Source organism: Phalacrocorax aristotelis, chromosome 1 (genome assembly GCF_949628215.1).
Source record: "Phalacrocorax aristotelis chromosome 1, bGulAri2.1, whole genome shotgun sequence".
Taxonomy (NCBI): Eukaryota; Metazoa; Chordata; class Aves; order Suliformes; family Phalacrocoracidae; genus Phalacrocorax; species Phalacrocorax aristotelis.
The window spans coordinates 168,664,022-168,793,013 of record NC_134276.1 but is presented as its reverse complement, the minus strand read 5'-3'; the positions used below and the strand labels follow the sequence as shown (position 1 = coordinate 168,793,013).

Below are 128,992 nucleotides of genomic sequence, written 5' to 3'. Positions count from 1 at the left end.
CATACCATTTTCAGTCATCTGGTCTTCCTTCTCACCTTGCGCTGCCTTTCAATGAAAATTAATCTAAAAAATAAAATGGAAAAGCAGATTATTTTTCTGCTGCTTCAGTGAGTTGAATCAGCATAAAGGCAGCTAAGCAGTAGACTCCACATAAGGGAAGAAGCAGCACCATGCAGCCAGGAGCAGGATTGAGAAAATCATCAGACCCTTTTGGAAGCAGTATGCCAGTAGATCCGGACTCAGTCATCCCATTCCAGCACACTGGACAGCCTTAAAATTACCTGGCCTTTCAACCTTTCCTCCCAAGTAGAATTGCAAGTCCAGAGATACACACTTTGTAATAAAATAAAAAAGGGAACTGACTCGTTTACAACGTTTCTTGCTATTTTTATTTCATGCAAACCCATCCAACCATTCCTAGAGCTAATCACATTTAAGCAGGCAGTTTCGCAATTTCAGGCACATCATTATCCTTATTATAGTTACTGTTGCAGTGGACATGGTCCTAGAGCTGAGCCGTCCTCAGCTACTGAATGGACCCACGGTTTGGGGGAAGGGATAGCAGCCTGAAGCTTTTCCAGGACTACAGATCAGGCACTGTGCTAGTTCTTAGCCAATGTCTGCCTCTGGGTGACACTCAGTTTCCCAGTTGATCCTGTCTGCTGGTGAGGTTTCATGCTAAAGTGTACTAAATAAACGTGTCTTTCCCAGTTTCTGATACATTATCTTCCAACATGATTCAGATAAAAATCAGGAGAGGCCAGCACCTACACATCAGCACAAACCTTGTATGCTTTTCCGGTTTTGATATACTTGTAGCCTTCTTGCATAACAACAAAGTTAAATTTGAGATTTAGATCGGTAAAAAGCAGGCTGCTTATGTATCCAAGCAGAAACCTCGGGAAAAGTATAGAGGAAAAGGAAACTAAGAAAGTAACATATGCACTTTCCCTATGCTTTTCATATGCACGTTTTATGCTTTTCCTACTCACGGTCAGTCCCCGTTTCAGGAAAATCTGAACATTGTTCCCTTTGCTGGCCTGCCTTCCTTCCTCAGAAGACACAAGGCAAAACCAGACAGGCATTCCCTTTCCAGTCTCCTGCTTACAAAACAACTCAAATGTGTTATTCCTTCAAAACATCTGTTTGCACTCCTAACATGAGAAAAAAATGTTAAGACTTTGTGTGTTTGATAACAAGTTGTGACCTCTGCTTTGGAATTTGGAATTTGCTTAAACCCAGCTTGTTACAGTTCCAAAAGCTAGTCACTTTTGAAACGTCAATGAATTAAAATCTAATTATTCTAAAATTAAATTGTTCGTATATTTCTGTTTTAGAGATAGCCACTGAGATTATTAAAGAAGGCTCATTAGCTTTGTTTCATTTCTTTTTAATTACACTAATGGATGAAATCCTAGCTAGCGAGTCAGTGTTTTTAGTGCAGGGGTGGTGAGCTCATGACCTGAATACAGCACACCAAACAGTTCATCCAGGCCACAGCCCAGTATTTACACCATCTTCCAGAGATTCTCTGAAATGTGGACAGGCAGCAAGCCACAAAACAGGTGATTACTTGGGCAGCCTGCACAAACCATTTCTTCTAAGGGCCTCACAGTCCTTCCATCGCTCGCCTTCATCTCATCTATGGCCTAAACACAGGTCCTACCACCATAAGAGAAATGCAAGGCAGGACTGTATATGTATGTCTGCCAGGACAGATGTGCAACCTCTGGCCATATGACACACTGTGTGGTGATCACAGGATAGAGTAAACATGTATTAGCCACATAACAAGACACACACAGAGTGTCCAGTAAGATGACTCATTTCACATGCACCTGGACATGTGGCAGCTAGATGACAGGGCAAGTGGATTTTGAGTATACAACATATACACAGGCACTTATCTGACAGGGGAAGGGCTAAACCTTTCCTCATCACATAGCTATCAGAAGCTATGTGACTGCGCAGGCTGAAAGCAGAGGCACCGCTGCGTCAGAGCAATTCTGGTTATGGCAAATACACAGCTGCTCCTACAAGCACACCATTTTCTCTTTCTCTGTTTTGCAGATGTTCTCTATTACAGGGTAGAGTAGTCTATCTCCGAGATAACATTCTAGTCCATTTTATTACACATTAATGAGGTTCAGTACAAGGTTTCCTTTTATTTTCAGCCACTTGACTGACAGTGAACATTCTTCACATAGTCAGGCAGAATGCCTGCGGGACATCCTAAGTCTCTGTTCATTCCTACAAGCTGATTATAAAATGAGAATGGAGTAAAATTGCCAGTGAAGAAGAAAATACTAAAATAACAGCTAAAGAAAGAAATATCATTGTCCTCCACCGAGTACTTGCTTATTTATTTACCTGCTTTTCCAAAGTGTGGACTTTGCTTATGGTCTTTCTTAAGGGACAGGTATTTCTTAAAACATGGTGTGCTGGTTTCAGCTGGGATGGAGTTACTTTTTCCATATTAGCTTGTATAGGACTATGTTTTGGATTTCTGCTGAAAACAGTGTTCATGATACAGGGGTGTTTTCATTATTGCTAAGCAGTGCTTCCACAGAGTCAAGGACTTTTCTGCCTCTCACCCTAGCCCACCAGCGCATAGGCTGGGAGTGCACAAGAAGCTGGGAGGGGACACGGCTGGGACAGCTGACCCCAGCTGACCAAAGGGATATCCCATACCATGGGGCTTCATGCTCAACAAAGCTGGGGAAAGAAAAAGGAAGGGGAGGGGATGTTCAGAGTGATGGCATTTGTCTTCCCAAGTAACCATTACCTGGGTTGGAGCCCTGCTTCCCTGGAGATGGCTGAACATCTGCCTGCTGATGGGAAGGAGTGAATGAATTCCTAGTTTGCTTTGCTTGCATGTGCAGCTTTTGCTTTACCTATTAAACTGTCTTTATTTCAACCCACAAGTTTTCTCACTTTTACCCTTCTGATTCTCTCCCCCATCCCACTGCGGGGGAGTGAGTGAGCAGCTGCATGGTGTTTAGTTGCCAGCTGAGGTTAAACCACGACGGTCCTTTTCGGCACCCAATGTGGAGCTCAAAGGGTTTGAGACAACAACAGATTTGACTGGAATATGCTAGACTGAATTTATAGCTGTTATTGCTGTTTAGCTATTTATTGACAGGCTTCTGTGCTTGCCATGGGGCTTGCTTGCCATGGGGCTTGCTTGCCCTACTGTATATTAGAGTCTAGTATTCATTAGTGGCTGCTTTTTGCTTTCACTGCTTGCTGTAGTGCTCTACTGCTGGTCGTCTTGCTCTGCTGTGCCAGGGAACATTCTGATAACAGCAATGGCAGTGTGCCTGAGCTGGTAGAGGGCCAGGGCATCACTGCTGTTTCTGTGCTGCTGCAGGTACACCTTGAAGCATCCATGGCTGTGCATGAGGTCATGCAGGAGCACATCAAAGCATGTGGCCACTGAAAAGCTCTTGACAGAGCAGATACACCCCTGGATGGACTGCAGCCATGGTAAGGCCATGCTGTGGCAGGTATATCTCTGAAGGCATTGTGGCCCATGGAGAAGGCCATGCTGAAACAGATACACCTCAAAGCAACTGTGGCTGTCGATAAGTCTACGCCACAGCAGGTAACCCCTGCAGAGACTGTGGTTCATAGATAAGGCTCCACCTGGAGCAAGTACAATCCTAATGAACTGCAGCCTGTGGATAAGTCCAAGCCAGAGCAGGGGCAAGGGGAGGAGTTCATTGCAATGTTAAACCAATGGTCTGGTCCAAAGGGCCATGGGGTGGACATTGTAAGAGAAATACCTTTAAATTGTTGTTGAGCGAGTGGATGTGTGGTGCTTAGTTGCTGGCTGGGGTTAAACCACAACATGTGGAAAGACACAGGAACAGCAAGGAACAACATCAGTGACAGGAAGGGCAATGAAGCAGCAACCAGCCCTGTTTAGGATACAGGTGTTTGTCTTTTACAAATATAATGTGGCATCTGGCATAAAAACACATTGATAGAGTGAATTCCCACCCAAAAGTTCAGTGGTCAGAAAACAGTTACAGAGGAAGCACCTTCCAGGCAAATGATCAAACTCCTCCCAGTGCAGGGACTTCAAGATAACAGAGATAATAACAGAAGATAACAGAGGTAATTCTGTATTTGGTATTGCTTTATTGAAGCAGGTCTGGCTCTAAGTTTTCTCATTGTTATGATCAAAAGCTATACCTTGAAATATGTTTTAACCTATATGTTTCAGGCACCCCGAAGTTGTATCCAAACACTGGCCTGAAACACTGTACCTGCAGGCAGGTAGGGTAAAAGTGAAGGCCAGCTTCTTTCCTTCAGGACAGAATGTTGTGTTGATACCTGGCTTAGGCTCCTCCACCTACAGCAAGGTGCTGCTGTTAACAGTAAAAACTTACTCTCTTTATGCAAACCAATAATTTTCAACAAGAGGGTTACAGATCCCAGGAGGTTTATGGATCACTGCTGGAGAGTCAGAGGAAGGTAGCTCTAAAGACAAGATATTGTTAATAGTCTCAGAAACACCAACCAGGGGTCCACACCTCCAGGAGAGAAAAGGCAGTGTCCACAAGTCGGAAAAGAGTAAAATTGTAATACCCCTGAGTTCTCCACTTCTTCATTCTCCTGAGGTTTTTATACTCCACACTCACTCCTCCTCCTTCCTTGGGACCTCGTACTCCTATGATTCAGACCCTGTCTCTGATCTGCCTCTTAAAAATAATTCCCTTCTACTTTCAAATCCTCCCTCTCTCCTTTAAAAATACAAAACTTTTACCAACTAACTACTGAAAAAGTTCTCTGCACCTTCCTGCCCTGAGCAGACACAGTGTTGGCCATTCTAATATAGCAATTTAGCACATCTTTGGTATGTGTTTTACTTTTACATTTAAAAATAAAGCATGACATTTATCTACATAACTGTAATTTCTTAATGACTTTCCCTCAGGTGTTTCTTTTCTAAAGCACAATTATAGGCACTGAAGTTACTATACAAGATGGCATGTGTACCCGTGACTCTGCTTGTCTGCTTCCAGGATGTTCAGGGTTATTTTCTCACTTAATTAACATTAGCTAAGTGTTGCTTTTGGTGGAATGGCAGCGATTAATCAGCTGGAAGGGAGAAAACTTACTTCTAGTCTTCTGCCTACACTAACAGGCCAACTGCCACAATTCTGACCACAGGACTTACAGTTCCTGACAGTGGCCAGGTTGGACCTAACCTCCACAAGAGCAGGATTGGAGAGGTGGCTGATCCTCCCATTGCATCAGGTTACAGGACAAAGCCAACAGTTGATATCTTGCCACAGGCAGGAGTATATTGCCCACTGGAGTGAGACTTGGGAATATGCTGAGGAAAAACATGCTTTCTTCAGGTGCTGAGCAGCACCATTAGAACTACTGTTCCTATTCATGCACCAACCCAGCCACATGTGGCACATCCGGTCAAGAGAGTCACAGATAACAATAGCATGTGGACAGTCCAGCTCCCCAGAGGAACATGGGATCAAATATGCAACCTAACACTCCTCTTGACCAGCACTTGTCCACCCTTATCAAACCCAGCTTTGAATGATCCTAGAAGAATATTGCTTCATTTTGTATGGCCCAGGTTGAATTTGCTGGATTAGAAGCAGATAGCATAGTCATTAGGCTGGGTAAACTGAACACATTTGACATGAGAGTAACAGCTATAAATATAGAAAACTCTGATGTCAGGTGCAGACATTTTTCTGAGTATATCTATATTTAAAATGCACTTGCAAAATAAAAGCAGAGGCTCATGTCATTATTTTTTGTTCCAATCCTCCAGCAGCAGTAGCATGACAGCATGCATTATAGGGCATGGCCTAATTATCACAAAACTCCAAAGCCAAAATATTAAGCCTGTTTCTCTAAGTATTTGCCAAGCTCCAAAAGCACCTGAGTTTGTGACATGATGCTATGCTTACAATTATGCATGTACTCTGAGATAAGGTCAGAGTACATATAGTTATTTATATTAAAAATATCTTATTAAATACCAGTTTTCTGGGGCCCTTGCCTTCCTCTGTTTACTACATGGATTTTCCTCTGGGACAAAATCCAGACAATGTAGTCATGGAGGCTACCCTTTCTGGACACTCTTTTTTCCCTCTATATCATTTGTTGCAAAAATTGCCAAGTGATTAAAGATAAACTTGAAGAAAACAGAAGGTATCACAATGAAAGCAAATGAATGTGGCTTTTTGCCATGGAGTTTTTCTGCTGTGCCAGCCAAGCCATTTAAATCAGCCTTTTCACTGTTCTTTAGCAATTGTGTATTCCTCATCTTCCCATATGTGGCTTGAGATTGTGGGTTCTAATTCGTAGCAGAGCTGAAGAGTCAGCTTGCAGTTGATTTATGTGGAAGCTTTACTTTGAGTATCTGCAATACTAAATACTGAGTACTCTGAAATATCAGCTCCTGGGCATGTATGTCATAAATTAGTGAAGATAACAAAGAGAGGGTACAAAAGCCTCATCGTGTCACAGGAGTATGATGGAATAAATTCAATAGGGATGCACAAGAGTGCATTAGAAAATTAATCACTCTGATTTCAGAGCAGACTCTTGTGGCTACTTACTAACTTTGAGGCATTTGATTCTGCAGTACTAAAGGTACCATTTTGTGTATAACTTCCTAGACTCAAATCACAGCCTGAAAAGGACAGAAATGCAACACTACATCACTATACCAACTTCTGCGTGACTGTCACAGGTGCCTACCACGCATCCACAAGCCAAGACTTCTGGACCCAAAGCGCAGATCTCTGTCCCTGAGCCAGACAAGCTGCCTTCCTGCCAGTGAACCAGCAGAAGAGGGTGCAAAGCATTTGCTTTGTCAGGTAACATTTACTACCATTATTGGCTGATGGGAAAGGTAATTCAGGGATAGTGGGTTCCATCATGGAAGAAGAATGTATTCTGACAGGTAAAACTCCCACCCACTCTTCTTGGATCTTATTCACAATGCCCAGCCCTTCCTATCTGACCCTACCTATGCATAAGGGTTTCTGTAATAGCAGCTCCCTGTTGAAGGCCCATGCCTTTTGCTTGTCCATCTGTGTCCTCCCCTTTCTTCAGCAAGCCTCTTATGTCAGTCCCGCTGTCCTGGCTAAGCCAGCCTCAGGTCTCTGCCTTTGCCTTCCCTCCAAGGTTACTGCTTGAACATCAGACTCCCAACAACTCCCAGGTTGACATATCCTCCCAATTTCTTGCTCAAATGTGTATCAGTTACCTCATTCCTGCCTTGTCTTGAATGACAATGCCCAATCTGCCTCTTTTGACACTTTCCTCCCAAGAGGTCTCCATCCTTGACCTTGACATATGAACCCTCCTCTCCATCCTCGTGGACACCTGTTTTCCTCTTTGCCCAGCGAAGACCCAGCTTGTAACCTTCCCAGTTGTCATTTTTCTCTCCAGCCCCCACTTCCTTCCTCACTCGCTCCCTCTTCTTGCACCACCTCCATGCCTCCCTCTTGTTCATCATCCATTCCTTTCCCCACTCCCCCCAACTCCCAGACCAAAGTACAACACTGCAGAGACAAACTTTAAATAATATTTTAAAGGAATAAAGCAATATATTCTTCTCTTAACCTTCCTTTCAGAAATGGTTGAATCACTTGGCTGCTATTTGTCAAAGTTTTCCACCTGAAGCAGACATCAGCTATGGAAAAGTGCAGCCAAAACTGTTAAAGCTTCTCAAAGTAATGAGCAACTGAATACCAGGAGTCATACTGGGACATGCGGTGCAGCCTTAACAACACAAAATGCTATCAGGGTCTCCTGGAATCTTAGTTTTATACAGGTGTAGTGCTTTCATTCAGATTATTGGCTTGAGTAAATCTCTACTAGCTCCATTAATTTTAACTTTGCTTCAGTGAAAAATATTGGCCCTGGTTAAATAAAAAGGGTGGTCAGCTTCAGCTTTTAACACACAGACTTTGCTAAAAATTCTTGCAAAAAATTCCACCGTTATGCATGTGGAAGCTATGAGCCACCTGTAAACAAGCAGCAGAGCTTGCTTGCCAATGTTGTACTGCCACTCTGCTACCAAATCCTTGTAAAAAACATGTTAAAAGGTACAGATTTAAAGAGAGATGTTTCACCCTAGTATGTTTAAAGGTTTTATGATCTGAATCTGCAATACGATATTTGTTTGTTTCTTGGTTTTGCATTTTGTCTGTATGTAATTTCTTTGTATCTTACCAGGAACCTTCCATTAACTGTTGGTTGCTTTAGGAACCCTGAGCCATGCAGTAAAAGAAAGGACAAGCATGTGAAAATCACAGGCTTTCATTAAACGAAGACCATACATGAAGCGCAAAGATTCTTACAGACTGCATAGCCATAATGTTTCATGCATTTCCTTCCAAAAACTTTGTTGAAAAGTAAACAAACACATAAACCCACACATAGTGTCCTTAAAACCATGACAATTTAGTTAATTCTGATTGTGTTCTACTTTGTCTTTAGAAAGCACATTACAGAGAATTTAAAAGAGTTTTCTTATATCTCTCTGTAGTTTTGGTAGGCAAAAACTTAAAAACAAATCCCAAGATGCAACACAGACAAAACCAACAATTTGTGAATAATTATTTTGGTTTACTCCCGAAGTAACAGAAAATTAAACTAAGCTTTATGTGCCTTCACTAAATCAGCTAGGAGGGAAAAACCTCTCACCTTTCACTTAACTTTTACTTCTCCCAGTTCATTATGAATGTTTAGAAGATACTGGCGCTGCTTTCTTTCATTTCAGATTTCAACAGACAAGACAGAAACAGTGCAAGTAAAATGCCAGGGACAGCGAACTCATTTATAAATAAAAGTGTGAGCGTGTACAATATATAAAATACATGAGTTCATATTTGGTCAGATAATGTTCTTACACCTGTTCATTCAGGCTTTGGACCAAAGCACTTGCAGAGCTAGTGAATGATATTTGAACAGAGCTGAGTAAAAATAGATCTGTTCTTGTAACATTATCAGAAGGATCTGACCTAACAGGTGACGACATCTTATGGGGTAAATCATCTAAATTGGATGTTTCCTCATGTTTTAGGATTGGTTAGCATTACTCAGTATGCATAAAATAGCTGACCTCTACTACAGGACATATTGTATTTATAGACCCTCACCTACTTCTTCAGTCCTATGTCAAATTTATACTATAGTCCTATACTCCTACTTTATATTATACACCAAAACCTTCATTGCAGTTGTTTTATCAGCAAACTCATTCAAAAGTACAATCAACATAAGTTAGGTTAAAATATTACTGCAGATCTTTGGTAGACAGCAGTCTTTAAGCTGTCTTCTCTTTTTTTGAATGTCTTACATGTCTTATGCAAGTAGCTACTTCGGAAGTTAAGGAGAGAAATCTTTTCTTCATAGTATTTTTACTTCCTTTGATAAAAGGAAGATTTGATGAAAAAGAATTGGTACAATATCCACTGCATTTTAGCTCTCTACATCTGCTCTGTTTCTAAGGTTGCCATCTGTGAGCCCATTTAGCTTTACCTGCATGGCCTAGGACTGCACCCGCTCCCCAGAAACATTGACCAGTAAGTGGTCCTGCCCAGCACTCGCACTGCAGTGGTCATTCAGTGCAACAGAGATTAAACCTACTCTCCACAGTCAGAGTCACCAAGGAAGACAGCTTTGGAAACAATTTAAAACCATGCCACTGGGGATAAAAGCTGTACACATTTTTATCAAGCAGGAAAGCAGGGGAGGAGCCTGTAAGAGTATGCTTATTTCCAATTAGCAGACAGTGAGAGCACCAGTTGCCCTGCTGAGCCACTCTTAATTCATTTTTGATCAGCTTTTGTAGGCACTGGTGAAGTTTAGAGTGACATGCATTAATAAGGCAACTGTGGCAACATGTCTATTGCTCAAAACCCATAATGTTCCCTGTTGATTGAGAGTTTACATTTTGTTTCAACTCACTGCACGTGAGCCTTAGCAACCTTGGCCTGAACTTTGGGATTTGCCTATACACAGAACACAGCATCAGCTTAAAATGAACAGTTTGTCAAGCCAGTAAAAAAAGCTGGTGAGGCATGGATGACTCAATAATTACTTCTTCGGACTTGAATGATTCTAGATTTCAATCAGCATAAGCTTTAGCAAACCCAGAGCTTTGGTTCTGGGGCATTCACTGAGCCATGGCATATTGCAGAAGGAAGGTTTTATAATTAAAAATCAGCGCTTGGGAAGCTCTTCTCCAGTTGCATGACACATTTTCTATGTCATCATTTTTTTAGTCTGTACTGTCAGTGTTTTCCATTTCTTTCTGCAGGAAAGATGGTTTTCAGCTATATTTATAAACTTTGGCTATTTATAAGTAGGGCAGTGAAACGAAGCATTGTTACAAAGCTAAATGTTAACATCTCTCCTGGTCGTTTTCCTGCAGTTGGGACTAAAATAAAACAATTAATGACTGTACAAGTAGTTTAGAAACTCCTGTAGAGAAATACATGCTCCCTACTGGACCCCTAGCACAACATCCTAATTAACTAGATAACTAGCTAACACAGTAGCCACCATACCAGCTGACTGTGAGATTGCCAGCAGAGTATGGAATTTCTAGTGGTCAAAAGAAGTAGAAAAATATTGATGCTTCTGCAGAGCAAGCATTCAGAAAGGGTTTCCTAGAAAAAATCCAAGGAGGAAAAAGCTAAGCAAGGAAGAAGAAAAAAAAATCAGACTTGCCAGGGCCATGTCATTAAAACGTGACACGCCTTCCAGCATGGGAGGGATCACTCCTGTCAATTTCTTACTAGAAGTATTGATTTCAAAAGAAATTTTACTTTTTTTGTTGTTGTGTACTGTCAGGTAGGAATGCTGCAAGAATATACCTAGAAGAATAAGCCTGACAGAAGTAACTCAGTGGCCGATCCAGCACAGGTTCCCCTTGAGGCCTTTGGCAACACCCTCATCTATTTTCACATCTGTAAAATGAAGACAGATCTCACTCCCCTTTGCCTTACATGGCTACAGAGATTAAGCAGATACCAGATTACTTTATCTTCTACCAGTGTAACACAGTAAACAGGCTCTTTTCCTGGGGGTAGAAAAACTCCTCCTACAAGGGCCTGGAGCAGAACAAGGTGGAGCACCTACAAAAACCTTTTACCCTGCACGTACCACTGCAGGCTCCCCCAGCCAGGGAAGGAGGAGAGTTAAACATCCCTGGTTGCCTCCGCTGTGGAGATAAACTAAGTGCTATGTGCTGTCCTTCCCTTGCGATAAGAAGTAGGGGTGAAACCCATTCTACTTAAGATTAATATTCTCCACCAGAGAGATTCCAAAGGCTTACTTAATATTAAGTATAAATATATATAATATAAATAATACCTTATTAAAAACGAATTAGGATAACAAAGAATCCTATACTCTATGATAAAGAGACAGGAGAGGAGAAATCTCTTGTACTGCTTTTGTATTTGCCAGGCTGGCGATGACAGTCAGGTTTCAGCTGTTTGGCTCATAGAGAGCATTCTGTGCAGCAGCATATTCACCTTGCAGATGCCTCACAACAGTTTGAAACAGCAGATAAATACTGAATATAACAGCAACTTTACAAGTATGGCAACAGGGGAATGGAGACGTTAAGGAACTCAATTCTGTTTTTCCTGTAAGTCGCTGGCAGACAAGCACAGAACAAAACTTTCCCAAATTCACTTCCAGCCCAAGGTTAAACCAGCAAGCTGCAGGCACCTGCCGTGGTATGCGTGGGTTCCTCATGGAAGTTAGATGACTTGCATATGGCCACTGAGCCACCTAATAGCAGGACTTAAAACAAAATGCATATTTTCAGTTCCATACCCGAATAGACCAGGGCAGATCAACAGATCAGATGTCTACCATGTTGGGGTGGTAATCCATTTCTCTTTTCAGAGGAAATGTCAAGGCAAGGTTGAACAGAAACAGATAGGTATTTGTCTTTTGGGAAGTAAAAAGAAGAAAATGTCTTTCTTTTCCTTTATATAAAGTGTGACTTGAAGATTTTTTTTTATTTGCATTGCAGCAACACTGTTCCATGCACAAAGAAAAGGATGAGATTTCTGGGATTTGCAGTACCAGTCAATGCCAACTAATTGAAACAATGATGCAACTACGTACATGTCCATCTCTGACCATTTAGCAAAATGTTGCATACGTAAGGCCACCAATATTCTGAAAGACAAGAAGCACTGCTCCTGGCTAGGAAACACGGAGCAGTTCTACATAGCAATGGGACCTTTGCTTATCTTTTAGTTCTGTGCACATAGCAGCATGATCCTTTCCATGTATTAACAGCTGCAACAGCTCACATAAAGAGGCTTTCATAAGTCTAATTTAAACTTTCCCTACATTTTTATAGGTAGAGCATTTAGGAGAAGAGCGGCTTGCTCTTTAGGAACTCAGGTGATCTTCTGTTTTCAATTTATAATTTTAGAAGATGTGCTACTATATTACAGGCAATCTGAATGTGTGTGATACTGTACATGAAAGTGTTAGTCATACAACTGGATGGGCACCATGCCAGCCAAACTCATCCGTCAGGCTGTCAACACCTTACTCTTTTTCTGCAGTGACCTATGTGGAAAATTTTCCTACAAACAGCTGTTCAGATCATAGGCAGACAACAGGTTGTCTTAAACCCGCTTTCAACTGTGCATAAAGTTTTGTGAATTTCTAGTTTAATCTGCAAGATAAACAAGAATGGGATGTTCTTTTGATTTACATTTTTGATTTGTTTTACATTTTCTCTTCGCAGAAATTCTTCTGGACCTCCTATCTCCATTGCCAAAAAAAGACTTCTAGTTCACTGACCTTTTCCATCTGATGAAATAAAAAAAAAAAAATTGAGATGTGAATCCTGCAGACAGAATTGAATTTTCTTCCCTTCTTGTCCTTTTTTCTTAAGGGTTCATCAGCAGATGTGAAAAGATGACCCAGAATCATGTGACAAAAGCTCAGTAACGCATACTGTCAATGTGATGAAGACTTGCATTTCACAAAACAGAACTGCTGTTTTATTACGTAAAGCAGCATCTTTTCTAACAGCTCTGAAAATGAACATTCTAAAAGTGCCAGAGTGACTTAGGACCCTAACCCTTTGGACTTTCAAGAAGACTTAAGCCTTGGCTACAAGCCAGATTATTTAAACATTCCCTAACTCCTTTGCATAAAATTTCCTTCTGGACAAATCTAGGCTTTGAGAGGTGCCAAAAGAAATAACTGATTGACAGCTGTAGGTAGAACTTAGACCTTCTGAACAAAGCTCTAGATGGCCATGAGTAGAATTCATCCTGCTGGGTTAGATGTCTGAAGAAAAGACCTGAGCTGGTCAGCAAAGACACACTTGACCTCTTTTGGATATTGCCTTGAGGATGAAATGGAACACTCTAAAAAGTGCCCACTTCCCTGAATTCAGAGGTAGCTCATTTCTAGATATCAACACTTCATTAAATAAATCCCCCTTTCAACTCAATTTTGGAAATAGGATTTAAATCCCTAGATCTTTTTGAGAATTCACCCTGTAATTTTTTTGTAGCGTAGTATAGACTCTCAACACCATAAAGATAGCTAAGCTGGCATATGGGCAATTCTAAAAAAAGCAACACCTAGATGTCATTCAGTAGTGTGCCCTTCATTCTCCAAAAGCTTCACCAGAATTATCATTCCTACTTTATAAAGGTGGAAGCAGAGAGGCAGATACACTCATTACACTATCTGGCGGTAATATTCTGATATCTGGCTGATGAAAAAGAATAACTCTACTGGGGGCAATTTAGAGCAGTATCTTAACTTAGCCATATTTAATCACATTTTGGGAGGAGGTATTGATTGTGGAATTAACTCTGCATGCAAAGAGCCTTGGGAGACTACTGCATTTGGCTTAACAGAGCTCTAGCAGCCCTCGGGTTAGATTGCATCACATATGGATGTTTGACTGATGATCTTTATTAACTTTTTTCCTTCAAATGTGACATTTACTTTTCCTTCAAGAGACATCCTCTTCATTCTTTTATTCATGCACAAAGATTATACAACATTTTTTAAAAACAAAAAGTACATTCAGTATTTCATACTGCTCACTCCTCCCTGCCATTGCATGTGATTCCCATGACTGTACTTGATAATGGTATTTCTACAGAACGTTCCTTCACAAAATGGGGAGGCTGGTTTTGTTTATTTATCCTTTCCTTTACACATTTCCAGAATGTCAACTCTGACATTCTGTATTTTTGCTGAAATTCTTCTCTCTGGTCTCAGAATTATGGATTGCAAGCTTAGTCAGAGCTATAATTGAGGGTGAAGTTAATCAAATACAAATGTTTATAAACCGGAGTTTTAAATGCCACAAACAAAAACATTTTTCTACTTTTCCTCAGAGCTCATTCTGTTCTGTATAAACACATTTCTATGGCTGATTCTTCAGCCATTGAAAGCTTTTCTGAGTCTTCTTGATGTAAAGGTATAGGCCAATGCTAGTGGGAAGAAGGTTCAGTTCTGGGTGACTTCAAGAAGTCACAGTTTGCCTAGGCTTCAATTCTCCTGAGTGCATAATGGGATTCTCGCCAGAGGGTCCCTTTCATTCTTGTCCATACCGATTGCACAGAAAACCACTATCAAAAGGATTGATCTCAACAGACACAATAGCGTGAAATCAATTAGAGAAGCTACTGTTTCAGCATGAACTGATGTTCATGTCATTAAAAAAACACAGCTCCATGAAGGGGGTGAGAACAGTGCAACCAGAAAGACCAAACCAACTACTCATCTTACGTGTGAGCCACAGAGATGAAAGTAGGAGAATATCAAAGAAATGCAGCAAATACACTAGAATAACTGACACTGCTTGTATCAATTAATAGCAGATCGCATTTTTGTCACTGTCCTGTTCAAAAAGTCCTACAGAGTATAAATTTCCCGAAAGTCTAGTCTAAGGAATAAAAAGAACACACATATCCCTATCACAAGAAATCTATTGTTTAGATCAAAAGTAAAATTGTCATTTGAGGTCCAAACAAAAGAAGACCAACTTCTGCAACAGTTTTGCTGCTCAAAGTTGCTGAGTGCAAGACATGGCTCTGCGTATGTACACAATACATCTGTTTAAAGGCCAAGTAAACTTCAATACACAATATTTCATTACAATTAATTGAAAACTGCAGGCACCTACGAGCTGTTTCATATCTGTTTACCTTGTGTCTGCAGAATTGTCCAAGTTGTGGAAAACACTAAATAAACAAAAAATTCCTTTCAAGTTCACCCAGAACATTTTACTTAGGCTAAAAAAAACAGTATTTCCTTCCATCTCTAGGCTGACAGACTTTCTATTCAAGCCATAAAAACCAGGACAATTTCCAGATCAAAATACCATTTCAAAAACCAAATTTTAAACTTATAAAGTTACAAAATTAAATATGCTGACTTTCCATGTTTTTCTTTTTTTTATGAAAAAAAAGACTTTGAGTGTATGACCTAAACATTATTAGTTTCGTTCCTCCTTAAACTGTATTTTTGGGCAGTTTTGTTTTTCACAAAAAACAGTCATCAGTTTGGTGTTCACGCTACCACTCAGAACATAATAATTGTTTCTTAAAAGCATTCAAAACTCTGGAGTGTTATGTTATTGCTTACCAAAGTAGCTGTATTTTCTTAATATTCATGTGTCTTTAGGCAAACAAATTGGGGTATTGACATTTACAAACATACCCTGGCTATAAAATAAAAGCACTTGTATTTAAAGGAGTCAGGTGTGCAACAAAGCTCCCCGGTTAATACTGAGAGATATAGCTCACCGAGATGGAGCAGATGCCTTAAGAAGTTCCCGTCCCTTCTCCCAGCTACCAAACGCTGTTCCTGCACCGCAGCTCATGTCCCACCAGTCGTACAGACACAATTGTTGTGGGGCAGCTCAGTAAACTGGTTCACTCACTGATCCAGGCTAAAAATAATTCAGTAACTCTTTTCCTTATTTCCTTAATCCAAAGCAAGCAAAGTAAGGAAAATGTCATCTCTGCTAGGAAGGAAAGGAGGTGGGGAGAGGCAAGGTCTTTCATTAGAGTAAGTGCTGCTCTCAAGAAAAGCAGACGAGTGTTCAGGAACACAAATCTTTCTACAGGTCCAAAACAGAAGTAGCAAACTTAAGCTAACTACATTTTGGAGACAGTCTCTCTGAATTTTTCTCAGTTACATTAACTATTTGATAATATCAGAGAGAAGAGTAATGGAAACAAGCAGATTAGATGGGAAATACAGCCAGAGGAGTGAGATAGGACAGAGTGGGGAGACATGAAAGACCAGTCATGCTTCTGTTCAAAGAAGGGAGCATTTACTGTGTTTGTTGTAGAAATGTGTGTATTAGTTTTGCATTTGTTGTTCTGGCACAGTTTGGTTCCACTAGTGATCCATGGGGTTCGTGGGAAGATTGTTTCTGATGATAAGTTTGGCAAGGTGGGGGTGAGATGGGAGTTATTTGGTGCCTTGCAGTGAGTAGGTTGGGGAGATTTTCTTTCAAATTGTGAACTTGTGATAAGCAATCCAGTATAACTGGAAAGAGAATAATTAAGGCCCAAACATATCGGTCAGCTTAAGAGTTTATCAGGTAAGCCACAAAACCAATCCATTCCTAGCCTCTAGTAAAACATCATGATTTACTGCCTGCTCAAATTAGTCAATTACCTTGTGTTTGTTGGTACAAGCAGGCACATCTGTGATTACCACATTTCAGCAGACCTGCAGAAGCTTATGCCTGGTAGGTTTCTGACTCCTTTCAAGAACCAAACATGGGGCCAGAGATAGGCCCATAGACTAAAAGTGACTGAGACTAATGGCAAGACCACCGTCACTCACATGCGTCCTCTACTTAAGGCTAGTAACTTCAGTGCAGATTGTCACAGGGGAAAAAAAAATCAAGTATGGATGCCTTCAGCAAGACTCCAGAACAGTGCTGGCTCACTGGCATGACAACATGTGGGTTCCAGTTCAGGCTGCCAAATTCGTATGAGCTGATTTTTCAAACATGCAGAGGATCTCTTGTATTAGGAAAAAATATATTGTTTCAATACGCTAGGCTAACTCAGGTAGGCATTCGTGGAAAGCTGTGGAAATAATTGAATAGTCCTTGTTAAGAACATCGCTTGTGCTTGTTTGCAGTACTAATTGCACAAATGTTTATGCACAACAGACAATATGTTCAGTGTTTTCAATATCTAAGAACCACATTAAGAATAAACACTAATGGCATATTTTGCAAGATACATAATCTGTTTGTTTATGTGACTCAATATGTCTAAAGAGAAGATTTTGATTATTTTAATACAGTCCTGTGGTGGCTATTGTTGACTTTCCAATAGGCAAATGGACAGTCTGACAGCTAAATACTTGAAGAGGTTCCATATTTAAATATCTCCAATAGCTGTAATTTTCCAAATCCATTAGATATTACATTTGGGTTAAGGCACATAATAATCCAAGTGATATAATGATCAGAGAAATGTCTTAGTTTGTTAACACGTAGGGGAGCAGCTGGAAAAATAATGATGTATTGTCAACATGAACTTGTACTTGATCAGTGCAAAATAAAACCCTTGCAAATGTTAACAAAACATAATTCCCAAGTACTTCTGTAGTTAAACTTCCTTCCTGCGAACCTCCCACCCCTCCAACAAAGCAAACAAACAACAAAAACAGATGCAATATTACTATTTTACAATATACTTTTTAAAAAAACCTCACATCTCTGCAGAAGGCAGAACATTTCAAATTAATATTTACTTTTCAAAAACTTTTACTCCTAGTTAAAATTACAGCCGTGCTATCTCATCTTTCTGCACCCCTACCAAAATGATACCAGCCTATAAGCCAACATCCCATACACAAGATCATCACAGCCTACCTTAGCACCCAGAAAAATGAAAACAGCAGCTTAACTTTTCACTCAAACATAATCTCTGACATAGTAGGAAAAAAATACCATGTGTGTATTATTTCATCACATCTATCCCAAAAGAAGTACTTGTGAAGAATGAATATACCGTTAGGAAATGTTATGTATTATGCTTTTATTAAAAGCTGATAATGAGTTAGGGATTGTTAACTGAAATTTTTAGCAAAGTTTTACTAACCAGGCTTTACATAGCTTCTTCACTTAAATTAAAAAAATATGTATATAATGCAAGCATAGCAAGCAATGAAATTATAGCATGAAATGGTACGGGAGTACCCATAAACTTGAAATTGTTTGTCTTGTTCTCTGGGAAAAAGAAGTTTATGGCAAAACACTCCAGCTTTGTACTCAAGGAGTTTGGATTGCTTTGCAGCATAATGTCTACAATGCTGGGGTTTTTGGTGCAGCGGCACTAGCCCTTGGAAAAATGCAGCCCATGTGCTCAAGCTATGGGAAAGTAACGTCAGCATTACTTAAGATGTGCTCTTGTTCCTTGCTAAAGTTAACCCAGTGTATTATCGTTTAGGAGAAAAGCCTCATCAGTGCCTAATAAACAACAGTGAATTTTAAGAAAAATATCATAGCTTTCAATTTGAGGCTGCATTTTTACCTTCTCTATGAGAAAGAATTAATCTAGGCTATTTCTTCAGCTGCAGTACGGATTTGTATTTAAATCATTATACAAAAGTACAAGATTGGAGTAATTATTAGGCAGAAAATGGGGAGGATGTACTCATCCATACTAGGCACACAGAAGTTTCAGGTCTTCTCAGAAAAGGGTGTGGTTTTTTCCTCTGTCACTACAGGAATTGGCATGCTGTTGGTACCAGCTGTCATGTTAACTGGGAGTTTTAAAATTAGACTAGATGGGAACAAAAACCTGAGGTAAAGAAGATATCTTGAAATTGCAAGGAGGTGTGGACTCTGTGATCTACCCGATGTTAATGATTGAAGGGACCTATTATTAACAATGATAGCACTGCAAAGGATTTGAATGTTCTATTGCTACAAGACATGTCACAGCCACTGAGTATTAATCATGACTTTTTTAATTCTTCTGTCCTCAGTGACCCATTCAAGTGTCACTGAAGAAGACATCTCTGAGGGTGTCCTCACCCTCAGCATGTGCTCAGTCTCTCACAGAATGCACTGGCATGATTGCCTTCCTACAGCAAAGTTCAATTTGTTTTTCCAAGCTGCCTCTTCTCAAGTTTGCAGTAACTGACAAGCCTTGTCCTGGGTAATGTGGTTTGCTGGATATGCTCTCTCCAGGACAATTTTCACTAGGAATCTTTCCAAAGATGTGTCACCCTGAGTTTGCCTTGTATTCAAATCTTAGGTAACTATTTAAATCACACCACCACAGCAGCTTCTTCTTGTATCTAATTAATGAACGTTATGCATCCTATCAGAGTCCTATCAATTCAAAAGAAAAGAGAACCTGATCAATAAGAAGTTAATCATAAAGCAGCATTCTCTTCAGGGCTATAAAAGGGTAATTAGGAGCAAGATGATCGATGATTTTAACTAAGCAAGGAGAAAAGAATCTGAACAATCAGTATGACTAGAGCAGCAGTTTCAAACCCACATAAGCAAACTGGTACAAGCCTCTCCATGAATATCAGTGAGTGATTCAAACCTCCCTCACAGAAGATGTAAAATGCAAGATTGCCCTTCCCATAAAACTGTAATGTTTTAATAAACTAAGTCAGTTTTAAACTGCATCTTTCATTTAAAGAGCAGTTCTATTTGCATTTTCACCTACAACCAAACCAATAAAAGTTTTCTGATGTCCTTTATCCTTGGCCAACTGTTTTTCTTCTTATCTGTGCCGTACAACTACTTATGTAGGACTGTTGTTTAGTGCAGTATCAATTGAACTGTCAGAACTTAAAATAAGGAACAGGAATGGCTTTTCAACCTGAATCATTTTACTGAGCAATTTACAGCCAGCCTCACATCGACTCTGAAAACACAATTGAAAAAAAGAGCGAACGGCAGCACAAGAACAGGAGCAAGTGGTTCCCTGTTTAGATGAGAGCTGAAGGTGGATAAAGATGCTACTTTTCTAGTCCTCTGGCTGTAGGGTAATGACAAGAGCTTCAGTGGCACAACAGCGCAAACACAGCTGTTCCCTCCTGCCCCTCTTCTCTTGTGCCAGTGAAACTCTGCAGGGTTATGCTGACCAGCAGATCAAAGAGCTGAACTGCATTAGGAGTAATACCTTCACCCTGGCAGGGTTTTTAGCACCACCTGGAAGGCTGGGCACTCCAATAAGGTTGTGTTTCCATCAACATCCCTGTCTCATGAAATCACATCCACATGGTGAATTTCTGCTTATCAATGTACTTTTATACAAACCGTGGCTGGTCACAATTCAGCATTTGTGTTTAATTTGCATTGCAACTAATCAGAAATTTATATTATGGCAAACATGACTAACTGAGGAATGATAGCCTCTATCCACAAAACAAGTTTAGTATCTCCTGTAGACATGTCCAGTCTTTAGCTTCTTCATGAAATCACCGACACAAATACGGATCATAAATGGGCTGTGGTAATGTCAGAGGTGGTAGCGAGCTTATTAGTGAGAGAACCAGATTAAAGCTACATGTTCACTTTGAGAAGCATTGAGCACACATAAGATAGCCATGGCATTTTAGTTAGTTTAAACTGGTGTTTGTTAACCTCAGAATTTAATGCTTTCATCTTACCGACAATCTGCTATGTCTCCAGGACTGAAAAAGTCCTAGTTACATCCACACACTCCTAATGCAGTTCAGCCTACTGCGGGTAGTCTGCTTTTCCTAATTAAACAGCCATCACTGTAATGGGAAATAAATTAAGTTTGCTGAAGTAATATGAATTTAAATCAAGCAGCTGGCCCATTGGTGATGGTCCCTAGGGGGTGAAGCCAGACCATCGGAGCTAGAAGGGCAAGATCTACATGCAGAATGTGTGTAGTCATAATCCAGCAAGTTCTGTCTGGCCACCAGTCTGTGGTGTTATCCGGAATTTGCTATTGAAATCAGAAATTAATTATTTTTAGGCAATGATAAGATAATCATTCTACAAGCAAATCTAAATTTTACCTTTCCACTGATTATCTGTGTTTTAAAGGGCAAAAAAACCCTCCATTTACTTTACAATCTCCATTTGTTGTTACATACTCTGCTCAATGTTTCTTTCAGAGTCCTACAGCTAGTTCCAAATACAGCACTTCAGGCTCTAAGCACTAAGTATTCTCCAAATCCTTTATCTCCTGATTTTTACACTCTGATACAGAAAGACAAGGGCTGCCCTTCTGTCTCATGCTGACACCTCAGTTTCATGATACAGGGGATTTTGGCAATGGAATTCTTCTCTACCCTCTCTGCCAGTCACTTGTTTTGCTCAGCGCTGGAGCTCTCTCCTACCCCACATGCAATGACACAATTATTTGCACAGGGCTTCCAGAGGTGCACTAAGCTAAACTAATAGCTGCCTGAAACTATGAGCAGGAGGTCATGCTTCTGCCGTTTATCTCCTACTAGCTCTGGTACTCACCAGACCCTCCTCTGAGCTAATTCAATGTGCTTAAATGGCAGAGTAAAGAACAGGGCTGGATAGTTTTCTGCTGCTCTATCTAGTGAGGTAAATCAGCTCACAGAAGGGTCTGACAAATATTGAAGCTGCTGTCCAGGACAGGGAGAGCCAGTGCAAAGCACAACTCAGCTCAGAGAAGTACCAAACCTCCCCACTCCCACAGAGGTAAACTGGTACCTTCTCCTGCCCCCTTTTTGTTTGCTTTATTTTTAGCCTTATCTGGTTCCCTGATCCAGTTCACAATCCCCAAACAGTTGTGTCAACAACTGAGTGAGTGACAGCTTGAGTGTAGAATTTCTTCGGTTAGTTTCTCTCTAAAGGACACAGGTTGTCCTAGCAGCATTTCGCTTCAGACATGTCTATTAGGTTCATTTAAATAAGACAATGCATGGAGGTGTTACCAGGCATGAAAGATGAGAATCTGGTGCATTCAGCTTTTATCAAGGTTCTGTTAGTCCACTGCATTCTCTGCTCTACCAGAGCAGGAAAAATAACATTATGTATGATGGGCAGCTGTGGAATATTCTACAAACACCACTCTTCTCATGTTCATCTTCTTACTTATCAGGTCTGGTCTCTACATAAACTAGAGATAAGCTTGCATTCCTTATTATCACCAATAAAGTTTCATAACTACTTTCTACAGATATAAAAGATTTGTGCTAAAGCTGCTACGACAATTCAGAGTTTATCTCACAAATCGTTCCAGAATAAGGCAAATCTGAACAGCAACAAAGGACCTAATTTATCCATAAGCTGGCTCCTATACTTGTTTAAGAGCTACTTAGCTTCAGGGATGCATTTCAGAAAAGCACTTTCAACTATAAGGAAGTTCTATAGTGGCAGTCTGAATTTCATAAGTAGCAAGGTAAGTGGCAACCAGAATTTTCTTCCTCCATAAACAAAAGGACAGCAGGCAACAGACCTAAAGGGTGGGCTTCTCTATAGATCTCATTACAGTGGGTTGCTTCGTCTCCAATCTGTGAAAGCAGAGCAAAACTAAATATATACAGAATAAGCCACCTTCTTGCAAAAATCTCAATGCACTAAAAGATCACTAGGTGTTTTTAATACAAAGCCAGTAATTTCATTTCTTCAAAGTATTCCCACTTAAATGTTTATTGCCACAACTGTAAAGATCTATGTGAGATTAATGCGGATATAGTTTTTGAAAAGAAGAACTAATGGCCTGAGCCTAAGATTGGCAAGTAGAGAGTCAAAGTTTTATCTAGGTCCTATTGCTACATTTCTCCCACTTGATTTTCTCTGACCGTAAAACATAAGTATACTTGGACCCACAGCTAGTCTAAATCAGCTGACAAGTCTGGCCCACTACCTATCTAACAGGGACACTATACATTCAAGCGATCCTTTGTAATGCAAGATGAGGACTGGTAATACTGAGCAGCTTCGCTACCTACAAATTCTCAGGCAAGTCTGACTGCGACAAAAATTTCAGAAAAAGGCTAGTAAAAAGTTTGAGAAATAAACTGAAAAATTTGAGAAGCAGCACTGCACACTGAGGTTGCCCAGCTCAGAGGGCACAGTGGCAGCTGAGGTGCAGCTGTCACTCAACGCAGTGATCAAAATGCAGGTTGATTATCAGACCTTATGTGGCACTTATATTTTATCCTTTCATTGTTTCACTGATTTTAATGCTCATACATGTGGGATTTCTGAGAAGCTGAGAAAATTATCGGATAGTGATTGAAACTGGTGTATATATGGTTATATGCTTCCAGGACTGCTTCATCTTTCAGGGAGGGAATGCTGATCCTCCCCATTTCTCTCCTTATCCCCAATCCCTGCTTTGCCCCCTTTAAGCAGTAAGGCCAGTCCAATAAGCCTCCTTTCTGCTAAGCACTTCTATGAACTTTTTAGTCAGACTTGCAAACGTTGCTAAACATGATCTTCAGCTCTCACAAGACTTTTCCTCACTAAATTACTGCCATTCACCCAGCTGACTTGTTCTTCAGCAGAACTATAATGCAGCTATGGTAGGCAGTGATCTTGAGAAAGCAGTAGCAACCCGTTCCTCCAAGCTGTGTAAAATTCTCAGTTGCAGCCACCCAGACAAAAAAGAGCATGACCACAAGGAAATAGCTAACAAGCAGACCAACATCCACATAATAACTGTAAGGCATAGTATCTAAAAGAAAGAAAAGAAGCATGCCTTAGGTCAGACACGCCTAACAGATCCGGAAGCAAGAAAGCGTTTTATACTACTTAGCCTGGACTAGAAAAGAACATCCCTAAGAGCACACTTGCTATTTTCCACTCTTTCATTCTACAAACAGCATCCAGTGGGATGATGGAGTTGGCAAGCACTATGTACAGAGGGAGGAGCAGAGACTGGGTACCAAAAAAGTTAAAGACTTCACAGTTTTTTCCCTTCCTGTGTTTTAAAAAGAAACCCAGGAAAGTGGACTTTTTTTGGTTGTTGTCTATCAACAAACCCCATTTATTCATCATATAATGCAATTTATCTGTGGTAACTCCGGAAAAAATTCATTGTGGTTCTTTGCATAAATATGTTTGTTTTCCTTGGTTTATGTAGTCACTGAAATGAACCAGGCATATACTGGATCTGTTTATCTAGTTGCCATTGAAGGACTAGCAATCGTACATGCAAAGATTGCACGTTTTTAGCATAGGCTTCAGTTTTGCTTTGTCAGAGATTTGCAAAACTCTTGTCAAAATCATGTTACTCCTGCTTTGACTGGATATAATGCTGTTTTCACAAGGGCAAAGTTTAGATAGACAAAGAGATAAAAATATAAGGTCACTTCAGTGAGGCAATCTGAGCTGGAATGTACGTTCTGAATGAACAAATCTGTAGACTTTGTACAAGGCTTTCCTCTCAGCCCTGTGCAGCCCTTCCAACAGAGAATATCAGCCTGCTGACTGAAGCACAGGCATCAGAGTCAGATTTTATTCTTGGCTTGGATACAGATTTGTTGTGTGATCTTGATCAAGTAGTTTAACCTCTGCATTTCCTTATTAGTAAACAAGAATAATCACCATCCCTTACCTCACAGGTTTAATTCATGAATACTTGTAAAGAGCCTTGAGATTCTTGGCTGAATGTTGCTATAGAAACAAGAAGCATAACTACAATATAATCGTGTATGATACTTTTATGACCCCAGTCATTGCAGTACCCAAGTACTTCCAGCCTTTCGTTTTAATATGCAGTGGTACTGTCATTACGAGTGAAATAGCAACAATGTCCTATTTCATCCATTTTTGGAGACAGGGAATTGAAGTACAGACATTACACCTACACAATCTTTTGAGCTCAAAACTGCTTTGGGTTAACTTTCAAATTCAGTCACATATATGAGGTAGATATAGAGAAAGCTGAGGAAGGAAAACTTAGACCCACATTCCCCTTAACATGGGTCCAAGTGTACACATGTACACACCATATGGGCAGTGTGACTATGCTGCACTTAGCTGGCTGTCAACATTTATCCACCTGCCCTTCTTGCAAGACAGCTGCTAAGTGCTTAAGAGAGTTCAGACATCACACATTGCAAACACAGACGACTGGAGTTTTAGACAGCTTAGGAGACCCACACACACTTATCAAAAGGTATTTAGTGGGTAGAAACATGGCTTCATAGAAATGGGTGAGGGATCAAGCCAGCATTAGGTTTCTCAGCAGTCCAGCCCACTCGGGCACAGCATAGGCACAATCATGGTGACTTCCCACCCTCCTTCAGTCAGTGACATAATCTACACTGACACCAGCCAGTGAAGGTTCAGTGGCTAAATGACCAACTCACAGTCCAAGAAGGAAACCTGCAGCAGGCCTGCTACATCTCACATTATTCCTCTGCCCAACCAGTCCATCCTCCTGCACATGTGGAACTGCCAGCAACGCCACTGGGAGTGCTGCACATTCAGAAGAGACCGGTGAAGCTGAGATCATCATCATCCAAGAAGATACTTCTGCATAGTGCAGGTTGCTTGTACACGCCATTTGTGCATCAAAGCCAGTCTGTGCAGCAACCACAGGACTCATTTTGTTTCAGAAACATGCATTAAATAGTTGGAAATAACAGCTAAACAGAGTTATTGCTTGTTGCTGTTCCTCAAAATTTGATACTGTTGAACTATAAAAAGTTTTAATTAATCCTTGCAAATTAACACACGCATTTTTATGTCACATTTGCTTTTATATGTTGACATTTGTGATAAGATTTCTATTAATAAAGTTTGTTTACTGACAGGTTTTTGCTGCTCCCTCCCCAGCCACAAACATTGCAGGCAGCCAGTTTAATCGTAATACTGCTAGTTGTGAAGTATCTGTGCTTTAAGCCTGCTTTAGGTTCTCCTACCAGGGTACAGGGTTAAGTCATCATATGGCTTAACTTATTGACATAAAAGCCAGTATAGAATTTATATGGTGAAAAAGTGTTTAAGTGTGAAAGAATTTATACTGCAAATCATTTCAACTGATGCAGATTCAGCCATTCACTCACTGTCAAGATACACAAGACTGCATCTGCCACAACGAGAGTCAAGTTCGAAGGGACATCCAATCTCATTAGGGTGTACCATAGTCAGCATGTGTTCCCTATGGCTGAGAAACAGTTTCTGAATCAAGATCATCATAAAATACAAGATTCTGAAGTTAAACCTCATCACATGCCTAGATATTTTCCTATAAGTGAATAAGTACTCTTTAAAAAAAATTATATACTATCTTTTCTTACAATATTTATAGAAAAGTTTTGAATTATTTTAAATTCTATTTTTTTAAAAAAGCAACTGTGGATTAAGCCTCCTACATAAAGCCTTCGTAAATACTTTTTCTACAGTGCTGTAACATGAGCGTTTGACCTAATGCTCCTCTTTCTTAGATTAGACCAACAAACCTTGGCAGCAGTTTCTGGACACTAGTATAAACAGCTGGGTTCCCTGAGGGCCCAAAGATATGCTTCAAAAAAAAATACAGTCCATTGTAGGCATTTTTCTTCCAGACCCTCATCAAAATGTTCATCCTGAATATCCCACTGATGATGGAGAGTCATTACACATTAGATGGACCTTATAAAAGGGCCTTTCTGGAGGCCCATCTTAGTTTGCCAAGGCCAGCTATTAGTATTATTTTGTCCATCTGCCAAGGCTAAGGTTTGTACAAAAAGATGACCTCCAATACCTTTGCTAAGGAACAGTGCAAATGACATGTTAGCAGCCAACCCCTGCTGATTAGCACGAGATTTCAGCGGGTTTAGCTGGCAAGCTGCTGCAAGCTGGGTTAACACATTTGGGGTATTGTTTGAAATCTCTGTGCTGTGGAGTAGCATTTGTATGAATCAGCAAACAGAGAAATATCTGTATAGATATGATATGTACAGAAGTCAATATTGGTCATTTTATATCAGGCAGTATATCTTTGTTTTCTTCTGTGGCTTGAGTTACACTAATCCACAGGCCTGGGTTAAAAACAATAACAAAACACTGTTCCTTTAGTTAGCTACTGTTGATTGCTTTCCTCTCACCAAGGGAAAAGCAGGGCAGAATCACAGACTGGATCTTCCTCGTTTGATCCTACATAAGAAAGGAGAAAAAGGATAAGTGAAAAGAGGCTATGAGCTCTCCCTGCTGGGATTTTGCCAAGTGTTTCTCACACATGACCAGTTAATGGAAAAACCAATGCCCAGCAATTTCATAGCCTGGCTCCCACTACTTCCACTCCTGCCTATAAAGCCTTCCCATTACCACCACAGAGGTTGCCCATAAGTGACTGACCCTATGCTTTTAGCATGGGAGGGGACTTCCTCTTTTCCATTGTTTTTCAGGTCGTTTCCAACAAAAGCTGGGTCCTTGGTTTCTTTGGGTTTTGGTTTTTCTTTTAATTTTTAAAGGATATTTTTCATACATTAATGAGGAGGCACTTGCTTTCTGTTAGGGGTGAAGAAGGAGGGTCCTGATCCGTCAGTGTTCTGTTTGTTTTTTCTAATAAAACTCTGCAGGTCAGTATGATGCTGCTAGTTCAGAAATCAGCAATATGCCAATAAGAGCTTACTGGATTGAATCAAGGCACTAGGATGAACTCATGGCATAACAATATGAACACAAATTTTAAAAGTCAGTGTTTATTGTTCAAGTCTGGTGCCACAAGATTGCTACAAATCTAATGCATCTGTTTCTTACACTTTGTTTACCATATAAACCAGCAAAAGGTGGATATAGATTGCCATGGTTCTATCTAGGAAAAGTGCAGAGGCAAGGTCAGACCTTTGCAGTTTGTTAACTCAGGCATCAGTAGGACAGCCTTGGAGACATTTTCCCAGTCACTTATGAGAGAGGTTCAACGTGTGCAGTGCAGAGTTAACATTATGAAAAAGGATGTAAAATATCTGCTGTGCAAAGACATTTAACTGCTAGATGCAAAAGAAGTAGACTCAACCTCTTCCTTCTCTGCCTGGCTCTGCCTTCTTTCTCACTGAAGAAGAAAAAGTGCTAGTATTACTATTAGCTGTGTAAGGTAGCATTAGCCACTTAAAAAAGCGCAACTAGTATGTAAAACATTAGTCCGTGTTTCACATCAGCCTAACCTGAACTGAAAAAGAAAATAAAAAGATGTCATCTAACAAAAGCACCTTATCTTGACCCATACAGAAACGTTACAGTATAGAATATGGCATTACCTGTTCTTCTCAACTGTTTCAACCATGCCACATTGCCACCCCTGGAGAACATCTAGTCACTAGAAAAAGAGTTTGACCCCACATCCAGACATTCTTTGGCCTCCAAGACTGGTAATTAGCCCATCAGTCCTGTTTACAGTATGTCAGCTGTAGGCTAGGAAAAAAGCAACAACTAATTATAGAAAGGTCCTATAAAAAGTGTTAAACGCTAATGGCCTCAGATTAACTCAGCTTTCAGATGTTCTAAAAGTTGGAAGCCTCCATCTCTCCCAGCTTGCCCTGCCCTACTGCCCTTTCTTCCCTCTTTAGGCTTTCAGTGGCCTAGACTCAAGTTCACATTTTTAAAGACTTCATGAAAGCTGCCATATTATCACAGACTTCACTGGCAAAGCTGCAACAGCTAGCAAAGCTGTTGTTATCATCCCTCATACAGTTATGATGCAATAGCAGTGCAAATAGCAAAGCAAGAGAATGCTTTAAAGAAAACTGTTGTCTGTTAAAACTTGACTTAGAGTAAGCCAGGCTTTATATTACTTTAGGAACAGCTGCTGAGAACCACAGTGCCTCCATGTTCCCCAACAAAGTTTGTGTGTCCATTGGGTAAGTGAGGAAGGAAAAAGGAAGGGTGGCGGAGACAGGGCAGCACAAAGCAACCCTCAGGGGAAGGGAAGCTGAGTGGCACTCTAGTCCTCTCAGTGTGCAAAAACCTTTTCCCCTTTGGAATTCCAGAGGGAACATTCCTGCTCCCTGCTCTAGAACATCTGCTCTTTAGCTGACTGGCACAGGTCTCATTTTTAGCTCTGGCAAGAGGGTGGGCATCATACAAGCACTGCTGAGTGCGTTAATTACTGTGTTCACATGGTCACTGTGTCTTATTGCCCAATGTACTGCACCAGGTCCAAGCGCACAGCTCTCACTGACTTCAAGGGCTCCCTTCACGCAAAGGTCTTTTGGAATTTACGTTTTTAATAACTTTATTTACCTGACCTGTAAATATTTTGGAGAACATAATGGTGCTTTTGAACGTTTGCATATTTGCCTTGTCTACGCATTGAAGCTGTACTTACACATGTATCTCTTGCAGAATTCATTCATGAGGAAAACCATACAAGTTTACAAGTTAATCATTTTCCTGAATGTCAAAAGCTGGGGCAGATCAGGATGTGCATTGTGTTGGCAGAGCTGCAAACTAGACTGCTTTAGTATTAATAGTAAATTTCCTAGCCTCAGTAAGACTTTTAACAGTTTTTGCAGCAGGTTAACAAGTATGGATATTTGCCATAAGTAACTGCAAAGCACAGGAAGAAACTGTAATTATTAAGAAAAAAGTGGCTTCAGTTTTCAATTCCATAGAAAAAGAAAGGGTCCAGTGCTTTCTTTTAGCTTTCAGCTTCTGAGTAAAACAGATATTCTGCCTGAATAATGAAGATCACAGATTTCAAGAACCCACTGAGCAGCACATTTTATATCCCAAATGTACCAAACCAACATCCAGTAAGATTTTGTTACGGCTGCCAGGTGTAGAATGTGGCTGAGTAACTCACATTACATAGGCTCAAGCTTCAGCTGAAGGATCAATGAGGCCAAACAGGCACCGCTCAGCTGCAAAGAGCAGTGTGGCAAAGTATGCTTTAGCTGCTCCACCTCACTATCTGGCAGATAAACAAAACCCACCTTGTGAAGCAGACTAGACTGGGATGGCTGTCATGCTGACACGCATTCTGCCATCCTGGTTTTGGGGATAGCAACATTTGGCAAGGGGAACATGAACACCTGAGACAGAAGCTTTTCTCATAACACTGACAATTTCTTCCATCCACCTTAGGAAACAAAAAAGCAGTGAGATCCTTACAATGACTCTTCAGAGATAGCCACTGCTACATTAGCAACTTGTGATAGCCAAGAGAAAGGAATCACTCTTCTGGGCTTATGTTTCATCAGACACTAGTATTTTTTCATCATTTCCCCTCACTCATTTTCTTTCAGTTATAAATGAGATACTATGCATGTCTAAGCTACTTATCATTCTGTCTCTCTTGTCTGCCCCTTCAACTGCCCCTTCTTCTGCCATCCCCAATTTGCCTCTTGTGGTTCCTTACAGAGTGCAAACAGAAAGTAGGTCAGACAAATGGGCGCTGCCAGATAACTAGTTTCAATTTATGGACATGTTGTTGTCTCTGTAGTACTGTAGCAAGTTGTTGTTACAAATCTTCAAAAGTTTGTTTTAGCCTGAAAGGCTGTTAGACTTACTCGACTGGCAAAGGAGAAGGCTTTCTGCACGAATTTCATCTGGTCAAGTCAACAGAGCTCTGCCTGCAGAGCACAGCTTCCAAACATGAGGCTTCAATTTGTATAATTAATTCTTCACCTTTTCCTGTTTATAATGAAAACACTATTAAGTGCCTAAACAACCTAACAAATGCGTTTTATTTTCCCTTCTCCCCTCACTTTTCCCCACACACGCCAACCCCAAAGTCTCAATCTGTCACTTTAGTTTTCAATCATAATCAGCACTGGATACAGATGCTTCACATATTAATATCCTTCATACAGCCACGTGATAGCGTCCCAACACGTAATGAGGAGTGCACACCACACTGGGCGGTGCTAATGGCAGGGAAGGGGGAATGGAAATTAGAGATCTTTTAACTCCCCCGGTAAAGCCACCACCAGTTACAGTGGCAACTAAAATACTCTGACAGAAGCATTATTGAAGTTGACAATGGTCCTCCAAACTTCAGCAGAGTTCCCAACAGTGTTCGCAGTTTTAGTGAATTAATGGCAAGGCAAACAGTATCTGCTCAATTAGTTCTGTGGTCTGGTAAGGCCAGAATGACAGTTTTAATAGTTTGATGTCAAATCACCTGTCAGAACAACTGTCTGTTGCCTCTAGACCCATTACACATGTAAAGCAGGGCACAGTAAATAACCGTAGGCTGGTACTTTGTTAGACCGTATTATTACATATTACAGCAGCAACCCCAAGCCGTGCTTTAACTCTAGTCACAACAAAACCCTATTCAGATTTATTGGCCTAAACAAAGGGGTAGCCACTTCCTCTTGTTCTCAAAAAAAAAAAAAACAAAACACAAAAAAAAACCCCAACACAGCAGGGCAGAAGTACAAGGGAAAAAAATTTCAGGGTAGCTGTAAAACATACGAGAGGTGAAACTTAATACCACTAAAATCCATTGCAGTTTTGCTACTGCATTCAGTGAGACCAAAACTTAACTAATATGTTGGTTTTGTGTTGCCCAGTGAAACTAATAGAACAGATAACAGTCGTCATTTCTCCCATCCATACGGAAGCCCCTACGTGGTGTCAGGCCAACAAATGGGAACATATTATTAAATTGGGATCAGAAGTGGGTAGAAGTCAAAGCATAAATTTCTCCAATAATCTGGCCCATTCCCTTTGTAAAAAGTCACTAGGGAACTGACAGAATACAGAGCAGCCTTTAAATTGGATTAAACTTACAGGGAATGGAAAATTGGACCCCTCCCCATCTATACTCCAAAAATTATGCCTAATGTAAAGACTTACATTTCCCACTGCTTATTTCCTGTAGATATATTCAAAACATCTATATTTGAACAAATTGTAAAATCTTGTCCTAAGAAATAGGATCTCTCCCTCATTGGAATTATACAGTGGCTACTACTTAGGATTTCTTACTGTATTAAAAAAAAGTACTACTTTAACTACTATGGGTGGGATCCATCTGTCCTGATGAATCTGTCTAGCCAGGTAGAAGTTAGATGTCCATTCTCCCCAGTTATATAGGCACTCTGTACTAAGGGAAGAAGTCCTGAGACTTCAATGGGATAATTTCTCCAACCCTAAAATAGGCATCTAAGAGGAATGACAACTCTGGAGGGCAATTCAGCCCACTTACATTATTTGCTATAAAGGGAGCACTAACTTTTATCCTCTAAATAGCTAAAATTCTGTGAGAATTATATCATCCCAAGCCTTTACATTTAGGGCATAGATGATCCAGGGTCTCTTCCCTTAAACTTCTTTTAGAAAATATTTTCTAAGCAAATGTTGCTGCGACTAATCTCATTAACTCTTGGATTCAAGTAACTCATGGATCCAAATAAGGCCGTGAAAATGAGTGGATTATTACCATGTCTAAGAAAAACAGTTCTAATACTGTTAATCTGCAACTAGTTTCCTTTGCAACAGGAACTTAGAAACGTTCTGGCTCATAAACTCATGGCACACGATAGCTTTTGCATTTTATGTTTTATCATGATACACGGATATTTCTAGTTCATTGTATCTGTAAGCATTCAGTGTGAAACCCTCCACAGTGCTTGGGGTATTCTCAAAAATTCCTCAGTTATCTTACAGCATTCAGTTCAGAAAACAGGGTTAAGAGTAGAAGTCAGCAAGAGACTTTCCAATTTGCTAAGGTCATCCTAGACTATTAGTCGTGTGCCTTCAGCAGCTATTAAGCTTCTGGTTGATAGTTTTTCGATACTGTCCATTTAGTGCTTCCTCCCTAAACACAAGTATTTTCTCTATTCCAAGGCAACAAATATTATAGCCAGATCTCTATAGAAAGTACATTGCTAGTGGCAAGAAATTCAGTGAGTGCCACAGTCTTGTAGTTAATCGCTTATTTATTTTGCAGCAGTCACCAGTCCTGTACATGTACCTCAAAACTTCTCCCCAACCTGCTGTTTCTAATCACTAATGTTCGTGGTATTGCTTTGCTGATATATTCAAACCTTAATTTCAGTCTTCGTCAGTTTTAATGCCATTGGAACATGGACTTCCTTCCATAAAATTCCACACACAAATAACCACAAAATACGTCAGCTATGTTAAGTATCTCAAAGTTATAGTAAAAGACTGTAGCCACGAGAGAAGCCCATTCTGCTTGGTGCTATACAGTCTAATTGGGCATGCCTACGTTTCCAGCAAGGCAAGACTGTACCATATGAAGGTATACTTAAACATACAGACTGCAAGCAGCATAGCACTGAAGCTACAGAACTTGGCACAGACTGTAAAGCCTGCCTGAAAAGAAAATTCAGAAAGTTAACCTGTGCTGAATTCTTTGCTGCTGAATCTAAACTGATAGCAGTACTTGACTGATGTTAATTAACTTAAGGCTAATTTAAGTATTTCTACGTAAGACGGAGTCATAATGTGATTACTATGTAAATATCTTTGTAGTAAGATATGGTACTTTCTTGGGGTTGCTGGAATTAAAGAAAGGTAATGTCATGAGAGAACAGGTACACAGCAAAGCCAGGTGGCTTCCTTAATTTCCCACTAAAAATGGCCCCCACCTACTGCCTGGCATGAACGACAGTGAATGGGTACAGAAACAGATAATTTCTAAACTTCAATCTCTACATATTTCAGAAGCAGCATCTGTGGTTAAGACAGCCCAACGTACCTTACTTTCCTTTATCAGCACAGTGTCAACTTCCTGTCAACTTCTTGTCAACTTTGCTTCCCAAATTCACGCGCCCATTTCTCAAGCTGAAAAACAACAATAACAGCAGCTCAAAAGTTAGCAGAAGCAAGGGTGGCAATAGTATGAATGATAGATATTTACCGTCTTACCAACTCACTCTAAGGGCTACAAAAGCAAAGCAGTGCTCAGAAGAGTTATTCCTCTAAAAGTTCCACTTGCTAATCTTTTGTGTCTACTGCCAATTACAGTTCCCCTCACATATCTGCACTGCTGACTGCATAAATCACTTGGAAGATGACATCAGACTTTCAGCATCAGAAAGTGGTAGTATTAAGCAACAGCTGACCACTAGGTTCAAATATACACAAGAGGCCTCTCTTATACTGCTGCTGTTACACAATCCTCTGAAATTTCTTATTTCCAAACACAATCTTCTGATACAGTTAACATCAACATACAGTGGTTAGTTATTCAGCTCAACCTGGGGACTCAAAAAGAAAACACAGATGACAAACTTGTGAAAACACAGTCATTTAAAAAATGCAACTTTTGAGGCTCTTTTGCTTTTTTAATTTTTTTTGTCAAGTCTTTCAACTGACTCAAAGTGTCAATCACCAACACTGTCATCACACACTACAGCTGAAATGCTAACACCACATATTGGAAAAAGGAACCATGGAAAAGGAAAACTGAAAACATTTTTAAAGGACTGACTAAAAAGAACTATTTCTGCAGGAAGTTCACAAACAGAACTCAGAAGGAAAAGCAAGTAAAAGAGAACAGACAGGAAAAGATCATAAAGTCACATTATAGAATGTTTGATTTAACAGCAGGTTGTCCAAATCCAGCACTTACAAATCTCAATTTTCCAAGCTTTAGGATTTGAAAAAGCCACACCCTTTTCTCAGTAGTGTCATTAAATGCCCTTTTGATTTAGTCCCTTCTTCACAGAAATAAGTAGAAAATACGTTTTCATGTGTATATCCAATGCTATTCTGTCGATGAAGGAACCCAGGAAGAGCAAGTGGAAGTATACCAAATTCCTTTATCGGACAGAATACAGTTCAAGCAAGTATGTAGCAAACCCAGTACCTTAAGTACTAGTGCGACTGCACTGGTTACTTGGTTCTCAGAGGTATGACAAACTCTCAGGCAAGTCCTATATAGTGAAAGCCCCTAAAAATCAGCTGTAAAAACGCTCAGCCATGAATGAAGCAGCTGTGTTCAACTCCCTCTCTGAAACTGCTAAGTAATCTAACACCAGATGACCAAGTTACATAATTTCAAACAAATATTGGGTGCTTTTAAGTTATTTTGTCATTTGAAGTCCTCAATGGCTGTGGAAAGGAAAGGAAGTAGGACAGAAGATAGTGACACTGTTAAGATTAACATTCCAAAACAATGAACTTACCCCAAAATCCCAAGACTGCTAGAGAAGTTGAGTGCTTGTTAAAATATATTTATGGCTTTGTCACCTTCTGGTTCGATCCTTCAGTTTTGCACTTTCTGTAATTACAAGTGGTTGAAACTTTCAATCTTAAATATGGGATCTAAGTCCAGGAGCCAACGCTTTAGAAATACACATAATAGTCTGAGATTTGGCATAATGCACTTTATTGCACTTGTCATCACTGCATCTTCTTCCTGCAGGGAACTTCTGTGCCTCTACTATCATCCAACAGTGGGTTTCTTCCTGAGCCTATACAGTCACTGCAATGGAAATGTGTAGGTAGGATGATGTCTTTCATACACTACGTAGCCAACTGAAACCACAAAAATGCATTCCACAGTATATAAATTAATTTTGACAGAGGAGTCTTACAATGTTTGTTCCGCAATTTTAACAAACCTGCTGAGGACTTTAAGAGTTCAAGTGTGCAATATCCTGCTGAATACCAGAGAGCCTCATACATTTCCACCAGCAGCTGGAAGACATCCCTTCCTCTTCTAAGCTCTGTGACACCAAGTCTCTACCTGACCCACATCTTCTCCAGGACTACTCACTGATGCTCTTTGAATCCCCTGGAGAACTGACTAGTGAGACAACTGAAAAAGTATCAAAGTTACCCTACCCTTGGTACTTCATCTAAAAAGTTGAAAGCTTGCTCAGGTGTAGATACAAGCAAAGACTATACATACAACAACCTTACAGACATCATGGGTCCAACTGAAAATATGCATCCCCTTTTCTGGGTACTGGACAAACTTTATCAAATGGCTTATCTTCATGACTGAAGGCCATAAAACAGTTCTGGTTTGGACACCATATCACAATTTGTCATTTGTTTTTACACTGTGTGCAGATGAGACCCACTTCACAGTAGCTAACACCAGCCTAAAGGCTAAGCAGAATTTCCTATGATGTGGAGGACACAGTAAGTAGATGAAGCTACGATTTTAAAATCCTAGACAAGTTCCACAGCTAGTACCCTATATTGAAATACCATCCTGTACATGAAAATACTGAACCAGACACCTAACGATTCAGTGGAAAATAGGTTTTTACAAGGTGGTATTATTCAGAGCATTCCCAAAAACATGTGTTCTATATCCTTGCCTGGAGATTACTTTGCTTTATGTATTACGTAGTAAAATTGATATAGTGGAGAAAAGACCTTTTCTTGGCAGTCAAGAAAAGGCTCCATTACAGAGTACTACTTGGCCCAAACACACAAACTAAACTGTTTCAAGAAGGAGCATGGTGTAAGTTTGTGACACGAGTTTACACTCATCATATAATTCCTTGGTTTGTTTCACTTTGTTGTTGTCTCCAAAGCACATTTGGAAGTAGTCTTGATCACTGTTGACCAAGTTTCCTTGCACCCATGCACACCTTACAATGCCACTCTGCTGTGCACCTGAAAGAACCAGGAAGAAATGTTTATACCCAATGTATCAGATGGCTTGTTCTGGTTTCTGGTCTGCTCTTCTCCTTTAACCTTCCTTTATATATTGGAAGTTTGGCTACACAGAGCTGCTCAGTAGGCTTGGTCTTGCCAAAAGTTGAGACCAGGATGAAAGCTTCTCAAGCTCAGTCCAGAAGATATTGTTGAGTTTCTGTGGAGGAGAACAAGCTTATAACATAGGATGCTGTTTACATTTTAAAGTAATCTGGGAATTTTATCTTAAAAACCATTTGCTGTTGCAAATCTATGGAACACTAATGATGTCCTTGATCTCTCCTGCTTGTTCAGCAGCATATTGCAGTTGTGGGGTTTCTTCTCTGTTCTCAAAACTACTATCACAGATGGCACTGAGACTGCAGCCATATTCTGTTCAATGATCATTGCAGTGTGTGCAGTTGTAATCTCAGTACCAACAGGATACGTCACCAGTCATCACTGCGTGGCAGTAATGTACCCTATGTATTTATTGACCAAGCCTCACTCAGGTCCTGTTCTCAGCTCTTCCTTGCCTAGTGATTTTAAATTTATGTTACGCTCTTCAACTTAGTGCCTCAACTTCTGCTTTTCACAGTTAATGTTCACTTCTTGTAAAATGCTGGTATCCACAAACAACATAGGGTACACTATTGTGGGTGGCTACACAGACTCAAAGAAAATAAATTCAGCAGGAAAAATAAGTGGGATTTGTTCCTTCCTTTTTTGATGATGTCCCTCTTCATGGCTACTTTTTTTCTTCTTCTCCCACATCCTGTCCATCACGTTTATCTGGTTTCATATATCCCCACCCTGTACAATAAGGTAAATAGACCCCAAGAGTTTGATTCTCAAAAGTCTACTTTCACTCATCCACCCGACTGTTCCCAAAAGTTCAGAAGTGAAGATCTATTTGCAATCCTGTAAGAAAATAGAAGAAAACACACACTATGTCTTCAAGAAGTGAAATCCAATGCTTCAGAAACTAACCAGGGCACAGTGTGGCTGTTCAACCCTGGAAACAGAGATAATCAGCCAGTAGCATCTTCTCCAAAAATACCCACTGTGCATCTGACAGTGTGAAGTCCACTTTCCTAATAAGCTCAAAAAAATCAACCCAGGAAGACAGCTTGAAACACTGAAAGCTTTAGGCATGGATGAATGCAACACTTTATTCTGGAACAGTCACTAGACAGTAAAGAACTCTTAACTAGGAAAAATAGCTTTCAGCCAGCACAAGTGTGTGCGCACTCCTGCTCCGCTTCCAGTCCCCCTGAGAACACCAGGGGCAAAAAGCTGGGAAAGTTAAAACAGTTCCCCCAAGTAACTTAAGTTCTCTCTTGGCCTGCTACCATTACAGTAAAAGGCAACCTATTACAACCAGCTTTAGTCAGCTACAGCACAGGCTTTCAGAGCAGAAAGGGTCATCTCAGGCCTCCTTTAAAATCAATGGAGAAAACAGGCATTTAACGAGTGATTCATCTGGTTTATTTTAGACAGTGACATTGGGATGAGATAAATTGCTCTGCAAAATGAAGAAACAAGCCCTAGAAATGCCTATTTCCCTCCATACACAATAAATGTAGCCCAGACAAGGAATTGTCTGTATTTGGTAAGATGATTCCCACCCACTAAGCCTGTGGCGTACATTCACTCATCTCAGACACCTTTTGTTATAGCTGTTACAGTTTCCATCATTTCCAGACTATTGGGCAACCAGGATCCCTCCACAATGAGCTCTAGAGGGACAGTAGAATCACAGATATTCAAAGCTATTCTAGGATTTCTAAGCTATCAGATCATACTGTGTGGACTGACATGGATCTGGAGGGTATGCCTTACCATGCAGAATTCTCTACATGGTAAATGAGAAAGAAATACATCAGAGAAACCCTCTTTCCTAAATTGGGAACATAAACTCACTCCCATTGCAGAGTCTTGTAACAAAAACTGAAAGACTGAAAACTGCATGAATATATGCTACAATTTTCAAAGGAAAAAAAAAAAGGATACTAAGCTGCATTCTTGATCAGAAGATCAAAATACTAGCAAACCCAGAATCCACAACACAGCGTGAAAAATAATCCTCTTTAGTGAAAGACCTACATCATCTTCCTCACTCTGTTTTATAGCAGTATTGAACACTAATGGAGGAGATCTGCTATGAATCTTCCTACTCAGAAGCAGCTATAGATGCCAAGGCCAACACTTTGCACTGCCCATATTGTAAGTTAAGCTTGATAAAGGTCTGTTTTCTGAAAATCCAGCTTTATGTTCCCCCAAATTAGTTGCTAAACAATTTCTGCATGTGTGATAACAAAAACAATCACTGTCTGGTTAGCGCATACCATCACAATGCTCTCTTCTATTCTCCCTCAAACAATTGGTACATATGCAGATGGAACTGGCATATCTCTGACTTCAACAGTTAGTACAAACACTTTATTTCTCCACCTGAACGAGCCTACAAGGAACATGATAGTTGCAGAAGTTATGTAGTATACAACACGTGGCATTCACCATCAGAACCATTTCACCTGTAGAAAAGCAGGCTTCTCATTAGACACTGTAATTCTTTGGCGTTCGCTCATGCTGGGCATCTTGGCTCTGCTTAAAGAACAAAGTCTTGCCCATCCTACAGCAGACAGGATCAATCCACTTACTTATTAGCACAGCTTTGCTATTTTATAGATGGCTTTGGGTACTGTGTTCAGTTTGGGGGTCCCCATCACAAGACAGACATTGATGTGCTGGAGTGAGTCCAGCAGAAGGCTGCCAAGCTGATTGGGAGCTGAAGCACATGATGTACACAGACAGGATGGAAGAACTGGGTTTGTCCACTTTGCAGAAGGGAAGACTTAGAGGAGACCTTATTGCTGTCTCCAACTACCTCTTCAGAGGCTACAAGGAAGATGGAGCCAGACTCTTTTCAGAAATGCACAGCAATGGAACAAGAGGCAATAGACACCAGCTGAAGAGGGAAAATTCCAAGTAGATGTAAGAAAGTAGTAAAAAAGCTGGTTGCCCAGAGAGGTTGTAGAATCTATGTCCTTGAAGGTGGTCAAGACTCAAGCATACAGGCCCCTGATCCTGTTGAACGTGCTTTGTGCAAGGGATTGGACTAGGTGACCTTCCAGAGGTCCCTTCCAACCTGAATAATTTTATGATACTATTACGGAAATCAGAAAAGATGTGAAGAATACTAATTACAGCCTTGAGGCATCAGTTTCTGTGGCTTTAACACACAGCTCCCTCAGTTCTTGAAGGATACTCGCTCAGTGTTCAATATTCAAAAGCAGCCTCACCTAGTTGCATGCCAAATGACATCACGTTAATATAGTTGGCTCTACACATCGACACCTCAGACTGCCCACAAACCCCATCACCCTTCACAGCAAGCGATGACACAGCTGTCCTAAGGACAAGGAACCATCTTATCTGCACAGACAACTGAATTAGCCAGACACACAGCCTACCCACACAGCAGTAAGTACACTCTTGAATGAGCTTTAAAATTCCAGCACTACCCAATATTTCTCCTGCTGGAGAATCAGCTGTTTTGATGTGTCCCCAGATCCAGCAATAACAACACCCTAACAAGTGCAGAATGAATAGTTAGCGCATTTGGCTTCAAGACGAGTACTGCACAGCATTACAGACACAGTTACCAAGATCCTCTTACATGCTACATATATTTTGCCAATACAATCTGAAGCCATGGAGAAATATATTGCCAACAGAAGCAGCCAAATGTGATTGCATTCTGCCAAAAGAACTTGCTAGCTTCACTATGCCAACAGACTGTTTGCCAGCTAGATCTCCTCATGCAGAAAAGGCCGTGGATTTCCAGTGTCTTTCAGACTCTCTGCAAGATTCCAATATTAAATGGATTAACATTTTGCAACCAACAAGGTGACATCGGTTTCTTCATAACTGTCTTTAGTCACTAGTCAATACTACTCAACACGTCAATTCACACCATCATCCATACTGAACCATGTAAATATAAGGCTGCAAATATCTGGGAGTGCCTAACAAGATGATGTTTAACTCCCTAAATGCAGACTTACTTGAATAGCCTGTGAGGTTTCATATGCTGCTACAGACATTACAGGTTTACTACTCCAGCAGGTACACCCAGCAGATACCATCCTGAAGTAGCTTTACAGGTTGTGCATTAGTACAAATCAAAAGGACAGATAAAATATGCTACTAAAAAATGGTAAGTCCTTGTTTATGTTTCACACTAGGACTTTGCCTTTTGTTGTCCCAACAATAAAACTACCTTGCTGGAAAACTAAGTGGTGATTCAGGGTATTTGAACATTCTCTGGAAAAGATGTTTTTGTTCCTGTTTACTAATCCAATTAATAAGGAACTTTGTGGGAACATACTGATTTTGATTTAACTCGGAGGGTTTAAAAGTCTATCTAAAGAAAAAGAAAGAGAATAACCTAAGCACAATCTGGTGCTGACCCACATAAAAAATCCAGGTGAGGCATCTGATTTGCCATTTTCCCACAACATTTAATGCTCAGCATTTAATTTATCAGAAATGTTTTGTGTCTTCATCTTCTTCTACCTTCAAGAGAAAAGTTAACTTTAGAAACTACTTGAAATTTTTAGTTTATTAAGGGGAACTTTATTAATGAAAAGGTATGGGAGAGAAGATGTAATTGCTGCCAAACCCACAAGTTAGCACAAGGAAGACACAGTCACCCTGGAATACTCCCTACAGAAACTATAGTACATTGAGGAACCAGTAAGAATTTTGGCCACACCTTCTTTAACATATTTATAGCGAGACATCTACAGCAAAACAAGAAAACAAACCAAACCTGTCAAATGAAACACTCTAGCAGATCATCTCCACCCCCTCAGGAGAGAATGAGAGAGATCAAGTACAGAACAGATATGCAGGCAGATTACACAAAGGACTATAGCAAGGGACTCAGGTACTGCGATTATATATGTAGACTAAAAGGTGGGCTCTGTTGAAATAACAGAAGAGCCAATGCCTGCCTTAAGGTAGCAATGGGGTTTGTATGCAAAGAGAAATAAGAAACTAACTGCATATGCCATTTCTTATACTATACTAGGATACAAGCAAAAATGCAAAAATTTCCATGATGACCACCAGAAACATTGCAACAAAGTCATAGCAAAGTTGATCTTGCAAGCCACATGAGCAAAATTAATCATTTGTTCTCTGTGCTAAATACTATACAGCATTTACAATTAGCATTAATACAGATTTATGAGAACTACTAGTATCCTATAAAATTGATGCTGGACAGACATATTCAATAGTGAAAGGGTTCTGTCCAGCTGAGTTACAATTAATGATCCCCACTGCAGTGAACTCCACTTAGATGTTCTCTGTTCAGGATCTGAAAGCTAGGAAAGCTCTCGCCTTCCCAAATCTGTTCTGATTTAGATCATATCAGACCATTAGGAGAAAAAAAAGAAACATGAGAACAACTGCTGACTTAGAGAAACTATAGTCCAGCACCTCTAAGGCAGCAAGATGTTCCAGGAATACATTTTCATAATGTGGCTAAAGAAATTCTGCTCATTTTAGGAGACGGATTTCCTAGGGTAGCAAGCTTGTCAAAAACTAGGGTGAACCTCATGATTGCCTTGAAGCCATTCAATAACTGGTGAGGAACTGTCAGTTGTCCATCACCAAAGTGACTAGAGATAACATTTAAACACGTAGAATTTCTGAAGGTAACAATATACTCTGTAGCCCTGAAAGATGAAGTAATTCCTGGAGAATCTATTCTAATTTTAAAGGGATAATTCACAGTTAATAAAATTTACTAAATACCATTTGCCGTCTGCAGGTATTAGTTCTTCGAGAGGCATCAGCATAAGAAAGCAAACTTCAAGTTTCTCTCCAAGTTTCAAGTTGCAAAAAACTAGCATTTTGAAGAAAGTTTTCTATTCGTATTACTCAATATCCGTCTTTTAATGTTTGTACAGATTATTAGGCAAACACTTGCAAAGGCCCTAGGTAATTAGCAAATATGTTTATGGAAATATTACACTTAAAATGTAAATTGAATCACGTTTATCATTTAAAGCCTTTCGGAAATCCTCTTTAACCACCTCATTTTACAAGTTAGTGAGAGCTTTGCTTTTGACTTTAATGGTGGCAGGACTGGCTCATCCTCACATGAGTTAAGTCACTCATCTTTTAAGGGATCTGTTAGAGCTGCACACATACTCAGTAATACTTGCACATTCACTGAAATAATTTTTCTTTAAAAAGCAGTTACCACACAGTCATATGGAGCACATAAAAATACCATCAAAGTAAGTACAATGTAAGCCAGCCCTCTGACTCTTCAAATCTTTGAGCTTTGGTATAGTTCTGGTTGAAAAATGTAGCGATTCAAGTTTTGTGTTGTTTAGATCAATAGAGATGGATATTCTTCCCACCTATTTATTCTTCCCACTGTAACACTGTTGTGAGAAGGTATTTCTGATATCCGCCTACGCCAGAGACAGAATCTGGTCTACAGCCCTTTTAAATCTCAGTACTTCAAAGACGTTCTCAGGTAATTGTTATAGACAAATCTTTTTGCAATACCTGCTGTTCATAGTTTTAGCTATGCCTCACCAACAGGTCAGTTCTGAAAATCACTACTCTAACCAGTATTTCTAGGACACCTTCTAAATTTTAGGATAAATGCTACGACTGTGCTCCAGCCAGATCTAGCTATAGGCTAGCTGGGTAACACAGGAGTTCAACTATGAATTCAGATATTTTTGTTTATTGAACTTAGTGCTTTAAAATACGTTGTTCAAACTAAAGAATTAACAGAATGACTTGGTAGAGTAGAATTAAATCAGATCAATTTAAAAAAATAGTATTCCTGTGGTACATACACAAAAAATAAACATTTTATCACTGAAATGTTAGCAATGACTAGTATATTTAAAGTGTTCTTTTGGCTGCAGGAAATCATTTTCCCATTATGGCCTTATTAAATTCCAAACATGAAATATAGGACGGATGGGAGAAGGATATTTTGGAGACTTCTTGGGGTTAATGTCACTTTAAAGATCCACCTCCTCTGAAATACCAATTAGAGTACAAACCAAGCAGGTGCAGATTAAGATGAGATTGAGACAACTACTGTGGTATTCCTTCAGCATGTTTTCTGGCCTGGCAGTGGGAGTATAGTGATGGCGTGGGTAAACCTTGGTGGATGTTTCCTTGCTGAATAGTACGTGCAGAAACTAAGTCCTATTAGCATTGTCTTGAGTAGACAGCTCTTGCTATAAGAACTTTGATAATCAAAGGTAAGCTTATCTTTTGGGTAATTACCTCTTTCCTTCTTTTTTTTTCCTTAATTAGCGGTATTCCTGGGATAGTGATGGTGTACTATCACTTCTCATGGCTCTGGTGACTGAGACAGGCTAAGGGCTAACTCTGGCTTAATGAATGTTTTATATGCTATTCTGTGAGTGCAGACTGCAAACTTTCTCAGAGTCTACAGGCTTACCCTTTTGCTTTAAGCTTTCCAGGGAACTGGTATGTTATAATACCTCTCTGCACTGCTGTCAACTAAAAGCCTGTTTAGGCCTCAAGACATCAAGCTCAGGATGACATAATTTGAGCATCTGAACAGCTTGAACTGGATCCATAAGCATATTTTTCCTCCTCTTAGGAAGAGTGCCTGAGATTGGCTTTTCTTCCAGCATTAAGCACCTCAGCTGGAAGGACCTATTTTTACTGAAGAATAGTCTGTATGTCTGAGAACTACTAGAATTGTTTTCTAGCTTTAAAAAGAGTATCTATGTAAACTTCACTAAAACTGCATGTGGTAAAAAAAACACTTATAAAGTAATTTGAGAAGCTGTTCTTAAAATACAATGGAGTAAGCTTGAAACATTGTTCAAATTATACAGAAAGCCTGTTTTAAAATGGCATACTGCATACAGCTGTGCTTCTTTAATTTTGCTTTGGAAAGATGAACAGAGCTGTTAACACCTGTTCACGCCTTGTAGTATGGCATTTGAAACTGGCAGCACTAGGTTCTCTAAAAAGCCGAGCTCTATTTTGCTTTTTAATTAAAATGCTTTGGTAAAACTTCAAAAGTTTGGATCATCTACTAACTTCGGTCCACATCATTTCTGACAGAAAATGATGAAATATGCTTATTATAGGGTAATTACATTCTCTTTCATTAAGATACTGCTTTGTTTGGTGTTCTTTTAGAATACCATCATTATTGCTTCTTTGTACGGGCATAAATGTATGCTTAAACACTTAAACCTGGAAGTCTGATTTCAGTGTCATCAGTAGATCACAGTTAATACCGGAGTAGAGGACACTCATACCCTAAGGCTGTTTTTGAACTGCCCACAGAATCAAATATAACTCTGCATTATTGGTCTACTCCCTTTGACCTCACTACAATCATTCCCTCTTATCATGTGATTTCTCTTCCTGTAATTTAAAATCTCCAGGAATCCTGTTTCCAAAAGTCAGCTTTATCCACTGGACAGATAGAGCATTCTTTTATGGTGCAAATGGCAGCCTTGACAGCATATAAAAATAGCTGGAAAAAGGGCATTGATCTTTTATTTTCCAGCAGATTAAACTGCTGGAAACAGCCTAATACCAATAACAGTGATCAACCTTTTGTACATAATAAAAGTAATTTGTTGTAACTGTAATATATAATTTTATTAATCAATTCTATTCTATATATTTGTATATCACAACCTTAAAGGCAACAGCTGTAGGTGCACAAGCTGTTGTGCAAAGTACACCAGATAATTTGTGGAAGCAGTCTGTTCAGTTCCTGCTCTGAAAACATAAGGAACTTTCCTTTTATCTTTAACAGGGTTTTATTTCTGGTTGTCACTCTCTCCTACCCTCACAATTTTCCTTATGCTATTCTACTTCGTCTAAGTGCTATCAACAGTCATTTCTTGGCAACTTATTGAAACTCTTTGCAATCTTAACTTTAGTAAGGCCTTTGACACCATTGCTCTTTAACATCCTCTTAGAGAAGCTGACAATATAGGGGTTAGATCAGTGGACAGTGGGGTGGATTGAAAACCAGAACAGTCAGGAAGAGAGGGTTGTGAACAGCTGTACAAGTTCCAGCTGGAGGCAAGTCACTGGTGGTGTACTCCAGGAGTCAATACTGGGGCCAGTACTGTCTAATACTCTCATTAATGACTTGTAGGAATGGACAGAGTGCACCCTCTGCAAGTTCACAGATAACACAAAACTGGATGGAGTGACTAACGCACCAGATTGCATCCACCACTTTCCAGAGGGACCTTGACAGGAAGGAGAAATGGGCAGAGAAAAACCTCATGAAGTTCGTCAAAGGGAAATACAAAGTCCTGCACCTGGGCTGGGGGCTGATGGGCTGGAAAGCAGCTCTGCAGAGAAGGACCATGGAGTCTTTCCAACCAGCATGTTGACCATGAGCCAGCAATGTGCCCTTGCAGCAAGGAAGGCCAAGAGCCTCCTGGGCTGCATTAGGAACAGCATTGCCAACAGGTCAAGGGAGGTGATCCTTCCCCTCCTGGTAAACCCTGGTAAGACACAGCTGGAGTTCTGGGTCCACTGCTGGGCTCCCCAGTGCAAGACAGAGACTTACTGGAGTAAGTCCAGCAAAGGACAACTTAGATGATTAAGGGCCTGGAGCATCTGACGTAAGAGGAGAGGCTGAGAGACCTTCATGTGTTCAGCTCAGAGACAAAAAGGCTCAGGGGGATCCTATATATGTGTAAATACCTGATAAGAGGAACAAAGAAGAGGGAGCAAGACTCTTCTCAGTACTGCCCAGTGACAGGGGGAGGCAACGGGCACAAATTAAAACACGTGGAATTCCATCTTAACACAAAAACATTTTTTTACTCTGTAAGGGTGATCAAACCGCAGACCAGGTTGCCAAGAGAGGTTGTGGACATATTCAAAACACAACTGGACATGGCCCTAAGCAACCTGCTCTAGCTGACCCTGCTTGAGCAGGGGTTGGACTAGACAATCCCCGGAGCTTCCTTCCAACCTCAGCCATTCTGTAAATTCTAAAACAGAGATACTCCCAGCATTTTCATTACCATTTATCCTTGTAAAAGCTTACATGGGAATGGAATGGAAAAGAATCACCTCAATCTCCATGTTGTCATCTTCTCAATGTTAAAGTGTTGCTTTCTTAAACTAATCAGCCCTAAATGAAGTTAGGGCTCCCAACCTCACACCTCCTACTTGAAGGTTAGGTGGTTTTAAAAACCTTAGTCTAATTTATTTTAGCCTAGTTCACAACCACATGTTCTTATCCCCACATTGTTTTTCATTCCCATATATTTATAGACCCGTGGGCTTATTTAGCACATGAAAACAAAGCTTTTATGGGATCTTATAATATGCTGTCCATTTCTGTAAGCACCCTCATAGCACTTCCCTGCACCTGTTCCGGTTTTAATTAATCCTTCATGAATACGGGAGAGCCGAACGGTACACATTATTCCTCAAAAAATTATATTAATGCCTTCCTCTCTATTCTGTCTATTGTAAACATTTTCACATTTAAACATTCATTTGATTATTTCTGCCAGACAAAATAGGAGAAATTAACACAATAGATGAGCCAGGTACTTACCTGCACTGTGCTTACAGTCCATACTATTGTGGGTAACAGATGTGAGGCACCTTTCTGCATCCTCATCACAATCACAGGGCTCCATCGTGCTGACTGCAGCCATTTCATTATGATCTTGCTTCCAGGCAAAAATCAATTTAAGTCCTTTTATTATGATTGTATTTCCACCCATGTGCACTCTCTGATGCTGCAGACTGCTTTTCTCAGGAAATCTTCAGCAGCCTCTATAAGATGTCCTAAGAAGTAGAAAGATCTTAGCCATGAGGGGATCTGATGCAAGTTATTCCAGCACATACCAAACTACTCAGCAGGGAGTAGGTGGGCTTGGCTTTCTTTAAACAAACAGTAAACTTGCATTTTAAATCATGCTTATGAGAAAACTTTTCAAACTTGTTCTCTACTTGTACCTAATTCTCTGTAAATACAAAAAGATAACATCTGGATTAAAGCTTTCCAAAGGAGCAGAAGTGACTTTGGCTCATCAGTCACGTATGAAAATGGGACTCCAGAACTTTGAAATTTCCATTCAAAGTAAGTTTCTAAATTAGAGAAGACACTGAAACAGAGCTTCAGCAGTAGAGAGGGCCATTTGATAAGCCAAAAATAGCCATTAGCAAAGCAAATATAACTCTAACGAGATGTAATCTATTTAGAAGAACTTTGGAAGGTAGAAGGTGATGGAAGGAGGGAAAAGCTAATGCAGAGATCACTTATAACTTATGATGTAAATGAAATATGATCCCATGGCATCTTGAAGCTTGGAATATATTTGTTCATGAGACACAAACTCATCATCTTCTATATAGAGTTAGGACAGCCTTGTAATATTACATTTTTTTGCCCACCCACCCTCTCCAAGGTTTTGAAAGAGTGAGGTAAGAAAGTTATAAAACAAAGTGGGAGAAATTACTCTCTTATACTGAGCAATCCACTGGCAGTTTTGTGCTCTTTATTCCTACTTGCAATTACATTTTTTTCAGTAACACTTTGTTTCTGCCCTGACATTCATCGTGCCATTCCAGCCACTAATAGTGAAAGCCTATTTTCAAACCCCTATCACTATCATTCCTCCTATCACCCATTTATTGGAGTGAATATACGATGTGAAGAGTGGTCAGAGGTGGTATTTTTTGTATGGAAGTATTAAAGCCTACAGAACTAAAAGAAGCTGAAAAAATAATTCCCAGTTTGTCTTTTGTAACCACAATTCCACCCTCAAATATTTTGCTACTTAGAGTGATTATGTATGTTCATAGCAAGGATGCAAATGGCAATCCAATATTAAGTAGACTTACCGTAGCTAAAATTAGAGTAAATATCAGTTCACTGAGAACTTACTCTCAATTCATTAGCAAAACTTATCCTCAGTATCTTGATATATGTACACTGCTACACATTCTGCTAGTTCTCAGCAAAATGGATTTGCCTCCTTTCTTGTGTATGATTTTTCATTGATACTCCATACTAATACAGTCTCTCTAAAGAAAGGGACACTCACCCTTTGCTTGAGATTATATTTTTAGAGTGTCAGTTATAAAGATACACTAAAGCAGTAGCTCCCTTTTACTTGATAATAAACATAGCCCAACAGCTGAAAAGATATATTTACGATCTTCCACCAGAATCCTCCCAACCCCTTACTGCTAAGAAAAACAAGTGGGCCACTGCAGCATGTCCCAGAACTATTTTGGTATTGGGGGAAGTGCAAGTTCCAAAGCAGTGTGGAAAAATGCCCTGCCAGCTGCTCCCCTCTCATACAAATGTAGGCTTAAGTGTCTTCCCTGATCAACTAGTAGATGAAAGAACTTTCAGATAAGTTGCTTCTACATCATTAGTGCCACGTCCACAGAGATTTTCAGGTGTCTGAAGGCTCAAAGATTCAAATGAATTGCTGGAAGCTAATCAAGTAGCACACCTCAGCTGACCTACAGTAATTGGCTGTGCAAGTCAACAAAAAAAATGCAGTGTAACTCACAGCAGCTCAGCTCCCCTCACTATGGAGTATGCTCACTCAGATTACTTGTGCCTGCCACATATTAAGAGCACAGAGCATACAGACCGACTGAGGCACAGTAACTTGTTACCTCACACCAACTGGCTCTGCTCTGAGTAACATTTGTATTTATAAATATAAATCTGCTTTCAAAGCTCAGGCACCTGAAAAGTCATTGGTGCTTTAACTCTCACCAGTGAAGTTAGCCAAGTGCCAGACGTTCTACTCCTTTACATGCCAAGATCTCTTGGTTTAGCTGAGCATTTCAAGGGCCCATCTCATGCCTACTGACCACAAGCTATCAGGACTGGACTTTAGCTGCTGATCAATCCATTAGACCGGCTTGTAGTACAAATGCCACGCCACGACCAGATTAAAACACTGAATATAACACACACTTTCACTTAGAAGCACTACCAAAGCAGAAGGTGCCATCCGCACCTTTTACATGGCTGTCTAGAGGCTGGCATACTCAGGGAGGAATCAGAATCATAGAATGTCCTGAGTTGGAAGGGACCCACAAGGATCATCAAGTCCAACGTCTGTCCCTACATAGGACAACCCCAAATTCACACCATGTCTCTGAGGGCGTTGTCCAAGTGCTCTTTGATCATCATCAGGCTTGGCACTGTGACTACCTCCCTGGGGAGCCTGTTCCAGTGCTCCATCATCCTCTGGGTGAAGAACCTTGTCCTAATAACCAACCTAACCCTTCCCTAGCACATCTTCCTGCCATTCCCTCGGGTCCTGTCATTGGTCACCAAAGAGAAAAGATCAGCACCTGCCCCTCCTCCTCCCCTTGTGAGGAAGCTGTAGACCATGACGAGGTCTCCCCTCAGTCTCCTCCAGGCTGAACAAAGCAAGTGACTTCAGCTGCTCCTCATACGGTTTCTCCTCTAAACCCTTCACCAACTTCATGGCCCTCCTCTGGACACTCTCTAGGAGCTTTGTACCCTTAATGTACTGTGGCACCCAAAACTGCACACAGTACTCGAGGTGAGGCTGCACCAGCACAGAGCAGAGCGGGACAATCCCCTCCCTCGACTGCCTGCAATGCAGTGCTTGGTGCACCCCAGGACACGGTTTGCCCTCTTGGCTGCCAGGGCAAACTGTTGGCTCATGTTCAACTTGCTGCCAACCAGAACCCCCAGGTCCCTCTCTGCAGAGCTGCTCTCCGGCCTCTTGCTTCCCAGTCTGCCTCTATATCCAGTGTTGCCATGCCCCAGGTGCAAAATCTGGCACTTGCTCTTGTTCAACTTCATACGATTGGTGATTGCCCAGCTCTCCGGTCTGTCCAGATCCCTCTGCAGGGCTCAGCTGAGGGGATTCAAACCCAGATTCTTACATTGTTCTTGGAAGCATGCGGGCATTGGCCTTTTTAAAAGGGATTGACAATGGAGTTCATGCTTCTAAAGAAAAGTTTAAAAATGTGAACCTCCACTGAGTCAAAACCTTGGGAAGCAAACAGAAGTCAGGTGTGTGTGTATTTTTTCTAGATCTCATGAGCTCCTGGAACCTGATTCATATATGTGGCATTAATGACAATAGTAAGTGCAATAACGACAATAATAGCTGACACAAAGCATGCTGAAACTAGTTTAGTCTGGACATGAAAAAGACAAAGAAAATAGTTGGATGGTGTATATGAACTGCATATAAATACAGTTTCTTGGTCAAGCTAAGACCAAAAGCCAGACAGACGTGGTCTGGCTGCTGATGCTGCAACATTAGTGCTTCCCTGTCAAGAAAGCAGTTGTAAGATCAAGCAAGTAGTCATAAGATACAGCATCACCTCTTCCATCTTGACTGTTTTGTTTCTTCAAATTAATCCTTTCCATTAGTATTAGTATCTCCTATTTCTTCAGAAGGAGTTTCAGGCTACTTGTAAGTTGCAGCCAAAGGTAGGACTGAAGCTGACTTATGCCAAAACTCATTAGCTATAAGCAAAGTAACACTGCAGAGGCTTCAGTTACCACATAGCATCAGGATACTGCCGAGGTTTGTACAGCTGAAGCCAAATTCAATGCTCTTGTAACTGCAGTGCTGTTGCCTAGGCTAGCTAGATCAATATTTGCAAAGCAGTATCTATACATGTTGCTGTCACACCTTTAACTGCAATGTAGATACAGTCACAGGCAGTGGTCATCAGTGCTCTGAACTCACAAAGACACCAAAATTGGCAATTTGCCTTCTCAACTATTTGAGACACTAAATTTTTGTGAGTACGCTAGGTTTTATTAGAAACTACGGATCACAGTTGGAAGGACATTACAAAGGGGTAAATGACAGGACAGAGCAGAGAGGCAGACCAGGAATTAAATTTATCTCCATGCAAGCTGTGCCAAACTTCCAAGACACGCTGAAGACTGGTCCTTCAAAATGAAGATATACTAGACGTTCGCTGTACCACATCTTGATTGCCAAACCTAATGCTCTCATGAACTCAAACTAGACTGAAATTTGAGGGAAAGCAGTTAAGCCATGAGAAGCTTCTATTAGTCTGCCAAGATAAATTTTCCCTTTTGACACACACAACAGTCTTGACCTTTTTCTGAAAGCAATATATTACATCATAGCAACGTGTAATTTTACTTTGCAGTGCTGGTATATATTTAAGGTAAACTATTACATATTATACACACATGCAGCCCCGCTGAGAAATTGTTTTCAAAAAAAGACTCTGGTGATCCAAGCATCCAGGAGAGAACCAAGGCTAACAAAATGCTAAAACTTAAAAATGATTCAGAATTTATGCGATTTTCATCGTCTACTCAGTTTCAGCTGTGATGCTTTTATAAGCATCAATCAAGAGGCCATACTGCAGATGGAAAGGGAAGAGGCTACAAAATAGCACAGCCACGTTCCCATCACCTAAGCCTGAGTGCACATCCCATGCAGAATGGCACCATTGGAAGAGCTCCTCCCTCTGCATCACCTTTCATACATCCACATCTGTTATAATACAAGTTTGTTTTATATATATCCAGGCTGTTCGCAACGATTTTGGGTTTTTTATATGCCAATAAGCAAATTCTGTCTTAAATTTCAACCTCAGGATAGAAGGCAAAGGCTGGGATCTTGTGCTACAACTTCCATCTGCAAAATCTCTTGTGTGGGCAGCATCACAAGAAATTCTTCAAGGCAGATTGCAGCTCAGAAGACATTGATGGCTATGTTTGCACAATGTAGTGACAGTAGATATAAACACTGTTTGAGCATGTTTTAAATTTAATTTCAGAGCATGTGAACTGTAGGCATCCAGAAGATGGGACACAAATATCAGAGCAGAAGACCTAGAGTTGTCACCCCACCTTTGCAACAACTGTGGTTCCCAGGAGCCCTGGGAGAAAAAAAAAAAAGAAAAAAAAAGAAAAAAAAAAAAAAGGTAGGAGTTTTTACATCACAAAACCCCCAACCATATCACTAGTAGTTAATGCAATGATTAGACCAACATCACCCACCTCCAGTACAAGATGAATAAACATTGTTATAACAACACCGTATTCCTCTTTACAAGCAAGATCACTGTGCTGTGTCTGGAAAAATCAGTGGATACAAATGGTCAGTTACCTTTGCCACAGTCGGTTAAAAAGAATACAAAAGCATCTCATGACAAAGCAACAAAACATGCTACCACACAAATTCATGATTAAAACATTTTCTTTTTTTTTTCCTTAAATAGGGGAGAGTGAGACATTTAGATTTAATTGCACACAAATATAAAACAAACAAAACAACCCAAGAAACAAACAGCTTTCCAAAGTATGTAATCTTTCCCTTTCTTAAATACAAACGCAAAATGCTTGCTACGGGTTGCAGAAAGAACTTTTTAAAGTTAAAAAGTCAGAGACAACATATATCATGCACTGAGACATCTGTGGCTGATGCAGGAATCAAAATAAGGAAAGACAACGCACAGAAACTAAGGAGTCTTTGCTGTGGGCTACTGTCAATGGAAAGCTCAACTTCACTGTCACAAAGAACAAGCTGTCGGCAAACTCATCGCTGATGGTGGTCCGAGGGCTGACTACCACTGTTCAAACAATGGGTAGGACCAACATGAGAATGGAAGTGGAACACAAAACGTGCTGGTTGATCCCATCCCATCCGTGGTTCCTCCCAGTAACATTGTTATGTAGCCTAGCCAGAAGTCAGACCCACATTTGCAAGTGCCCTTAGGCACCCAAATCCCATTGATTTCAATGGGAATCAGGCTCCTAAATGCATTTGTCAGTCTCAGCTTTACTGCCTTGCTGCTCCAACAGCAGGGAGAAGCTTTTGTACTACCCTGTTTCTGCCTCAATACCTTTTCGGGACAAAGGAGGGGAAAATACATGCATGTCCTAGGCATGATTCACGTTCATTTTGCAAGGAGATAACCACATGGCCAGCACAAAAAAAAGATATATCAAAAGGTGTATCATTATCTATGGCTTTTAATAGTAAGTGGCAGCACTGGCTGGTTACCACTATATATATTATAACTCTTTCAGAAACTCTGACAGCATAGTCCAATATTAAGGAAATCCCTATTCTCTCTCCTTCAGATATCTTTGAAAACTAGCTTTAAGGCTTTGCATTCCTGTTATGTTTAGCAGCTATTTTATACACAAAATGTATCTGAGTATAGTTACCCTTGGCTGTCAAGTAGATTGATTGCATCAGTTTGTAATAACACAATGGAATATATTTAAGGTAACTCTCTTTAGAGTTATGTTCTGTAGGTGTTCGACCCCCTTTATGAGAGGAGGTGATTGAAGAAAAAAGAAAAAAGACATATGGCAGTTATTAGCAACAGAAACACAAACTACATCTTGTTCTGAAACCCTGCATGCTACTTAAGTTACTCTGAGAGTAAAAAGAGTTAAAAAAAAAAAAATCAATTCCATTTATTGCCTCCTGGTTTGTTTGGGTTTTTTTTTCCTTTTTGCCTGGCAACAGGACATCCTTGCTGGCATTACAGAGATCTGATATTCATTTAAAAAACAAAACAAAACAACTGTGCTAGAAATCATGAATGTCAAAGAAAATTAAGAATGCTAGCACATGCTGAGTCTTATTCTCCAGCATATTAGCAGAAATACATTCCAAAACCAGGTTTTATCCTAAGAAACTCTGATTCGGAGTAGAAATTCTTCTTGTTACGGAAACAGAGAGATGTGCAAAATGATAATCACTACTTATATTACTTTCAATTCTTAAACAGTTTATGGACATACCACCACAGACACCACTTATTTTGCATGCCACATTGTCATCACAGATCTTCAGCAGTGACAGCTGACTGACAATTTACCTTTCTGAAAAACGAGACATAGCTACCAGTCAGACTACCCTGCTCCCAAGGGGGTAGAATCAGAAAAAAAAAATCTTTCTTTCTAGGACAAGGACTTGAAAAAGTGGGACTTAAAATGTCATCTGGTCCATTCCTCTACTCCAAGGAAGGACTGTTCAGGCTTAAGCTATATTTTGGCATCTTTAAGTCTGTATCTAGAATAGCCTAAATCTGATGAGTAGAAGATAAAAGTGACACCAAACCTCCCCCACCCCAGAAGACACAAGCTAATTATGGAAAAAAAATATGAAGCGTGATACTCTAGAAGTTGCACTTGAATTACATGGTTTTATCTGTGGGAGTTTATTGTAAGCTTTAGTGTTGTGCCTTGAAAGGGATGCTTTTAGTATGAAAATTCCTGAACACAGGAATGCCTAGGTCCACAAGCCTTGCCCTTGGCTTACAACAATTTAGTACACTGTAAGCACATCAGGACAGCTAACAACAATTGTCTGATAAAACAATAGAAAAAAACACCTGCTTTATTTTCTCCATCTATTAGAAATGTTGTACTAAAGTACAGATATTGTTAGACACATTGACACGTCCAGCTTGCAGGTAAGCAAATATTCCTTTCTCACCAGTGAATAATGGGAGTTAATGTTGTTTAATCTACCAGGTGACAGAAGTGTCATCTAAGTAATTGGATGCTTTGTGTTCTTCCTGAAGACAATGTGATTTTAAGCCTGTTTACATACAATGTGTGGAACGAACTTTTTTCCCTTCTGAAAAGATTTATATTTTCTTACTGCAACTCTATGGATTACTTTTATGTAACAAAAACCCCAAAGCATAAAAAAATTGAAGTTAAGCACATTTTCAGAGGCGTTCTCCTGTTTAGTCATCACTAGGAACAACACGTTGGCTCCTTGTTAAGGAGGAAATATCACAAATACCATATGCAACAAGGTTCCCAAAATGGTAGCTGGCAGCAGCAGAAAACATACTTTCACTGATGCAAAGAACAAAATCTTAATTCAGCTGGGCGAATGCAATACCATTTTTACTAGCTGCAGCTAGTATGCACCATAAGAGCATCTTTGTTCTTTTTTTTTTTTTTTTAAAACATTCATACTTGGCTTTCCCTTTCATCATACCTACTTTTCCTTTCTGTTCCATTGTTTTTCTTGATGTTCACTCTTGTTACTTTAGTTTTCAGACAAATCTTTCTATAGTTCCACTTCACCTTACTTTCAGATCAGCCTAGATCTCACTGCCTACCTGTTCTCAAACAACCACCATTTTGTTCTACAAAACAGCTGAGCAACAATTTAAAAAGGAGAAGAAAAAAAAGAGAGGACTAGCTTGCAACTATTTCTGTCCTCTGGAAGAGCTGGCGGGGAACACATTTTAAAGGACAGTTTAAATTTTTGTATACTATTTCAAAACAAAGTAAAAATGGTTAGTTTTACTTTACCATTGCAAAATAATTGTTTAGGATTTACACAGGCCAGTTTGGCCTGCCTTACTGTCTGAAAATATTCCCTAGCAGTAAAATCACTATCATGGCTAAAGTGAGACTATGTGATCTGCTTAAGCCATTTTGTAGCTCATTTCTGCACAAGTTTACCATTAAAGTCATAGAAATAATGCTACTAGATAAGCCAGTGATCCTGTTGTTTCCATGAGCACTCGTAAAAAAAAAAAAATCCCTCAAAGGAGGTTATAAGCAGCCCTGAAGCGATGAAGTGACAGGTTCTAGAACTGTCTGCCCGTATGGGAATTTTCTTTTTAATTACAGAGAACATTTTTATTTTTACATTGAATTCTCAGACTTTATTTCAGTTATTTCAGGTTTCTTCATCTACATCCATGTAGCAAGACATATTATCAAAGATGGATGAAAGAATGTTGAGAATGGAAAACTTAATTTTACTTGAACTTTAAGTTACCCACATTTCCTTTACTAAGAAAAAGCTCTTCCAAAATACATCAACACAAACAATTAGAGTAATCTAAAACAGTACCAAAATGTGACAAAGCCACCACGGGCCTAATCCTCCAGGTTTTCAATGATGACAATGAAAAATACAGGAATGGGACTGATTTATTTTGCAGTAGAAAGTGGGGAGGGGAAAAGTGTTACCAAATATTGAACACTTAGGTGCAGCAAGATCCAAATTATGTTTACACAACATTTCTATCTACATCCATTTAATTTTGTACTTAGAAGTCTTCTATTCTCTTTAAAAATGCATACCAAAAATACTACTGCACATATTAGCACTACGCTATCAAATAAATATTTTATTCAGCACCAATAAAGGATAAATACAGCACAGTCATCAAATTATAAAGGTCATCAATACATATAACAAGAGATGAAGGCAGAAAGTAGACCCTACTTCCAATCTCTGGACTGCACACAGTATCAACAATTAGCCTGGCTCAAATTTTTAATAGGAAGGATTAAGGCAGACATACTAAGCTATACAGCTCATCAAAATGAGCCACAGAAGAAAATAACCATCTGATACCTTCTGCCTTTTTCCATCTAGAATTCAACCTCCAGTTTTCCCTCCCAAGCTCTGCAACATTTTTATACCATCCACTGAAAACATATGTCTTGAAAGATCTCCTAAAGGGGAAGCAGGCAGCATTAACACCAACCACCCACCCTGGGGATAAACTATAGTTATTAGCATAGGATTGATGCGGCTCTCAGATGACACTGTACCATTCTGTATGCTTTTCTACAGCAGAGTAACTGAGACATAATATCATATTTCAAGAGAGTTGCTGAATATGTTTGAAGACTCGGAACCTGTGTGAAGGAAAGAAGCACATGTACATCTTTTCCAAGCTGTGCATTTTTATAGGTGTTCAAAGATTCATGTACCTGATGCATGCCATAAAGATGAACACTCATTCAGGGTATTCACAGAAGCTGTCTGGAACTGGAGGAAGAGCAATGAAGCATTATAATAAATGAAATGTAAATAAAATTCAAATGAAACATTAAAAATATATATCTATTAGCAGCTTCCTGGTTTGGGGTTGGTTTTTTTTGTTACTGTTGCCTGTTGGCGTAAAATCAACTATGATAAAAGGTAAAGTAATCTTTGAACAGACCAGCTCTTCCACACAGTGAAACAGGGATAATTATCCTTCTATTAGCAACACCTCATATAACTTCCTTACTGCCAGGATAACCTGATCACTATAGAAAGAAGCAGGCATGAAGGGAAGAAAGGAAACCAAGAAACAGAATTTTTTAAAAGCAAGGTGACTTGATGTACATTCTATATGTTTTTTCCCAGTCCCAACCTTTTTACATATTAATGTCCTGTATGAAGTAGCATCTTTTCTTCCTTTTAAGAAATAAAGTTCTGAACTTCAACAGGAATCATGCCACAACCAATGCACAACTCTCCAAGAGTCCATCCCTGCTTGCAGACCTTACTACAGGTCTGCTCTGTTCTCCACTATTCTTCTGTCCAGCTGTTGCGCCTCATTTTAGCTTTTAGGGGACTAGCTGTCTACCTCAGCAGCCACTGCCTTCATTGCTTTGATTCCAGCCTTTGGATGAGTCTTTTCTTTACCACCTAGAGTTCTCTCTCGTTCTTAGCACCTCAGTGAGGACCTGCTCTTTGTTAGCACTCTGTAGGACAATCCAAAAACCTACTACTCCTTCTCAAATTAAGTCGAGTTTTTTGTTGGGGCTTTTTTTTTGTGAGGTTTTTTTTTTTTGTGCTCTTACACATTCACACAAATGCTAGTTACTTCTATGCTACAATATCCAACTGTGTCTCTGCCCTTAACAAGCACCCATTGCCCCTTCTGCATACTCAGGAAGACTCACACATTCCCTGGAACAACCTATACACCTCCACACCCAGGCTGACTCTACACATTGCTTTATACATGCTGTTCCTGAGCACATTCTTTTCCCCACATTCACTCAATCACACCCTCTTCTTGCTCTAGTACTGTTCAACTTTTAAAAGCACAAATATATTACTCTCAAGGCTGGAGTTTCAAAGTTTTGTTAGATGTGAATGTTACCAAGTAAAAATGTGGAAGCTCAATGTGTTAAGAAGCTATCTTGTGGCTGCAGAAAGAAAAGGTAAAGTGGTGTGTGCATTAGTGAGTGGTCTATGAAGTAGAATCATCCAATGGTTCACCTGAAAAGACAAACATGAAAGAACACCCTTTTGAGTTTATATTATATCCAGATTTAACAGGCGCTCCACAGTGTTCTTACAATGAAATAATATTTTAGTAGCTGGATTCCCATCCAGCTTGTTTCTTCAAGGGAAGGAAGTTCAGGACAGACTTGGTTTGCAGCACACTGGCTGCACAGTAGGGGAAGACTACTGACCATGATGCAGATTTTGCTCCCAGCTTAGTGGATTTTCTTGATGTACATCAAGATCTTCTATTGTCTAATTATGCTGTACTTCAGCTGTTGAGTCATATCTTTCCATTCACATTTCTCCTAAACATTTCATACGGCAGTACTCAAAAAGAAAATACCTAAAAGGACAGATTTTTATCATTTTACATTTGAAATTGCCTTTAGTATTTTAAGTCTATTCACTCAGAAATACAATGAGATAACGTACTGTACATAAAGTTGAAGCTCTTAAGGTAGCAAATGCTCAATAGCTATAGACACAAAAGACGACTTCAAATAGCTGCCAAGAGAGCAATAGTACGGTTTCATCTGCAGAAGCATACGGTCCCTAACGCAGGCACAAATTTTACAGTACTTTTAGAAATTAATCTACTGAAGCAGTTTCTCTGCATGAATCAAAATAGCTGTAGCAGGGAAATTGGTAAAATAACTAATCCTACCTTAAAATAAGCTAACGTCTCTGTACAATGCATGCACACTATATTTAAAAACTGTTTAAGATGGGTAGTGTCAGCATGAATTTTCAATTTGTATCATAAAGTACTTGTACTACATGTTCATTCTTTGTATTTTAGACATTAGTATATAAGAGGCCTGTACACAGAGTTCAGCTGAGGACAAAATGAGTGGCAGACATTACTTCATAGTTAAATGGGACAGCCCCACTGTTGTTGAACCAGGAGAGCATACAACTGGAGTCCACATAATACAATTAGCATGCCATTTTGCAGTGTTCCAGAATGAAATGGCCTTACAATCTCTAATACTGGGCAACACCTACAGATCAAACTCACAGCACTCTTACCAAGCATAAATCCAATTGTAGAACTAGGATTATTCAAGGCACTTTCACATACATGAAGTCCTAAAAGACTTCAGCAGGCCTTTGTGAAAGTTCATCTGGCAGCAGCCCAGATATGAATTTGACTCAAAACTGATAACGGCAATAATAATTCCCAAGGGAAAAAAGATAAAAGGAAACATCATTGGGATAATCAGAGAAAAATCAGAAAAGGAAGATGGGGTAAAGGCTAAAAAGCACATGCTCACAATTTATACTACAGTATTTTAATTCACATGTTCAGTTTTCATTTATTTTACTGGACTCTGGTGCCACTTGCGATGCATATCTAGAAATCATCTGCACTTACGTCAACAATTTTGGTCCTACTATCAGGAGAAAACTAGTACCCAATTGTGAAGTCCAAGCATCCAACTGCAAAATCTGGTTCCAGCCACATTCAAAGGCAAGTATCTTGACTCTAATAGATAATTTCAAAAGACATGTCACCACTTTGAATAGCAACAAATCTGCAGTTCCAAATAAAACTGATCTTTCATAATTTCCATAATCAGGATACAAATTGTGAAGCCTATGCCTTCTAAACCTCTAAACTTGATTCATTCTCTAGCAAATTCTAAACCCTATTCCAAACTTAATTCACACCATAATATCTTCATTTCTTTTAAAACTCAAAATGACAAGAGCTGTAGTAAAGCACTGCCCTTGGTGGGTCATTCTTACAAGTTTCCTGCTAACACTAGCAATCCACAGGATATGTTTAATCTATGGGATCTTTAGTCTCTCCCTAGGATGAGTCTTCATTATTCAGGCAGAAGGGAGGTGTGACAAACAATGAACCACAGAAATCAGGTCCATAATTGCCATTAGGGAAAAAGATTGTGACATGTTTTATGTTTCCAGTAATGCATTGCTATTGTCAGCATTTCTTCCTTATTTACATAAAAAGATGCTTTATCTAAAATCCAAAAATAGTAACAGTAAGGCGCAGGAAATATAAGAATCAAAAGCTTCATCCTTTTACAATTTTGGCCTTTTACATCCCGTGAGAAATGTTAAAAAATAAAATAAGAAATAAGATGTTCCCTAAACTCTTGTGCTAGAGTTGTACTTTTGCATTTAATTTACACAAACGTAGCTTAAGGATCAAGATATATCCTAAGAAATTTTAGGTTTTTTCACCTACCCTTTGCCCACAGTGAAAATCTTAAGCACTTATCCAGAAGATTCAACTTTGATTAGAAATGTTATTCATTTATCCCACTAAAAGCAATATTAAAATCAACACTAAATTGAAAAAGAAGCTTTTAAAACCTAATTTTAGTATTGATAATATGCATAACTGTTGAAACTTTGTAAGTTCTCTACACTCCCGCTTGATCTGTTAAGAATGAGGTAGACTTAGCACCATCCCTTAAAATTCATATGCACGCTCACACAAATAAGGAAGCCTTGAGATTAAGCTGAAAACAATATTTTAGGAACTCTCATTATAAATATAAAGCTACAATGTCATAATATAAGTCAACTGAGATTACACGAACAGTTGTATCTAATTTGGTCAGTGAGGTAAAGTTATAAAGCTTGCACAAGCATGGGGGAGATTTGGAATTTATGGCATTAATTATTTAATTGACAACAAATAAAGTAATATAGCAAAAATTTAAAAAGCGGCCTTCAGATGACTGGAGAGACAATTACAATACAATGACATAGCCACAAGCTGAAAAGACCCTATCGATACTAGCAGCAGACAGACCAGAAAAATCCTAAAGTGATAACAAGATTTTCCTCTTCTTCCTGAGAAAGGCTTAATCACCACAGCAGAGAACATTTTTTTCCATGGAGGAGTCCGAAAGAGCTGGTTTTGTTCCCAAATTCAGGAAATAGCAAACTTTAATAAAACAACGGACAAACTAACTCTTACTGTGGTTCAACTTTACAAGCACTAACAATGCAAAGGTATTAATTTACAGCATACTTAAACTAAACACCACTCCCATCAGTACTTTAACAGTTGTCATCAAGAGACTAGTAAAACCAGAGCCTCATTACACTGAAAGAGCTGACGCTGTTAACACACAACTTGATAAGAAGTTGCATTTCAGAATCAAACATCCCCAGGCTTTGATTTGAAAATGCCCATATTGGTTGTCTCCCAGGACATAATTCAGTAACCATTTACATAGCTTCCATTGGGAATGAGTAGTAGTTATGATAATGTAGTAACTAATGCCCAATTTACTAACTCTGGGAGGAACTCCAGGAGGAAAACTTGATTTTATTCTCTATAACTGTATTTTACATTTATCTTCCTAAAATATGGGAGAGATGTTTTAAATCACTAGTAAGATAAACTATAGCCCTACTGAATGCATTCTCAAGACTACCTGCATATGTATACTGGACTGCTCTCAGATGAGTTGTATGAGCAGAAAAACCCCAAATCTTTACAAAAAGATAAACAGACAGGTGCCAACAGACACTTATCAAAACATGCATTTTAAATACATTTAAATATTTGAATGGTAAATCTGGATTGTGCCATAAACTAAAACACTCACTCAGAGCACTGGTCAGAGAAACAACTAGAAGGTAACTTCTTGGCTGTTACTAATTTTGAGCTTACTGGGTCTCAATGCTCCAACCATCTGTCTGTTCTGAAGATCTTTCTCAAGTACAATTTCTATCTCACAGACCTGGAAAGTTTTCCAGGGACCATTTGTCAAAATAAATACAATTCCTCAGTATAACTTTCTTTTCTAGCGAAAAAAGAACTTTAAGGAGTCCTAGCTAGCTCTAATAACATATTTTTGTTTGACTCTATCCCCACATACTCCACCTGCTCAGAAGCTGAGCAACAGAACCCCAAGCATATGGAAATGACTAGGCTAAAATCCAGAGCCACCATAGTGATTTCCTACTGCTATCAACACGCAAGTTTACATGCAAATCTTCTGATTGCCCACAAACTGTGCTTGCACTGTTCTCTACGTGCAAAAACAAAACAGACACACATCTGTGCTTTTGACCCCAGCAGAGCCCTCATGCACAGTTTAAGTGCTAACTTCTGCTGGTCCTCTTAACACTAGGAGGTTCAACTGTTAAATTGCAAACAGCTCTGATGCATATATTTAGTAACAGGAGCTAAATCACAGTCTGAAACAAAAGCACTGAAATAAAAGTGATAATACCAGGTCCCACTGTAATTTGGCCCCAAAGCTGGTAACGCATTTAGGGAAGGTAGATGATGTCTGAAAACTGAGCAACGATCAGCTTGCATGTCTAGGTGTTTCCAAGTAGCCCATAATCAATCTTACGTGCTTGCAAGGGGTCATAAAGATGATAATGACTAATGATGTTTAAAAATTGGTGGAGTACCTATTATGAGGCTATTCCACCCATACTGACCTGTAGATCTGATCTTTTTTAAAGGTTGCTTCATATAAGAAAGTTTAAGCGTGGCTAAACACATCAGGGTCAGAAGCCAACATTTTGGAATGAAGCCTTCAGATGAACACAGTAGAGAGGAACATTCAGGGTTCTTTATTGCTTTGTCTGCCTCCACACCTTTGTAGTAATTACTTTTTCCAGTAAGTTGGTCAAAGCCTGCAACATAACAGAATTCAAAACATTGTTCAGATATTTAAGAAATCACTATGCTCTACTACTAAGCTTTCAATTTGAAATTCAACCAGACATAAGAGGAAAATTTAATCACTGTTTACTTCTCGCATGGAATTACCTTTAGTAATTATCTGAAGTATTTCTTGAGCTCACAGATACACAAAATAGCTTCCACTCCTCTTTAGCACAGTTCCTCATAAAGCATAGCTTGGCTAAGCCTCCAATGTTTTTCTGCCAGAAATTACTATGTTTTTCTATGCAGTGAAAAGACATGTGTATTATCAGACAAGCTCTTCTATTGGATTTATATAGTATCATATCAGAAATAGATGGGCTCAAATAGTCAGTAACCTGGCTACACCAACATATCAAGATAAACACAATAAATGACGTGTTCTATGGGGCTTGAGTGCCAAGTCTAGCCAAGCAGACTTCCATAAGACTAGGAAAGAAGATTGCTTAAATGGCAGTCCATCCTTCCACTTTTGACACATCTCTTAATTATTTTATTATTAACCTGGCTTCTAAGAGAGAGGTTCTGCCAGAAAGGTTTTGAGGTAATCCCACTACCAACTCCTTCCCTCACCCCGTTGTTGGAAAACACACTCCACAGTAGATTTAGCCAAACAGAACATATTCCAATCCCTTGGCAACCCAGTTCAGTCCCATTTCCTGTGTACCTTAAACTAGGACTCTGGAGCAGTTGATATTTGTTACAGGTTTGCTGCTGCTGCTATGGGAGGGATTACATCTTAACCACAGGTAGACTTCCAAAACAATTCAGGTATTTTCTCAGTTTTAAGCCAGTGACATCCTATTTTCCTTAGAAGCCCAACTCCTCAAAGCCTAGACATTTTACCCTATTTTATTCAGGAAACTGAACGAGGACCAATGAAGAGTCTACTCATACTACTATGATCTTCATGGAGCACACTTATAATTTTAAATATTTGCAGATAAAGCAGGTTTTCACTGCAATCACTGGAAGGCATAATTTTATCACTGAACAAGCCTAGTAACTCATATAATCTCTGCAAACTACATCTACTTACACCAGAAATAGTCTACCACCAGAATCAACTCAAAACTTGAATAACAAGAGTATTATGGAAATGAATTCATAACTAAGGATACAATTTTGAAATGCATTGTTCACAGAAAGAATATTTATGAACATAAAACTAAACAACAGGACATCCCACTAACAAAGCCCTTCAGGCTAAAGAATTTAAACCCAAATTTAAGATTACACAATCTCACAGAGAATCTGAAATACACAGCAATAATCTTTATTCATACTTACTTATTTCATGAAGTCTGGCCAAATCCTTGGGGTTTTAGGTTGTCTCTATCATAAAAATAAAAGACTTTTGCATCAGTTAAAAAAAAATCTTCAGGCACTTTTACCGAAGTTGAGTATCGTCAATCTAGCTTTATGGTAGAAGCCCAATAAAATATGCTAGACAGTTCTGTAAAATACTACTTTTTCTATTTTGGTAAAAGAAGTTCAATTTTAAGCAAATCCAAACCAATTATACTTCACTGAACCCATAAAAGCACACCAAAAAATACAGTACTCTTAATATGTAAAAACAAACATGCTCAGATGTCTACATTCAAATAAACATAGCTGTATTTAATTGACCTCCCCCTTTTCATTCACTTACGACTATTATTTATCCCCATTTGTAAGCATTTAATGCAGAACCCTGTCTTTACTGGGAGGGTCACTCTTACCAGGCATCAAAGCAATGCTAACTATACTTTTTCATAAAAGACAGATTATAAAGCTGGATTGGCAGACAGTAATAGTGCAATTGCATACAGTTCATACACGTTGTTCAATGATAACAAACCAAAAGATACTGGCAGCTATAGTGGTGCTCTAGATTCACATGAAAATAAGGGAGCCTCATGGATGGGGAATGCAACCTTTATCACAGTGAACATGTGCATGTATTGTCTTTAAAGTACTTTTAACAACAGATTCAGGTGAAGATCTGGCTCTAAGGAAAAAAGATAATGTGGGACTTACTACATAAAAGCTGCTTTACGCAGAAGCATGATTTCGAAATAAATAAGTTTTCCATTTTTTTTAAAGTTCTGTCCGTTCAGTGTTTACCAGAAGAGAGTGTGTGTATGATTTGGCAAGCTTTTTGCATATTTTCTGGCACTTAGAAGTATTTTAAGACTAATGCTGGCGTTTTCATAACTGCTAAATCATTAGAAAGATGACATTTTAAGTTTGCAGGGAAGTTAGCTTGGCACTGTTCTCATCTGCTTCCTCATAGCTAACCACAGAGTAGTATAAAACCTCAGAAGAATCACTGCTCCTTCCTAATATATCTTGGGGGATTAAATCACCTTAAATAAGAACCAACCTGAAGAATACTTACCCTTTCCATATAATACCAAACTTTCTTATATTCAAATATGTTTAAGATTTTTTTTTTTTCTTTTTTTTCATGTTTGGGAAAGATGCTAACCAGTCTGGCTGTCAGCTTAACCTTGCTCACTGCTAGTTACTGTAAGTTCAGCTGAAATGACAACAGGGCCTAGAGCTGCCGGCAGCCTTTCACCAGGCTGCGACGCAGATGAATGAGGATTTACTGTTGCAAAAGCCCACACAATGCAGCACTAGAGGGATGCATTCTCAATACACTGCTCGCTTCTGAACTTTTGGACTTTTGTGCTGGTTTAACGGTTGAATATCGAAGGAATGTTTTAACCATGACAGAACAAATGATCTACATCATCAATAGAATGATGATAACTAAAGACAGCGGTTGCCCTAATATAAAGTGATTAATTTGACGTGCTATTTGCAGAGGTGAGGAAAAAAAAAAATCTAAGTACCTATTTCTCTTTAGAGCAAATGTCAATTAGAAGACTGAAAGTACCTCCAAAGCAAATATTTCATTTTTATTAACCATAATAAACTAAGAGTTGAAAAGAAAGTTATATAAAACTTGCCAGAACATAGTTATTGAACAGTGCAGTTTCTAATCTTGGCAATAAATGTAGGTCAAGGGAACTGGAAAAATCTAACTGCTCTATAAATTTTTAAACCTGTTTCTTTCTTCAGAAGGAAAAGGAAATTGTTCCCTTGCATTTAAACAGACATCACTTCACTCAAAGTGTAACTACAGCTAGGTGGAAAGTTATTTTTGTCTGAACATAGAGGTTCTTGAACTTCCTTTGAAGCGTCTTTGTACCCTGCATCGTTTACTCAGCTCTGGTTCACACTTGTACTCAAGGTATCATGAGATATGTCACAATTACTATTGCTGTAATGCCAAATCCTTTGGCACTACACTGTAGCAGTTCCTTTCAGTAATATATCCCATGCAATCATAATTTGATACCCAGTACTCATACAGTGCATTAACAAAATACAAAGCAATGCATCATTGCAGAACTACTGTGAATATGAATGTGATAGCTTTGTAAATGTTAATTATTTACTGATGATTTGACTGTTTCACATACAGTTGTTGCTGACTTATGTAGTCTGTCTACACACAAAACTTACAAGATTGAATACTTAAAAAAAACATACAAAACCCTTGAAGATTCAAGCCTCTTGATGATTCCAAAAATCAAGGGCCATTTAAGAATCACATTTCCAAACAAATAAAAAGTAATTTTAGGCATTTAATTCCTAGCACAATGAATCTCAACTTTTCTAAAAAAAAAAAAGGCACCTCTCAAAACAAAATCTCTTAAGGTCCAAAAACTAAAACATCTTACCACTTCACTTTTTAGGATTCATATGTCATTTTTTCATATTTTCTGCATTCTAAGTTGGGTTTCTTCTAGTTTGCAAGATAAAAGCCTAATTACATATAGGCAGAAGTTGGGGCTTTCACAAAAACAAAGCACACTCCAATGAATTTACAAATCATTGGAGCAGTCACTGTGTTTGAGCATATGTGGGCTACAATACATAACTACAGCCAGCGTATTGACTGGCCCATCTCACAGAGCTCTCTCTTCCACCTCTTACCTCTGTGATACGTGATGAAGAAACCATCAAGTTTCACAACAGAGATAGGATTTGTGTGTTGCGTTCCAACTTGGCAGTCAAATGTTTTGTTTGTTTTTTGGGGGTGGGAAGGGTGAGTTGTACAAGAGTGGAAAACCTGGCCTAAGCTCATCTGATCTTTGGACACTGCTCTCGTTAAGTATAAATCTTACTTTTGAACTTCCTCCAGTTGCGTGAGAGGTGAAGCCTCCCAAACAAACAAAAAAAGAGTAATTCAGAAAGAGCCATACTGAAGACTTAAAACATGTTTGTCTTAAAATGTAAACCCTGAAACAGTAGCTCAAGGAACAACCCAAAGGAAAATGACTTCTAGCATATTGGTCTATTATAAAAAGAAGACCAAGAAGTTTTTTTGCTATATGCATTACGACTGTACATCTATGCTGTTTGTAAAGATGTACTTATAAAACTACACACTTTTAGGGAATTTAGGGAATACAGCAAAGGTGGGAACATCAAACATGAAATATCTAAGAAATGCTGGTGCAATGACCAACTGTGCAATCTTAATTTGTAGCCCTTGAGTTTCATTACATCATCCCACACTCCCTTTTCTGTACCATGGACAAGTTTAAGAATACAAGCATCTAAAATATGCATTTATTCCTCAGCATCCTCAAAGGTTTCAGATCTCAACCCTTTAAACTTTGAACTAAAAATTTCAGACATTAATTGGGTATTGCTCCTTCCCTCACAAAAAATAACTTATTCTGACTAGGGATCCATTAAATACCTACTGAAGTTGTATGTAGCCTGAGGCCTGACTGGTGACAGGGAGTAATAAATGAGACCTGGACCTGCACTGAACAAGGCAAAAAAGAAGAAATCAAATCTGCCAGTCCATCTGCTAAGTGGCAAAAGCAGCAGGGGCCTTCTCAAGAAAAATATGCTTCTACAAGTAATTAATGCATAAAAGCAAATTAAATTTGGACCTTTTTAATCTTTGGGTGTTTGACATTACAGATTATTGTAACTTTAACAAAATAACATTAATCAATACAATTGTGCTTTCCCTCCTTTAGCTGCCATAGTTTTCAAGCGTGATATTGCACTGACTCATTGCACTTAGTTCACACTCTGAAGAACAGAAGTCCAAATTTCACTAAGAATCAGAGTAACCAGCGATGATGAACCAATCTCCTTTCAATGAATGCTGCAAAAAGCATATAAAAAGTCTGACTTGCTACAGGACGACAAAGTCATTAAAAAAAAAAAAAGTATCTTAGGATGAAAAAAACCAGGTGTCAGGAACAACAGGAGACAAGTAGGATATAGATTTAAAGAACATTAGTCCACTCTAAAAGCACAAGGAAGCCTACTCAATATCAGAAAGGTCCAGATGAAGGAAAAAGTTCAGGAAATAGTTCAGACAGGTGATTTCTACAAGTATATAAGCACGCACTACCTTCTGTCTGCCAACCTGACTGAGCATTCTTTCATGCACAAGCACTAAGTGCTTTGACAGCTACTTGCAACTGACAGCAATCCAGGGGCACTGAAAGAGTACATTTCCTTGTTTTGCTTTGCAGGATTTTTGATGATAATGAAAACACCAGCTTTTCACCCTACCAGACAATAATAAAGGTATGTGGATAGTAGACCTTTTCCTGGCCCACGAGCAGCGTTGGGAAGGCCTTTTGTCCATGTTTAGTTCCTAAATAATGTTGTTATATAAGCAACAACAACAAAAAAGCATAGCACAGGCTGCCTGCTTTCCCAGCCTGCGTGCACCAGTACCTTCTAAAAGCAAGCTATTTCCAAAACGGTTTAGCTTAGGTTGCTAAAGCTACACCCTTCCTACGGTACTGGGCTAGGCGCATCCTCCGAGCCTCGCAGCAGGGAGAGCCGCCCCGCCCCGCCCACCCACGCCGGGCTCCCTGCCCGGGCGGCTGCCGGCATGCACTGCACCGCACCGCCTCCCTCCCGTGCTCAGGGAGTCGTGCGGGGCGAGGGTCCAGCAGCGCCGGAGCGGCGTCTGCCGTGGCCTTACGGGACCGTTCCCGCCCCACGGGGCCACCGGGTGGTACAAGCCCGTGGTGCAGCCCTACCACGCCGCGCCACTCCCGGCCCCGGCTCGGCGGGGCAACCGCGGCCGGTAGGACACTGCGGGGCGGGCCCCAAGCCGCCCGTCCGGGCCGGTTCCTGTCAGCCCACAGCACTGTGAGGGCGGACGGGAGCAGCCCCGCCCCACCTCGCACCAGGGCCCGCTCCTCGCATGGGCAGCCCCCACCCCGGCGGGGCCCCGCTGGTGACTAAGCACGCCCGCAGCCGCGCCGCGACCGGCTTTTTACCTCCCCTCCCGCTCCCCGGGCCCCGCCCGCCGCCGCGGCCCGCCTCTCCCCCCTCCCGCCGCCGCCGCGCCCGGCGCCTGCGCGGTGCGGCGCGGCGCGCGCGGGCGCAGGAATGTGCGTTACAGTTAAATAGTGGGCGCAGGGGCGGCCGCCGCGGCGCTCGGGGCCGGCAGGCGGGCGCGGGGCGGCGGCTCAGGGACGAGCCGAGCCTGAGCCGAGCCGAGCGGGGCGGTGAGGGAGCCTCCATGGCGTGGCGCGACTCCTGGGGCGGTGGTAGCGGTGCGGCACTGCTGTGACAGGAGCTTGGCAGCTGGGACCGGCCCTCCTCCCGCCCCACTCTCGAGCGGGGGGCCCGCGGCGGCTGGCCGGGGGCGCGGCGGCGCTCGGAGAGCGGAGCCGTGGCGGCGGCGGCGGCCGGGGGCAGCCGGCGTGTCACCGCCTCTATGATGAAATTTAAGCCGAACCAGACGCGGACGTACGACCGGGAGGGCTACAAGAAGCGGGCGGCGTGCCTCTGCTTCCGCAGCGAGCGGGAGGACGAGGTGAGCCCGCCGAGCCGCCGCGCACGTGGTGCGGGGGGCGCCGGGCCCGGCTGCCGCTCCGCTGTGTCCCCGCTGGGCCGGCCGGTGCCGCGTCCCTTTGTCTTGCCGGGGGGCGCGGGTCCCTCCCGGAGGACACCCGCCTGCACACGCGGAGTTGTGCCGGGGCTCTTCCCGAGCCGGGGGGTGGGGGTCGATGGTGTGGAGCCGTGCGGGCTCCCGGCCGCAACCCGCGCCGGGAGCGGGGTCGGCGGCGGGCGCCCCCCTCCCGCGCCGCGCCGTGCCGGGGGCGGGGCGGGCGCGGCGGCTCCGCGGCGCGCCTCTCGCCCACCATCTTGGGGCGGTGTGGCGGGGCGCGGTGCGGGCCCACGTGTGCGGCGCCCTCCTTTGTGCGTGGTGGCGGCGGGGCTGGGGGACGGACACACGGACATGGGGGAATACGGACCCGGCTTCCGAGGAGGAACCCGACACCGGCCGAAACTCCCGGGTTATCCTTTGTGTGCCCGCAAGGCGGAGGAAATCGGTGAATGTGTAATGGCGCATTGAGGGCAGGGCTGGTGCTGCCCTTCAGATGAGTGTCCCCCCCCGCCGGCTTATCTTAGGTGGGGTGAAAACATCTCGTGTTTGAAAAACCTGTTCTTCCCACCGAGAGGGTAAAATGGTGTTTAAAAATATTTTGTCAAGCAGCTCGGGGGTGGGAGGGGGGGCGTTGCGGTTTTGGTTGTAGAGGATAGCGCTCAGCCGGGGTTTTATGTTGCAGCAGAATCGGGAGGTGGCAACAAAGTTGTCCTATATTCCTAGCCAAGGTCAATTGCACTGCCCGTTATCTGGAAACTTTGCTCATGGTTTCATTGCACAATGCATTTATAGACTGTCTTAGGCTGGAAGCCTATGCTTTCCTGATTTTTTTTTTCTATTCTGTTGTTTAATAGCTGTAAAATAACTACAAATGTTAGCAGTTGGGATTTTCTCTCCCCCCCCCTTTATATGTTGGAAGAAACTACTGTCCTATCCAAGCTGCTAATATGGCAAATTTCTTGCTTAAACATCTACTAAGCAATATAATGCAGCAGGGAGGGGCCTTATCTCAAATACAGACCCTTGGGTCTAGGCAAAAAATTTGTATGGAATTCTGGTATATGCCATCCCCTGTATGGTATAAATACAGCCTTGGGACCACACTGATCAGCTTTTCCTAACCTCATAAAAGAGAAAGGTGCCCAGCAGGAATCTTGCTAGTTCTTGCTTTCTTTGGTCTGGCTTTTCTTTGGTTTCAGCAGCACCTCTGACACTCCAGTGTGCTTCCCTGTTTATCTGTCTTGGGTATTTATTTTTGGATGCTACTCCAGCTCAGACCTGTTTGGAGCTCAAACATCTGAGCCACTGTTACAGCTTCCTTGCACCAATTGTTGTCGGAAATTCATTGTTAGGGTCACCTTTGTCAGTAGTTCCCATTCATTCTTCATTTCCTGCTACAACTTCTTGTATTCTCTTTCAATCTTGCATCCAAATGAGACCACTGGCTGCTACAAAGAATTGCGTGTAAGAACACCCTCAGAGGCTAAGGATGGTAGTAGCAGCTTTGCTGGGCTGTGTAGGAAGAGTGGATGCTGACACTTGTTGCACTGGAGCGCTTTGTGGTACTGTGAATGGAGCACCAGTAATGGTTGTTTGGCATTGTGAAAGTAGACACACTTGAGGGTGAAATGAATGGGATAACACCAAGTTAGATTTGGGACATAGATAAAGCGTGTGGAAACAGTTCAAATCACTTTCCAGTGGTTATTTCCAGAAAATCAATGGCAACATCTTGAACTTGCTTAGCTGTTTCTCAAGTGCCAACTCCCTCTGTACCAATACAGAACCTATTCACTGTTTGTGATTAACTTGTATCACCAGCCATGTTCCCTGAATTGGCTGGATGAGGCTTGCTTCTGGTGTTCTTGAACACTGCTGTCTTAATATGTTTCCGTGTAGATTTACTTCAAACTCCACATAGATGTGCTTAGTGTTTCCTTTCCAATTCTCTGCAGATTGTACCATTCACTTTCAGCTGACCTACATCTCCAGGGATCTTTAAGTGCAGGGTAACTTCTGCGGTGAGGAAGCACGAAGGTAGTAACTGGGTGGCTAGAGGGAGGGTAGGGGAACAGCAGGTTCCTGTAGAAACTATAGGGGGAAGACAAAAAAATTAGCTTTCATAGTTATTTTAACCTACAGAGTTACTGCCCCATAAGCAAAGAGTTGCTAGAAATTAGAGGAGACACAATAGAATAGACAACTGAAATGAATCTTTAGGAATACATTTCTTTTTAGGAGTCTTAAAGCAAGAAATCAAAATCTGAACTTTTTATTTTTTACTGGAGATTCTGTCTGCAAGGCTCTCAATATATCATGTTCTACCTTTTGCTGGTTAGTTTCTATCAGGAGGAATGAGTATCTGCAGCAATCTTCTGATACAAATCTTAGAATTAACCTGTCTTCCTGCATCCATTCTGACTTTCTGAAAGGCCAGCCCATATCCAGTTGTTCCTGTGCTTTAGCCTTTTTCCTCCCTTCTTGCACTTTGCTTTCTGACATATCTGTAGACAGCAGTCATTCCTTTATTAGCACTTTTTTTGACTGACTTGAAGTCCTACAGCCTTGTCTTCCAAAACCTGTTTTTTCTTTTTCTGACCATCATGGTAGCTTTTTCATGTTCTTCAGCTTGACAGCCATATTTTTTGAATGTTGGTGATAGTTGTAGTTGCTTTAGATGGAATCTCACTGCATTGTGTAAAAGGTTGCTAATACTTCTCTAGCTGTACTAGAAGAAAAACATTGCAATACAACCTGTCTTTATCATGATTGTAAAGCTATTGTGTAGTCGTCTTGTGATTAGTGGTTATATCTCTTAACTTATTCCCACCTCATGAACTCTCAGCTTGTACCATAAATTCTTAGTGTCCTGCAGGTTAGAATTACAATATGTTCTTAACAGAATGTGATCCTTCTGCAGCTTCAGCATGAGATCTCCTGTTGATTCCATGACTTGTGGATGCTGCCTCTCAATTTGGAGACTTACAAATTTCAGTAACAGCTTTTCATCAATGAAAATCAGGCCAGCCACTAAAACATTTAATAGTTCTATTGTTAATCATCATCTAGCAAAATCTGAATGTTACTTCTTCTCGGTCTGTTTCGTCTCTGTATTGCACTTCTTAGGCTACCTTTGTAGCCTCGTTGAAGCCTGTGTTATAGCTGAGTTTTATGGACAGTGATGCAACGTGTCAATTGAAAAAGGCTGTGGTAACAAAAGATGTTTTTGATAAAATGTATTGCATTTCCATTCATTTTCTGTTTGCTTCCCAATTTCTTAATTCGAAATATAGGTGGGCTCTAGAATACCACTGAGGCAGAATTCAGTCTGATGGTCTGTGCAAACGCTTTGAAACTCAGCTGCTGAACTACTCTGCAGCTGCAGCGCCCTGTCCAATTAGGCTTACCAACAGTCTTTGCTGCCAGACTTAAAATTGTTGAGTCAGTTTTCTTGGGTGTTATGGGCTGGAAACTGGGCTTGCCCGCAGTCTTGCAACCTGTCAAAAGCTTCTGCTTTGTCTTGAGAGCTGGTATTAGAGCTGAAAGCATGTACTTGTGAGATGACTGATGGTTGTCCAGATGTACCACTGCAAAAATCCCGCCTTCCTGTTTCTTTCTTCATCTTCAAGTGACTCCACATGTGCCAATTTACTGCTATATAGCCCATTTTGGTTTAGATTTTGTAGTCTTCATGCTGTGATATTGTATGATTTTAAAAAAAAAAAAAAATTCTGGAGGAAGCCCAAGCAGCTGAGTAATGTGGTGAGTAGCTTTGGATTTTTTCTGCGCATTTTAGAAGATCTCTTAGATTACTGTCATTAGAGCATTGCCTGTTTTGGTCTCTCAGTGCTGTCATTTGAGCTGAAGAGAGAGCAAGATGGCTGGATATGAGCTTAAGTGCTGGCTCCTACTGTCGTTCTTAATGGAAATGAAGCAGTAATTGTAGGCACTGTCTGCCCTTTGAATGAAAAAAAATTGCTGGAAATGAAGGAGGAGGAATCCCATATAAAATGAAGCAAGGCTCTGTGGGCACAAAATGCGTGGGGGCTGCAGGCTTTTTGCTTTGAACAAGCAAGAAGCTGTTAGGTGTGTGCAAAAATCTGATGGTATTCAGCAGACTGGGATGGGCTGGTGGATTTGTGTATGAGGAAATGCAAGTGTCTCTTGAGCAACTAGGAGATGTGAATGGCAGCTTCAGGATAAGCCAGCAGGAGAACCTCTGTCAGTACTCTGAGGACTGACCGCTTCCACGGGTTGGAATTGCTTATGCATTCAGTACTCTGCAAACACTGGTTTTGCATAAAATGCTGCTGTCTCAGGGTCTGGGCGGATTGTAGGCAAGGAAATTCTTACTTCTCAAAGCAGAGAATGAGGCAGGCCTTTAAAGCAGCAAGAGCAAATAGTAATAAGCGTATTTTTTCTAGTCATTTGGGTAACTGAAACAATTTTAAAAGCTAATTTAATTTTTTCTTCCATCAGCTACATATTATACAAATAAATGAGCAGTTATTTTTAAAAACTTTGGATATGAAAGTTGAGTGCATTCTAATTATTTTGGCATCTGTAACACTGCTTTATGTAATTGAATATAATACTGAAAGCCCTACTTTAGTGTTCAGCCAACAGTTTCTAGTGGCAGATCTAAAAAATAGTTTCATATGCAAAAAAAGTCTTCAAGCTTTTCAATTTTTAATTTTGCCATTTTTGTTGTTTAGCCTTGTACAAGAGATCAAAGTAGATGGGAAGGATTTCCTGTTACTGTTGAGACAGCAGTGAGGATAACTGTCACATGCTTATGTGAAATGTAGATTTTATTTTTTTTTTCCTCCTGTAGCAGGGCATACACTTGCATATCAATTATTTCCTCTTAATTTGGACTTAAAAATTACAGGCTTCTAGTATTGTATCTCCTTTTTGGTCTGATTTACAGAATTTTTTTTCTTGGGCTGTAGAATGTAAAGATTTAAGAAACCCTTGTTTAATCTACCTTGTTCTTGTAGTGGCTGTTTTATTATTTTGAAAAATAGTAGCGTTCCTCAGTTTCTTACAGCTGTTGCTTCATATTAGCAATGGTTTTATTAAAGGATAATAGAGGAAAAAGTTAAATTATTTTTGAGTTGGTCTAAATCATCTGAAAACCAGAAAGACCTGTTGTAATATAACCTGATCTGTAAAACCAGGGCCCAGAAGTGTCATCTGGCTACCCTTGCAAAATGGGGTGTTTTAGGAATTATTGTACATAAATGTGCATAGTGATGAAAGATCTTCAATTCTTCACTCAGAATTTGTCATTTGGTTTCTTCATCCTTCAGTGTAAGCTCTTGGGTGTAAACACCACAGATAATGTGTGCTTTAAAATATAATTTGGAGTGTGACCATGCACCATATTTAAGGCTGGCGTGCTCTCCAGAGCAATGTATGGATTGATACAGGTTACCTAGCTTGCTCGCTGATTGCCTAATAGAGTATAGGCATATTTTAAAATACTAGAGAATATACATTTCAGTGTGCACTTCAGGCACACTGTGGTTTTTACTTGTTCTGTCTCATGTCCATGCCCTGCTAACGTACAGGAGGAGTAGCTGACATAGGATGATTGCTGCCTTAGATTTGCTCAACATTTTCTTGATAGTTGGACCTCATCTGTATGGTGTAGGAAGGGGTATATAGCTCAAAAAATCAAGACCTATAAATAGCTTCCAAAATGGCTCTTGATGATGGGTCTGCTTGTGGTGTATCCCTGCAGGCTCGTGTGGAGTTCTGCAGTGGTTTAAACTTGTGTTAATGTTAAAAACAATTGAATGTCAGGCTGCTGTGGTAGGATTTATATCAGGTAACCAACTTACAAGTGCCTTGTTATTCCTGCTTCCACAGAAAAACAGTTTTCTGCAAGCATTACATATGCACCTTGCCTGCATGCTGGGATCTCTTATGATAAACTGCAACAACTGCTTGCCAGCAGTGGAAGCCTGCAAGTTTGGCAAAGCTGTAGGAATTCAGCTGTCCACCACAGCGGGAAGCTTCAGTCTTCACTCTTCAGATACTGAAATCAGTCAACTATGAGCTGCTTTTTATTGGGAAACCTCAAATATGTTTTTTCCCAGTACTTATGGTATTACTTGTCTGTGCCTTACAAATGTCTTTAATGGGGTGGGTAGTCATTCGAAACGGGCTGCGGGGAGAAGGAAACATGGCTGTACCCGTCTGACATCAGGCTAAGGTGTCCTGCAACAGAACATGTTCAGTGTCTTGCCTGTTTTAGAAGATGCTGTCTTTTTGAACTAGTAATATTTGTAAGTGCTTAGATACTTGAGAAAATAACCTTTATAGTTTATTTGCACAATCCTAAGTTTACTTTAAGGTTTTAAACCGGTGGCTAAATTTCTGTTTGAATTGCCCCAGTTAACTCAGTGGTGCTCAAAACTTTCAAGTTACTGGTGTCTGTGAAATAGCAGATGGCAGACTTCTTCAGAAATATATGCAAATCCTAGGTAGAGATTCTAGCTAGGATTAGTAGCCATGTTTTCTTAAATATCTTTTGTAGATAGATATGTGACCACATAGATATTCACGGACTGCAAATTGATGTGTATTTTTTTTCCAGTCTTGTTTATAGAACACTTAAAATGCTTATTTTAATTAGGTGGCTTTCTCCAGTTGTTCCAACCTGGAGAAAGATGTGTTTGGCTTAGTGTTTAAGCACTTCGGTGGAGCCGGTCCTGTTAAACATAAATATTTTAAAACAACTTTTGTCTTCAAAGATGTATGGGGTTTTTCCCAAGTAACTCAAAGACAAAAAAGAAGGCTAAAAGGTAGCTGGTACTTCTCAAGAAGTAACCTTGTCATGTCTTTACCTTGCAGCTGAATGGATCTCAAAGATTTGGAGCTCTTGTTTCTGGCAAGTGCTTGGAAGCTGATCCCGTAGTCAAACAGATTATGTTGCTGAGTAACAGGTAAAGCCCAGTTCTGCTCAAGATTAGGCCAGGGTTTCAAGTTACAAAGAAATGGGCAGAAATACGAGTTTTGACTCTTCCCCTGCTACCTCATGTTTTCTCCCTTGGTCTGTATTGGCAGACATAAGGGAATAAGGATGTACTGTAAAGTGGGTGGGGAACTGACCCAAAGCTTCTTTATAGACGTTTGTGGGGGGTTTCTTGTTTGTTTGCAGGGTTTTTTTGCAGCTAGGAATCTCCCTTTGCCGTGTAGTTGGGTGCGAGATCTGCACCCTTCACACACCATGAGAGCTGTCACATCTGATTCTCTGAAGCATACCAAAGCTTAGGGGGAGATCTAATGTTACAGGTGACTTGAGTGCTTGTTGACGTGAGGAAATGTGGTCTGACTGACGTACCATAGTAGTATAGTGCTGTCTATTCCTGATAGGAACACTTTAGCTGAAGAACAAAACAAAGTACTTTAAATAGCCAGAGGAAGGCACTCATTCTGAATCACTATAACATGTTTGCCAAGTATGTGAGTTTCATGTGAAATAAAATTCATAGAATAATAGAATTTTAATTGCAAGTTAAAGCAGAACTTACTCTGAAAAAGGCTGATGTTTTATTCCCTATTGCCATATAGCCTCAAAATCATTTGCAGATCTGATTTTGAAATATTATAAAAACATATGCATATATTTCTTTACCATTGTTCTTCAGAATGCCAGTAAAGTTGCACTGATTGATGTCCAAGCATCATGCTGCTGCTTTGAAAAGTGATCTTTAAAGTTGGGAGGCTATTTCAGACTTTATTTATTATATTGTGTAGACAGAACCCAGTTTTCTGGGTTGCATTCAAGACGCCATGGTCAAGTTAATGAACAGTAGGATTAATGTAGTGCTAGTTGTTATGCTGTTTCTCTGCTGCTCTGCCAGTTCCCGTTCATTGAGACTAAATCTTTTTAACCTCGGTCATAGCTGAGGACTGCTTTTCAGTCTATTGTCTGTAAAGTACTTTGCTAGAGGCTCCTGAACTAGCTTAGGCTGATCTGAAATTGGGTAGCTGCAGTCATGCCTTTCTGCCCCTGTTTGTATGGTGCTGACCCTTGTATAGCTGCGTACTGATCAGCGTTGGGTGTGTGCAGGCTGAAAACTAAGCTTTAATGGTATAAGCTAGTATTCAGCGAGATCAGCTTCCTGAACTCATTGTGCCAGTGTAAGAGGGAAAGTAAAGTTGTTGCAGCATTGACTTTGGCTTTTAAAATGCTGTCAACTCTGATCCCAAGGTTTTTTTTACTACTCCACAATAACTCTGTGCACCTTACATCTCGATTCACTTTGAAAATGATTGCAGTAAATAATGAGTATTATAAGCAATTACACTGGCGAGGATGTTTTCAGGAATGCAGAAGTATGTTCCTTACTGAATGCTACCTGTACAGCATTGCTATGGGAAGTTTAGGAGCTCCATTGCGTCTTTCAACTTTCTGGAGTCCAAAAAGGGGCAATGGCATTCTAGGACAAGGATACCACGGTGACCTGTAGGGGAGCTATGAAACTGTTTCAGAACTACTGAAATAAGGCAGTGATTCTTAAAATAGCAAAAAGTGTTAGACGAAGGAAATCTCTGCAGTAGCAGGCTGACGTGCGCTATCTAATTTGAGATGTGTGCTTTTGAGTAAAAATTCATACAGTGAATCATGCAAATATGATCTGGGAGTGTTGGGCTGACGGCTGGACTTGATGATCCTAGAGGTCTTTACCAACCTTAATGATTCTGTGATTCTATGATTCTAAGAGGTGCTTTTCATTGCTCCTCAATAATGTTTCTGTGCTGTAGCATTCAAAGTAGTTTCCCAGTACTTTTAAGGAAGTGCCTGAGCTGAAAACAATTGGAGGTTGGAAGTGTTAGGAATAATAAAGTACTTCCTCCTCATCATCTTCACTGAGCATCTGCTTATGGCCATTTTTAAACAAAACTTGGGCTTGACTGAGCGTTTTGGCTGTATTTGGATTAAACCATCTTTATGACTCTTTCAGGTGCTTTTAACTCTGGCAAACCAACCACGTAGGCTGAAGTTTCTATATTGAGTGGGCTAGGTTAATACAATCTAATCTCCACCGAAGTGGGTCCTGTTTTTCTATTTTACTCAGAATAGGGTTTGATTCCCCCCCCCCCCCCGAATGTTTCTGATGCCTGTGAGAACATGCAGTACATCTGTTGTCTCTAACAGCATTTTGACACTTTGTTTTGTGCTTGAGAAGTACCTCTTGCTGCTTTTACGATCTTTCCTATACTCTGACCAGTTTAAAGCTTCTGAAACGGTTTGCGTAACTCACCTTCATAGAGCTTGGGAGCTAAATCCTTCATCTTCCATGCACCTGCCTTTTCCTTTCCTTCTCTGCACAGTGTTTAGTCATGCACCTGAGCAATGCGGTGCTCTCTGCAACTGAGTCACATGGGCTCAGTGGTCTTCTGCAGGCAAGGGGTTGATTCCCTTCCTTTTGAAAGTTGTTCCCGTTTAACTCCCAGTTTTACTATTTTAAAAAGAAAAGGCAAACTTGGCTATCTCCATCAGATAATTCAAACAGCAAGTTGGACATAGCTAGTGGATCAGTGAGGGTGATGAGAGGGGAGAAAGTGGGTTGTGCAGTGCGAAGGAGAGGAATAGATGTAATTAGGGTGGGAGGAGAAAGCTTGCAAAAATATCTAATGACAAAAATAATTTCTGTGAAATTGGAGTGGTACCTTTTCAACTGTAAGTTCATTTTTTCTTGCAAGTAATACATCTGCTATGGGAAAATTCCCATCTTGCAGTTGGTTTATAGTGGATTCTGTTGCTATTGCTTCATTAATTCAAGTTGTGGATGACTGCTCTGAAGTCAAAAGAATCTAGCTGTGGGGGTTTGTTCTGTCTAGCAAGTTTCAACCTTAACCTTGTGTAGCAGCTTAAGCCCAGATGGCAACTAAGCACCACCCAGCCACTTGCTCATTCCTCCCCGGTGGGATGGAGGAGAGAATCAGAAGAGTAAAGTGAGAAAATTCATGGGCTGAGATACAGTTTAATAGGCAAAGCAGAAGCTGCACACGCAAGCAAAGCAAAACAAGGAATTAATTCACTGCTTCCCATCAGCAGGCAGATGTTCAGCCATCTCCAGGAAAGCAGGGCTCCACCATGCATAATGGTTACTTGGAAAGACAAACACCATCACTCTGAACATCCCCCACTTCCTTCTTCTTCCCCCAGCTTTATATGCTGAGCATGACGTCATATGGTACGGGGTACCCCTTTGGTCAGCTGGGGTCAGCTGTCCCGGCTGTGTCCCCTCCCAGCTTCTTGTGCACCCCCAGCCTACGTGCTGGTGGGGTGGGGTGAGAGGCAGAAAAGTCCTTGACTCTGTGTAAGCGCTGCTCAGCAGTAACTAGAACATCCCTGTATTATCAACACTGTTTTCAGCACAAATCCAAAACGTAGCCCCATACTAGCTACTATGAAGAAAATTAACTCTATCCCAGCCACAACCAGCACACCTTGCCTTTTTTTAATGTAAGCTAACTCTTAATACAGTTATGGTTGTAACCTATTATGCCCTATAGTTAAGGAAGATAGAAAGCAATGATATTTTATATAACTTTAAGTCATCTTCTACCTCTTTAAGTGCTTGATATGAAAAAAAAAATATAAAGAGAAACAGCTTTTGGTTGTAATCTGTATTACTCTGAGCTGTTGCCATTTTAGTCTTCTGGAATATATGGCTGCTAGATGTTTCGGAAGTTTCTTTTGACTTGAGAACACTAACCAGGCAAAAACTTTGGCATCTTTCTCTAGAAATTTTCAGTTGTTTGTCTGCAGGCTTAGCATTTATAGTGAGAAGTCCCATGATGCTACATGCTCTGTAATTACCTTTGGGTTTTGGTTAACCATATCTTGGTTAAGCATATCGATAGGTGCTTATTACAAGTAGGCTGGCTGGCAGTTCTTCTTCCTCACTGCACTCAAAGGTCATTGCTATTCCTGGACTTGAAAACAAGGTAAAAACTTGGCTAGCAAGACTTGGTGGAAGAATTTTGCTTTTTCTCCTCTTAGCTGAATTTTGCACCTTCACTTCATCACTTGGCAGTATTATGGAAAATAATAGCTTTACCTTAGTCTTTGGAGTAGGATAAACTTAACAGTGTAACTAGGCGAGCAGATTTGGTGCTGTTACTCTGTACTTTGGAGATCTTTTAAACAAGATTCATCCACAGGAAAGCTTTTTCAGAGATGTGGGAAAGGCAGTGATCGCTAGCAAGTCATAAACAGAATAAATCTCATTGCTTTCTTTGCGTTCAGATATATGGGATACAGGGTTCTCTGCATAGGAAGTACTTCCATTGTTTTCTTCTGAGCCTGATGAGGTTATGATGTAAAATTTGGTGTGCAAAGGCCAGAAAAAATGTAGGTGTGAGATTCTGCAGTCTTGTTGTTCAGTAGACTACTGTAATCTATGTGAACATGAACCTCATCAGGAAAGACTGGATGTCCAGGCAACCTAGATCACTGTTCTCCTGGTTTACTTATCTTATGTTAAGGGAAGATTAATTGCTGGTTTTTTGCTCCTGAGTTTGCACCTCTTCTGGCATGAGAGTGGATTGTCGACCAACCACAGCTTTTTGATGTCTTAATTTTTAAGTGATCTTTATATTTACAGCCTAGTCATTCAGGTACTGTGGGATGTGTCTTCTGGCCACTTACGGATCGAAACACCTGAAAACTACCTCCATTACATGGAATAAAAAACAACACACCAAACCCAAAAGCATACAAGTGAGTGCAAGATTGCTTACTACCATAACGAGAAGAATCTGTGTGGAGTGCTTTTCAGCCTTACCACACAATCTTGTAATTGCTAGCTATCAGCTTTTGTTGAAATCAGTTACTACTGAGTACATTTTTGCTAGCGTACCCCAGAATGGGTGCCTCATGCACTAGTGGCTTGAAATGTTGGTGTTACTGGGTGGAAAAAACCATGCATCTGAAGGTCTCAGGGATATACCTTAGTGTGATCCCTTGGATTCAGACTGTAAAAGCAGTGGGGTGACAGGAGAATAAAGCATAGAGGGAAAGATGCTTGAGAAAACACTTCAGTTCCAGGGTTAGTGGAGACTTGGGTAGTTGCCAGAACGAACTCCCAGGCTGTAACACTTGGCAGTTTATTGTATGTATAGCTGTAAAGCCTGTCTACCAGAGTTGATGTATTTTAATGTTGATTACTTGCAAGATGTATTTGTTTCTGCTTTTTAAAAGGGTAATCTAAAGTTAATAGATATACAACCCCAGCTGGATAGACTATTGATCAGGTTAGTGGTAGTCAACTACTAAATGTAAAGGCATAAAAAAATTCTTGGCTTTATGCTACGCTCCCAGAACCAGCAACCTGATTTATCCCTTAGTAGCAATTAAGAATTTTATGTTTAGCCTTAACTAAACAATGAATGCTGATTAAAACCATTCTACCAAGCTGGGAATGATTTAATGTGATATAATCATCCTTTTGTTCATCATTGTTGCTAGCTTCCACATGACTGCAGTGAGTGTTAGTTTCATCAGCAGAAAATAATGTGTAATGCTTATGTCTGGGAATCCCACAAGTGAATTCATAACTTGATTTTTACAACTGCTTTTTAAGCATTGGCGACATGGTGGTTCTTTGTAGTGATAGAGATGCTCCACTTATGTGTTAAAAAACTTTTTCTAAAACTACATTTAGTAGATCTGTGTAGCCTCTGGGAATCTTTTGTTAATATCAAAGGATCCCAGGAAACTAAAACCTTTGGTTGTAAAGATCACGCTGAAGATACATTTGTGTCTAACCTTGTTGCCTTTGCTGACTAGTTCTAGTTTTTTAGATAGCTGAATAAAATATTAATTGAGTTGACTAAAAATGCGGACATTTAGATCAGATGCTAATAAATGAGGTCTCTGCTGTGTTCGTTATTTAGCTTAGGAAAGATCTGGGGGAAATTAGTACAGTGGAGAAGGCAAAGTAGGACAAATCTTGGCTGCAAGTAAACATTATAACAAGAAAATATCTGTTAGGTAAGGCTCTTCTAGGTGCACCTCAGTATGCGCATGCATTGTTGCATTCACAAAGGTATGCATCCACCTTAATTACACTCCCCAGTTCTTTTAGGTGAACCTACACTGTATTTCCGTGAGCGCCAAAGGGATGTAGTATAAGTGATAAGCATTTCCCCGTTGCCCTCATCAGGGAATTGTTTTCCTACTTAATCCAAAAGGAGGTGAGTTTGAAGACCATAAAGGTAGTTGTGAGGACTGGACTGTCACTTCAGTCATCTGGCATGAATCAGTACTTTAAACCTTTAGACTGAGGTTCTTGTTGCTACTCTTTTAATTGCTTTTAAAGATTAGAGCACTTCCCCTGTCCCTTTGCTCCCCACAGTTGTCCTTTGACTTCAGGGCAGGACTTATGTAAGTAATGCCTAGAATATGAAGTGTGTAACTACACAGATGATTGAGTATGTATTACTAATTAGGACATCTTGAATACACTTTGAACTGTTTTTTTCCATGTGGTCCTGAATCCAGGTCTTATTTTCATTGACTTCTACTGCAAATTACTCTAAATATGAGGCATCCTAGTTTGTTGCACAGGTGACTAAAATCTTCTCAGCTCTGAATATTATGAAGGACAAGTCCTATAGACAGTGGGTTTAAAATTGGTATATATCAACGATATGACCAGGTTAGAGTGAAATGAAGTGAAATTAAAGTGTCTTGGGAAAAAAATTGTTTTAAATGACTGTTTGAAATCATTCAAAATGCAACGTGTTGCAGTTTTTCCTCTTACAGAAATGTTAGAAGAAGCCAAGTTGGACAAGGGCCAATGAAGCATTCTCCTTATAATTTAGTTGTGCAATATTGTAACATGCCATGCTAACGTAACACTTCAGTAACTGAAAAGAAGCTTGTCTAAGACTAAATATTAGCAATATTATCAGAAGTCCAGTTTTTTAGCCAGAAGCTGCCATTCCAGAAGAATTAGTTTAACTTTGGTGTGATGAAAATGTGTCAACTTTCATGCTTTACTCTCTATATGACCCTAAGACTTACTCAATATTGGAGAATATTATTGGATTTCTTTGTTGTACATCTTCATTCCTGTGCATATTCTATTGTGTATTTTTCACATTGTGTCTAAGCATCTGATTAAAGTGTTTGTGCAAGGAGATTACAATGGCATTGTCTTGGCTTAGTTGTATTTAAAAGACTGGATGTTAAGAATTTAACTTTTTTTTTTACTACTACTGATTGCCTATTTTGTTTCATTTCTAAAGTCTATAATCCATCTGGCTGGATGAACAAGTGCATTGCTGAAGAAGCAGATAACACCAAGATTCCTGGCTTGTGAGCTATACTTAACAATCATTTACAATTATTTATAGGTGCTGTTGGTAAGCAGTAGCCGATACCCAGATCAGTGGATTGTACCAGGTGGAGGCATGGAACCAGAAGAAGAGCCAGGGGGAGCGGCCGTCAGAGAGGTGTATGAAGAGGTAACAAAAACAAAACAAAACAAAAAATCCAGCTCCTTTCTGCTGCTGCTGTCTTCAGTTGGGAATCAAGAAGAAAGATGGAACTCTTTTATCCAGGAGTCAACTGAGACTTCCGTGGCTGTAAAATTCAAAGAACTGCAGTTCTGTGTGTTAGAATTGGGGTATAGTGTGGTGAGGCAAACTAATTAGCTTGCTTCCCAGCACGCTTTCATTTCATAGCTAATTTCTGACTGCCTTTATAAACACTTACTGGAAGTGGAACTGTGACTTTATGCCAAATGACATATTATAGTAGTGTAGCATTTCTGTGTTTGCGCAGATAATGTTTGACTTGCCACTCTTCTAGAACAGACTGAAGGTGAAATAACCATTAACGTGTAGCTACATAAGAAAGAGAAATAAACAGATGTTTGAGAAGATTCCAAACTAAATGGGTTAGAAAGTGATGTATTTGAGAGTTGAGAATTCAACAATAAAAAGGCCTTATTAAGTACATTTAAGGCTGTTTATCTATAAAGCACTATAGGTACAGTCTGCCTTTCTATCTCTGCCCCTACCCCTAGGCAAAACAGAGCTTTAAGTCTTAATGAATTAATGCTGTTTCCCACTCTAGTATGGTACTTAAATTTCAAATCCAAAATTCTGTTTTTTTAACTTGCTATTTATTTTTCCTAGGCAATCTGTTAAAAATGGTAAATGTTACTTGACTATCTAACAGCCACAACTGTAGGCCAAATAAAACTTCAAGAAAAATAAGAGTCGCTTGACTTAGCTAGAAATAATACAATCTGTAAGTGACCACCGACCAACTCTTAATTCTTTATATCATACTTTACAGAAAGTGGATACATTCTGGCAAGTAAATGAACTACAGGATTTCTGCTAGTCTTATACAGTGTTCTCATCCCAGTTTGGCTACTACTATTCACAAAACACACTAATATTCTTGCTAATTAGTATGTATAATTATTTTTTTTTATTAGCTGTGCTATCTTGTGGTTTAGCTTGCTCACCCTTAAGACTGGTTCCTGGGTTGTAGATGCTTGGGAACTTGATGTAGATGCAACTTGCACCAAGTGCTGCCTGCTGTTTGGTGTCAAAATGAGATCTTCCATGAACTGTGGTTCAGTGACTCTTCTCCCCTCTTACATGGGGAATGACTAGTTCAGCATTCAATGCTCTTAGCAGCCTTCCTTCAAGGTTCAGCAAGGTTCAAGCATAAATAAGCCTCACTGATACAAAGTTATTCCAGACTTCCTGTCTGTGTCCAGTTTTGCTGGGGGAGCCAGTTTTGAGGTGCACAAGACAAACTCTGATAAGTGCTTGAGTATTTGTAAAAGTAAAGGAGGCAGCCACAAGGCAGTCCATTTGAAAGCAGCAAAGATTTAGGCTTCTAGGGTGTAGTAGCACCTCTGGGGAAGTCCTGGCATTTCCCACTGTCACAAGTTGATGGGTGGGATTAAAAAGCACAGGACTGCTGGCTCAGTGTTCTTATGAACACTGGTAGTTTTAATCACTGATCTGACCTAAGGCACAGTCCAAGATGAAGGATAGTAAAATCTCATCTCCATGTCAAAGGAGACCTGACTGAACTGTAGTCATATGTTTGGGTTTTTCTTTGGTGGTGAAGAATGCATCATCTTCTAGCGACCTGTCTGCAGTTAGTATGTCAGCAAAGTTGCTGTGGGGGTTTGACCAACTGTTGAAAGCTGCCTGAGTGGTCTAGCTTCTCGGCTTGCACGGAATGCATTGCTGCACACAAAGCTCTCAGGCTGACTTCATAGCAAAGTAGCATAAGAGTTGAGAGTTATGACCTGGGGGCTGATAACTAATTTTCTACTACACATGGTTCTGCCATAAGAATATTCTGAGGAAGACATCCAAGTCCTGGCTTTGCTGGAGCTCTGCTGCTTGCAAATTTCCACAGCAGTGCAGTGTACAAGTGTTAGAGAAGGTTAAGCTAGGATAGCTAAGGAATGGGTATAGAATACTACTGGACGATATATCATATAGTATAAACTTAGTACAAATTTCTCTAATGTAAAAGCCCAGTCAGAGTGCGCACACTGCCCAGACACCGTGAACTTCTCTGATTCATACAGACACCAAAATGTTAGTTACTTCTTAATGATCTTTTTCCCTTTGGATAGGCTTTCACATCAGCAGGCAAAAAAAAAACAACACAAAACCCAAGACAAATCAGAAAGTGAAAAATAGGAGTACCTGCTGTCACGATGTGAAGTAGTCCTTCCATAGCTCAGTTTTATTCTTGCCCTCATTTCGTGCTTGGGGCAAAGCAAAAGACTTTCCTGTACATCATGGTGGTTCTGGTCAAGATTTGCAGTACTCAGCAGTCCTAGGCTGTTTTGAATCCTGAGGACAGAGGTCAGTCTCCTTTACTCATACACAGAGCTCTCTTTTGATCATGTTTGGTTCAAGTGCTATCATGCAAAGTGAATCTTAAAATGAGCTACACTAAACATGTGGTTTAGGCAAATGCTTTGATTACCTTTCAGTGTATTTTATGTTAAGCTGTTCTGTAGCTGGTTAGAATATATGCATTGCCATCAACATTTCAGTAAGTGGCTTCATGATAGAAAAGCTGCATGTTGTAAATTACTTGAAAAAAATGCCATCATCATCAGCGTTTATACACCACAAGAGAAACTGTTTCTAAAGGTGAAGAGAACCCAGCAAATACAAAGCTCTTGAGTGGTGCTAGCACAGTGGCATTTTGCTCAGAAGTTAAACCAATTTTTATTCACTTTTAATACAGTAGCTATGGTTGGATTTTTTCAGTGGTAACCTGGAGTAAGAGCAAAACAGCCAGCTGTGTTCAACTTTGAGCTGTGCTTGCAAATGCCTAAAGATTTTTCAAAGGCTAGTGGATTTGGTAACACTTGTTCTGCAGCTTAAGAGTTTCTGGGGTTTGATAGCTTGTGTAGCTGATGAGTGTTAAATGCTCATACCTTAAAGATATTCTTAAGCTACAGGCTGAATCTTCTGTGCTGCCACAAGACTGCAAAGTGCCATTTTTAAAGAAAAGCCAGAGTGGCATTCAGGGCTTTGTCCTGAGCTATGGAAACTCATAGTAACCTTTCTAGAGATGGATGTCCTTTCTATTTTTATACTAAGGTCAATGTCACCTGGCAAGCTGGTTACAGTACAGTGAAGTGAACTGTTAAGAGTTTTGTGAATGAGTAAACCTCAAAGGAGGCACACTGTGGCACTGGTCTGAACTGTGTTTCTTCAGTTTTGGGTCATGCACAAAGTAGGCATCAGTTTCCATTAATTTATTAAAATAGAGAAATTGATAGTGCAAGTTATAACGGTATTTCTTAATGGTAGGAGTGCTGATGGCTCACAATATGATAGCCCACTAGCTCTAAATATCCCTCACTTTCACACCAACAGAATTGTATTTAAAATCTTTTTTTTAAACCCAAGCAAAGCTCTTTGTAGTCAAATCTATATGTACTGCAATTGTTCTGTAGTCTGCCTGTGTGCATGACTCCAAATTTTTTTCTTTTTTTAATCCCTAAGTTCTGATCATGTTAGTGATTTGGATTTTTACCTCTACTAAATGTTTAGTATGGATTTCATTTAAGTTTGTCTGCCATTTCACAGGTTACTGTAATTAAGATAACCCATCAAGTTCCTTAGGTACAATAAGTTTTTACAAACCTGAAAGTAGAATACCAAAATAAAGTTACAGTGTAAAGCAATCCCAGAAAGGTCTTAAACCTCATCTGAGTGAGGAGCCACTCTGTTAATGAATTTGGAGCTTAGTCTTATTTGGGTAGCATGAAAGATGGAAATAAGAGGTGTTTGCACTTGCTGTGTTTGAAGAGAAATATGACATGTGTAATAAGGTGGCAAGCTGATTATGTCCAGCCTCTTAAATGGAAGGAGCACTCTCCCACTCCCTTTTCTTCCTCCATCTCACCAAAAATTGAGACTCTTGCTTGTTTGTGCTTAGTAGTGTATTGAAATGCCTACCAAAAAATATGCAGTTCCTCCCAGACCTGTGTGAGTGTAGCTTCCAAGAAGGAGAGGCTCATCCTGAAGGTTGATCTGCTACAACACTGAAAATGGCAGTAATGTTATCTAAGACCTCTTGCAGGAAATAGAGGGCTCTGCTCCAGTGAATGTCTAATATTTGAAAAATGATTGGGTGTTACAGATTAGGACTAGGTAGATACTTTTTAAAAATAAATAAATAGCCTTTCAGCTGAAAGATTGTGGCAGGTACAGTGAAACCCTATGGGTTTTATAAGAGTATGCAGGAAAGGGCAGGAATAGTCTTGCACTGTGCCTTCAGGAGCATAGCCATTAAAATACTCTCCAACAGATCCCACAGTTAAAAATAACTCTTAAATCTTTCAGTTTTTAAGCAACTTCCTGCCCTGGTAGACTGTTAGCCTAAAAATTAAACTGCAGCATGACTCTTGCTCCATCTACAGGAAACAAAAGGCAAGTCTGACTGCACATCTGAGTCTGCAGTATGTCTAGAGCCGCCAACAGTGAATGACCTCCAGGCCAGAAAGATTATGGAATGAAGTGGACAGTTTTCCCTCTTGTGGCTGGATTTAGACTAATACTAAAATATATGCATACATTCAGATTTGAGACCTTATCTACATAGTACTCATAGGCTTCCACAGAGAATCGTTCTGGGGAGGTGTAGCACTGAATTCAACAGCTTTTCTGTCAAAAGAAATGCTGGGGTTTTTCAGGCTTTTCTCCCAAAGTTTAGACTGTCTTACACACTTAGGGTAGCCTGTAGGATTCTTTTTACTTAAAGAACCATATTTTAACAGCCACGGGTACATAAAGGCCAAAGGAAGAATGATATTTTTATTAGAGATGAAATGGTTCAGTCTAGAACTTAACCAGTGTATTGGATTAGAAGCTTACAACTGGGAAAGTGGGAACTTTATTTGACTTTCTGGGGGAAAAGCTGAAGCACTTCTTGGTCCTTTAGCACATAATTTTGACACATCTTGAAGGAATTACATTAAGATAAGAACTTGGAGGAAACACTTTTGTTAGCAAGAGCACTTAAAAATCACTGTCAAGTTGATGTTACTTTTTAAACTATGAAGGTGATTCAGTTGAATATATTACTTTCAGAGAAAAATAATGAGACTCTAATTACCACCTTTTCATACTCCTGGGTATAGAGGTTTTCAAAAGACACTACTGTCTGCAGGAATGATGCTACATTTTGGAAGCACGGATCTTTGTCTAGAGAGTAACTAGACATCAGTGACAGTAATCACATTTACATAGCAATATCTGGTTGTGCAAAAGCTTCATTATAAGCTTTGGTGAATTATTACACTTAATGTAATGGAGGGCTTCTAGTTGTCTCATTCAGAATTATTCAGCTATGGGTATTTGCTTGGAGGGAGAATAGAGAAGCTGTTAAGTAAGTTCCACTTAGAGTAACATTGGTGATAAATTAATATTGTAACCATGGGGTGCTAATAAGTTGAAAAAACTTCTCTATTAAAGCTATTTGGTGTTGGTAAACCTACCTCGTCATGGTGTTTGTGCCGTGTATTGGATATCAGTTAACTGTCAGACTCCCATTTAGCAGTTCAGAGAAGCCCTCCTGCATCTATTGATGGTGAGGGTTTTTTTGTCCTTCAACAGTCCTGTTGCCATAGACCTGCCTTTAAGAAATCTTTGTAATGTAAATAAGGCCTTGGCTAGGACTTCTTAAGAGTTATGAAATCTTGAAAGTTTGGTGGGGGAGGGGAGTGATTTTGAGTTGGGGTGAGGGGGATTTATTTGTCCTCCCTCTGGTGGAGCATAGTCCCCTTTAGAGCAGCTTCTTGGTACTTGGAAAAGCTTCTCTTAATGTTTGAGAAACCTGCAGGGTCTGTAATGGGCTCTCTATCATGCTGTTAAATCATATCTTTAAGAATATTAAACCGTCTTGTTCTTTTCTGCAACTTTAGGGAAGAAGTGAGGAAATTGCAAAACTTGTGCAGCTAAAACTGCACACGTGAACACCTGAAGTATTAAAAAAAAAGATTAATCTCACAGATTTGTGTTGTTACTTTTGATGGAATAGGATGATGGGAAATAGCTTTTTTAAGTTGTTCAGTTTGCCACAATGTAGAAATCTTAAAGGATATAGTGGTTCCTAGAGAATGCTGCATGAGAAGAATGGCAGAAATTGGGGGCAGAAGCTTAAGTTTGTAGCCTTTTAAGTTCTGCCTCCCTTTCTTAAAAGGATACTGTAATGCTGAGGAAGTTAGGACTAATCAGCAGAACTTAAACATTTTTCAGCGTATGTTCCTTTAGTCTAATAAATGCTTTTTCATTACCCAATGTAAAGCAGTCTTTAATCCCTTTTGTGGCATAACCAACCCTTTCAGACCAAAATAAGGGTCTGTCACTTTCATAATTAATGTGCTGCCTAATCTCTTATCCAGCAGGTCTAGTTATGTATTTCAGCTTCATGAGCTCTAATGGGTATCTGTGTCATCACAGCAGACAACCAGAAGAGTATTGTAGGTAGTCTTGCATTAACTTTAGGTCTAGCTCTTGCTCTAGATAAGCAAAATGCTTGTTGAGTTGCACAGGCTGCGATCAGTCATCGTCATTGAAACAGCTTAATAAATAACACCAGCCATCTGCTTCCTTTAAAAAGAAAGACACAAAACATTGACTTGTAAGATCTTGGTTAGACTTATTGCTAAAGCCTGCCCAGTTGTCTGTCAGAGTTACGGTTTAATGAGTAATTAAGATCCATATGGTCCTTTATATAAAAGACGTAAGACATCAGTAACTTTCTTTGGTTAAAGCTGGAAGCAAAGACTGAAGGCTAGAAAATGTCATCTTAGGGCTAAGACGCCCTATTTTAAATACAGTTATACAAGACAAAAAAAAATGGCTCTGTCTACCAGTAGGCTACATGTTTTTATGTCTCAGGTGTATGGACTGATATTTGTTTAGAATAAATGGATGATCATAAACTATTTCTGTTGGAAGTGGCATTATATATGACTTTTGGAAAAACAAACTCTAGAGTCTTAGTAGAATGTAACAACCACCTTAAATGTATTGATAAAAATTACTAAGCGCAGGCTGATACATATAGGGGTTGTTATAAAAAGTTGGAGTAAAATGTAAAGCCTTTTGTAATGTTACTAACTAGAAAAATAATTCAAAGCTGTTTGTAGAGAATTGGGGATATAAATTTGATTTTAACCTTACATGCCAAAAGTTACACTTTTATATGAAAACTACTGTACATGAAGTCGTCGTGTTGCAAGATCCACCCAGTAACCTACAGCTGAATTTGTTGTTGTATTTTGAAGACTTGGAATTAAGTTTCTGTGTAAAATAGCAATGGAGTTTTGATGATTCCTTCCCTAGGTTTATTATTGTACTACTGAAAATTATCTTTTCTCCTATCTACTTCCCTGGATTATTTCAGTATTGGATATCATTATCTCTCTAATAAAATACAGTACACAAAGAACAGGGTAAGTAAAACAGTCTGGATGGAAAACTTGTAAGATTTGTGCATTCTTTGATCCACTTATTAGGACAAGCTTTTGTGCTCTTAATACTCTCAAGTACTCTAAAACTAGAAACTCCAGAAGCAATGCAGCACTGTCTAGTTAAAACTTTTGTTAAAACACTTGCTTAAATAACCCTAATAAGGAGGAATGTGCTGATGTAGGAGGCTGGTAAGCTGGTATTTCAGTTTTTGAAATTAAAAAATTAACCTTTTTTCCTGTTTGTTTTGTAGGCTGGAGTAAAGGGAAAGCTAGGCAGACTGCTTGGGATATTTGAGGTGAGCTATTTCTTTTACCTTTTAAAAAACAAGGGGTTTTTTTGTTTGTTTGTTTTGTGAGAGTTGATAAACTACAACATCAGACTTAAGTATTACCTGCTCATAATTTTGCAGTGCTACTGGAAATGCTTCATTAGACAGGTGATTTCCTTTAGTTGTTACACAATGTGTGAAGATTTGAACAGGAAGATTTCAAAGTACTTGGAACTGCCCTGGAAAGATTAAATTAGTACTTGGGCAACATCTAGTAGTATTTCATAGTGTAAACATCAGACTCTGAAGTACCAACAGCACAAGGACATATGCTACACATACTCTCTTAGTGTTAGCGTTGCCCACTTCTGCTCAGTTTCTAGACAGGAGCAGACTACAGAAATGTAGGTGTGAGTCTTCAGGTCATGATACATCTAGCATTGCTATGTTGTGCTGTATGATGGGTGAGAGTGGAATTCCCTTAGTCTGGTAGTTATGTATTAATCTTCACAATTTAATTATAAAACCAACTTTCAGGGGCAGTGTATTCCTGATAGGGATATCCCGTGTGAGATATTAGTTATGTATGACTAGCTGAGACAGTGCTAAAGGTGTTCCTGTTGTGAAGTATAGAAACCATGACAAAATTAGAGATGTTCCCATTTGTAGTGAGTAGCACTGACCCTTTTTCTGATTTGTTTTGGGTTTGAGTACACCTGGATGGTCCTACACATTAAAATCTTGTCTGTGTTCTAACTCTGCTGGTTAGTCTACAGCAGTATTCTGTATTTCCCAGCTCAGACTAAAAAAAGACAGGACAACTATCATTGTTGCCTTAAAACAGGGGCTGCATGGGATCATGATTTTTTAATAATTCAGCTGTATGTTCTTCTGAAGCCATCTACCACTATCTAGACCAGAGGAGATGAAAAAAAGTCTGTGTTGGGTGGCACTTTTCTAGTTTACTTCTAACTTAAATCAAGGCCCTACTTTAGTTTCACAACACAGCCCCACAAACAGTTGTTAGTGTCATTGAGGAGCCACTCATTGCAGCCTGGGGATGCAGAGAAAGCTAAGAGAAGATGGAAGTGATACTGCTGCTGAGACCTCATGTCCTAGACTACAGCCAGAAGGGATACTTGTTATAGATGTATTTCCTCCATTTAATAGTGATATTGACAAAGAACTGTCTTGGAGTATTTTTATTTTCTAGTAAAGCACAACAGTTTAAAACTATTAAGCTTAGTAGTGAAACAGAGTTAAGCAGGAATGGTTATTGGCACAAGGATAAAACGATCTGTAAGGGGAGCTAGGGCATAAAATCTCTTGGTTCTTAATATAGTTGTAATTGTATATGGTCCAGGGTTTTCTAGGAGCTCAGTTCTTTTCCAAGGGGCAATATGGTTTGGTTAGTCTGGTAGCACCTTTAACAGTGCACCGCTTGCCTGCTTTGGAGCTAGTGGGGAGTAATGGCTACGCAGGCCTCGGGTGGGCTGGCTGCGGCCCTGCCACTCTGCCCTGAGCAGACTTCCTCTGTCAGTCTCTGTATTTGACTTGCCTTGTTCAAAAAGTGTGCGCTTTCTAAATAGGTGGTTAGTGCTGCAACGTGGCAAACCTGTCGGGTGAACAGATGGTAATGATTTTAGCATTTGTCATGATTGCAAACATAGGCTATTTAATTTGCCTCACTTACTGAGTGAAACTTTATAGCCAGCATTGCACAGATGATCTGGCCATGTGATGCAGTGGTTCCATCTTGCAAAGGTTATTAAAAAAACCTTTCATCTAGGAACATGAGTTGCAGAAACAGTTTTAGCAAATGCACTCTACTGTGGTAACTTCAAGCATATGTAAAAGATAAGTAATGGGCAGTACTAGTGGACAACTGCTAATATTGAACTGGATGACGAAGAACATAGTTTGGTCCCAACTTCATGATCTTCAAATTTGGGTTTTTTCATTTGTTGGTTTGGTTTTTTTAGCCTAGTAAAATAGAATAGCTTTTGTTTCAAATAAAACTTCAATTTTCCCATCCTTTTGGGCCTACTCAGTACAGATGTTTGCTTAGTGGAAAAAAAAAAGAAAAAAAGCCAGGTTTTGCTGGCAAGTATCCTTCAGAGGTAAGTAATTTCTAATCTTATAGTGTTGTGGTAAGTCTGTAAGTAATTTTTTTGCTGAGAATTAAAACGTCTACTTCTAATATTCAAGCAGAACCAGGATCGGAAGCATAGGACGTATGTTTATGTCCTTACTGTGACGGAAATACTGGAAGACTGGGAAGATTCAGTTAATATAGGTAAACCCATTCTCTGTCCTCATGTGCTGCACTTAATTCGTTCATTTTCTGAAGCAATTCTTAATTCTGGAGGGGAATACTAATTCTGTTCTATAAACAGAAATTACTGGAAATAGTGATGTTGTTCTTCCACGCTTTTGTACACATATAACTAGGGCTGCTTCTGACATATTTCGTTACTTTTACATTATATTAATTAGGGTATTCTAAGTATTATGATGGAATAAACTACATTATTAGTTGTTGATACTGCTCTTAATTTGTTTTTTCAAAGGCCAAATCTTACACTCACAAATTATTTTTTTTTCTTAAAAAGTAGAATGTTTTGCTGTCTGATACTGTAGGGTTGTTTTGAAAGTGTCTGGGGGGGGGGAAATCTTTTAAAAGTTCTGGTGAGATTCTTTTCCCCCTGATTCTCCTGGGGGAAAAAAATTACTAGTGGTTACTTTCACCGTAGCATAATTTTTCAGTAGTGATAGTGCTGACCTTAAGAGGTATCTATTTCTATATGTACATTTATGCCATATAGATACCGCTGTCGTGCAGTTCAGTTAGATTAACATCCTTTGTGATGTTGTGTGGATCTTCCACTTTGAATTTAATTAGGTAAACATTAACTGGTCCTTAAGTTAAAAAAAAAAAAAAAGAAAAACTAGTTCGCTTGGTGTATTGTCCAGCTGAAATTTCAGTTAACTAAGAATTGGTATAAAAAAATTACTTCCTACCTTGATGGGTTGTGCTTTGCCCTTTTCAGGAGGTGGTGCTTTGGGGGTGTTCACATTCATAAACTTCGCACTCTTGATCTGTCAGCAAATGGCATGTAATTTTAAGGGAAGTTTCAAAACTGTGCTCAGTTTTTCAGGTGGAGAGAGAATGTTTTGTTTCCAATACTATCAAGTCGTGGGGAGTGCACCCTCTTAGCTCTGTGTCAGGTTCCCTGTATAGCAACACTGATGAGTGGTCCATTACTTAAGAGGATCAATACTGGCAGGGGTGGGATTGTTTTGAGGGCTTTTTTGTGCCTGGAACTGCCCAGGGCCTGTGAGGACAGTACTGGTCTGTTCCTGCTTAGTGCCAGGCTGTGGGGTAGAGGGGAGCATCCAGCACTGGGGCTGCTGCCGGCTCCCTTCTGGGGAGCGCTGCTGGCAGTGGGATGCTGGCTGGATGTACAGCCCTGGTGAGGCCACATACCTTGGTATTAAACATGCAGTTTAGAAATGTCTTAAGCATATAGATAAAGTATAGTACCTGTAACACTGTAAAACAGATGAAAAATAAAATTAATCCCACCTTTAACAACACAATCCTTGACCTTGTTTGTAAGTATTTTGAGAGGCCTCTAATTTTAAAGGACTAAACTTGTATAAGAAAGGTGATCTTAGGGCTACCTTACTAAGATAAGTCTTAGAACTTATCTAAACATATAGATGGTATAAGGTATATTAATTTTTAAAATTTATGGTTAACCTGAGTAACTCCATACATGGGTATGTTTCGAGTATGAAACACTCTCTAAAACAGACCAAGCCATTCTTCTCTGGAAGCTCCATGCATGCATGCATGTTCATTCTTCAGATTGCTTTTCTGCTAGGCATGACAATGTAGGAAGGCAGTATTAAGTCATTTAAATAATAATATCCTTTTTTGTAAGGACTAGATTTGGCTTTTGAGCATGTGAGCAGTCATATGAGCTTCTGTCCAGTATCTCCTTCAAGAGAGTTATCTGAAAGGCTTTATTACAAACTGCATTTCAGTAAGCTTGAGTGAATCTTGTGTTCATCGGTTCATTCAAGGTCTTTTCACTCTCTATCTTTTGCCTGACAACTTGAAGTTCTAAAGAAGATGGAGACTCCCTTTTTACAAGGAGTCCCATGGAGAGGACAAGGGGGAATGGACACAAGTTGTGCCTGGGGAGATTCCAGTTGGACACTAGAGGAAAATTTTTCACAGTGAGGACAGCCAACTATAGGAATAATCTCCCCAGGGAGGTGGTTGACTCGGCCACATTGGACACTTTCAAGAGCCGGCTGGACAGGGTGCTGGGCCATCTTGTTTAGACTGTGCTCTTCCTAGAAAGGCTGGGCTGGATGATCCCTGAGGTCCCTTCCAACCTGTGATTCTGTGATTCTAAAGTAAAAGAAATGAGAAAAAGTGAATGATCAGATAGCAACAAACGGTGCTGTTACAAATTTGTAACTCTGTTTTTCTTTGTGGATTATACTCATTCAGGAAGGAAAAGAGAATGGTTTAAAGTAGAAGATGCAATCAAGGTCCTTCAGTGTCACAAGCCTGTTCACGCAGAGTACTTGGAAAAACTGAAACTGAGCTGTTCACCCACTAACGGAAACTCTGTGGTTCCCCCTCTTCCAGATAATAACTCCTTATATGTCACTTCTGCACAGACTTCTGGGTTGCCCTCTACTGTGAGATAAACATTTGGATTACCTTTTTATTCATGTCGTCACAAGGGGAGACATCTGTGATCACGTGTAGGCATCTGTATAACTGTCAGTTCTAAGTGAAATATGTGAATGTGTCATAATGTCAAATTTATTTGAACATGTTTTTCCTTTTTAACAATGTAAAATAGTATTTCAGCAAACCAAAGCCATATATGGATTTTTTTTAAGATGCCTTAATAGGCCATTTTCTAAAAAAAGGAAACTTGAGTATATAAATTTCCATATCTGCTAAAATAAAATATGCATCTCAGTGGTGTTCAGCTTATTTAAGACTTGTCAGTTTTAGTCAGTAGTTCTGCAAGAGTACTTGCTTAGAAAAAAGCTTAAGCAAATAGTCTTATACTAAACTCTTATTTGGTATCCACAGATGAAGCACTAAGATCTTAAGATGGCAGTATTGGGGTACATGGGTGTATTGAAGGCAGAGACGCATTAAGTGTGACTACAATAAAGCACTGAACCACATTCAGCCCGTCGAGAGCAAAGGATACCAAGACTAAGCGCTGCTTGCCTCAGTTATCCAAAAGGTTGCCTTGTCCTATGCAATCTTCATGTAATTTATAACTAGAGCGAGGACAATAACTTTGTCGTGCAACTACCAAAACTGTCCACTATGCTTTTGTTTCATCACTTGGTCAGCTGATGAACTGTCATGACTTACATGAAAAGCACTGTAGATCCCTCTTCCCCCAGTGTTTTTTTTTTCCTTTTGGCATTTTGATCCGTGTTTTCTTTGTGGTGTAATTACACTGCAGGTTCCAAAATCTTCTGATCTTCAATGAGAAGCATTTTATGTAGTGTTCCTACAGTCTGCTGTAATGCAAAAATGTTCAGAGGAAAGTAAGACTTACCCAAGGGGCACCCACGTGTTAAAGAGGTCTTCCTTAGCAAGCACGTGTTGGAGGTGTCTTGCCCAGCAGGACCCAGCAGTGGTACCTCTGGGGCTTGGAGATAGGTGGGTTGAACTTAGACCAGTGGAGACATAATACTAGTTTGTATTATTCAGAAGGTGTGCTGAAAGCCCCAATTTTAAGTTAATGCTTAAATACTTCAGTTTTACTGTTTTAACAGCAATTGCTTTAGCTTCTTGAATTAAAAGCTGGCCTCTTGATAAAAACTTAGTTGGAATAAATGAGGTACAGCTGACAACTTCCCTGTTTTTCATTATTTTCTGCTTTTTCAGCCAAAAAGATGAAAACCAAATCCACTGTTGGTCTTAATGTTTTTGCCATAGGACTACTCTCTCTTTCTCTGTGTGTGTGTGTATGGTTTCTTCTACAGGAACACAATCTAATTCATACGAACATCCTAATTCTGAATTTTTTCTGGGATCTAAACCCAGCTGTACCTCCTCTATAGCCAGCCAAAACAGAGGTTGAGGTAGACCATTACCTCATGTGTCAAGTTTATTCTGGGTAAAGCTCATTCTCTTACGTAACATTTGAACCTTTGTAAATAGTCCAAATAGTAAATAGTGAGTGTAAAATGGAAAGTAAATGTAATTTAAACCTTTTGTTACTCAATACACAAATGGTTAACTTCTACTTTTTTAACACAAATTGTGTAAAATGCTGCTATAAATTAAACTTTTTTGTGCTGTTACACTTTTTTTAGGAAAAAACGTTGCCACAAGTTACTCCTTAGAAAACCAATCCTGTGCCATATGTAAATGCAGTGAACCTAGGGAGACAGATGATCTGATCTCTTAATGCTGCTCTCTTTGAAGAGGCATAAATACTACTGACAAGAGGCATGAGCCACAAAGCCGGAGACTTCTGAAATGTTGGGTAGGACGCTGCTTTCCATCCCTGTGTCTCCTATTCCAGGTCACTTCCAGAACTGGAAAGAACACACAACTCTGTTCAGGTGCATCAAAAGGTGGAAGCACTGCCAACAGCTTCACCACCCTTTTGGTCACGAGGTGGGGGCTGGGGAAGGAGTGCTGATATTTCAGAAGCGCACACAAGCGCATGCATGCTTTACACGGAACCTAATCCAGATCGGAACACCATTTGCTCAGCTCAGTTGAAACTGAATGGTCCATCAAAAGCACTGTTTTGCCAGGCGAAACAGAAGAAGGTGGAGTTGAGCATGCTGCAGAACATCTAATCTTTGTTAAAATCATACCCACAGTGTGTAAGGGTACCTCAGGCTCTAAAGCTGCCTTTTAAAGAACGAATCATTAAGCTCCCTTTTTTTGATCACTTTGATGCTCACTTTTTTGTTCAGTAGTCATTTTAACACTTTAAATTGAGCAAACTTGTACAGGCTTTCTCGTAACAAGATTATAGAATCTGTGAAAGCTAAAACAAGAATCCAGAGTTTGAGTTCTTTATTCATAAAAGTGCTTCTGTCTCTGTTTCAGATTCTTGGAATGAAACCAATCCAAGATTGTATGAGATTTAGTGGTAATGCATGATCTTATTTTGTAACTCTTGAATTATGTATTTGATAATAATGTAAAAAATGTACAGTATTGCTGTTGCTAACAAACTAAGAGTTGATTGCCTATAAATATTTTGGTTATTTTTTGGTCACACACATTTGAGCTGTTCAGTAGTGCCAGACTTTTTTTTTAAACAGGATTCATTGTATAAATATCTTCAGTCTCTATGCAACCTTCAGAATGAAGCTCTATTGTTTAGTTTGATTTCTACTCCCTTTCAAAGATAAATGTTCTGTGAATTATAAAGGTAAATTGAAAACACTTCAGTTACGCTACAGCGAACAACTGTAGTAAACAGGCAGCGGTGTAACTTCAGTCCTAATGAACTCTGACAGTAAGCTTCAGCAGAACAGGTCTGTGTAAAACCCAGAACAGGAAGGCTAAAAGTTTTTTCTACTACCTATCAGTTTAAATGTAGAAGTATTTTGGTTTTACATTCATGTCCATTTAAAGGGGCCAAACCTATTTCATACAGAGCAAATTTGGGATTTTTTTCTCATGCCATAAATTCTGTACAGTGTATCCAGACTTGGTTCACCAGAGGGGAAAGGGAAGAGGCAGGTTGTCACCTGCAGTTTTCAAAAAGTCTAGTTTGCGCTGCTGCTTTTCCTGGCTGTTAAGTCTTGAGGGTGTCGTGAGTTCGATTATGGTGGTATCAAATAGAAATAGCCTTAAAGTTTAAAACCATGTGGAGCCAGAATTCAGTGAAATGGATGTGCTTTTAAACACCACAAGAAATACTGAGGTATTGCAGAGACGCTGTTAACGTGAGAAATCTTATTTTGGTGCTTACTGCACCCCTGACTTAGCCTAGCATTGGTCTGTTAACAATGTGCTGGGGGGGAACCATAAAAAACCCAAACACCTGAGAGGCAAAGACTTGGTTTACTTACTAAAATGGTTTGTGAAGTGAAAACTGAAGGGAAGGGTTTGGGGATGGGGAGGGCAAATTAAGTTGTAAACATTTTGACCTGCTTGCATGGATTTTCTCTAAAGGTTGATGTAAGAATTTTGACTTTTTATATTTGAGAAATATCTGAATAAAATCTAAATTAGTCCTGTGGATGGTATAGTCATTCCATTGCAAATACTGCCACAGAAGCATTTGTGCAAGAGTCTTCCATCCCATCTAAAATACAGCTTTGTCTGTTTCTAACTTCTTGCCTCATCCTTGCACTAGAATTTCAGCTGGCCCTGTGGAAGAGCCCTCTGAAGAGCTTACCCCAGCACAGCTGCCCTAGCTCGCTGTACTGCTCTCTCCCCTGTGACTGCTGCCTGTACCAGTGAGATCTCTAACTCTCTACTTCGTTACCTTCACACCTGCCACTTGCACCATACTCATGTATTTAATATCTGTATAACAACAGTGAGAGCAGCTGCATCAGATCAGACCAAAGGTCGATCTAGCCCAGTGCCTCGTTTTCAACAGTGCCTGGAGGAATTAGTAACAACAGGACAGTAAGTATTTGCCTAAGTGCCCCCCTGCCTGCCACCATTCACAGCTCAGGATCCTCCCCAGCCAGACAGTTTCTTTGTGCTGTTACAAGGAATGGATTTCTTTTCCCTGAACTTGACACCACACACAACCCCCCTCCTTAGAACACGTATGTGTCTCATCCACCCCAGCCTGGAGACCACTGCCGGAGCTCAGCCTGCTGCTGCAGACCCACCTTCCCTTGCCTTGTTCTCTGAACCTGCTTCCTTCCAGAGTGTTTTGACAGTGAGCAGTTACTCTGTTCCCTGCTCTATGAGACTTCTGACAAATAGACAGTTACCATACATCCTTCTCGGCATTTAAGAGGGTTTTACTGTGGTTGTGGCTGGCTCCTATCAGAATGTGTCGCATGCAGCGTGTGAAGTTGGGCACACAAGCAGGGGTCGTGTGTGTCAAAGCACAACACAGAGAGAAAGGCAAAATGGTTGACTTTTCCAAGGCTCAGAAGATGGTAGGAATTTTCAAGCTTTCAGTCGAATATGTTTGGGTTTTTGTTTAAAACTTACCATCTTACCTGCAACGCTGTTCTGGCCTCAGTACTGCCGTGGCATTAACCTAGGCCCTGCACGCTCAGCTCAAGCGACGAAGCCAGCGCTGTGTCTGCATCAGGAAGACAATGCTCCACACAAGGAATGGCATTGCCTCTTAACCTGCAAACTCAGCAGCCACGGCCATGTCCCTGCTTGTGGCAACATGAGCGCTATGGGCTATGCACCACCCAGAACAACGCGCTCGGACAATTTTCTGTCCCTAAATAAGCAGGAAATGCTGTTCAAAGAACTGGTTTAGGAAGGCTAGAGACCGCTGAATAAACCTGCTGCATGATCAGCTGCCATTTGCCTCATGGCCCACACTGAACCTTCAGCAGCTCTCAGTGGGTAGCACTGGTTCCCAATAGCTTTCCCTCGCTATTTGTTACCACCAGTTCTGAAGGACAGCCAGTCCGAGGCAGCACATAACAGCATCACGCGCTGCTGGCCTAAGCCCATTGCCCTATGCGACGCTTACCCCGGTGCTGCCTTACCTGTGGCCTGGCGCCTGTTGCACCCAGACAAACTGAGGCCCTTGCCCTAAGGGACTTTTTGCTGCCATTCAATTAACTGCTTAATTGTCCTAAACACTTCCTTCCTGCGTTCTGGGCACGCCACTAGCACAACCTGTCTTTGGGTAAGGCAGGCAGGCAAACATCCACGGCAACTGAAGAAAGGAAAAACACCATTAGAATCACCTTACTGGGTCTTGTTCTTCTGAGAATAGCCCGCCTTTAATAATTGTGCATGGGGCGTAAGACAACAGGCACCTCTCCAGAATTTTATCAGTACCCATCCTAGGCCTTCAGCTCTAGCTGTAATAACAACGAGCAGCTGATGGGGAAACCACAGCAGCAGTACTTCTGAAGGCACAGCAGGTATCCGGGCTGAGATGAGCACTCCTGCTACAGCAACACCTGACCATCACACATGAAATCTCAGGTTTGTAACTGACCTTGCAAGCCTGCCTACAGAAATCGTGGACATCTGCACTCAGGTACCTGTCAGGCAGGGAGGTGCAGATTAGGCCTGAACCAAAAATACCCCTTCACAGCAGCTCCGAAGACAAGAGCCCAGTCTACACCAGAATATCTGAAAAGCAATTTTGCAACAAGTACTCCAGTCAGAGATGAGTTTTCCATGTAAAATAATTTATATTTTCCTTTGTAAAAAATAAAAATAATTTTAAAAAAATCTATTACATGCCACACTTACACTAATCTCTTTATCTGAGAAGGCTGATGCGGGGTAACATACAGAACCTGCACCTCCCAGTGCTCTGCCTAGAGGTGGATTCTTGAGTATTCAGTGTCTCAGCGATGGGCTGATGAAAGGTGACAACTCCCTAGCAACAAACTGAGCTACCCCGATGAGTCACCTTAGGACCTAAATCCCTTTCCTAACACAGGTCATCCAGTGCATAGAGTTCAGCTGACAGCTTCCACCATCCCACCCTTCACATCAGACCGTTTTTTATCCTTAACTTTCTGCCCTGCAGACAAATGGAGAATAGGCTACTTGCTCACACCTCATCCTAAGTGTCGAGGGGAGTTTATGAAAGCAAACACCACGGATAAAGCAGTTATGCTGCTTCGTGCCACCTTCTAATGTACTTCAGTGCAACATAACAATTAGGTATTTGCTTTAAAAATCTTCCTGCACACCCTGACAGGAAAGGTTGCAATACTCGGTACAAAACCGATCATAGCAGATGTGTAATTAGCTTTGTGCCACGCTCATAACGTAACACAGTTAAGTAAAGATTATTACCTCAGTTTGATTGCACTAGAAATTGTACAAACTGTGCACTTCAGTAGGAAAGTCTTGTACTAAAAGAGGCAGATTAAAACAAAAGCATCCTCTGAGCTTGTGGCTCTTCTCTCCCCATATGAGAGAAGGGGGGGAAAAAAAAAGCCACAGCAATTGGAAAGTAAGTTATGAGAGAAGTTACCAAGGTTTATCTTCCTTATTTTAACAGATATTAAGGACTGTTAGGAAACTGTGTTGCACACCGATGGCAGCCCACTGCAGTTAAATGAAGCTCAGTGCCTAAAATTGATGAATAATCACTCTTCCTTTTATTTCAGTGTTATATTACATTACAGTCAAGACATGTTATTGACAAAACCTAGCAGACATTTTACTTTAAAAGTAACCCTTGAAAATAAAAATCCCAAGAAGGAATGTACATAAATCGAGATGTCACATTTTTTGATGTTACTAGTCCATTAAGATGCTTCACAATAATCTCAAGGTGTTGGAAATATGCTTTCTTAAAAGTTACAGAAGCAATGTTTCACTTGGTTTAGACTAAAGTCAGCTAAGATACAAAAAGCCTGTTCCATCAGATGCCAGTGATAACACACTTCACACCCATGACAGAACATGGCTGCTCAAGAGACCACCACTGAATGGTTTTGCAAAAATAAAACCTTCCAAAGCCTCCTCTTGATCTGAAGGAAGCTACCGCCGAAGTACTTTGCACGTGTGGTTTTAGAGCCCATGCGATAACCCCAGCTCAACGGCTACGCAGTTCCTTCCAGACACTAACACATAAAATGTGATGTCACCGCTCCCGCTCAGGATTTCAGGACATTTGACACAGCACCAGTAACACCAGAGGAAACCCATTTATTTTAAATTTACTGTAAATTTATCCAATGGACATCCACTAAATCCACTAAAAATGGAGCTAAAACTAGCGCTCCCCAAAAGACAGCTGCATTTGCTGACCAGCTGTAATGGTGGATGTAACAGAAGTAACTCTGAGTTTCAGATAATGGCTGTGAATATACACCTGCCTAACTGAGGAAGAAGTTCTATGTAACTGGTTTTGAAGAATTTAGCCTAAGGTTCACACATCCCTCAGCATTAAAATAGAATGAAATTCCCAGCTTGGCTTTATACAGGGCTCTTAAATCAGATTTAAATAATTATTTAATATTCATCATCAACTTTAAAGGATTAAAATGCCTGAATAGACCCCACAACAAACAAATTTTATTTTTTAGGAAGCCCATTAAAGATTTCCTTCATTATAACTATCATTTGAAAATCCTCTAGTTCTACAAGACAGTATTTTACCTATCCCTTTACACCATTAATTTCAGCTATACCATCACTATGGTTCAAACTGAGACAGCACGGACTTCTTTAAAAGGAGCCTAGACACATACTGCCTACTGTGTACTCAAATGGTTCTATACTCCACTTAATACATTAATAGAAAAAAATCCTCTGCCTCCATTTGCTAGTGACTGAATAAATATTTCACCAAGAACTCAGCTTGAGTTACATTCTCCAACTAGCTGCCAACTCCAGTTGAGTTTTAAGCCCCGAACGTACAAATACCTGGCCATCTGCTAACCGACCTGGGGTCTGGATTTGTCCCCACCTAGTCTGAAGTTAAATTGTGTAAGTGCCAGTTCAGGTCCTCTTTCTCTACTGAAGGAAGGAAAAGCCACTTTTCAAAGGAGGTGCTTAGGCAGGTCTGACTGGCCTCTGGGGGTGCCACTCCTCCTTGGACTACAGAGACAGAGCTGAGGAAAGCTGTATGCGTAGTGTAAGGTAAAGCTTAAGAGGTAGGTGAAGTGAATCCATGGTCTACCGCGCAGCTCACGTATTCTCAGCTGCCTGCCACAAGAGGAAGCTGCCCACGCTAATAGCGCGTATGGGAAGTACGCCAGCTAAACCCAAGCACATGCTCATTTGGAACAAGAAGGCAGGGTTAATGGTGCTTACCCACTCTGAAGAACAAACCATTCGTTACAAGCCCTGAATGCAACTTTGGCTTACACAGAAACTGCTTTTTAAACAGGTCTGGGGTTTTTTTATAACTCAGCCTGGTGAAAAAGTTGAGTTGTGAACCAAGCTTCAACCATGTCACAAAGAGTACTTTGAGGGACAATACCAGTTACTAACCACTGAAAGCACTGTCTGTTGGAAAACATAGTTTTAATAGATATTCTTCATCTTACATAAAAGCACAATAAATACACCACATTCTATAGAAATTTCAGATGACACTAGAGTAAGAATAGGTGAACGAGGGAGAACACCAACAGACTACATAACCATACCCCTGAATGGCATGACAAAACACTCCCCACTGCTAGCAGTCGTTTATACACTTCAGGTTGGCCTCATCAAAAGCTTTTAAGATTTCCTTCCCACCCACCCCCTTTTTTCTCTTTCTAGCGAGGGAGAGGGCTTCAAGAAAGGGAGAGAATAGGGATACAAGAAATTAAGGGAAGCAATAAGACAGGTTCCCAGAAAAGATGCTGGACTCCCAGACAAGATGCATACACAAAGTCAAGGATGAGAAGGAAGTTTCTAATCCCTTTCCTTCCCTCCAGAAAAGAAGCTTTGTTGCTGTTTAAGCAGAGCAGTTGCTCAAGCCTCAAGCTTAATAAGGCTTGTAGGAGAAAGAAAAAAAACAACAACAAAAAACCAAACAGTGGTATGAGGCAGTAGCTGTAAGTGGTTAAGCAAACATCAGTCGCTACACTGGCTGTAACAGTGGTTCTACACACTGGTATTTCATGTTAATAGAGGGCAGGTATTAAAGAAAGTAGAAAACTCTGTAGCCTAACATCTGATGACAATCAAGAAAGAGAAGTTATGCAGACACTCATAATTAGTGCTGTCGTTTGCTCTCAGCCTCCTACTGGATTATGGTTATTTCCATGAAAATGCATATCAATGCATTACTAAAATGGTGTTGCAATGGTTACCGTCAGAGGCTTGTTTCTAAAAGTCACTCCAAATGAAATTTCATATTAAATTGGCCAGGTAAGGTCACTGCATAACACAAGCTAATGAGAAAAGTCAGCAAACAAAAAAAATATTGTGAATTCCACCTCTTTACTATTTAATCTGTCAGACTGGTGAAGACAAATTGTCAATTCTGGTTTCAATTTTTTTTTAAAATACGATTGTCACATTAGAGAAATGAAAACACAGCAAAATAAACTGTACAAAGGCAAAGTAGAATAACAAAAAATATTTTACTAAAACATAAGATTTACAGGAGATTTTCCAGACAAGCCATACAAAATGGTCACAAGCTTTTCCTTGGAGGGATTTTTCTACACTCGACAGCAGAATCACAATATTATTAGTGAAGGTGATGGATGTTTAATGTTCCCATTTTTTGTTCAAACAATGAAGCTTGTCCATCTACAGCGTCTAAGTTAGACTGGGCTAGAGGGTATATTCTAAAGTATAACTGGTTAGCTGCTTTTACCAATGCAATTAGCATCACCATAAAAAGGGAGGAGGAGCCCACAGAATTAAAACAAAAAGCCCCACAGCTAACCCTGCCTACCTTCATTCACAGTGCTTATACTTAAACCATGATGGGAAAAATGATTAAAAGCAGAGATGTGCTGCTGCTTTTAAACAATTTCACAACAATCCAGATGATAATTCTAGCCTCTGCTCATGCGGTACAATAGTGATTTAGGACAAGACACAGATTTGCTAATGTGCATTTAATCACCAAAGGACTGAAGATGTCTGGGCTTTTATTCTGTAATGTTTCTAAGACTGTGTCCATTAAATGCAAACAAAAAAGGAAGAGGTCTTGGCAGAACAGGAGAAGTGATGCACACTTGATGTTCAAAGCGCATTTAAATATTATTCATGGCATATAGCCTAGTCCATGCTCTGGCTGGAAAGAAAAAGAAACATGTTTAAGACAAGACAAAATTTTCAGGCTTTATTAAAGTCATTTTAAACACTTATTTTTAAAGATCACTTTTACACTGCTGCTGCAAGTACACAAAATATATCAGTTCTGAGATTAAGTGCAATTTTGAACTCCTATATTACACAGAAGCTGACAACTGCTAAAGTGGCCTGACTGCAGTGGACCCAAGAGTGAAGAGGCATAATGAAAGAATTCTTTCAATCCCTTACAGCCTGCCACAGAAGCAGGTATGGAAGAGATGTACTTTCTGAAACGAGATAGTCTGTTCCTTAAGCTTTACAGAAAAAGCAGTGGTGTGTACTTTTATTTTACCACGAGTCCAAATTAGACACGCTTGCAATTCAGGAACATGAAAACTCAATATAAAACAGATCAAGAGAGCGCTTTTCTTCCAGCAGGCCTCACGGACTTGAAAATAGACCATCACAGGCACATTCAGGGTACTTGGACTACGACTACATGCAGTAATTGTTTCTGCAAGTTGCAGACATAAAATGGGATGTCAGGATTTATATCCCCCAACCAGTTAGTAAACAGCTACTTCCCAAAGCTAGGCAAAAAGTGTAAGTTATGTCACCTGTTTCTATGGCTTGGGCTTCATTGGTCTTCCATTGCTCAGCTACATCATTTGCTAGTGGATCATCTGGATTGGGAGCGCTTAACAAAGCCTGGATTGATAGCAGAACTGTACGAATCTGCAAAGCTGGGGACCATTTATCTGAAGAGACATTTACAGCAGTATGAAAAACCATATTCACCACAGTCTACAGAAAGAGCAAAATTTCATCTTCCAGGTTAAAGAATAAGCAAGGTATTCTTTAAACAAATGAAATATCTTTTTAGGGTCAATCTACATGTTTCTGTACTTCACATCAAAAGAAAGAAAACAGGGTAACACTTACCTTTCAAAATATCTAAACATATTCTTCCCAGCTTGTCTACATTAGGATGATAAATTTTGGTCATGAAACGTACTTTAGGAGCTGCCATTGGATATTCTTCTGGAAGGAATAGTTCAAGTTTAAATGTCCCACCCTCAAAGGGGGAATCCTGTGGACCTGCGATGACCACATGGAAATAACGCGCATTGCTTTCATCGGGCTCCGCTTTTATCCCAGGGACTGGCTCTGCCAGCAAGCGCTGGGTTTCCTACAAGGAAAAGAAGAGGCAGTATAACAACTGCAACCTGCACAGGCTATTTTAAAAACAGCAAATATTCATTAGTTACTTGCCTATATCCACAGAAATGATCATGTTAGACAAATACCTTAAAGTCAAAGAACACCTGCAGAAAGATGAAGATGTGGTAAACTAGTACACATCTTTCGGATCCCTCAACTGCTGTAATAGTGTGTGCTTCTATAGCGCAAGGTAATGGATTACAATTAAGCTGTCCTCAACAGATTTTCTAACTTTTCATAAAACTATTGCCAAGCTGTGATTTTTCGATATACTTAAAAGCATTTTAAAGAATACCACAATGAAAATACCAATACCTTTTCCCATTCTACCTTAAACAGAAAATTTCATAAGTGAAAAACCAAAAGAGCTAATCACTCACAGTGCTCAAGATTTACTCTAACAAGAGGGGACCAGTTTATTATGATGAACATTTGTACCAGAATCAGATTAAGCTTTGAAGAATTCAAAGTATTACTCTGCTGCAACACTAAAGGTGTTTATAAGGATGTTCTATATATTTATACATCTATATGCACAAATAGCTTTGGTGTGAGCACTTTCAGCCTACATATAACTATGTGTAAAGTCACCCTAACAAACAGTAGAAGACAGTCGTGTTCTGTAAAATTAGGAAGGCCTGGTTTCCTACAGAGATTTGTATTCTTTGTTGCTCAATCTTTCCTCCCACAGCACTGATCCAGCCTCAGACACCGCGCTGTGACCACAGCCAAGAGGCCCCCACGTTCTGACCATCCATCCCGCCCATGGATCTGAGCGGACAGACCGACCAAGTCCCATACCCCTTTGCCTCTCCTCCGCTGCCAGCCTTCACTAGTCTTATAGGCACTACTCTGCTCCTTATTATAAAAAATTAACCCATGGTAGAAAGAGGCAACGGGACATTAGGCAGAGACAAGAAGTCCTGCTGAAGCCTCATTTCCTCAGGCAATTTTAGCCCCATTTCCTGCTTTTCTTCTAACTTGTTTTCACTAGGTACAGTTATTTTTCACGACTTTTCTGTGTTGGCTTTCACAAAGTAAAATTATCCCATTTCTACTGAAGGAAAATGGTAACTTGTAGGTATAATATGAATTTATTATTCTAGTTTTATTGCATATTTATTCTGTGTGTCTACAACAGCAATAATACAAGCACAAAATAGAAAGATTCCTCTACTTGCTTAATACGTTCTTCAGACAAAACCAGACTGTTACAATACTGGCATTTTGTAGAAAGAAATTCACACAGCATTTAGGTGATATGGCTGTCGTGATGCAGTTAAATAACATTTCACTTTAGCAAAAACGAATAATCAAATATGTAACATGGAGAAGTGAAGTCACAGTAACTAATGCCAAAATCCAGTTATTCATCTCAAAATTGTCACGGTCGTACAACTCATAATATTGAAGTTATGACTAGGTATATACACAAACATAAGAATAAATTTATCTGGTCTAATTCCTTTTTGTGACTACATATCACCTGCTTATCTGCATACGCATTAGCAGCCAATGCCACTTATACACCTTACTGAAGGGACATCCAAGGTTCTTAGTGCCGTCTACACTCACTTCTGCAAATATATTTTTTTAAAATTATACACATAAATTTATAACATACTTAGAATTTGTGTTCTGCTGGTTATTTACTTGTACAGTAATTCTGTAGAAAAGTAATTACAATGAATGCTTAAAGCTTTAATTTAGTGGTATGAAAGTCAGTGAGTAAGAAACTATAGATTATCCCTGTAAAAGCATAAAGCATTACCCATTTCTTTCAGCAAGGTTCAGTGTGAGTGCTGCCACGGGGTAAAAGGGACAATCTGGATTTCCACCTATTAAGGGTCTTACACTTACTACAGTTTGACAGTTTTGGCACAGGAAACAGTCTCATGCCAAACACAAACTAACACAGCAAGCCAACTTGAAATTAAAGAACAAACTTAACAAGAAGACCCAATTTTTAAACAACTTCACAGCTGCTACCACCTGGGCTTTGCCACATACGCACTACTAGGCAAATCATGGGTTTGTGTCTCATGGGCGTGCTCAAATTTCAGGCTTTTTTTCTGTTTTTAAATAAGGGTGACACATTTTAATAGCTGGGCTGATCTCAGCAGTCCCTAGCCCCCACTCAGTCATTCTGGTCCCCAGGCTGCCTCCCTAGTTATGCCAGCATGCTGACAGTAACCATACCGGGCAGCCAATCCTGGCTTAAAATAACCCAGAATCAGCAGTTCTCTGGCAGCAGCATCAGCACTTCAACCTGCCAGTGTAACTGAGGGAGCAATGCCTGGCTGCAAGCGGCACATTCTGCCACTAAAAACCATTTGTCAATAAACAATGAGAGAGTCCATGTATGAGAAAAAGGATTCTTTTAATTGAGGTACCGCATTATAATGAAGGGGCTATACCACTGCTAGTACGTCATCACGTTCAGATAGCCCTTTATGCCTCTCCATTATGTGGCCACAATTATCTTGCTATAAAACACCACAGAAAAGGGGAGTGTGAAGAAAAGCATTTATGCTGCATACAGCTGTACTAGTGCTGAGGCTACTCAGAACCCATACTGGCCCCCTGTGGAACATTAATATTGGACGAAAAATGCTTTAAGCAAGCACGCCTCACTTCCTGTACTGTGCACAGAGCTCCAGCGCCATCAGCAAAACTGACACTGTTTTCAAACAGAGACGAGGAGGAATACTTGCAAGAAATCTAAGGGAATGAGTTGACACTCATCTTCCATACCTGCCAGGCTCTGATGCAGCCACCATGCCGAGAGAGCAAGCACCAGGCTGAACTTCTGACACACACAAAATGATAGATCACGACTCCTGTGAACATGCATCACTACTATTTTATGTAAAAGCTGATAAGCATCTTCAGTTTAGAAGACATCTTTTTTAAAACATAATACAGACAAGCTTGTTAGACTATGAAAAAAACACAAGAAAGACATCATTTATTAAAAGGATGTGAAATGTTTGTACTTAAATATTTCAACACTGCCTGCTAAATTCTGACAGTAAATAAGGCTTTTGCCCTTCAATTATGAAGAAATTTAAATATCTTCAATATATTTTGGGGGAAAACATGGAAAAGGAACAGAAAGGGATAAATTAATCAGAGAGTTACTTTTAAGGTCCAAGCATGTAAAATGCTTAGAACTGGACCTACTTGTCTGTTTAAGGTGATAGCAGGGTCTTGACTTCCACATTTTACAGTAAGATGGCCAGTTAAAGACACACTTATACTAAAATCAATTTGATTTGCCATAAGACTTGGAGAAATAAGTCCTATTTGAGAGAAACAGTTGATAGTATACAGGTCAACACTACACACCAAGTCCGTAAACCGAACTGCTTAAAGATTTCTTTCTTTAAGTGTACATTACCAAAAAAAACAAACAAAAACACACCCAAAACACTCAACCCACTCTGCAAGTCACCCCCAAGAGTCACTCAATCTACAAGCAGGAAAGTGTTTAACTACATGTTGATCTTCTTTTCTAATCCTATATTACTTTCCCCAGAGAATGGTTACCCAATGAAAAAGAGTCTCTCAAACATGTTAAATCACTTCTAAATTAACTTTTAACTTCCCACCTTTTTTAACTAATCAGGATTATCAAGTATATGCAATACTTCACTTTCCAGTATCATCTTAGGCAAAATCTTTAACAGCTTTTTAGCTGAGGAATTGAGTTTCGTGCAATTTGTTACTTCCCCCTATCTCTCCAAAACTGCCTTTGAACCCTTTGTCCAGTTTCAACTTTTCTGTATGTTTTGGCAGCAGCCGTCAGTGGCTAAGACAGAAACCAAGCTCAGTGCTACCAAAGAGAAAGACATGAAGAACCCTAATATTACCTGATGTTTGGCCAGTGTATTCCAGCCAAGTATGTACTACTTTTGCCTGGCAAAAAAAACAAACACGAAATATTAACATACTAAAGAGAAATAAGGACAAATTCACAGAAAACCAGGTCTTGCAGTTCTGCTCACAATAAGTTTTTTTACACTAGAACAGTTAATTTTGTCGGAATACAGGTTTCTGTCAAATAAGTCTTCCAGAACATCACTTTATAGTGTTTCTTATTAGCTTTCTTCTAGCATAAAGTAAGTTTTGCAGAAGAGATTGGAGGACACACTGAGTTCTAAAGCATTTAATGAAATATCCCATGCTGCCATAGGCAGTTATTTCTATTTGTCATACTCGGCAATGTTTCTAGGTGAAGATCTCTTCTCACTCTTGCTTTTACTCTACTTTTTCCAATTCCAAGTTAATGTCACAATTTCCATTGACTAAATAAAATAAATAAACCCAAAATGCAGATCCATGCCAGTCAGTATTTAAAAAAGCCAATCCACAACACTGTCATTCAGAACTGGTTATGCCCACCACAATTTTATCTAATTTTTTAATTAAGTGGTTAAAAAAACACAGAAGTGTTGAAGGTGTTTTGACAAGCAAAAGCAAAGCTTTTCTTATTAACACAGGTGGCCTGAAGTAGAGTGACAGATGATACGGGTGGGACAGATGGTGTAGCTGACATTCTGCAGAGCTATTCTTCTATGAAGACATTAAATTGAAAACTAATTGTACCCGAGGGGGGGCAGAAACCCTCAACCTGTTTTTACATTAACCTGTGAGGACAAGAAGCCTCAGGAAGAGAGTGCGCTGTGATCTTTAGAACAGACTGACAGAGCAGGAGGTGGGGAAAAGGGTTTTTCAGGTTGCGAAGACTGAGAGAAGCCACACAAACATGAAAGGACAATTTGCAATGTTTCATTCTTTGAGTTTTTGCTTGGTTATCCTGCTTTCAGTGGAAGGAAAAAAAAGTTACTGAAAAGCAGACATAACCACCAGGATTCTCCTGGTTCATACACCCAGAAGAAGACAGAGCCCTTCTTTAAGGAAGTGAACTGAACAACCCAGAAGATGCTTCCATACAGACATGCACAAAAATCAATTGCTAGAGCACACGGAGATATGAACAAGCATACAAAGACAGAATCCATTAGAAATATACTACTGTTTTAATCACTTCCAGTCTTGCAGAACCATTTATAAAAGCCTCAAGCTGCCAAGGCCTCAGTCAAAACAACCAAAAAAAAAGATTCCTGTATGATACATTTTTAGAAAACAAAAAGCTACCTCAGAAGTCTTATTTGCTAGCAACAGACTAAGGCAGGATCAGACAGTGGCATATTGGCAAATAACTACAATCAGAAAACTCACATATGCAAGTATTTGGGGGTGGGGGGGAACACAACAAAAACAACCAAACTCACAACCCAAACATTATTTTTTACATAGCAGAGCCACTGCAGCTGAACTGAAACCTCTAAAGCTTCACCTGCCTGACAGAGACCAAGCCAGTATTGAAGGAAAAGTTGTTGCACAGGCTTAGAAAATTTTTAAAGCTTCTTCATTGCTTTTTAGAAATTAGTACTATATTCTTTGCTTGGAAAAATAATTGCCATTCCATTCCCTGTACTATGGCAATAGTTAATCACCACAAATTTCACAGTGCCTGCCAAGTGATGTGGCTAAAAAAATAGTTAAGGACAAATAAATATCTAGCACCTACAAAATATGAGAACTTCAAGGCTACTATATGAAGGCCACTAGATTTTAAGAAGCTTGCTTGCAAAGTCAGCAAACTAGCTCAAAGAAGAAATCCAAGCTCCATATCTTCAGCCAAATTTGCTTTGCTTAGTAATTTAGCTGTCTGCACACTCAGCTTCCTGACACCCCAGTTTTCTTACTTCATGTTCAGTATTACTGCTATACAGTTACCTTCAATAAGTAGAAAATTCTGCACATTAATCCACATGTTAAATATAGTAGTCTTTAGTGAGATGTTACAGCTGAAGGAATACACTTTTTCATAGAATCTAACATGGTCTTCTGCTCTACACAGCCCTTTAGTATCAGCTGTGAAATCACCTGGTGAAATTCATAAAATCCATCAGAACAAAGGGAGCTTAGAGAAATCCCAACACCTTATAAATTCTGAACATTGCAAGCTGATAAGTGACCACAGGGGAAAGGAGAAAAAAAAGGCTGTGCTGCCTTTCCACTTCAGCCTATTATGCACCTTCACTTTTGCCTGTATAGCTGTCTCTCAACCTCAAGATGAAACATAGCATGTAGCTATGGAAGAGAAAAAAACAAAGAAAAAACATGCAAGAGGGAAGAGTCTTTGATGCCATTCACCACATGTCCATGCAAACAGCTGTGCCAACAAAAAGGAGGGCGCAAACACATGCTGTCAGGAGGATGGGAGAACAGACTGCTCCTTTTGGTGAAAGGGCTGGTTTAAAGAGTTGAGACTGCAGTGTGAATCACAGCGAGATACGAGTGTAACAGATCACTATTCTGTAACCAACCTAAAAAGGAAATGCAGTGGCTACCTCATTCCAAAGGAAGAAGCTTATCTACCAGCAGGGCTAATTTCAGTAACAAATGGTAAACTGCTAAATTAAAAGTCTCCATCCATCTATAAAAGCCTTAGACACCAAAGACTATCTTCTTACTTGTTCTAAACAGTTATCTAGCAACCTTTTATAGTGCTGAGACTAGAGAAAAGCATCCTTGTAACTAGCAGCTTTAGGCTGGTGCCTTAAAGAGAGGTAACATCATTAAGACTTCCAGATTATCAGGCTATCAACATAGCTGTGATAAAATTATTCTGAAATTTCAGAACAGAAAACATTAATAAGGCCTCTTACACAAAGAAGATATTGCAGGTCTTAGAGCTGTTAAATATTTAAAATGGCACAATACCACATTTTTACGTGAAGTCTCAGGGGAATGATTCTTTCCTGGTATTTTCAGCAGCACATTTATTAGCTCAATTCTCTATGCAGTAGTCAAGTAATTTATCTTCAGCATCACCTACTAAGATGGAGGTTACACCCCTAGAACTTTGTCAGGCCAAGGCAGAGTACACGCTCTCTCTAATCTACTTTGTACATTGAAAAAATGTAGGTAATATTTACCTTTACCTGGAGGTTCAACTAACCCTAGGTGGCTTGATTCTGAACAGATCAGGAAAGACAGATGATGGATGAGTATCTTTGTTCTAGTAAAACTTAATCTGCAACAGGAATTACAGCTCACAGCTCAAATCCCAGAGCTTACTGCTGCCCCCTTGCCAGAAATCACCATCCTGCAAGTTTACTGAGAAAGCAAACACAACTCAGGAAAAGTGAGCTGGGCTCTCTTAACTAGATCTTTAACCTTTAAAGTGTTGACTGACAGCATACAAACTCTGCTACCATCTAGCAGAGGACAATAACATCCAACAGAAACTGATGAACAGCAGGCATCAACTGTGGGTAAAAGCATCTTCCACCAGTACAAATGAATGAAATCTGCACATCTCTTGAGATGTTTCTTCCACAGGCGCTGCAAACAAAGGCCTCCAAACAGCTGGCTACAAAACAAACTTCTTTGGTAGCCTTGGCCACTTATAAAAGGAACAATAGGATGCAACACTGCACAAATTGTCCCTAGTTGGCCTAAAAGAAAGTTATTGATAAAACGAAAAAGGCACCCAGATTGAAAGAAATACACATCAGCTTGCCTCACTTCTTTGGGACATAAAACTTGTATTTGGTATGGTCTGATTTAACTTCATAGCTGTCTAGGCATATGTACAGGGTGTAGGTGTCAAGGTGTTGGCAGCAGGGGGCTCCAGGGATGATCTCTGTGGGAAGAAGCCAGGGGCTGCACTGTACCAGACATGGCTAGCTCCAACAGGCCTGCCGCAGGGCAGGGCTGAGCCCATCAGCCAAGCTGTGGCACATCTGGGAAAACTTATTTAAGAAAGGATAGAAAGCATCACATGGAGAGATTAGTGAGAGAAAAAAAAAGGTGTGAACACCAAGGTCATAGAAGGAAGATGAGAAGGTGCTCCAGAGATTCCCTGTAGCCCAAGGAGGACCAGAATGGAGCAGACATCCACGCTGCAGCCCATGGAGAGGGCCACACTGGAGCACAGAAGAGCGTGAGGAGGAAGAAACAGCAGAAAGCAGCTGTTATGGAATAACCACAAACCCTCATTCCCCATCCCCCTGCAACCATCAGGGACACAGGAGATAGAGGAGCCAGGAGTAAAGGACTGAAGTTGAGTGTGGGAAAAGGGGGGCAAAGGTGTTGTTTTAATTTTGTCTTTCTCACCATCGACTCTATTTTACTTGGCAATAAATTAATTTCCCCCAAGTCTGTTTTCCCCTTGATGGTAATCGGTAAGTGATCTCCCTGTCTTTGCCTTGTCTCCTGAGCACTTTTATCTTCTCCCCCTGCCTGGCTGAGATGGGGAGGGAGTGGCTGGGCAGGCAACTGGCAGCCAGCCAAGGTCAACCCACTACAGCCTAGAAGTTACTTTGTGATTGAATCTGAAATGTGTTTCAACTGTTGTATCCAGAAGCACTTCTAGAGAGGATGTGGTAGACAGTTTCAGACTCCGCAGATGATACTGCAAATTATAGAGTTTTTGAAAAAGAGATGACAGGCTTGAAATGAAAGCCACTAGCTCCATTTGCTGCTATAGTTTAAATGATAAGTGTTATCACTTGGAGGGTACCACACATACCAATTTATGTAGGAGAAGATGTGATGAGAAAAATATATCTTTCAGTTTAACTGATTGCTCATCAGCCTCTTCAATATTTGCTTCCTAGGGGAGATCAGACATTTGCTGCCAAGTCCTCCGGGAAGATTTCTAAAGCAAATGAAAAAGTCGCTCCCAATAGCAAAAAGCAAAGAGATTTAAAAGAAAAAAAGTTATGCCTAAGTTCCACTCTCAACAACTGAAAATTCTTCATTGGCTTCAGCTGTTGAGTTTACAATTGAGACAAGTGGCTTTTCTCCCCACCATTTCAGCCTGGTTCTCAGTCCTTCTTGATCAACTTCACTCACATCTGTAACTACCTCCACCTTTTCCTTTCCTCACAAAATGCAAGGGTTTGCTCGAATGGGAAGCCCAAACTTCTCAGCAGCAGCGCTAATTTGTGCAGTCACCATTCCATGCGCCCCTTTCATCAGCCCAAGTGTTTGCAAAGTCAAACAAATGAGATCACAGAACTGATTTGGCTTAAGAAAAAACCTTTACTGCAGAGCAAATCAGTCCCTCAGTCCAAGCTTACCACAGCAGCACAAAAACTTTAGTGCCAGCACAGCACATGCTAAATCTGTTTATACAGTACAGCTGCCCAACATGAACCACAGGCTAATCGCCTTGAGAACTTCTGGTTAATCTAACTTAACTAGGTGGTAACTTTTCCACCTTGTGCTGGCTCTCTGCAAAAACCACAGAAGCACAATACCAACTTCAGCATTTCAATTCAGACTACATACAGCATACATTTGTTTCATATTTTTATTCTGAATGCAGGAAACCCTTGCCAGCTACCAGAACCATTATCTTCCAACTATATCTAATAGTTTAGATTAGTTTTGGGGTATGAAATAGAAACTAAAGTTTTTAGCTGCACAGGGCAAAACAGAACAGCATGTTGGCACATGGACAAGTTACAATTACTTGCCAAATGGCAATTCTTTCCTGTTCTGTCAGAGTTGGGTAAGGGGGAAGATCACACTGATCTCATTCACTAAGAACAGATAAGTTGCACACAAAAAGGTAAACCGCATTCATGTTTTTGCTCTGATTTTTGAGGGGGAGGCAGTAGGAGAAAGGGCAACATATCAGTCAAAACTGTCTTCTACATATAGGGATAAAGTTGCCTCAGAAAACAACAAATATTTAATTAAAAAACTTTTTATAGCAGTACACCACATTTTGGCACAAATTCTTCCAGGGTCTATCAATTCATTAGCTACAATTATGTAAAGAACTGTCTATAACCAGCATTACTGAAAATAAATTGGTTACCTAAGCAGATATCACATTGTCAGATATTTCAGAATGTTTAGATTCAAATTATATCGCTGTAAAGCAACTGCATTAGAGAAGGTCTTCTGAAAATATTGTCTGCCTTTTAGGAAAAAAGGAATTAGCAATAAAGCCCATTAAACTGTAAAGCAAAGGTCAAGCATCATAAATAGAAGGCTGCACTTGTGGTTTCCAGTAGCTGGCCTCCGCATGAATTATTCTCTTCCTTGCCATATAGTCTCTGAGTGTCAGCATCCCCCATGCCTCCGCTTCCTAGACTCATTACTGAGCTAACATCTCTGTACACCAATGTTTCCACCACCCTGCGGGTTCTTACACCCCATCACCAGCGCCAACTGTATCTATCCCCAAAAAAATAAAAAGCAAGAAAATGTTGAGTGTCAACATGTCAAAGGAAGCAGCTGTAAAAAAGAACAAACAGAACAGTGGAACAGTAGATTTAGAAACCATTAACTAGTATTCAACCTATGGACAATTGTCCAGCAATGTGAAACTACCTCTCTACTAAGCAAGCATTGCAAATTCTGGATCACTCACAATCTTCCCTCAAGCACTTCTGGTTCTCCAGTTCCCATCACCACACAATTCTAAGCACTGCAAAGTCACTTACAGTGAGATGAAGACAAATGTACTCCAGGTAACAGTGCCTCCCTGGAAAAAAACATCCAGAACCTACCCACTCTTGGAAGATGACCTTGTTGCCAAACAACAGTAATATGAAGAGAGGTATTTTTAAGGTCAGCATCACTCTCCCCGAGAATGACCCCATTCTCGAATTTTCTACAGCAGATCACAGGATTCTGGAACGGTGAAGCTGAGATCCCATGCAAATTCCTAGAGGGTTATCCACATACTAGCACAGATCAAGCTTTTCGTGGTACATCTCCAGCTATAATAAAGTAAGGCATAACTAAATTCACTAAGCTAATAGTGTAAACCATTCCTGCATTTATACTGATGGAGAACATTCGCATTAATGTACAGTGTGGAGTCAACCATCAAAATGTGGTTAAAGCAAATAATAATCCATACAGAGCTTTTGTCTGAACACCATCTATCGCAAAATTTGCCACTTGCTTTTCACTATTAACCCACCAGTCAGATGTAACTATGAAAATGTGGTTTTGTTTTGTACTATTACACAGAAAAAAATTTATGATACACTGAAAGCTGTGTAAACCTAACAGACAAGTACAGTATAAAACTACTGCGTGAAAAGCAATAAAAACCATTAGCATCAGTACTTAGAAAGCTTGGTGTACTATAGATTTGTACCTCAAAGTTGCTCAAGTATTATAGAAGGTGGTCCAAACAAGATTTTTGCCTCTAGTTAGATTATTTTCTGGGTTTTTTTTCCTCAGTTTTTATTCTCTAGTGTCTACTGGGAGCTTCTTTAAGGAAAAGCCTGTGGAAAGTTACCTGTGTCCTCTTTAAGACCTTTTATTAAGACTCCATATTTTCCTTTTAAATCTGGCACCTTGGTCTAACTTGAAAGTTTTCTTATCTTCTGGGCCTCAGCCTCCTTCTCAGCCTCCCTCCCACACCTCCACAAAAGATCTGTACTGCCAAACTTCAGGCTTCCAATACCTGCCTGTACAGCCCTCCCACTACCACACCCAGCCTATACTATACCAGTCACCTGGCAAGAAGACTCAGAGGGTCGCAACGTAGCTTATGTACGATCTTCCTACATTTGTTGGGGGGCGGGGAAGGTGGTTTTGAGAACAATACAGAAAAACTCCTCTGAAAATTCCCAAAATTTTCACCCTTTTGTCAATTTTGACATTAACCACAAGACTCAAAGAGCAAACATGGGGCAAAAAGACATTACAAAGACCAAATATACAGCTTCTCTCACAAATGCCAAGGAACAGCACTGTCCAGAAGTAATGTTTTCTATGTCTAACCACCATCCAAATAAATGCAGAATACCAAAAAAAGGTATTAAGTTTACCTCCAGCCTTTTTTATTGGATTTTTTTTTTAATCCAGGAAATGTCAGAGAAATAAAAAAAGTAATGGTGACGTAAACTTTCATGTGGAGACAGACATCCATGTCTTGGAAGCTATGGGCTTCTGGGGCAAAGTGAGAAAGTTGAAGCTGGCTGCCAGTAATACTGTTTAAGAACTTCTGGAAAGTTTCAGAAGTTGCAGACTAAATGCCTGATCTATATATTTAGAAACATCCAAAGATGATAAAACTGACTTCTAATACAGAAGACTGTAGGTGCCTATCACCACATATACCATGAGAATCTCCATAAAGCCTCACAGAAATTTTACAATTTGAGGTAGCATTTTATAACTCAGCACTGCAAATGTTACCCAGATTCTCGAAAAATACTGCAAGCAGAAGCTCACTGGCAGCAATGTGGAAATAGCTCCTCACAGACAACAGCAAGGAGTATCTCAGACAACAGCACACTATCACACAGAGAAGGAAACCAAAGCCTCAGTAATTTAACACTGATAAATTTTCTAATAAAAAAATCTGAAGGAGTCTCAGACACTGCTTCAGATGGTTTACTTCATTATATGTGCAGCTGCAGTGATTGTAACAGAAGCGCTACTAACAGCTGGCTGCACAGTTAAAACAGACCTGGACATCAAATTGTGAATGAGATCACTGCAGCAGTGAAAACAGCAGAAAAAAAACATTTGAACAGAAGACACGAGGCAGCATTGCCCACCCTATTCAGATATACTGACTGCACTTGACACAGCAATAAGGTGGTTTGAATGTCAGCCAAAAAAAAAAATAAAGTCAGATGCAATTCAACTCTTTACTCGACTGGAGCTACGTGACACTGCAACACTGGACAGAACTGGTGTAGTAAGTGCTTGGAAGTAAAATTTACTGGGCTTATTTATTGTATCTATTGCAAAGGTTCACTTTTTAGTGCTATGCAGTAGGAAAAAGGTTTACAGCATCAAAAACACACACCTATGTAAATGTCCCGTACCACATTTTTATTTTATCTTACAGTAAGATTTTTCTCATCAAGGTGATTCTCAGAGGACCCTTGGATTTGGACTGCTGAGAAAAAAATACATCTTCTCTACTTACAAGGCAGAAAGTTTTCCAATTCCAGTTATACCCTCAAAGATTCAAAATTTTCTACTCTCCATTGGTGATGTGCTAACACTAAGTCATAGCCCTAAAGCAAGTTACCTCTTGAGCTTACAGATCGTTTCCTCCCACTTGTTTGAAGTCCATGTTTCTAAGTAGTCTGAGGACAGCAAACCAGGAATAATTTTTTATCTTGTGTAACAACTGCTTTGCAACTTCTATACGGTTACCTTTTAGTTGACTTTGGGGAAAGTATTGAAAATACAGAGCGCTCTGCCGAGACAAGGAAAGCTACTGCCCTCCTACTGGGCTAGATGACAGCCTGTACATAGCGAAGAAGTAGGCTGAGGAGCACAGGGCCGCTAGTCAACCTGAGCGCCAGGCCATCTGCCAGCAGTCGGTCAAGACGAGGAACGCCAACTGCATCTCTAGCGGTTAGCTAGATTCTGTACTTCATTACAGTCCAAATATGCACTCCTATCCCCAGCCAGCCATCGACAGTCTCCCTCAGATGGCAGCACAAAGGCTGCATATGGGCCAAAGGGAGGTCTTTTCCTAAGAGTAACCTGAGCCATTTATTTATCATCAAATTTATTACTGTGCATAAAGAAAATCAGATCTTCCTGTTATTGGAGTAATTTCACCTTTCTACAGCTCTTGCCTTTCCTACCTCTTCCGTTTCCTTCCCTGATCTTCCAAATTCTCACTAGCAGCAGAGTTCAATCCCTCCCTCCACAGCAACCAGCAACAGGAAATTTAACTCTAACATCAAGATTGGCAGGATAGAAAAGGTCAAAACAATTCTCACTCGAGACTCCTGAAGACTCAAGCAGCCATATTTCTAGGTCTGCACCTCTGCAGCTGCGATATTTCGAAATATGACTTTGCACATTTTTGAGGTTGTAGTAACTAGTCAGATTCAAGTCCTGGACCGTAAGCACATCTGGCAACCTAATGCATGCACAGCACAGGAGCTGAAGAATCGGTCATCTAATACAACCAATTCAAGATTTAAAAGCTCTAGGCTGGCTGCAGGCAACTTATAATGCATTCATGGAAACACACGACCCACCGTACACACCAACCTTTAACAGATAATAATTCTCAAAACTCTAAGGGGGATCCTCCAGGCAGAATCTGGAGTTTCTAGGTCTTTTCTGCTGCCTGCCACCTCCCCTCTCCAGGAGGAGAGGGGACATTCCCATGCCATCACACTTCTTTGAAGCAAGTTGTGTGAATTGCTCCAGGTTTTTTCTAGAAAGGCATGAAAAAAACAAAACCGCCATGAAGGAAATTTATGCACCAGGTTACAAGCGTGTGTGCTTCTTGGTTGTATTCAGGGGAATTGTCAAGATTAAGCACAGGCACCAGCCTCAAGACTGAGCTCTTGCCACAGCTCCGTGATGAATACCAGTTCCACTGTACTATGAATCTGTGTTCCCTCTCACACCTGAAGTATATTCAGCTTTGCATGCTGTGCACCGAGGCAGCTGGGTAAGCGTCAAACTCATTCTGTAAGTTTGGTCTTCGTTATTTTTACTGCTTATGAGTCTGAGCAGCAATCATTGTTTAGTCTGTTTCACACATGATAACACTACTCCCGTCTTATTCTTACCTCATCTCCTCTATCACCTATTAGATAACTTGGCCTTGTAGAGAAAATCCAGTTTTATTTTTTCATCCATCTACATATACAAGTGTTTTACCAGGGTTGCCAACATTGCATGCTCAACTAAGAGAGTTTCACAGCATTATAATTTACTCATAGCATTCGTTCACTTCAACAAGTAACGAAGGTGCTGTTGTCTCTCACGAGGGCTAATGAACCTCACTGGAATCACTTCATAACTTTTGTAAAGGGAGCGATCACCAATTTCAGGGCTTCAACTCACATCAGCGCACACCAAGTGGGAGGCAGTGGCCCAGCACATACACCCACAGTAGCTGCAGGACCAAGCTGTCTTTTGATAGCTTGCAATGCAGCTGTATTCTCGGCTGAGTGACACCAAGTCATTCAAGTCTTAAGCTGAAATTGCACTCGGGTGACCATTTAAAGTACCCCAAAGCTGAGAGCCCTTACAAAGCTGAGTATATGGAGGATGAGGAAAGACGCTGAACCACCAGCACGAACACACTGACACCGTGAGGGCCAACAGCTCTCGGGACACACGTAGCCGTAACCAGGCTGCCCCCCCGGCCCACAGCTCACGCCCAGGTTTAACGACTCGCTACGTTCTGTCCCTCCTGGCACAGGAGGGGGGACCCGAGAGCCGCCGCCGCCGCGCTCCCCCGGCCCGCACACGGCGGGAGCTGGGCGGGGTCCGTAAGGCCAGGCCGCGGTCCGGGCTGCCCGCCTGAGGGACGCCCCAGGACAGGAGCCGTACGGCCGGCGGAAGGGGTGGGGAGAGGGAGGGGTCGGTGCCCCTCCGGCCGCGGGCCCCGGGAGCGGCGCGCAGGCATCCGTGGGACGGCGGCACCGGAGGCCGCGCAAGGAGAACCGCCGCCCGGGCGGCTCCCATTGGAGGCGCGGGCCCGCCGCCGCCCCCGGCCCGCCGGGATGGCCCAGCCGCTCCCCACACACCCACCGCCCGCGCACGCCGCCACTGCCGAGCCCGGGAGCCCTCGCGGGCGGCGGCGGCGGGAAACGGGAGGCCAGGCCCAGCGTGGGCCCCATCCTCACTCGCCCCGCGGCGGACGGGCCGGGCGGAGGAGGGGGAGCCCGGGGAGCGGCCCTGCCCCGCGCGGCCCTGCTACCGGGCACCGGAAGCGGCGCCCGGCCCTGCCCTACCCGTGGCGCGGGACCCGGCCCAGCCCAGCCCGGCCGCCCCCCCGAGTCCCCGGCGGGCCGCGGCGGCGGGGCGGGGAAGGCGGGCGGGGGTACCTTGATGATCCTGCGGGGCAGCCCGGCCATCTTGTCTCGTCAGGGTGCAGGCTCGCGGGCTCGCCTCCGCTCGGGGCTCGCGCACAGCCGGAAGTAGTCCGCACCGCGCTTCCGGTGGCACCGCCCTCGGCGCGGGACGCCGGGCAATGTAGGCCGCGCCCGCCCCGCCCCGCCGGCAGCCGCGGCCCCGCTGCGGAGGTTCCGGGGCAAGGCGGGCCCCCGGCTGACAGGGCAGCCTGCAGGTCACCCTGAGCGGCCGCTCCGGCTGCGATAAACGTGCGGGGCATCGTTCAGCGGTGACAGAACGGGGCTTTCACCCGCGCCCCTTGTGCACCACGATGCCACAGCACGGACCGTTTCCTCATCCCGGGCAGCACGAGTCTCGCTAAGACCGTCACAAAGATGGCTTAGAACGTCTTTGTCTTAATAACGGCTGGTCAGTGAACCATCCTCCTTTTTTAGCAGAAGGAGAAATATTGCAGAAGTTAGAGTATAATTACCACACCGGCATCCTGAGGCATCACTGCAGCTGCAGAGTAACAGCAACACCTAGCACCGTGCATCGCTGCTGGTGGGAAATAGAAGCACAGAAAGATGTGGCCTTTTGCCGTAGGCTACCGAGCAGGCCAGCCGCACAGCAAGGGATAGGACCCTGCGTACATATGATTCCTTGTCAAGTGTTTTCTCGTGGTTGAAAAACAGAACTTCTAGATGATGTACATAGTTTCTGTACACTCCGGTAGAATGGAAGGTTCTCTCACACCTGCAAATCTGTGCTGTATAAGTGCTGAAACACTCCCATCACAGGTAGTATAAACATACTCTATACCCTAAAATTTAAACATTTACATTATTATACGATGGTTACGATAACACAAAGCACGTGTCAGAAGAGCGGTGTGCCTCCTTCCTTCACCCTCCTTGTAATACTTCTCCAAAACATACCTGCTTTTCCTTCTCTGTCCTGTTTGCTAAGCCATTGGCACTAGAGAAGGCAACTATCAAGTACAGAGCTGTTCTGCATCATTTGATATCCATGGCTGTTGAAGACACCAGTAATTCCAAAGTTCACGTCAATTCATGAAAGCCCTAGACACCTCTGTGAGCTCTTTTGTACATCCTCAGCCCTTTAAGCGCTCAGTGATAGGACGAGAGGAAATGGCCCCAAGTTGCATCAGGGGAGGTTTAGATTGGATATTAGGAAAAATTTCTTTACTGAAAGAGTGGTCGGGCATTGGAACAGGCTGCCCAGAGAAGGGGTAGAGTCACCATCCCATGAGGTGTTCAAAACGCATGTAGATGTGGCAGTTCAGGGCATGGTTTAGGAGGCATGGTGGTGTTGGGTTGATGGTTGGACCTGATGATCCTAGAGGTCTTTTCCAACCTTAATGATTCTATGATTCTGTAATTCTGTGATTCAACTCCTCTCCTAACTTTCTGGATGCAACCATCTCTGAAGTCAGTCAAATCAACAATGAAGTGACATGCACCGAGAGAAGTGCAGGAAAACAGATTTGCAGAATTAGGGCTTAAAGCATTCATCAGTAACACACCTCACTCTGCAGTGGAGATGGGTGAGTTCATCTGCATATATTAGCATGAGAAACACCTGTGTTTAGATGTGGTCCTTCAGCAACATCTGGTCTTACTAGTTACACACAGAACTATAACTGTGGATTTTTCTTTTTACTTAATTATCACAACCTGTTGCTACTGCTAAACAAGACCAAGTAGATACTTTTGTATACTCAGCACCTTCACGGTACTTACTACCGAACCTAAGAAGGTGAAATGCTGATCTCTAGGAAAAAAAAAATAAGGTGGAGAAAAACCCTTCTATGATATTGTGTTTATCAGCTGCATGTTAGTCTGGTTTTTTCCTGGCCTCACAGATATTGAAGTATCTATAGCACATCTGGTCCCTTAGAATAAACAATTATGATCTGGGCTGCTAGGTCTCTCCCAAGGATGCACACTGTCTTATTGTTTGATTCTGGTGGCAGCAGTGTCAGTGATTTACTAGTTGGTTACTTTGGGGCTTTTTTTTTGCAGAGAGGCAAGATCACAGACAGAGATGTGAAGCCTCTTCCAAATGGCTGTAGCACACCTTCCCACCCCTCTGCAGGAACAGAGAGTCTAAATGAAAAGTACAGTATTCAAGATGTTCTTTGTATGGGCTAACGTAAACCTCAGGCCTGGGATCATACACGGCGTTTGGAACCCATTTGGTACTAAAATTGCTCTCGAGCAACCCTTGTTTGATTGGAAGAATTTCAAGGCTGTATTTAGCGCCTGTTTCTAGAACTCAGATCTTCACAAATGGAGGCTTATTTTGCAGTAAATTTTACAAGGCGTAAATACGGTAATGCCTTTTCAAATCGTCTATCACTTGAGGGAGCAGTGAGGTTGGTGTAAATGAATTAACAATATCTAGTGACAACCACAATGCAGTGCTGGCCTGCGTATAAATAACTGCTTACCACTGAGTAGGATGAGGATGGGGTAGAGGATCTAACTGGTTTTGAGGAATGGGATTACAGTTAATTTTTCTTAGGGAGTCAGGAGAAAAAAATCAGGACAGAAGGTTAGTGAAAAAGAGGAAATTAGCATTCATATAATCTTGAAACTTCATGAATAACTGAAAATATTTGTAATCATGTTGCTATGACACCCAGTAATAACTAGGAGCCTTCATTTTGAGTTAGCAGGTATACTGGCATATGTAGCAGGAATGCAAGTTTTTAGCTTATTTTTTAAATTGTTCTCTCCATGTTTGTAAATTTCACATAACACAATAGGCAGTTTAGGGACCAAGACCAGAAATGGTCCCTAAACCAAATGATCCCCTTTCACCCTTCTGTCCTATGCTAGCAACCCTGTATGCACTTACCAGCAGTGAACAAGTATGAAGATAGAGCTGGAGAGGTGAAGTAATTCCTTGTGAATGTTAAGAAAGTAGAAAGACAAAAGAAAAAAACCCATGTTGCTGGTAATCCCACTAGGAGAACAACTCCATGACTCCAACACTTTATTAGACATAAAAGAATCTTCACTGGGCCATATCCTCAAGACCAAAGTAATGGGAAACCAATGTATTTTGTTACACTGCTTGCAGAATTACTTCCTTTTCTTTGTTTATACCTTCTCCTACTCTTTTTTTTTCCCTTTTACCCTTCTCACAGAATACTAATCATTAAAGAATTGGCCCAAGTGGAAGACAATATGGACAAAAAGATGCTTTCAGGCTCTATGCAAGTCAAATGCCGCTCAGTTTCTTGAAAGTGCTGGAACTTCTGCTCTGTGAACCTTGCCCTACATCTGCGAGATGCAACAACAGAGTGGAGCATAGTGGGCTCAGACAAATGCTCATGAATGTTGCGTTCAGTGCTTCCTTTCAAGTGGATTAGACCAGGAATCTTGCTTCAGTCTGAAGTTGCAGCAAGTCTGGCAAGCTATTACATTTTGATAGTTTTTGTTGCTCAACAAGTGGCCTGCCACATCCTGGGAAAGTTGCAGTTTTTATGACACTTCTCTTTCTGGCTCCTCTTAGGAAGAGGCTTTTGAAGTCCGCTTGCTCAGGAGATGGCAGTGAACAAAAACATTGTTTTCTGTTGTCATATCTACAAAGATTTAGGTTGTTCCCCTAAGACATTCTAGCTCCTACAAAGACTGCTGCAGAGATCTCTGCGTATCCATATAGGTGCTGGAAAAGCCATCCAAACTGGCTACTCCAGAATACTGGCCTTAGAATCATAGAATGTCCTGATTTGGAAGGGACCCACAAGGATCATCAAGTCCAACCCCTGTCCCTGCACAGGACAACCCCAAATTCACACCATGCCTCTGAGGGCGTTGTCCAAGTGCTTCTTGAACAGCGTTAGGCTTGGCGCCATGACTGCCTCCCTGGGGAGCCTGTTCCAGTGTTCCAACTCCTCTGGGTGAAGAACCTTTTTCTAATATGCAACCTAAACCTCCCCTGGCACATCTTCCTGCCGTTCCCTCGGGTCCTGTCATCAGTCACCAGAGAGATCAGCACCTGCCCCTCCTTCTCCCCTTCTGAGGAAGCTGTAGACCACGATGAGGTCTCCCTTCAGTCTTCTCTTCTCCAGGCTGAACAAAGCAAGTGACTTTAGCCACTCCTCATACAGTTTCTCCTCTAAACCCTTCACCAACTTCGTGGCCCTCCTCTGGACACTCTCTAGTAGCTTTATATCCTTAATATACTGTGGCACCCAAAACTGCACACAGTACTTGAGGTGAGGCCGCACCAGTGCAGAGTAGAGCAGGACTTTGCTTCTTTGCGCTCCCTCTGTACTAAGGAATATCTTCCAGGCGAAGCTATAGTAAGAATTGTCCTTCTTTTATAGCATTCTCAAATTCCCAAAGGAGGCAACTTAATCCTCTGAATCAGAGACACATAAGTGCTGGGGGAGATTTGTCTCCTCAAACTAGCTTCACCCCATGGAGGTTCTTGCATCTTCCA

At 40.6% G+C, this 128,992-nt stretch overlaps 2 protein-coding genes and 1 long non-coding RNA gene across 13 annotated transcripts; 1 reads left to right on the top strand and 2 right to left on the bottom strand.

The window, feature by feature from the left end:
* Positions 1-36,490: 36,490 nt before the first annotated feature.
* Positions 36,491-69,693, bottom strand: LOC142051517 (uncharacterized). 2 transcript variants are annotated; one of them, XR_012658525.1, is made up of 6 exons: positions 64,577-69,693; positions 63,058-63,255; positions 59,996-60,106; positions 52,614-52,688; positions 47,160-47,395; positions 36,491-36,701 (listed from the first exon to the last, which is right to left on the bottom strand). It is a non-coding gene; the product is annotated as an uncharacterized LOC142051517 (long non-coding RNA). The 2 variants fall into 2 exon arrangements; XR_012658526.1 differs by lacking the exons at positions 36,491-36,701; positions 47,160-47,395 and adding an exon at positions 52,413-52,492.
* On the top strand, positions 69,690-100,778 carry NUDT4 (nudix hydrolase 4). 10 transcript variants are annotated; one of them, XM_075080657.1, is made up of 7 exons: positions 76,106-76,338; positions 77,088-77,179; positions 81,857-81,972; positions 84,612-84,722; positions 92,494-92,538; positions 94,723-94,807; positions 97,037-100,778. In XM_075080657.1, exons 3-7 carry the CDS (start codon positions 81,880-81,882, stop codon positions 97,237-97,239), a joined length of 537 nt encoding a protein of 178 aa, XP_074936758.1. In that variant the 5' UTR covers positions 76,106-76,338; positions 77,088-77,179; positions 81,857-81,879; the 3' UTR covers positions 97,240-100,778. The 10 variants fall into 10 exon arrangements, 8 of the variants coding, with proteins under 8 accessions (XP_074936754.1, XP_074936753.1, XP_074936756.1 ...); XR_012658523.1 differs by lacking the exons at positions 76,106-76,338; positions 77,088-77,179; positions 81,857-81,972 and adding an exon at positions 69,744-70,151 and having other exon boundaries at positions 94,720-94,807; positions 97,037-97,296; positions 97,637-100,778; XR_012658524.1 differs by lacking the exons at positions 76,106-76,338; positions 77,088-77,179; positions 81,857-81,972 and adding an exon at positions 69,748-70,151 and having other exon boundaries at positions 97,037-97,296; positions 97,637-100,778.
* Positions 100,779-106,727: 5,949 nt separating this feature from the next.
* Positions 106,728-124,680, bottom strand: UBE2N (ubiquitin conjugating enzyme E2 N). The gene is made up of 4 exons (XM_075080651.1): positions 124,510-124,680; positions 108,353-108,599; positions 108,028-108,168; positions 106,728-107,411 (listed from the first exon to the last, which is right to left on the bottom strand). Exons 1-4 carry the CDS (start codon positions 124,537-124,539, stop codon positions 107,371-107,373), a joined length of 459 nt encoding a protein of 152 aa, XP_074936752.1. The 5' UTR covers positions 124,540-124,680; the 3' UTR covers positions 106,728-107,370.
* Positions 124,681-128,992: the final 4,312 nt, after the last annotated feature.

What these genes read in the sequence shown, in the direction of transcription:
- NUDT4 (XM_075080652.1), top strand. Translation starts at nt 70,053, where the DNA reads ATGATGAAATTTAAGCCGAACCAGACGCGGACGTACGACCGGGAGGGC. An exon ending in GCAGCGAGCGGGAGGACGAG is followed by an intron (nt 70,152 to 84,611) that starts GTGAGCCCGCCG and finishes AATTATTTATAG; the next exon opens with GTGCTGTTGGTAAGCAGTAG. An exon ending in GGAAGATTCAGTTAATATAG is followed by an intron (nt 94,808 to 97,036) that starts GTAAACCCATTC and finishes ATACTCATTCAG; the next exon opens with GAAGGAAAAGAGAATGGTTT.
- UBE2N (XM_075080651.1), bottom strand. Translation starts at nt 124,539, where the DNA reads ATGGCCGGGCTGCCCCGCAGGATCATCAAG. An exon ending in TGCCCCGCAGGATCATCAAG is followed by an intron (nt 108,600 to 124,509) that starts GTACCCCCGCCC and finishes TTTTCCTTGTAG; the next exon opens with GAAACCCAGCGCTTGCTGGC. An exon ending in AGCCCAAGCCATAGAAACAG is followed by an intron (nt 107,412 to 108,027) that starts GTGACATAACTT and finishes TTTTCTTTCCAG; the next exon opens with CCAGAGCATGGACTAGGCTA.